Genomic DNA, 121,896 nt, shown 5'->3' on the forward strand with positions numbered 1-121,896 from the left:
GTTTAATTTAGCATTAAGAAAAAAAGAAGCAATAAAATCATGAGTCCACCAGAAAGATGAAAAATTTTCAGCTTCATTTTAAGTAAGGGGATTCTGTAGGATAAGGTCTATTGAGCCATTGCATGTCTCTCCCTTTGTATTTACAAAACACATATACTTAAGAGTTTCTGGATGCATCTGATCAGATTCTGTATGATTAAGGGATTACTGTAAATTCCCTTAAAATAATCTAGATTGGCAATAATACTGACACATACCATAGACATGATTAATTGCTACCATCACAGATAGTTCAGTGTATTTCCATTAATCTTTCATATCACTACCTTTTCCTAATCTTGGTTGTTCTTACCTGGGAGAGGTGTTGGGTCACCTCACTGATTTTAGCAATGCTCACCCCTATCAATACAAAATTATGCTCTTATTTTATAGACTTGCATCAAATTATTTTCAAGTATTCCAGCTTCCTTCCTTGAAGCTTCATACATTTATCTTGAATCTCCAGATTGTATGAATACAGTATGAACAATACTGATAGCCATAACTTTTATAAAACTAGTTTTCCTACAATCACTGTTTCATTTAAGTGGGTATGTTTTATGTACCTGGGGTTTCCTTTACATTCCTTCTTTACATTCTTGAGACCTGTTTAGTGAGTAAGATCTGGTTCTGGTGACTCATTGTGATTTTTGCTTCAGTAGCACTTTTGACAGCTGATTTCTCTGGAAGTATCTCATCCTAACTAATTGTCAAGTAGAAGGCCTAAATTAGGCCGTAGTTTCACAAACATATTTAACTGCCATGATGTAAGTGAAAGAAGCCATGCTCTTCCCTTTCCCCTAGGTTAGCACTACCATTTGTGTTGCTCTGCAACAAACTAGCTTGAAGAACTGAAAACTCTGTGAGAACAGAAGTTGATATTTAACCTAGATAATTTTCCTACGTAGTTCATCATATGGCCGTAGAAATGCTTTTGACAGGCAAAAGGGAGGTGAGCTGTAGCAGGCAGTGCTGTTTTCACAAATACCAAATTATTGCAAACTATAGTTCTGGATATCTCCTGGTGGTCCCTCAAGTTTAAGCCTTGGTGTTTTGCTTCCCTGGTAGAAAAGAAAGGAAAGGACAGAGTCAAGAGGGGAAAAAATATCTATGAATTCTCTATTAAGAAAATTAAAAATGACAAATTGGAGCTTATAGTACCCTATACTAAAATAGAAATGCCAATCTAAGGCAAACCCAAAGTACTGTGTATGTTCAGTTTACAATGCTACATAGTCTGTTCCTAAAGACTGGAAATCATTAATTAAAATTGGTATCTTTTCACTTTTGTAATATAGATGAAAAATCTGTTTGTCATTCCATTGAACATCATTTGCTGCATAAAATTCATTTTCCCCAAACAGAAATTTTTCCATATCAACAGCCTGATATTCATCAGAATTCTCAAAATACAATACGTTTTGAAATTAGGATATAATTAATTTATTTTCAGTTCATTTATTTAAGATAGTATTCAGTCACTAATCAAATGCACTAGTAGAAAGTAGGATGCAGAAGGTGCTGCAAAGCAATGTTCTCCAAATTCAGTCAAAATATTTAAAATATATTCAGAAGTAGCTTTAGCTTACATAGCTTTATTTTGCATGCCTCCTGTGGTAACTCATTTTATGGCATCAACTGCATGATGCAAAATATTTAAAGTATTTTCTTCAAAGTTTTGTCTAGACAGGAAACTTCTCTTGATCTTTCAGCATCTTAATCCCAATAATCCATACATTTGTCACTTCCAAAATGGACTACTGCATATGTAGCTGCAGATTTATCAGCAAGTAATTTGTCTGCCCATAAGAGAAATAAAAATTGCATAGTCTATCAACTTCATTGACTTCTGAGAGATGTATTTTTGAACCTGGATCCTTTATGGCCCTTCTTGGAAATGACCTCTCCTTACCCAATCTTGCCACAAACAATTAGACAGATGTATGACTGCAGTGAGGTCCATAACTAATTGAGTCTCATAAACATTCAAGTTCAGCGTCATCTTATCTGGAAGCATTTATAATAGACAGTCAATTTGATATGTTTGGTATGTGGTAGTTGTACAAAATTTAGGATGTTATAAGAGGTCATCCATTCAGTGAATTTAATTTACTTTCATGTCAACTTTCATCTTTTGGTTGCATCTTACTGTGTTATCTCCTGACATTCTGTGAATGTTTAGTTATTTAAAAACAAACAAACAAACAAACAAAGCCTTAGGTTTTCTTTCTGCATTTTAGGCATGCATGAGAAATGATTAGTGAAGACTGCATAAAATCAGGAAATTAATACGATTTCCTCTTTCCTCTTCAGGATTTACATAATTTGGAAGTGCATCATGCATAAGTATATATCACAGCCAGGTTTTCTAGGGATCAGAAGAGATTTTTTTTTTAAAGAGTTTTTATTCAATTAAAGATAAAGACTTTGGATTCTCGAAATCTTATATAGAGCTAAATGTCTCCATGTTTTTTGTTGTTGTTGTTGTTTTGTTTTTTCTTTTTTAAACAAAAGATGTTGTAAACACATTTGTTATGATGCAGTTTGTTTTTATATTTCTCCACTAATTGTTCTTAAGGTATATATAATCAAAAATGTGATTGATCACATCTTAATGCCTGCCAGGTTGTACAATATTATTAAGACAATGTCCAATGAGGGTTATTTTTTTATTATTATTAATTTTTTTACCATCTTGCCACCCCACCTCTAATGGTGGGAGTTTTTATTGCTTTTCACTGCCTCAATTTACCAAGCTGGGAAGTACCACTAGGAAGTAGATTGTACCTAAGCTAAATGCATAGATGCCCAGATAGTGAGTCAACTCAATAGAGATGTATTTTGTTTCACTTTGTTCTTTTGCTCTATGATGAGGAGTCATTTGGTTTCTTCCTTTAACTGAAGAATTAAAATGGCAGTCTGTAGGCAGATCTATATAGTGGCCACTACCATCTAAATCCAACTAGAAAAGTAACATATAACTATCTTACATTTATTAGCAAGGCAGAAATTGTTCCTCCTTCAAAATTCCCCTCAATCATTAAATTTAACAAATTCAGCTTTTTGTAGCAATAAACCTTTTGATAAAGAACATGCAGAAGTCTACTTTGAATAATCATAATTTCTGGTATTCATATCTTAGCCATGCATCTGAATGTATGCATGAGTCTAATATGAATCTAATGATATGAATCTAATAATTACATATGCCCCTTAAAGCAGTAAGAGAATAAAAATATAAAAATAATGTAAATAATATAAAATATAAAAATATATTTTAAATATTAAAATATAAATATAAAAACATTAAAATAAACGTAATATAAAATATAAAAATATATATTCTAAGCTTTAAAAAATTTAATCAAAGCAATACTCCCCTACAAATTAATAGAATCATCCTCCCTCATCTTTCAGCTCTCTGCCAAGATTTCTGAGTATGACAAAGAATTAGACTGAAGGCTTTAAAATTAGATCTCACCTGTCTCTCCACAAATGCTAATTAAATAAAAAAAAGAAAAAAAGAAAACCACCTCTTTTTCAATGGTATAATCAGTAAATGTATCAAGGCTTTGCAAGCTAAAATGGAGAGTGAGTGGATTAATTCTGCAGCATGTCTGCCAAGCAGGGGTTAAATTTCTGAAGCAGACAGCCAGCATACTCTGCAGTAGTTTGCAGGTGTAGTTAGGACAGCAGCCTTTTGCGGTTGGAGCTCTCAGAAACCCAGTGATTTTGCTGACGCCTTTTAAGGGAATATTGAGAAATTCAATAAAATCCTGGTTCCTTAGAGGCTTATGAGCATAAATGAACAGTATGAAATCGAGAGGCATGGACTGGCTAAAAAGATGTCTTTCTTCTGCACTATACAGATTCAGAAAAGTGTCTGTTATTGTAATAAATAATAAAAAACCTGCTAGTGTTACTGTGTATGTTTGTAGGAACAGAGAATGGTATTAACTTTTTAGCTTTTGTGAGTTTTGTTCCAAGTGCAAAATGTAAACTGATCTAATAATGAATTTCAACTTTAAAAAAAAATGCTAATTTTGTTCACTGTGACAATATTTTGGGGAACTGAGGGGAGCAAAACAGAAACTGTTTTTAGTGTCTGTGAATTTATTTCAAGTTGAATTTTTGATATGTGTTTATTGCATTTTGATTAATTTTTTTTAGGTTAAAATTGATGGACTGAAGTGTGATCAAATGAATTGCTAATGTATTGTGACCTGAGGAACAGCCAAGAATGGTAGGAAAAAACTGCAAGCTGATGGCCAGTGACACATGTGAAGTCAGTACTACAGCGGTGTTTGTGCATGACTTTTAAGCCAGCTGCTAACCTCTCAGCCTATAAACAAATCAGTCAGAAGGTACTTTGATCTTTTTTTTTTTTTTTTATCAACAATTAAAAAAGCAAATCAACTCTAGTTGATTTCTAGAACTCAACTCTAGTTGAGTTCATTTCTATATGCCATATGGTGAGAGAGGCAGGCAGGGTTCAGGAAGCCTAAAAGCCGAAGACTGTGGTAGAGAAAAGGACCCGTTCTTTGGACGGGGCAGCTACTGAAAGGTAGCAAGCAGTGCAAGATTTTTCCTAAAAGCCTTGGTGTCTAGACAAGCACCTTAAACATCTGGTGGTGTAGTTAGACCTAAAAGCGTTTGTGCTATACCATGCCTGAACCCAGAGCCTTCAGAATACACACATGTAGGTCTGCAGGAGTTTGTTGCAGTCAGATTGATGTTATTTACTGCCTCAATATCAGCCCTGTGCCATTTGTTCTCAAAGCAAAAGCAGATGGGTGCCTTCACAGGCTGGTATCCTCCTACCCCTGGTTTTTGTTTCATTCTGTTTGTTTGGTTTTTTTTTTGTTTGTTTTTTTTTTTGGTGTGTGTGGTGTTTTGTTTTGTTTTCTTCTCCATTATTTGGATACAGAGAAAGACTTTGATTTTGGCAGGTGTAATGGAGATGAGCCTGATTTGCTGCTGCTGAACTAATTGCAAAGTAACTGATGCAGAGGAAAACCTGTTGTTCATGAAATTTCTTTTTGTTTTCTTCTACACATCATGAAGAAACTCCTAACGTTCCCTAGGTCCAGCAAAGAATTACTGGTAAGTACAATACTGAATGAAATTGCCTTCTGCTTTGTTCAGGATGTCTTTATAAAGCATCAAGTACCAGTATTTTTAATGGGAAGCTCAAGAAGAATAATTAGATATTACCTAAGAATGTTGCCAATTCTCTACCACTTATAGTATAACACTGTGTCTCAGCATTTCAGAAAATGGCAAGACATCCTAACTAAAAATTGTGGGGCTAAAATGCAAATAACTTACTTTTAACTCATATATTAAGAAAACATTATCTGGCAAATAGTGCTTCCTCTAATGTTAAAATTTAATTTTGCAGTATTTTGGGTTTTATTATTAACCACCAAAATTATCCACTAAAAAAAAACAACCTGTGTTTATTGGAGTAGTGTCATTCCAATGGGGAAAAAACAAAACAAAACAAAACAAACAAAAAAAAACAACACTTAATTCTGGTGGTTGATAATAAGATACAAGCCCTGTTTCTGCTTTACGATATGAAGACAGCAGTCTAGATCTCTCTAGGATTTTAGTGACTGTGAGCAGTTACCATTTGATGGCTGTTCAGCACCCTACGTGAAATGCAACGTAAACAAGCCTGTGTAGCCACTCTGTGTGTTCTTTGTATAAATAGACAGGAAAATTCTCCAGAGATTTCAGTCTGGCACTTCTCACAAGCTTTGAATTTACTTACGATTTATTATTAATTGTTAAGTGCTTCGACCACACTTGATACTGTGAAAAGTAGAAATATACAGTCTTACCCTGAGCAGCTTACTTTAGAAGATGAGCAAAACCAACTCATTCTTCTTCTGTGCAACAAATACTGTTTTCTTTCTGTTTTGTTGAAATTCTCTAAAACTTTGATAATATGGGCTTCAAAGCAGGTTATATAACATTGCTTTACTGACTTTCAGATTACCAGCTCAGAGAAAAAACAAAACAAAACTATCAGACCATACTTGGCTATGTGCATTGTGACAGGTTTCACTGTTCTTTACAATTAATCCCAGCTACTCTCATTTCTTATTCAAGGTTTCAAACCATTTTTGAAAGCTATCAAATTACATGTTAAACTCAAATTACATGTTAAGAGAAAGAACAAATCTCTGGGTGGGAAGACAAGCGAGAGTCATCAGATACTGAATAGCAGAAGAGGCATGATACTATCTGTAAGTCTCTGACTTGTGTGTGTTCCCTTCTCCGTAAGGGAAAAGGTTTTGTGATTTTCCTGGGAATAAAAATAAATAAATAAATAAATAAGAATTAATAGGTTAAGCAAAGGTGGTATTTACTTGAAAAAACAGAAGTATGTACGCTGCCCTATATATGCTGTATTTTGAAACTAGAATGCATATGATTTTATTTTTATAAATTCTCCTCTGTATTAAGGGTACAAGACATATTTGGTATTTTGTGCCTACAGTTATGTTTGCTCAGTCCCATTTATTTCAGAGTCACAAAATTAGTGACCAGTTTTTGGAAGGCTTCACAACTAGTAACAAAGTGCTAAATGTTAATGTGTGGGCCGATGAGAGGGAATTTTGTAACTGAAATGAAAGGACTAAATGGGAACAAATTACAGGAGGTAGGAAAAGGGTGACCTGAAGCATGCATAAAAGAGATGAATAAAAATATTCAAGAAAAAAAGAGAGGTAGAAGAAAAAATGTGATTCAATCATGACAAACATAAAGCATCTCTGTAATATTTTCTGTATTCTATGCGCTCTACTTTTATTGCGCTGGTCTATGAATGAGTTGGTTGCTTTAATTGGACAAGCAGTTATAATGGGGGGAAAAAAAGTGGGAATTGAAAGCAGTTAGTCTGTGGGCTTCGGACTGGAGGACTGTTAAGGTACCAAGTCAGAACAGATGAGTGAGTGGACTCCTGGCTCAGCTGTTTAAAGCTGTCCCACCAAAGCTAGTGCCTGGAACTCGTTAGGACTACAGGAGCACTGCCTGCAGTGGTAGACTGTCTTTTAAGAGGGGTGGTAGGTGTTTGCAGCTATTCAATTTCCTGTTCAATATATAGAAACCTAGGGCATCTTCAGTTAGTAAGTGTTAGCTAAACAGATACTCTATATAGACTGTTCTGAATATTTTCCCTGTTGGTACCTGATTGTTTCTGTTAAATCAGAGTCATCTGATTTGATGACAGTCTGGTCATCGTCCACTCATGAAATTTCCAACTAGAGGATCTGTAGGTGCCAGTCTTAACTGGAAAAAAGTAATAAGAATTCAGAAAAATTGGTGGGATAGCTCGCTATCACTTTTTAGGTTAGGATACAACCAGACACTCCTTATTAACATTACAACCCATCCATAAAATCAAGAACCTTTTAAATAGAGGTATTCACGTCAGTATTCAATATCAGTAGTCTATTCTAAATAATCTAAAACCATCACAAATATCAACATATACTTTGCAATAAGTGTGGCCCAAAGGGATCTTGACAAACTCATATTTGTTTTAAACAACAGGCTGAGAAGAATACCAAGCTGATCTTGTATAGCTTCTCTCAAAATGTGGATAATGGGAGGTGATCAACAGATGAAAAAGGCCAACTGAACTCTGAAAGTGCATTAGAACAGGCCACAGAAGCAAATAACAGGTTGAGGATCAATATTTCAGACACTTATCAGTAAATTCAAGCAAAACTAACTTAGACACTAAAGACAGCTTCAATGTAATGACACAAACAGAGATAATTGAAAGTATTCTTTGTGTTTGAAGCTCTTGACTACGTGGTCAATTCTGAAATTAAGTATTCTGGATAGCATCTGAGCACAATAAATGGAGAGCAAGGGGAATTAATCTTTAGTTCTAAACATTTAGACAGAGCACTGAAAGGCAATCAACAGCTAAAGAATGCTGGCCAAAAAAAAAAGTTTTGAATTCTTTAGAAGGCGACAATATGTAAAATTAGGCCCAGGCTTAGTTCCAACAAACAAAAATGTTTTTTGTTTTGTTTTGTTTTTTAATTTCCACAGATATTTATGTTGCAAAATGGTTGGAGAAAATAACTTTGGGCATGATGCTCTACCAACAAATTACTTTGTATTAGCAGACTGAGATTTTAAGTAACAATAGTCTAAAATCTTCTGAAACTTCATTTGTTTGGATATTCATATTACAGGGATATACAATGCTTCAATCTTCCTGAAAATAGAAATATTAGATACTAGGCACATTTGAAAAAATAAGAGGTTATTATTACAAAACAGCATATCATGCATATATACTTTCCATTAGAGACTCTTCTGTATAGAAGAGTCTCTAATGGAAAGTATATATGCATGATATGCTTCTGTATAGAAGAGTCTCTATACATGCACAAAATTTCTGTCTCTGATCAGTTCTTATTTCTCGTGATCAAACAAGTTGCCATTCCCAGCATATCTGCTATGCTGGCTTATCCAGATATGGCTTAGACTGGTTTTATCTCCATATCATTTGGGTACAAGCAGCAAGAGATAAGCTGGTAGAAATGCTTTTACTGTTCTTGTGTTGCTACCCTACAGCATCTGCAGGGAAGCCAGGCCTTGCAAGGTTGAACTACAGCATGTAAGCATACAACAGAGAAATGCCTGTTTTTGTTTTGTTTGTTTGTTTGTTTTGTTTGTTTGTTTTGTTTTGTTTTGTTTTCCAGTATAATTTGTCCAGTTTGAAATTTCTGCTTGTGGTAGGTGTCCATCTCTACTGGTTAAAAAAAATTGTTAATGTAAGCAAAGAAGCATATTTCATTTTGCTTTCTCTGCCAAATTGAAAAAAAATAATTTTAAAAAATTGTGATTGCAATCACTTTATATTTTAGGATGTAAATGCAATCTAATTTCAGCAGTAAAAGCAGTGAAGTAGGCAGCTTCACATGGGTGCATACTATGAATACCTTAAGAAGCAGTTAACATTTCAGTAGCAAAAACTTTGAACCACAGATGAAAACTGAGCCACAGCAATAGAGGAAAAATTCGTACATAGTATTATGCATTTTTTTTTTCAATAGTAAGCTTGGGAATCTTAGTTTACCAAAACCAATAAAATTCTAAGGTTTGTATATCAATAAAAACAAAATCATGTTTTCGTACTGTATTATATATTGCATTTTATTAAACTATTCTATTTTATTTATTATTATTATTATTTAGGGAGGAAAACTAATTCCCCCCATCTGAAAGTGTTTCAATGAGCAAGATAATGTTCTAGATGAAAGGTTTTATTATCTTTTTTAAAAAAATCATTAGTTTTCTTTCACAAAATTAATCATTTGTTTAACAATATACTTGCAGGATTTTGGTCAAAATTATCTAAGTCAGCTTTAGTAATTATTTTTCTTGTTGTTATTACAAGCTTAAGATCCCTTGGGAGACTGTCACATTATATGTCTATATTTATTTCAATTCCCTCTTGTTTCTTTTCAATAAGAAGCTAAGATCAATAGCTCTTGGCCTGCAATAGCTCTGCAGGCAAGAAATCTCAACCTATATAAACAATGAATTCTTATCACCACAAAAAATGCAGAAAACGCTTTATTCTCCATTTATCCTGTGATTCTGTGATTAATCTTTCCCTAATACTGATATATTCATAGCAGGTAGACTGCAAAGATATATGGAAATAGGAAGGTTATATTCTGGGGAAAATGATGATGGAATCTTGGAAATGTTCCTTAAGTTTAATGTATTCTAGTGACTATTCCTAGTCAAAGAAAATCGTGATTCTAAGACTTCAGGATTCTGTTGGATATAAAGTATGAAAAGCAAGATAGACAAGCATTTGAATTAATGTAAGCATTACCAATGCATCCTAAATAGCTGGAACTGTACTTTTCAGTGTGATGCCATTTAGGAAAGACCATTTTTCATACCGCTCTTGAGTTGTTCCATGAGTTTCAGGCATCTTTGTGGCGCCCTCTGGTTGTGTTTTGGATGTGAAGAGATTCAAAAAATGCTGCTGTTCTGCATCTCCTGGGAGGCACCAAAACCAACCAACCCACCCCTCATTTCATTTATAATTTTATTGCATTGAAAAGCAAATCACAAAAATGAATTTTCTTTCAGACACTTCATCTGCTGCTTATGATGGCAATGTCCAGAACATTAGCTTTCAAGGGTTTATAATAGGACCAGAAAAATATATTTGCATAGTTTTTATGAAAGTAAAACCAGAAGAGAACTTTTCAATTCCAAAAAAAAATAAAAAAATCTTTGCAATTAAAATTTTAAAAGATTTGAAACATTAACAGAATCATTAATACAATTTGGAGAGTAGAGGATCCTTCAGCTCCAAAGTCAGGAGTCACATCTCAGTCGTGTCTGACTTGCGTAGGCCTGCTGCTTCTCCTTGTTTTCATTTTCAGATCTCAATTAAAAGATTGCTAAAAATACAGAAAATGCTTTCCTACTATTGACATTTTAAGAAACTGACATGTTTCACTAAAGGCAATTATGCTATTCCAAATGGGGTGGCATTCAGTGAGCACTCCTGTGACTCACAGAAGGTTTCCTCTATAGATATGTGCCCAAATGATACCAAAAATAAAGTCTGTGATTCCCAAAGACATTTGTGAGCATTTTCAGTGTGGTTCAAAAGTAAGTGTACACTAACAGTAATCCTTGTAAATGTTACGGGCAGATTACATTTTACCGGAATAGCAGAATGCAGTTAAGCAACACATCCTTAACACAAATGAGAAGAAAAGGAGAGCAATATTAAATAATTTTATCTTTGGTATTCTGGACACTGAATGTTGACATATCAGGTATGGACTCCATTTTATGACTGTATATCAAAAGCTGAAATAAAGAAGATTAAGCACTGAAGGCTTGAAGAACAATATTATTATTCATTAATTATAGCAAGCCCCAGTAACTGTGAAATTTGGAACTACCAATGCAGGATCACCAATCTTACTCCAAATTTATACATTTTAAAAATTACATTTGAAAGAACTATTGATTAGTTACATGCACGTCAATTCTAGGTAAAATACTGAAGAATTTTGGACTTGAGCAAGAAAAAATGTTTAGAGGCTAAAGCTGTAACTACAGTAATCAACATAAAGATAAATCTTGTCAAATTATTATTTTTTGACTAGATCATAGATGTGGTTAAACAGGAAAATGTAGAAGGATAGTTGTTGTTGTTGTTTTAAGGCTCTAAGTATTACCTTGTTAAGCACTTACTTTATTTGAAAATAATAGAGAATATATTATGTGTGCTAAGCCTGGACTGATAAATTTTAAATATTAGTAATGAGAAGATGTAATTAAGTGGTATTTCTAGGAAGGATCCCCCTATGAATAAGTTCTTGATTTGGTTTATTTAGTACTTTTGTCAGTTATATAAACAATGCTGTAATGTTTTTGGTGGTAAAGTTTATAGATGACATGAAAGAAGAACAAGGTCAACCAGGTTGCTATTTCAGAGCAAGCTGGGTAGTCTGCTTTAACAATTTAAGTTAACCACTACGTTTGTGTTTAGCCAAGTGTAAGATACAACAATTGGGACTTCAGAAAGCAGAATAGAAAATTTCATTTTCAAATGGAATGAATAAATAAATAAATAAAATATTCAAAAGACAAAAATGGACTTAAAATAAATGGTCTGGGAAAGAAGGTTGATGTGATCCTGCGATGAACAGAATGGGAAGCAGTGAGTGGAAGCGGGGACATGAGCATGGTATCAGGTATCAGGCATCCCATCAGGTCTCCTCAGAATATTCTGCATTTTGTTCAAGAAACATTTTGGAGTTCTAATATTTTATGGGGGAGCCACAAAAATGTTTTGAGGTAGTAGCAACGAGATTTATCCAGGATTAAGGAATTAAAATTTTGAATTTTCTGAAGAGAAAATTAAAAAGCTCATGTGACTGCTGGAGAATATATTATGCTGGGACTTCTCAGCATGTCTGTCAACGAAGTAATATATAACATAACAGCCAGCAGTTCATTGTAGATATATCCACCTTGTAAAATGCAATTTATTGTAAATAAGTTTTGGAACAGCTTAACACAAAAGGAAATACCACTGGTCTGGGACTTTAATTCACATTCAAAGAAAATAAGGCTTAAGCTGTTCAATTCCACTTTGAAATTTGTTAGCTTAACAATTTTTCAATTCATTTCAACTTAAAAGAATATTTTCTTACAACTAATATGGATAGTTCTGTTTTAAGATGACTGTAATCAAATTGTGTCCTTTAGAGGTCATAAAAGAACTTCTCCCTGATGCTCATATTAGTCAGCTGTATTCTATTTTTTCCTTTTTCTCTGAATTCCTTTGAGGCAATATAAATTTGCCACTGGGATTTAGTTTTTGGAATGCACCTGTAGTCTGAAGGAATAGCAGGAATTAGCCAGCTGTACCTTGTTCATGAAATCAGCTTTAAAGTGATTGTCAGGCTTGAAGCTGCAGCTCAGCAGATAAAAGTTTTCAAGGGCATTTCTCTTCCTATCCTGCAGCATAGGACATCTTGATGCCTTTGACCTAGCAATCACTTGCCCTTGGAGGCATTGGCAACATTTCTTTTGCTTCTACTCTGTACCCTGTGTCACACAATTATTTCGTCTCCTCCTGATTTCAGTCAAAAGAAATAAATCCATGGTTTCAGTAGAGAAGTAACTGGGCTAAATCTAGTGGAGTGAAGCTCAGACTAAGCATTCTAGCCTGTGAGGACTGCAGTTCTATGAAACAATGCTGCTTTTATATTTTCAACTTTTATTTTGCTTAAAATAATTTAACTATCTGAAAGTTACTGAAAGTGAGTGAAATCATGAGGAAATAGCATTAATTTCTAGGTTCCTATTAAAAATAATTAAGATTATCTCTTGGTAATGGCAGATTTAAACATATTGTTCCAGTTCCAGACTGGCCTTACTCTACTCTAGCAGACTCTGAGACACACAAGGAGAGGGAAGAAGGAAAACGTCTGTAGACCCTTACAACCAATATCAGAGTAACCCTGCTTAGGCAAGCAGCTACTGCATAGTTAGCATCCTCACAGAAGTCCTATGTTTAAGAAAAAAAAAGGGGGAGAGGGCAAGAAAAAATGAGTTGATCCTGGTCTCTGAGTGTTGGAGTAGGTTTGTGGAAAATTTAGTGGGAAACCCACTATTTCCAGAAAGACAGTAAATCAAAATAGAAATCCTGGAGGAAGGTTTGAGACCACAGAACTGTGGTTATAGGCAGAGAGTTCTATTAACTTTTCTATTTAAGTATACCACAGGAATCCTCACATCTCTTGTGGGATAGAGCTCAATCTCCTTCCCAAGTGACTCCATTTAGACTTGGAGCTTTTAGCTGGCTTCAGTCAGTTCTTCTGAGATAAGAGAGCAGACAGGTTTGCATTGCTTTACTTCCACCTTTAGACACAAGGATACCAAAATTTGCATTTTGGAAGAAAATGACCCAGAACTGATGTAAATTGAGATACTGGTTTTCAGGAGGAACGTGGTCTCTGACAGGGCTGTAATAGGCACCCTAGTACTGCAATGTGAAGGATGAAGAGGAGAAACTTGTTTTCTCAAGGTCACATTACCACAGGTGCCAATAAAAATAATAAAAAATAATAATAATAATAATAAAGTTGAAGAACTAACTATGCAATAAATAATTTTGTTTTATTAAAGTGTCATAAATAATAGAAATTGCTGAATTCAGCTGAGGTGATCTGGAAAAAGTAGGCAAAGCATTTTCCTTCGCTGACCTCTAGTTAGTGATTTGAGTATAGCTATAGCTGAATCTTGAAGAGCCACTCAGTAGAAGTGGCTGAGGAAAGGGGAATTTCTGCAACAGATTTTTGTGAGATCTCATTGTTTGAGGGAGTGTTGAATCAATCCAAAAGAGACAAACATAGAATTCTAATGTCGTTAAAACACACAGCTATTTACGTACTGCTTTGGTCAATTTGTTGTTAATTTTATTTTTAGTCTGCCTGACAGCAAACCAAACAGTGGCTCACAAGGACATTCAGTTTACTTTTAAACAAGAGGGAATGAAAAAGAGACAGCTGTGTCAAAAAGATGAGCAAGATAAGCAAAATAATTTAGCTGTCCAAAAATAACACAGAGTTACATGACTCTTTGTCCTGTAAGATTCAAAATACTATTGATGATTATACAATTATCATGTTGTTTTTAGTTTAGCATTTACATAAATGGAGGTATTATTCAGGTAACAAAGGTTTAAAAAAGAAGGCGTTCTAGGAGTAACTGAATTTTCTTTAGATTAAACAGAGTTGAAATCCTTCTTAAAGCTTATACGTAGTGCTCATAAGCACAAGACATGGGGCCATTTAAGCTGTAAGTGAAATGTGTATACAAGCCTGACTCTATAAAGAAATGTCATGCTATATAAATAAATAATACAATGCATATAGGTCAGCCAAGGACTGACCTCAGAACCTGGGCTTTGCAGGGTATAACAGCACCCTAAATCCTCCTGCTCTGGAAGGCTTTCTCACAACTTACAAAGATTTGGAATATCTGGCATTTTGGATCATTATCTCTTGGTATGGATACAGGTTTCATGTTTAGGCAAAAGGTTTTTACCTGAAAGACTTATCTTGTTCTTACTAGTCTTTTTCTCTGGGTTGATGGAGAAGAACTAAAGACAGAGTCATGCTCTGACCTAGAGACCTGTACATCATCTGCATTTATCCTTTTTATCCATTTAACCTTTTTATCACTGGATAAAAAGGCTGAATGGTAACTGCAGTGTGCATGTTGAAAGTTTGGATGTGGAATATACATCCTGAAAAGCTCTGATTAGTGCTCAGTAAGTCCTCTATTGAAAACAGCTGCAGATGCCAGAGACACAGGCTTTTTAAGGCAATTTTGAGCTATTATAAATTGAGCTATGCTCAATTAACTATCAATCTCCTGGGATTAAAAGAAAGAAATCAAAGAGAATTCATCTTCTGGCAGCATCCAAATGATGGATATAGGAGGAACAGAATCCAGGAGTAGGAACATCATCTTTGGTGGGAACATTTACATATTTTGAAAGCACATGACTAGTCACCCACACCCTTGCTACCTTATTAACTACAGTTAATAAGCAGATTTCTAAAATCTCAGGCAAAGTACAACACAAAAAGTATCACTTTTCTATAAAGAACCAGATATGAATTCTACTCTTTTTTTTCTAGAACTGTAAGTATTTCTAAGAACTAAAAGAGATTAAAACCTAACACAGGCCTAAATATAGTTTCCTTGACAGGCCTTCCCTGTCAACTGAAGAACTTTAAAAATTAGCTACTTGGATTCAGAATTACATTGATCTTTCTATGTCTTTTGCAGTTTGCATGTTGATAGAGGGTATGGCCTTTCTTGTGAACTTGTTCATGTATAGAAAAGTTTTTGTGGATGACTTACAATTTTTAGTTTCCAAAACTACATGTGTATTATTACTTACTATTCAGCTTACAGGAACTAGTTTAGGGAGTTTTATTTAAAAACAAAACAAAACAAACAAACAAAACATAAAAATGCAAAACAGCAGAGGGGTTTTTTTGTGTGTGTCTGTGTGTGTTTTGTTTTTGTTTTGTTTTGGTTTTTAATGAGTTAAGTACAAAAACAGTGGCCTTGGAAATCAGTGCATATATATACTTTCGGGGGTATAATAAACAGCCCTATAAATCTTACCAAAATCTGGGAAAGAAATTTAAAAGGCTATCATACCTAGTCTTATTGGCAGAGCAAAAGATGCTGAAGAGAAGTCAAAGAATAATGTGTGACCATTAAGATTACAGTGACCTTGACCTACTCAATGCTCATAGCACTGAATTTTTGAACTTTTTTATTTATTATTATTTGGTTTATATTTTATTCAGTTATATTTTAGGATTATGTATAATGTTAAATATCTGAAACTGCATGTATGTAGAAAATTATATTATTGGTGATACCTATTTGAAGAATTTGCACTGAATATGGGGATTCAGTTTTCACCTATTATTCACCAGAATACTCAAACATTTGGAGGAAAATCAGGGATCTTTTTGTAAATATGTAGAATACTAAACAAACAGAATAGTCCAGAAAGGAGACTTGAAAACATTAACACATTTCATATTTAAAACGTAGTAGTTAATATGTCTGGAAATATTAGTGCTTTTTAAAATACTTTGTAATATAGTCTCAAGAATGGTAAGGTATCTGAGGAAAAAAAAAATATATATATATTTAAAATTGTACTTCTGCCTATTCAGGTACTGGTTCTAGTCAGACCCTCCATGAAGTTTAGTCAAGTAATGGAGAAGAAACTTCCTTTTTCATTAGCCTGCCAATGATCGTTATTGTGATATGACTGGATCAAATCATAAAAAGTATATGCAAAGTAGATTTAGCATGCTGTTTGATGGTCTTGACCTGTTAGGTACTGTTCAAAGAAACAAATTAAAAGCTTTTGCTACCTAGTTCAAAAAAACAAGTGCATTTATTGTTTTTGTTTGTTTGTTTGTTTTTGTTTGTTTTGTTTTGTTTTGTTTTTTCTAACTGAAGTAGCACATACATTAAAATAAAATTTCCAATGATATCAGAGAGACTGGGATAATGGACTATTGTATACGGAAAAAAAAAATCAGTCTATTGATAAGAGTACATGAGATCAGGTCTAAATACAGTTTCATTGTGGTATTGGGTTTTATTTTTTGAAAACTATGATCCACTGTTTACACATTTCAGCTTGAATCACTTGTGAAAGTTGTTCAAAAACACAAGGGAGAAATTATTTTGAGAAAAGAAAGCAAGGTCAGTGAAGGATAGTGGTGGTGGTGGAGAACCAAAAAACTGCACCTCAAGATATTGTAGAAGTCTCTCCAGTCAGTGATACTGGAGCATTTTAATGTTTTACCAAATCCCAAAGGGAATCTATCTTAGTATGAGCAAACCTCAAGTAATGATTTATTTATGCACCAAGCATCTTAAAAGCAAGGTGTCTAAAAAAAATCGTCCTGTTTACTCAAGGTTGTTGGCAGGAATAATGTCTGTGAGATACTGCTTCCCTCATTTCAGCATGCAATAGAACCCTGTTGAAGTAAACTCAGCCAGTAAGGATAATGTTAGAGATGAGCATTGTTAACTTCTGACAAATTTTACATAAAAGGAAAAATCCTGAATTTATTCCGTAAGGTTACAGTTTTCTGTGATACTAGCAGTATCTTTATAAGACGTGCTATAGCTGAAGTTAAGATTGTTTTGTACCTACAACTCATATGTTACACTCTCAAACATTTATATTTTTATCTCTGCTCATGCATGACAGGCAATCTAATCCATTCTTTTCCAATCTAACCATTTTACAAATGACTGACCTACAGTCATTTGTATCCTTTTGCAGAATACAATTTAGAAAATATTTTTTTCCTTTTAAACTGTTCTTACTTACTTTGACAGAAATCTTTCTGGTACTGGGACACTAGAATAATGTAGTTTGGAGACTGATATAAAAGACTTATTTTCTTGCTGCTGTCAAGCATTACACTCTACCACTCACATTATCAGTGCAGCTGGCTCAGAAAGAGTTGTTCATTAACAGCCCTATATGAAAGCAGTTATTGTATTAATTTGTATTAAGATATTCTTGACTTGCCAGCACAAGATCAGGCCAAGTTAATCCAGAGCAAAAATGCTTGTAAGAACTATTATAAATCAAGAAGTTTTGTAGCCCAATAGCAGAACAACTTAGATAAATCCTGAGTGAGGTAAATGATTTTTATGCTTCAGACAGAAACTATGGTTTGCAGGTGAATTATAATAATTTAATTTTTACGAGTGATTGCTTTGTATTTTACTTGTCCTTGTTATGAAGAAGTATGATGAATCTAAGTAATCGTTCTGCAATTAGATATATAGGTTGTAGGCAATATCATGGAAAATAATTCTGGAAAAGCTTTATCTGATACATCATTTTGCCAGAGATGGAATCAGCTGTATCAACCTTGTCTAACAGATATTTGCCTAAACTGGAACATCAAACAAACTACTTATTGTTTTTGTAATGCTGACAGTCAAGTTTGCTAGTCTGTTCATTTAGATAGCATGATTGCAATTCCTGTGCGTTGGGTTTGTTTACCTATAATTTATTCCATAAAATTTATTTATTTTTCTATCTGATGCAGTCAACTTTTCATTTTCTGTAGGCAGATAACTGGGTTGATATCTTAACTATGCCATGGCTGTGGCGGCATCTGAGCTGTCTTTTGTAGAGTAGTTTGGCTGCTTTGTAGTTCTGAGTGCCATGATCAGCGAACTCACCAAGTTTTGCAGTTCAAGGAAGCCCTCATTGTATGTTCCCATAGCCTAATACAGGTCTTGATATTTTGATCTCTTGATTAACCTGGGTCCAATGTGTAAACAGTTTTCTTGTTTTTCTAGTACACTTTTCTAACAAATGCAACACTAAAAGTAATGGCTTTTGAATTTATAAAAAGTTTTAATAGGTAACCCTCAGAAGCCAATACTAATGCATGAAAGAATAAATGCACCAAAGTATTTTTGATATTATTTGCTGATGTGGTTAGATAAAAAGTTACTGATTTCAAATACAACAATGATTGTTTAAAAAATCAGTCTCAAGTGATATGTCCCTTGCTTTTCTTTTTGTTTGTTTCCAAATAATAATTTAGCTGCACAGTTAGTATATTGAGTGATTTATCTTTACTGATTTTCCTTTTTTTTTTTTTTTTTTTTTTTTGATATTCTCAAGAAAGCAAAGAAAATCATATTCCACAATGGACTAATGAAAGATATATTTCAAGAAAAAAAAAAATGTTTAACTTGATCACATTTGGTGGAAAAGCTATAGTATGCTTATTTAGAAAAGAGAAATTATAATTAAAATAGATCTTTTTAATTTATTTATTTTTATCCCTTTCACCTTCACCTTGCTTTTCCCATTTCAGATGAAATCGTGTTTACTCTGCTAATGGCATAACTACGTGTAATACTCCCTGTACCTAAACTAACTTCTGCAAATTCCAGTCAGTGTTCCCCATCTTATTATTTTAAGGCAGGAATAATTTTATACGGGTGCTTTGTGATATTACAACTTTTGCTGAGTTCAGCAATGTGTCTTTTGGTGTTGCCACAATGTTGTTGCTGAGCTCCTTTCTCTAGCATTTAATGAAACCTGTGGCAAGTTTCAGAGCTTTATGGAAAATTATGTCCATTATTTAATCAATTCACCCCAATCACATCTACTTTAAAAAAGGAGGCGCATCAAATTTGCTTTCATAAGTACTGTTTCATGGAAAGTACTTTCATAAAATGACATTAAGTATTATTAAGTCATACTTTCTTTTATTCTGCAGGTAACATATTCTTTGTCAACACCATACTGATCTGTGATTTTAGAAATTTACATCCAGTTTCAATTACTTTTGATCATGCCTAATACAACTGTTTCAAATATAACTAGAAAATATAAGATGTACTATCCTAGTGAAACCTTTCCCTCTTTTATGAGGACAAACTATACCACTCAAACTATTCATTCAACAATAATTTATATATGCATTATTAGAGTTTAAGGCTCTTTACTTACTATTAAAATATTCAAACAAAATATGAAATACAAGTTATAAGCAATGATTTTCATTAATATAAAGCTGCTTTTTCTAGACAACAAAGTTGTGTAGGTTTCTAACTGCTGGCTAAGCCTGGATACTTTTTTCTCCTCTTGTGCCCACCACAGAGGAAGTACTAATATGTTTCAAGCAATAATAAACTAGAAAATATCCCAGGATTTCTTCCTGGAAAATATATAAAAGAACTGTAAACATCTTCACAATCAGGAATGTATCTTACCCATCATTTTCTTGAACACATCAAAATCTCTCTAGAGTAAGCAGTTTAACCTCTGTAACACCAGGTGAAACAGATATCAAATGGCTGTTTCCCCAGAAACTAACTTACTTGCATGCAGATAGATTTATGTAAAGGAACAGAACTTCCTATTGGAAATTTATCCTAGTACTTTATCTTATACCAATACTTTTCTTTTACTCACCACAATGAGTAATATACAGACAAACGTCTGCAGCAGCAGTCTGTGTCTCTCCTCTCTCCTTTCTTATTTTGCCTTGCTGTTGCTCTCCTATTAGCTGTAGCTATGCAATCCTGTAGACAACGTGAGAGGAGCTCTGTTACCTTGATAGTAAGTACAGATGCAGCTTTTGCACTTGCTCTCTGCCTCACATTTGTAACACCCTCAGTCCTTCCGGTCATTCGTTCCAGGGGAGGAATGACACCAGCATTTCTGAGCTGTTCCTGTGCTTTCTTCCAGAGCAGTCAGGGAAAGCAGACTTCGTGATCTCCATGCTAACTACCAGCCTGCCTGCTGCCAGTTCTCCCTACTTCTGCCAGTGATGACATTCAGCTTGCTCCTCCACACAGGATACAGCACTGATTCCTCATTATGTAAGGCAGTCTAGGTCAAGTGTAGGAGAGACACTGCTGGCCCGAGCAAGCTAGTGGATTGTTCTCTCAGCTTCATGCTTCATGGGGTCTGGAAGCTGGATCCTGATCTTTGCTACATCTTCTTGGGTAAATGTTTTTGCATGATTTAAATGGTTACTGTGCTATTTTTCTATGCAGATAGCTGTCAGCCATACTGTGAATTGCAGAGAGAATTTGCTAGGTGAAACCAGCTCTGTCAGCATGATTGAATTATCAGAATAGTAGCTCTTCTAAGCATCTCAGCTTTAAGACAATTTACAAATAAATAAATCATAAATTAGGTTTCTTTAACAAACATCTTTTCTAGCCATATGGGGATTATTGTTGTTTTCACTGATTAAACAGTGAATGAAAGCCATTTGCTTAAAGGTGGTGTTTGGAACCATTATTGGATACAGCTATCAGCTCTGAGAGCTTTACTGCAGTTCTTGGCTATTGCATTGTTTTACACTTCAAAATAAAAATACGCTTTTATTTATTAAACGAAAAGGAAAAAATGCATTAAATTTTCTTGCACTCTTTGGTTATTTTTGAATGTAGTAGTTAAATCCAGGATTCTGTTTCCTATTTACTGCATTAATGCACGAACCTATATGCCTCTGAAATGCATAAGACAAATACTGCAGATAAAATTACATCAAGTGACTGCTCTGCAGAATGCCAGGATAGTATGTTAGCTAGATTTATGTTAGAGGGTAGCTTTTTCACATGTACCATACAGAATTCAAAGATCTATATATATTTACATGTAGTTGAATACTAGTCTGTAGTGAAAGATTTTTTTCAGACGGATTATACATACAGAGCATTGCTGGGTGCTGGAACGTGTGATTATACTGGAATGCAGCAGAAGAGGCCCTGGAAAGTAACAGCATAGCACTGATACTGCAGTATTATGTAGGGAATTTCAACAAGGATAGCTTGCTTGCTAAGGACACTTAGAATTAAATACATTCAAAAATATTTTTGATGTATTTGAAAGAGTAATTAGAAAATTCATGTTTTTGTACAGTACCTTGGACAGCAACTTTTTTCCTCCCCTAGTACTGCAGAAGCTTCTTCATGGCAGCTGGGAACTTGTAAAAATTAAACATTACAAATGTAAGACTCATTAAGGAACTCCGAAATATAGGGAAATAATACAGTTACCTGAGATGAAGTTTAGTCAATATGTATATCAGTTATATTAACAGTTTGCTAACAAGATTTCATTTATTATGTTAATGGCTGTCAAAACAGAAAAATAAAAAATAATAATAAAAAAAAAATATTTTCTATCGACTACATGGTATTTACAGAATTTTCATGTCTAATAGGTACTTGTTCATTCTAGGAATAAATATGAAGGTCTTTTCTTAAATTGAAATGAGGTTGAATATTAATATAAGATTATATGAATATAAGATTTCAATGGGAACAGTGGAATTAATTTAAATACGCCATGTTGTCCCGCTCACTCTAACCTCCACCCCTCCCCCCCCCAAAAAAAGTGGTTCTTCATATTGTTCTAGAAATAACTGATAGAATTCAATTTTAGCACTTGTTTATAAATAATTTTTATTTAATTATTACAAAATAATATTTTATTTTTTAATCATTTGCTAATCATATTTAAGAGCTTTCTTTTTCTGGAAGAGAACTGCCATTTCTGATAAAGAGAACTTTCTCTTCATCAGTTACTTAATCACTTTTTACTTTTTTGTTTTTTTAGTAACAGGTAGATCTATTTTGTGATTTAGTAGAAACACCAGGCCAGTTTATAAACTACTCTCAGAGAGAAGTTAGCTTCAAGAAAATATGATATCCTTTTGGTATTTTGAAATTTATATTATATATATTTATTATAATATACATATATATATAATATATGTATTTATATATATATATATATGTATTATAATATATTGCAATGCAATATATTACACCAGATAATATTTTATAGACAACATTTTATAGTTCAGAATACAGAAGTATGTCTTGCAAACAAACTCAAAATAAAAGTATATTATAGGAGCTTAGAACAAAACTGGTAGGCACTATGCGTTATTGTAATGATGTACTTCACGTTCTTTGTTTCTTGCTGCCTGAAGTGTTTTAAAATAGTTTTCTATTGTATTTTAGTATGTTGTCCTGTTTCAAGAGTGGGAGCTTTTTCTTATTTGTTTAAAGAATCTATTTAAAACAAACAAACAAACAAAACCACAAAACATTGTCTTTAAATGTATGGTGTTTTTCTGGAAATGTTATTTTTATTTTTTGCACAGTTCATATCAGGACAGGCAAAGTGTCTCTCAGCACAAAAAGCTTCAGGTGCTGGAACTGGGATACTAAGAAAATGGTGTTTCCTGCGTGTACTTAAGTATACTATATTCTGGTATATCACTTTATGGCTGAAAAATTGATTCTGATCTGTATGGTATGTTATGAACCCACTATTATACAGGATATGGACCATTAGTGGTCACTGCCTCCTCCTGGTATTTTCCTGTGGTTTTATGGTATTGCCCAATTCATGGCTACATCAGTAGCTTGCTTTTGATATCTTGCATATTCCTGCACATGACAATATGCAGCTGGAGTTTCTAACAAACGTTTATCTCCACTTTTCCTCACAGTACCAGTGTTTTCTGATCTACAAGGGACTGTACTTCCTTCATAGTCATGGAAATGCCACTTAAACTGAGGAGCATGGAAACAATATGGAGGAGTGTGAATTAAAGTATTTTAGAAATGTGTTTAGCATAAACAATGGGAATACCACTTTTTTATGATCCACCACATAGGCAAATTAGACTATTAGTTTCTATAAATAAATTTATATCTCAGACGATTTCTGCCTACTTTGAGTAGTTGATATATATATATATATATGTTGTGATGACAAATGTATGTCGTTAGTGCTAATTTGAAAAAGAAAGACTGCAAACTGCATTTATCTGATGTAACATCTAAATTTAAGTCTGTAACACTATGATTCACAAGCTTTCCATGTAAGTTTGAACTCTCAGAAATTCAGATACTTCACGGTCCAAAAGTGCCCACTTTTATTTGAATTTAGTAGAGAAAAACATTAGAATTGTGACAAAAACCAGTTGCTATAGAAATGGACTGTATTTATCTCTTTTGAAGATCCTTTTTCAGCATCTGACAGATGTGCTCTCTTACTTTGGCAAACAGCTATTAGTCTTTAATTAAAATAATTTCTCTAGTTTTCATTGAAATAAGTTGGAAGCAATCTTCTATTCAGTACTGCTATAATCTGTATAATTTTTGCAGATACTGGCTCTCTATGACTGGCTCTCTATGACAATATTCTTGATTGTATCACAGCTTTTCTGTGATTGCAGTACATTGCGTTCACATAGTTTTGAAACAACAAAAGCCTCCTGGATCATCCTGTTCACCTGCTTCTCTATGGAGGATCTTGGATGGCTCTTTCCTTATATATTAGATGGATTACTCCATTACCCAATTTCTACATACACTGCAATTTCCAGAAATCATTCCCAGAAATAGAAACAGTTACTGTGAATACTGTGAAGAATCGAGGGAAATTTCTTAATGCATAGGCAAATAAAATGTTCCTCAGACATTGTTATTTCAGAAAGAAAATATTGCTCCTAGCCCTTTATTAACTATGTATATAGAACACACTTTTGCTTTGTTGATTTCATGGTTTGCCACCATGGTTGCACACCTAAGCTTTTAAAAGTTAATTTTAAAGATTTCTTTATGTTAAAAAAGAACTGTAATTGTTGCAACATAGAAGCTGAAATAGGATAGTCTCAAAAAAAAATATATTCTTTTATTTTAATCTGGACTTCGTATGTCCGTGTCAGAGAGGAAGAAGAAAACAAACAAACAAACAAACAAAAAACTGTGCTGCAAAGGATAACCAGAGAAGGACTTCCAGATGAATCCTTTCATCTGCTGAAGTAAACCAGAATGCCCCATTGCCTGGTGATCACTAAGGTTGGGCACTTTGTGGCACTTGAGCCAAAACCTTACTGTGCTGTTCTTCACCAGTTCTGTTAAATATTTGCACATTTGAGGGAGAACCAAGAGTAGAACTGGTCAAAACTTGTAGGAGGGTATGTGAACCACAAACCTGCATTAAAGCAAAGTTATCAGTTCTGCAGAACCTGAAATCTCCAAGATTGCAAACTCAAGGCTGAAGTAATGGAAATTTGCCTGACAACCATGTCCATGCTCTGCAGGTTGTGTAGGTGCTCTCCTTTGGTTCTGTTGGGTGGCCGCTTCAGCCCATGTCCATTAAGGTGATTGCTTCTACTGTACTCAGAACAGAAGAAATTGTAACAGTACCTGCAGGGAGAAGTGATCAAAAGTTTATGAAGTAAATGCAATTATCGTAGACTTTCTTAGTTTAGAAAATTGTTTTATTTTACTAGCTATCTAATGTCTTATTTGTTCAGACAGTAAAAACGGCAGAATCACAGAATTTCTAGGTTGGAAGAGACCTCAAGATCATTGAGTCCAACCTCTGACCTAACGCTAGCAGTCCCCACTAAACCATATCCCTAAGCTCTACATCTAAACAGGTTGCATTTCGAGGGGAAGAGGGCAGGGAGATCATGTTTATTAATTTTCACTTTATCGTAGAGTCAAAGCAGCTAATGTGATAGAGAAATCTATACTTTTCATTTGATTATTTTCTGCAATTGTGGTATAACATGTAAGTTTAAAACATTAAAATTATAAGCGATCAAGGGATTTAGCACTTTAGCTGTTAGAAGGAAGATGCTGTTGTGTTGATAAACTCTTCTGACTCTCTCAAACCCTGTATCAGATGACTTGCTGTGGTTCAAGGAGCCATGAAAGGATCTTTTTAAGATAACCACAAATATTAATTTTCCTGACACCAAATACTGGTGGAGCTGAACCTGAGCACTTGGTAATACCAGTGTGTCCAGTGAAATCTGAGCTGAAGGAAATGTTACCTGAAAAAGCCTTCAGTATTTTTGCTAAAGATATTTGAAGATTTCTTGAAGTCAGTGGCTATATTAAGCATCTTATTCTGCACCTCTAGTGATACTTAAAGAAGGTCCTTTTAGGACTTCTGTAAACTGCATGCTTTCATGATACACGGAAATTATTATTAAGCTGGAGAGAAACTTAATATGTTCAGTGTTATGTTCAGGACTAAACCTGTAGACACCTAAGTGTACCTAAAAGACTTTTACTACACTATATTTATTGTTTAAGCTATCCAGATTCTAGTTTTTTGTTTTTTTTTTTTTTTCATTTTGGTGTTCAGCTGATTTCAAAAGGGAACATCTTGCAGGAGCTATGCCTGTAAAATATCAAATATGCCCAAACTGTAGCCAATACTGGAGGAATTCATATTAAAATTCCAAGCTGAGGTGTAACTATTCTGCCTTTTAACCTAGTGATAAGTCTGTATTTATAAGCATCTAACAATTCACCATTTCCAGAAATATCCTCCATGAATGGAAAGATTTCTGGGAATGATCAGTTGGAATCAGCAATGATTTCTTAACATCTCTTTAGTATTTCAAATTTTAAGGATGATTTTGAGTCAGAAGTGCTACTGTCACTACCAAGTAATTTGTCACCTGCAAGTAATTTGTCACCTGTCTTTGTGAACCTGAAGAACTTTGCAAGGATATGAAAAAATATATATATTGCACAGCTTTTATAATTATATCCAACTAAGAATTCAAGAGCCTGTTGGCTGATAATAATAATAAGATAAAGGTTTATGACTCTTCATACCTTAGGGTCATAGAATGGAATCACACATAGGTAGTGGGGACGTGCCTGTACTATTTAGTAGCCTACCAGTACTGCCAGCATGAAAGCTAAATTCAAAACTGGTGATAGCATGACAGCAGTGCTGGAAAGCATGTAAAGTCTTTCTAGATCAGTGGTAAGACACATTTAAAGGATAAAAGCTGCATGGTTGTTTACAGCTTGGTCTTTTTCTGTGCAGAGGACATATGAAAGGTGATAAGTTTTCATAGCATGCTTTATAAAAATGCAAAAATATCGCCCACCACACCACCACATTTTTTTTCTATTGATATTAACCTTTTCAGAAACGATAGTATTTTTATTAAACTTGCCGTTAGAGATGTAGGCTATACAACTTTTTTCTCAGTATCTGACTGTTACTGGATGTATGATGGTGTATTTTAACTAAATATTTAGTGTCTTGAGGTTGCTTGCTGTGTTCTTTTAATCACTGTAATATTTGCACAGAAAATATTTAAAAATTTTTGAGATTAGACTTCATTGTTCTTGTTAGAACGACATTTCTATTGATAAACCTAAATTGCAAGTTAGGTTTATCAAACCTACTTGCAAATTAGTTATTATACTAAGAGACTCCAAGTGTTTGTGGTAAAGGGCCAAGAGTGTCAAGCCACAACCTGGAGTTAGAGAAATTTACATAATTTAGATTCAGACAAAATTTAAGCAATCAAAACTTCAAGATATACAAATACTTAAAATGAACGAATCAGAACAATACTGAATCTGAATCTATGGGATCAAATTCACAATATCTGCCTGGATCACTGAACTGCAGGTTATGTTATAATATCTGTAAGTATCTGTTATATCACAGATGACAGCCTTGTTGCATGAAGGTATTAATTTGTTTTATTTTGTTCTATCTTTACATTCCAAAAATGAAATAATGAAAAATTTTATTTTTGGCCCCTCTACTGTGCACCTTCCACCTTCTCAGTGACTGCCCAGCATCTTTTTCCAGCATGAGTGAATCTATGGTTTTCAAGTGCTTTCTGAAAGCCATCCCAGTTCCACTTTTTGTCAAGGAAGAAAAGCTGGAAATGTATAATGCTGTCTGATTTAGCTCAAAACTGAGGCTGATCCAGCACAGCTGCAGTTTGCTGTATTAGTATTTACTGTTATTTAGGAGTCTGAATTTTAAAAAGAAGCCTTTTTTGTTTAGATTCCAGATCTGGCTGCCCAGCTGCCATCTGAAAACACTGTAATGTATAGATCTGATACTGACAAGGTAGTCATGTACCAGGCTGGGAAACTGGCAATGCAGTCTGTAATAGATGGAAATATCATATGACTCTACCAAAAGAACCTTTTTCCTTTTTATTTATTTATTTATGTATTGGGTTGAAACCATGACTAAACATGTTGAATCTACCTCTGCTACTCTGTGGAGAAGTGTAGAATAAGACAAGGATAAGTAGCACTTAGCGGTGGCAGAGGCTGGTCTGAAAAGTTTTTTGGTGCTTTTGTAATGGAATACCTGTACCCAATTTCCATCTCACATTTCAGAGGCAAATAATTAACGGAAAAGAATGAAAACTAGTAAGAATTTTTACTTGTTTAACAGTAGATGAGGAAATCTACTTCTCAGCACAATCCTTGCCCCCTTGCTGAAGGAACACGGAGCTGTAGATTTTGTTAGCCACTTAAAAAGCTGCTGGTAACAGCCGATTCACGGCTTTTGCCGGTAGATGGGGCTGTCCTTCAAGGTGATGTCTCTATCCCCTGACGGTCTCTCTCCATCCTCCCCCTATCCACCCCCCCCCCCCCCTTTTTTTTTTTTTTTTTTTTTTTTTTTTTTTTTTTTATTCTGGCCTGCTATTTGCTGATTTGTATTAGGTATAACAGAGTGAGTGAGCCAAGAACAGGAAGCTGAGGATGAAGCAGAGAGGATACTGCAGAGTGTTTTTTTTTGTTTTTTTTTTTTTTTTTCTCTTCCCAGTGCGAGTGCAATGCAGCAATTTGTGAATACTTGGTAATCTTTTGGAACTGGGAATCTGAACACGTTTATTAGAGAGAATTTCATCACTGCTATATCTTGGGGTTTTATTTTTCTTTTTCCTCATAATACATTTGAAATTCATGTTTTATCAGGTAAGCCAGCAGGACATGAAATCCTAGACCTCAGTTTACTTACATTGTCTGTTCATATGGGGTCCACCCAACTTTTTTTTTTTTTATTTTAATATCATATTCAAATGTTTGCTTTGTAGTTAATGCTAAGCATATAAGTAAGGAGCAATACAGTTTGGTGGTTTTAAAAATGATTTTAAAGCTGCAGTCAGGTGTGTTTAGCAGTACAATATTCTGTTACAAGATGGATTTCACTGGACTTATGTATTTGAATTCTTGCCGTTTTGTTTGTTTGTGGTTTTTTTTTGTTTGTTTTTTTGCCTGTTTGTTTTTTGAATTTTATTATTCAAGATTTTTCCCCTAAACTGTTTAGAAGTTACAGAGGTTATGTTGTTCCTTCACATGGAAAACATACGAAGGGCTGACCTTAGCTTTGCAGGAGTGTACAGCTTTCCTTCCCATGGAGAAGCTCTTCTTTAAGGCTAAATCCAAATGGTTGGGGTTTATTGAAGGTGGAAGGGGCTCCCTCCTCTTCCCCCCCCCACCCCCCCTTCTTTCCACATCTACCTCTTCCTCCAGCCTTTCTGATTCTGTACTTTGCTAGAAAACCTTGTTTTTATTTACATACAGATCAAGACTGATTGTACTGCTATAAATATAATTCGGTTCATAATCTGAACCGTCTTGCTTTTTCAAACAGCACAAGAAATTTGCCAGGTGGACATCAAGCTCTTTCAGCATCTTTTCTAAAATGGATTTCTTCTCTGCTGCTTGTCTGAGGTATGTGCTTAACACACTCCCACTGAATTAATTTCTTTTGGATTGGGCTGGCTGCTGCATCCCCTCTTTGAAAAAGTTGTGGCTGCTCATTCTGCAGCATTTGAAAATGGATTTGTGTTTTGCTGTCACTGTTAAAAATCTATCCAAACTTACTTATCACAGAAATGCTTATTTTGTAGTTATGATGTTGAACTCGTGAGTTGTATTGCCTGATGTTAGTACTGCATTCTTGAAACACACCTGCTTTTTCTATGTTTTTCAAGCTTGACCCTTCTGTTAATATAAAGTACAAAGGAAAAAAGACTAAAATTGTGCTAAAAATGACTCAGAGAATTAATGTGAAGCAATAACAGGATGATTGTTGTCAAGACTGACACCCTGTTAGTTTATTCTTTTGAGCCTAATTTGTGTGATCTTGAATATTTGCTGAAATATTTAGACAGAAGAAAACAAGTTAGAGGAAGTCAGCCTTAATCTGATTGTCCTCAGTTAGTCAAGTAGAGTCACAAATAGTTTTCATTATGTTAAAGGAAGTAAACATGATGGGAGGGAAGGGGAAAAGTCAAGTTTTTATTTTATAAGGAACCAGAATCATATAATCTAAACAATTCTAGGGAAATTTTAGGTAAACGAGCAATTTGCATGGTATCGTTTTAGAAAAAAATACATATATGAAGCATGACTATAATGACTTTCAGGAAAATGGTGTAGATGTGTATAATAGAATCCTATATCCTAAAAGCTGTTAGCAACACTACTTTATATCAATGGTAAGAGTACTTTACTATGGATCATTGAAATCTATATTTAAATTGTTATATTAGAACCTTAACTTGCTTTGAAGTTTCTGGAGTTAAGAATCTTCAAGATCTGTCAAGAGTTGGGAAGCTAAAACAAATGATCGATTATTGCATTTTAAAAACTAAGGTGGCCTTGAAGTAGAAAGCCTTTTGAATGTCAGTGAATATGACTCTTCTCAATGCATTATCCCAATGCCAAGGACTTTAAAGGACAGGTGATTGTTGACTTTTAAAGGTGATATCACTGCTACTATCTGTATCACACCACAGCCTGCCCTCTTTTCAACATTTGGGCTCCTATTCTAGAAGTTTTATATGTTACTAAGAGAAGCAAATGCGTTCAGGTAGAAAAGCCTAGTACTGAATGGAAAAGCTTAGTACTGGATTTTTTCCCTTAAATGGTATTTTTTGATCCGTTTGGCTAACTTAAATTGAAGAACTAAGATTAAATTGTGAAGATTGCTCTGCTCTTGGTTATGAGAAATTGTCTGGCAGTACTAGGAAGAAGTGGATACTTCTTTGCAAATATTTTTTGAAAAGTGGCACATGCTTGGTCTAATTTTGTGTATGTAGTTAGAACTGTGTTCGATACTCCTCTAGATATATATGTTTTTTTCATTTTATTCATTTTCTCGAATCCAGTACCAATTTACCTGCGGGAAAACATGCTGGGTCTTTTGGGCAAAATATTATGAATAGATTTGTTGATTCTCTTGCAATTGCAGAAGCAAATCCTTCTGTTTCTCCAATGAAGACAGATGATACATATCGGAGGCAGTAGGATTCCACAAGAGTAAGAGAGAGCTGTATTTGGCCTGTAGACTTTGTGTTGATGCCAGAAGAAACACAGCAAAACACAAACCAAACTTCCTTTGCTGGCAGATGTATTAAAAATTGAACAATATATATCCACACTTGTAAACTGAGAAAAAATATGATGGCATCAGTAAGACATATTAGATAAGGAATACCATTAGACTTTTTCTAGCAGAATAATTCAGAACACTTAAGAGACCAAGTTGCTCAAAGGGAAAAATTGTAAAGCTGGACTATGTTAAAATGGAAAAAAGAACCTTTGGGTAACTTTTACCCATTAAAAGCTACAGATGATGTTTCCGAGTGAGCTGATTATTGTAGGGAGATTGGCCGTATCATGCAAAATCTCCAAATGTTTTTCCCAAAGGTGAATAGTTCTGGTATATGTCACTTCCATTTTTTCTAGTTGTAGGTTTATTCTCAATGGATTTCATTCAATGAAAACTTCCAAAAGTTTTATGGAAACATTTGAAAATTTGGTATAGGTGATGTAATCAGTTAAATTTCAAATACAGACTGAGAAAATGTAGTGTGTTCTGTAGCCAGGTTAGTCCAATTTCTGTAAAATATACTGATCATTTTTATTCAATTAGTAATATTTATTTAAAGAATTACAGTAATGTCTTAATGAATACATGGGTGTTCAATCTTTTCATGTCCCCTGTCTCTTACAGATTTTTGTGTCACCTTTTCTCTCTCTTCCATTTCCACCATTGTGTGTCATTCCAGGGCCCCTTTCAGTCTTCTAATGTGCTATTTAGCACTGGAAAAAATATAATTGATTTTATTTTAAGCCTATTACCAAAATTCTGGGTAGCACCCAGCCATATTAAATATCACTTGAAATACCACATTTCTGACTCAGATCCCATTTTACTTATTGTCTGCATTTATCAGCCCCAGAAGCTTTCTGTCTCCTTCCTCTGTGCTTGGAAATTCTGATTATATTGCTTTTTCTATACATAAGTTTTTATCACTTTCTGTCTCAGCAGTGCATTTCTGTCTTTCCAGTGTTCTATTTTAAAGTGTCTCTATCCTCCTTTTTTACTTGTTTCCCCATTTTTTTACAAGTCTCTGAGAAAAAGAGGACATGACCCCTCCATTTTTGGTCTCAAAAACATCCAGATCAGTTTGTGCTTTTCCCCATCTCATTCCATCTATCTTGCTAACAAGGTATTGAAATAAATTATCATGTGGATCAATCTCCTTCATCTTACTTCTACTCCTTAAACAGATTCTCTAACTTGCTTATAGAATTTTCTTTTTAAAAATTACTTCATAATGCAATTCATAACACTAAAGATCATCATGCTAAACAACAACAACAAACAAATCCTGTCAAGGTCAGCAAGAAAAAAATAGGAATAAATCTTGTGGGACTCTAATAGGCTTTTTTAATAGTGGTTTTGGTCAAAGATGACAAAGCTAAGCAGCAACTATGCTACTTTTTAACTGAAGTAATGGATTTGAAGGAAGCTTTCAAATGTTTGGTTATTTACATGTAAGTGCATTTTAAGCAAGTGACTTGATGGTGTTCCAGATGTACTGGCCTGCAACGCTTCCATCCTCTCATCCCTCCCTGGACTCCATTTTCTACTTAGTCTTTAATAGCGTTTCCTTCAGAAGTTTTTCATTTTATTTAATGTTTTAAAGTATCTGACTGTTTTGTTTCAAAGTATTATCACATTTACTTGCCAATAGGAAATCATGACTGAGATCTTTCTGAGGAAGATGAGAGGTGCTGCTTGAAAGAATGCCTCAATAGGGCTCTTATGGAAGCTTGGAAAGGATTTCTTGAGTAAGTCTAGAAATGAAAATGGAATGAAAGAGGCAAGTGGGTGGTTAAAAGCTGAATATTGGAGGTGATTTTTGTTCTCTGCATCCATAGCAGGTAGGACAAGAAAGAAAGACTGCAGAAATAGACTCATCCAGATGAGATACTGTGAGGAATTTTGTAAGAGTGAGGATGGCAAACAGTTCTAAGAGAGTGTCAGGGGAAGCTCTGAAATCAGTCATGAAGGTCTGTAGGAAGAGGCTAGATGAAACATATGTTGGGAAATAGGTTTAGTGATTTGACTTGGGCAGGGAGGTGTAGTAGAGGGGCCTCTGATAATTGTTTCTGACCTTATTTTTCTGTAAATCTACAAAGAGGTAGATACCCAAGGAACAACACCCTTCCAGAAAGATACAAAAAATACTTCAGAAACAGACATCCTAAAGATATCTTAATTAAGATTTAATTTAGGATCTTAAAGTACGTAAGCCACTGATACTAAATGGAAAAAATAAGTTATCCTCAATTAAAATAAACAAATAAATGCATTCTTAAAGCTTAACTATGTGATCCAGATGTTATATGGAAATCTTACCTCAAAATAATAATGCTTTCAGATCAACTTATTTTCTCTTTAGACACACCAGGGGAGATGGATCAGAAAGGATGACCCTTTACCATATTTTCAGGACTTCATACTGTCTCAAAACAGGAATACTTACAGACCTACTATTCTGAATTATCAATGATACCTGCACTTCAAGGAAAATGGTCTGATTTTATTAGATATTTTGGCTCCCTCTATGCCAAGACAAAGTGACACGAGATACTCTGTTTCTTCAAAGTGTCTTGTCCTTAAAAATCTAGTGACCATATGCACCCTGTCTACAGGGAATGACTTCTCATGTGAGCATAACTCATGTAAGTTATGTCCTGAAATTCTTTGGGAAACTACCAACTAAAATGAGTGAAATCTGTGCCAGGGTCAGCTGTATTTAATGAGAGGTGCTTGTGTCTCAGGATCCAGGAGTATTTCTTTCCATTGATTAATGGCTCTTAAGCTACAGAGGAAACAAAAGAAATATTTTTATATAAATATGTATATTAATATATATATATATATTTAGGAAGAGGTAATAAGATTTTATTGTGCAGAATAATTATTTAGAGTATAACTTTAAAATAGCCTAAATAAATTCACAAACTGGAATAACATGGTAATAAGGTAGAGATACAATATTTTAACTTTTGAATTAACTATTGAAAAGGAAACAAAACAATATTGTCTGGAATGTCCTTTAGAAACTTTATACTTACAAACAAATAAATTTGAACTGTATAGCTTCCCTTTTTTTTTTTTTTTTTTTTTTTTTTAATCTATGACAGTTATAGAGGGACACATCTTCACATAGATTGCTTAATACTAATTTTAAAAAATAAATTGAAGTCTGGAAGATTGTTAATCAATGCTTATAAGAAATGCAAGACCAATTTAGAAAGTATCTAGTGAAATCAGATGCCTAACTGGACTAAATCAACCCCAGACCTGTTTTATTTCTTTTTATTAATTCTGAAAACTTACATGAAAAAGTGTACACAAATACATTTCCGTTTAGTGGCAAAATAAATTGATTTTGTTTAACTTTATTGATTAATCTTGTTTTTTAACTGTTTTGATATTGATTTTGTTTTACGTTATAAGTAAGACTTATGCAGGGTGTGAGAAAAGAAATCTACACTCAATATACATAAAACATGATGGAAAATACTTCAGCTCCTGTTACTATTTCCTGGTACTGGGGAGCTTTACAAAACTTTTGCTGACACACATAGATAGGGAAGGCTTGCAAGATATCACTTCAGGATGTTGTGTTGTCTGCTTTTTGATGGGCAAGTGCAAAACTAGTTGTAGAATTGTACAGAAACAGAATTTATGTTTGGGCTATAAAAGTGTAAGAAAATTTTCTGAAATAACTTTATTATACTACAAAAGCATATTTTGAAAGAAAAAAAAATAAAATTTGTAAGTCTGGTAAAGATAATGAAAACAAACAAGTGATTTGCAATAGTAGTGTCAGGTTTCCATACTATTCCTGGTAGAGTAGGAAACTTAATGATCTTATATACTTCAAAGGACCACTAATTTTTCAAAATTACACTGTAACTAATTCTATCTGGCAATTCAAAGGGTATTTCATATCAAAGAGTTTCTGAACAGTTACAGATAAATCTTGTATACTGTGCGACAGTTAACCTTTAAAAAATGAGGAAAACAGAGACATGTTTGTTCCAGTCACTGGGCAAAGTTCTCCAGGTAGAGAGTCTCCATTGATGGACATACTCAAAGCTTGATTGCATGTAGCCCTGAGCAACATGCCCAGGGTGGGTTGGGGTGGCCAATCTCCAGAGGTGACTTCCTACCTCAGCCAGTCTCTGAGTCTAATACAAAAGCAACATTTTAGGAGTGTACAGTGGAAGATGTCCATAGCCTAGCCATCTGTAATAAGTGGCAACTATACAATAAAATATAAGAAAGTAGGCTACAAACACAGTCTTGTGTTATCAGGTATGAGGACTGTCCCTGCTTTGAAGTTTCATAAATGGGACATAAAGTAGACAGTAGTTTGCAGTTTCATTGATATATTTATGAGCAATGATGCTACCAAAATAAAATAAAATAAGACTTAATTACTTTAAGTACCTTTTAAGTAGAATTTCAATCAAAAAATATTTTATTCAAATGATGTTTTTAGTCTTTTCATTCTTAATTATTTGAAAGTGGTATTTTGCAACACTGACCATACAAACTAGAAGGAACCATAGCATCCTTTGGTTTGCTAACAGCAACATCTGCTTTAGTTATCACTAAAGTTGAAAAGGAGTAACAGTTTAGAAAGGCCTACACATTTTGGACTTCTTTAAAAAACCTCTACTTATTATATCTAATGCCAGTCCAGGAATTCTTACAGTTTATGGGAGTCCTACATCTGCAGTCTGGTAGAAGATTCTCATATCTCTTAGATAGTATGTCTGGTAATTTTGACTCTAGGTTATATCCTGTCTAGCCTGTCTGTGAGTCTGTCAGTCACTTATGGGCATTGACTTCAGACATGCCCTCTTCTTTCCCCTTAAGAGGTTTCTGTACATCTGTGAAGCCTAAGTTCAGGTTAACCCTGAACCAATACTAAGTAATATTTAATGGCTCTGCTGGGAGAGACTAAAATGCATACTTCTCAATAGCAGGAAATAATAAATTACCAGACATGCTACCACAGTAAAAGTAAATTAGGTGATAGAGTACCCCCGTCTTATGTCCATCTGCCTAATTCCTAGCCAATAGCTAGCACTGTCTTGACCAAAAAAAAAAAAAAAAAAAAAAAAAAGACAAAAAAAATGTTGTCCATCAATTAATAAAAAAAAAAATGCAGTGGAGTAATAAATATTCATTTTTATTTTTAAAAGCTACTTCTCTGTTCCAAAACAGATAAACACATCTCTCTTCAGTACATGTCTTCTAGTAGTAAATGTCTTTTAATAAAGATTTTATCTCCCATTTTCCCATTCTCTTTGGCCTCTTTGACCATAGGATTTCTATGGGCATCTCATCAGTGACATTTTTTCAGGGTCATATGCTTAGCAGGATTCTGAAATGCTGGTTATGGTCTATTTTGGCTTTTTTTTTTTCTTCTCCAGTGACTAAAGATTGACTATGAGCTAGAGCTAAAATTTCATAAGATAGGTCAAAGCTTACATGTCTACGTCTATATTTATGTGCTTAGACAGGAAAATACAATGTCCAAAACAGTGTGACAAGAATTTCTTATTGACTTCTGTGTGAATTCTTGATTGCTTAGCATTTTGGAAAAGAATGGCTTATGCCTTTTGCTGTCTGTTCAGAAAAATTCCTGATATGAAATATGAGCCATTTGTTCTCTTTCGTGTGAAAGATTGTGAATGGCTAAATAATGACTGTGGGTAGTAAAATTGTGATTAGCACTTTTCTGAAATCTACAAAATAAGCAAGTTACCCTTCTCTTTAGTGGTCTGCAGGTCTGATTTCTCTGCATAATGATTCTGATTCAGGTGGCTCTCCCAAAGCAGTAATTATCTTTAACTTTCAGGGATCATAAATATATAAATATATATATATTTTTATATATATTATTTTTGTTTCTTGAGATGTTGATGAGTTATCTCAATTCAAATTCTGCATTGAAGATATGTAGGGCATATTTTTACCTCTGGAATTTTCAGAGACTTTGTTCTTAAAAACTTTGTGCTTTCTGGCTGTCAGGCTCTGCTACTGAATGCAGTCCATCATATCGATTCTCCAAACTACACAATTTTAATACTTCTTATATTCCAGATTCTTACCTGGAAATTCTTCTACTTCAGTTTGCGCCCATGTTACCTGTTGTCTTGCATACATATGGATATTTTTGTGTAGCTATTAAAAGTAAGGGTTCTTCCATGGAATCTAAGAAACAAATCTGTATGTACTACTCGAATATGGGAAGAAAGTGAATTACTGCCCAACACAGCATGTTATATAAGTGTACTGAAAAATGTTATATGGCACAGACAGAAATAAGACATTTAAGGTGAAGTTGTTTTGGTAGGTGATCAGCCAAATCACAAGAGAGTTTTGGAAGATATCTTGAAATATAATAGATTAAGAAGACAATAATGAGAAAGCTTTGCAGATATTTTTTTCTGCTAAATGTGACTGGGAGCCTTCTTCAAAAGCACAGTGTTAATGTAAATTGAAAATTGACCAATGGAGTTGACATCTAAAAAAGGTATTTGTCATAATGAAGAAACAGGCTGCAAAGACCCTCTGAGAAGGGGTCCTATATTTTCTGAGAATGGATACAGCAGGATGACATGACCTAAAGTCACCCTGCATCTCGTTTGATAAGGCCAAGGAAACTTTCATTCTCCTAAGCTTAATAGAAAACAAAGAGAGACTTAGACATTTATTACCTTGTGGATGTATAAGAAAGATTCTGTCTCAGATATGTATGGAAAAAAATACATTAAGATTTAGGTATAGTCTGGCTCCAAAACTTAGACAAGGACTCATGAAACATATAAGAGTTGGTTTTATTGTGAGTGCTAGTAGTATAGACACCACTAACCTTGGCAGCCTTTAGGTTTGGTTGCTCACCTTTCATGTGCCAAGCTACTGCGTTAAGTATTGGTAGACTGGGACGTATTACTACACATAGAATTTGCAAACACTTTGTACCTGCAGAGGTGGTGTAAAGAAGTCTCAGGTAATTAAAACATGGGTCAGCAGGGCTTCATATATGCTGCTGAATAGGATGTTTCTGAACGGAGCTTGGAGACTAAAATAGCTACATCTGTATATTCTGCCTGCATTCTTCAGTATTGACTACATCTTGGCTGTCTGCTGTTCAGGTACAAAAGCACAATTGTACCCTGAACAGGGTACATCTGCCTAAAGGTACTTGCTGCTGCAAACTTGAAGATCTGCAAGCAACCAGCTTCCCAAATCCAGATGGAGTTCCTATAAAAGGCAATATAGACAGATACGTATTTTGTCAGGAGAAGCTTGTGACAGAATGCAGATTCGGCTGCACTCTGTAAAATATAGTACAGAAGTAGCCTGAGAAAAATAAGTTGAAAAATTAAATATATTTTAAAAATAAGCATATTAAGATTTGATGCTGTAATATAGCCCACATTTTCACCGAGGTCCCTTCTTAGAGGTCATAGTTTCTTCAGTTTCTGGGACAGGCTGTGTAAGGTACCTATTCACATTCTTGTGCTTTGGCCATCTGTTATGTATCAGACCATCGTGTTCTCACTGAAAAAATACCTCCTGTTCTACACTCTCATAACCACCACTATTACCTTTAATAGTTACTAAAACATGTAAGGATTATGCAGGTGTTTATTCAGCAGCTTTTTTTCCCCACTCCCTCTTCTAGTTTCACTAAATTCAGTATCAGGTTTATATTATTACAAAGGTACCTGAACTTGGAGATGTATTCTATCTTTTTAGTCTTGGAATGTGCTGATGAGCAGGAGGATGGTAGCAGAGACCATGCTGAGAGAGCACAGTTCAGCCAGTGCACTATTTATTCAGCATTTTGGACACCACAGTTCCATAAAAGAATTTGTGATGTACTGAGTGTTCTATCACGCAGTACAGGCTCAGCATTGGTTTTAGACATGTTGGTAGACAGCTTTGCCAAATATCACAGTCCTGTGGCCTATTTTGTGTGAACAGCTCTATCACAACAAAAGTGAAAAAGACTGAGAATTACTACCTCCTCTCCTTTCACATAATTATTAAGCAATCATGGTAAACCATGAAGTCTTTTACAATGGTGGTAGTTTTGATCTTGGCCTTTATTGGTTTGGGAATATTTTGGCTACATTCAACTCTGTCCCCACTTTCTGGCTTTCTCCAAGCTTCTGCTGTCAACCTGTAGTTCACTCAAGAACTCCCTTGCCACCCAGCCCAGTGGAAAACCTATCTTCAGAACCTGAAAACCCTGAACTGCTCCTCACAAGCCCCAAATTACCCCCACCTAGCATTCGGCTTCCAGAAAGCCTGGCTACCTGGGAAGATGAAAATAGACAGGGAGTGAGGGAGCACAGCTACACCTCACTCCCTAGAACCTGTTTACTTAAAGAAAATATTTGTTTCAAGATCCTCATGGACTTGACAGAAAGGTGAAAAAAAAAAAAATCAGGAGGTGAGAGGGAGAGTTTGATTTAAAAAAAAAAAAAAAAAAAAAAAAAAGAAGAAGAGGAAAAAGGGAGAGAGAAAATTTAGATACAGTTTTCATATATTTTCTTATGACTTTCCCCAGACTAAATCCATGCCACCATCCTCAAGCTTTCCCACTCTGACAATCACTTTTACAAAATCTATTTCCATTGACATTGTATGTCATATGGCTTGTAACGTCATATGTGAAAAGCATTTTACCAACCCACAACTTAAAGCCTGAGAACTAATTCGCACTAGAAAGAGGACCTCCACGATAATGATTTTATAAACACTAAATTTTACTAAAAAGTTACTAAATGATGGGTATGTATATTTACGTAATTTGCAATAGTGCTTTTATCAATACAAGTATCTTGCAATTATTTTTAATCCCTTAGTCCTACAGCACTGAAATATCAAAATACGTTCAGAAAAAGAAACTGCATTGTATCAAATATAAATGTCTGGTGGTAAAATTTCGTTATGTAAAAGAAAGCTAAAGGGAGGTATTGCTACAGGTTAATGTGCATCTACTTTAAGGTAAGTCAAAGAGTTTGAATTGAAATAACATTTTTATATAGCATAAATCAGAATTTTTCTTCAAGATAAAATTTAAATATATCAATCAGGTGATAAAACTTAGTTGCATGAATGAAGTCAATAGAATGTTTTGAGAACAGCTTCAATAGGATCAAGAGTTCATCTGTTATCTCATAAAAATGAGAATGTTAAGAGCAATAAATATGGAAAAGTGGATAAAAAGGAGTAACAAACCAACTCTTATTCAAAATTTCTGAACCCAGAGAAATCTGTTTTATCTATAACTTTTAATGACTTTTTCCTCAAAAATAGATTGTTTGATGTAATTTCCACTTATTAATATATGCATATAATAGTATATGAAGTCCCCCATTAATCCCAGCCTCAGTCAAGGTAACAAGATCATTTCTTATCTTCTTAATTGTACCTGTTTCCCTCAGCCTTAAATGCCCTTCCATTCTTTAGGGCCATGACCTACACGTTGCATTCATTTCTTCTCTGACAGTGTTCATTGTTCACATACCAAAGACTTTATCTTCATAACTGGATATTATCATTTATGTAATGAATTTATTTCCATTATTTTTCCTGATCTTAAACACATGTAGAAATTCTTTAAAACAAACAAACAAACAAACAACAACAAAACCCACCTTTGGCTTCTCACTGGTTTATACACATGCAACAAGGTGGTATCTGTGACATCTGCAGAAACATTATTCAACTCTGTGTCTGGCACAAAATTGCGCTCTGCCTTCAAATGCATTGATCAGGCAGCAAGAATGACATGCTGAGGAATGCCTCCAGGCATTGTTTCTCAGCTGGCTGTATTGTAAATCGATACCTTACCCTGGGAATGGCTGAAGCTTTCTCTCATCTAGGCAGACTAGAATTAGCTTTCATGCTGTTAGCAGAGTAAAGAGTTCTGGGAGAACAATGACAAATCCTCTCATTTACATGTATCTTAAAACCATTTAAGATATTGAATGACCATAAGATATTATAACTCGCTATGCTAACTTAAAAATCACTATTTAGAAAAAAAAAATATATATATATATTCCAAAACACTGTAACCTCAATTACAACATTAAAAATAGTTTAGAAACAGCAAGAAGCTGTTTAAATCACAAATGCAGGAGTTAATTAAAATCATTAAAAAGACAAATGTTTATTTGGAATTATAAGAAAAGCTGAAAAGCATTTTAATCATCAATCTCAAATCCTTTAAAACGGGTAGTGTGTCATTTCCCCCAACAGAAAAGCTGAATTTGTGAGATGTAGTTGCCTTTAGTTAGAGCTGCCATTGTGTGCAATGTTCTCCACTGTACCATGTCACTGCTCTTATCTGAGCTCTTATTCACATGAGCAGAAAAACATGAAACAGGTCTTATATCAATTTCAGTTCAACGGCAACAATTTTTATTACTTCATTAGTTTCTTTTAAATAATTTGACTGCACAATTTATGTGCATTGAATTGTATTTATAGGAACTGCAGATCTTTCCTATTTCTGTACCTATATTTGAGAAGGGTTTCTTTGCAAAATAATCACTAAATATGCACTACAACCATATTTTTAACCACACAGTTAAGAACTTATTTGATAAAGTAAGTGTAGCCTGCTTTTTAGTAGATGATCTGGTCTTTCTGGAAGTAGCAGAAATGGTTCAGAATTTCAATGACTGAGTGTGTTGCTCCAAAATTTAGTGTAATTTATGCTATTTTTAAGTATCTAGCTGTATTCCAGAACTTTCTAATTAATGGTCTTCTGCTTTGAGTATTGTATCACATTTTGGTATAACGTGGTATTTACTCATTTCTGCTTTTTTTTTTTTTTTTTTTTAACTCTTTTGTCACCCTCAATATACATTTTGCCTGTTTTCTCAGTACACTTATTGCAAAATTAATGAATTTAATACTACTTTTCTGTGCTGCTAAACATTTAATGCCTCTGTACTGCACATATACATTATGATTTATTTTAAAGAAGAACATTTCTCTAATTTTAGGATTAACTTTAGGATTAAAAAATAGCAAAAAAAAAAAAAAAAAAAAAAAAGATACAAATACCAGTAGATTTCATAGTCTATAATTGTATCACTTGCAGCTTCTGACTGTATTATTATTTATCTTTAAATTTTAAATTTTCAAAATAAAATTAGCATCCTGAATATTTATTGAAGGGTTAGAATATAAAATATTAAATCACTGGAAACTCACCAGCACCTTAAAAGAAAAAAAGGTGAAATCTTTGCTTTTAAATAAAAGTCAGTGTGGCTAACAGTCTTCATACAATGGGTTTCAAACCACTGCTTCTGCAGAAATACTAGTTCCCAGGCTCTGCCTTTCTTTGCAAGTCTAATGCTTTTCATAATAAGGCTTTGTTCAAAGGGTGTGGCGGAGGCAGCAGATGCTGTTGCTGCTGCCTGTAGTTAACCATTTAATAGCAAAAGAGATTTCATTGCTGCTAGTAATTTTTGAGATTTTTTTTCCTTTATGAAACTGAAATTATCATGAGTACAGAATAGGGTCTTTTCAGATCTCACAGAAGCTTAACACTGGAGGAAATAAATGAGAATTAAAAAACAACAACAACAAAACTGGGAAATAAATCTTGAGAAATGATTGGAGAATGTTAATACACAAAGCCCAGTGCAGCTGGGTTTCTTAACCCCAACTGTGATTATTTGGAGTCATGTGTTACAGCCAGTAATTCCTATATAGTTCCTTCTCTGTGTGCCTCAAACCTTATAATTATTACAAGCATATTCTAATGCATGCTTCTTGGGCTAAGATACTTCACGTCTATGCAAAACACCCTCACAAATTATGATGAGTCAGCTTCTATGGGAGATGGCAGTTTGTAGGTGAATGATAGTACTGACCAAGACTATTGATCTGAATTCAGGCTTCTTGCAAATCCCTAGGCATCTTCTGGGAATTAATGTAGGCCTTTCTCTCTCTCTTCAACACCAGCTTCATGGAATATCACAAGAGCAGATATGGATGGATGGGGTGAGTTAAATATGCTCAGGACCCATCCACACAGGAAGTCAACTTACCATTTCATGTCACCTAGACTTAACTCATTTTCAGTAATTCTTTCTGTGGGTACACCAGATGGCTCACCCCACCATCAGCTTCCTGGTTGCTGCACAGGGAAGCTGCACAAGCAGAAAGCAAATCTGACCTTTAGCCTTGGATTTAGTATTGCTTCAGTAAAAAAATCAAGATGTAATCACAGGATGACAATTGGCACGTTAGTGAAAGGGAGATGACCAAGAAAATTCATTCTGGTAAGTGGGATGATAACTAAACAGCAGATTAGTGGATGGATTTTAATGAGCTGATGGCAATGACCAGGTGGTCTCCTGATGCAGGAGCTGGGAGTAATAAAACCAAAGGTTTATTTATTACCTGGCCATTTTGAGAAAAGCTGTGTGCAAGAGAGAGAGCTTGAATGAGTCAGGCCAAAGCGCAAAATTTAAGCTAAGAGTCAGTAAGAAATTCAGAGAGATAGCAGTGGAGGTCTGTTTTACTTTTTCTATTTTTGTTTTTCTCTTGTTTACTCTCTTCAGAGTAAAGCATAATGGTATTAATGACTTCTGCAAAGTCTCCGTGTCTCTTGCTTTGAATGCTGTTTTTTTCTGAATCACATGGTTCAGCTGCTGTTTTCCCGAGTGAGCTGCACACCAGTGTCAGAAGTATGGTGTTTTGGGATGAATCTGTTAAGACACAAGTGAGTGTGGGAATAAGCACTGGTGCTGGGATTTTATGAGGCCTGTTGAAACATAGGTGCCATTTGTAGTAAAGGAAGCAGACAGGCTTTGTCTAGAAGGTGTGCCAGAGGGACTTATCAAGGAAATGCGTAGCCTGGAGGGAGTACATCATATCAATTGCAACACAAAGTTGAGCTACAGAAACCAGCTCTAAACGTGTACAATTGCTTGTGTACTAGCTGCAATAATTCATAGTTGTTAGTGTAAATAATTTATTTAATATTCACTAGGGTAGATTAACTGCACAGTTATACTGCTTCTAGGGCACAGGATGGTAGGGCTTGAGTGATGTCAGGTCTTAAGACTACTGACCTGTGTAGGGGTGCCTGGACATAAGACTGAGACATAGTGGTCTGATGAATGTCCGTTTGATGGGAGCTTGTGCAAAATGGCATTAGACTAGCATTGTTAACTCAAATTCTATTGGAAAACTATTCAAAACTAATCAGAAAACAGGTGAGATTTTCTTACTTTTTTATCTTTGACCTAGCCTATGTACTGAAAAAAGTTTGTTTCTTTTTTTTAAAGTCACAATGATGAGATAATTTTTTATTAATTGTAAGAAATTTTCAGAGATGCAAATCATCTGAAAAAAAAAGGAAACTGTGACATTTATATAACTTGTACTGCATAGCCTACATTGCTTTGTTTATTTATTTTTTTAACCAAAGAAAGGCACTATTATGTTTGCTACGATAAATGGAGGAAAACATTTCATACATTGCTTGAGAAAATTATTATTAAAATGGTGATGTTGATTCTCAATAGGAGGGGGTCCCTTTACTGATCAAATGAAAAAAAAGCAGAAAGGCCGCTTCTCTGCACTCTGTACTGCAGCTATTTGTTGCACAAGGTACACTGCAGGAACAAAATACACATGGAATTCATTCAGCTTGGTAGCACTCCAGTAGTTCTAAACTATTAAATGTATTTGCTCTGATGGAGTAGTAATCCAGATGCCCTGTGATTTGTCCCTTTAATTATTTTTTTCTTTCTATGGAACTGCATAACCAATTTTTTTCAGCTTTCTAAAATAGAAATGACTCTGTTGCAGTTAATGGAATTAAGCTATCAAAGCAGAAAGCAGAAGCAAGCTCTTTATTTTTAATCTAAAGCAAAGCACAGTAGCTATAGAGATACATTGCTTAAATTTAAAAATGTAATGAGAAGTCCAATGGCAATCAAACCAATGCATACACGTATATAAAATTAACAGTGATGAACAAAATGCTGTGTCCACATCATGTGGTCATTTGATTTACTCTAAATGACAAACATGGATAAGGACTAACAATATACATGTTTGAGGGGAGGTAGGAGTGGAGGAGTGAAAACTGCAACTAAACCCTCTTTTCTATTAGATATTCTTAATTTTTTTCTCAACTATTATTCTCACCTCCAGCAATATTAAACCAATTTCTCAAGTGAATTTATTGGATACAATAGGGAAATAGCTTTGGGAGCAGGGATCAGAAGCCATGACTGCCTTCCCAAATGAAGGCTTACCATTAAGTTGCCAAGTTCATGTTTTCTTGAGGGCTTCCTTTCTGTACCAGTAAATCTTGATTTCATCCTGCATAGTGATGGCACTATGAGTACTGCAAAGACAGATCAGATGGTCTGCTGCCTGTGGTAGTGTAAGTGTTTTGCTGATTGGTGGAAAATCGTGGCTCTGAATTCTGAGAGCTGATGGGGGAGTTAAATATAAATACTCATGTAATGAGATGTAAACTAAGCAATTATACAAAAGTGTGGATATCACAGACATTAACTGCATTTCCTCTCTTTGTCTTCTGCTTTCTGGCTGTTGGGCAGTCTAGACTGAGGCACTAAACTGCCTTCCTAAATCACATAGCTACCCTTAATTATTTGCAACTCTGTGGCAAATAGTGATCCACTCTGCTCATTGCTCCCCTTCTATGTTTCTTTTCCTGTGCCAGTATCTTTGCTGGGTATCAGCTTATATAATGGAAATACCTAGCTGCAAAGCACAGATGTTTGCTTGAGCAAATATATGTTATTTTATTGCTTTCAGTATTTCAGATAATTCGCTTATTTGTCAATGCATAAGTATGTGCCTTATTCTGATACCATTCTACTTCTGATACTATACTAGAATACTATTATCAGACTGATAATATGCATGTTTCCTTTATAAATCTGTTCATTAGAATTGAATTTAATTTTATATATGAGCTACAGGGAGTCATAAAAAATTGTGCAGTCTTAAGAACCTAATCTGATTTCTGTTCTTCTGCTAAGTGTGTTGCTTTGGATAAGCTACCTAATTTCAGAGCTACCTGTAGTAGCCCTAAAATGGAGATAAACAGGCCAGATATAGGCTCGTCTTCTGTGAAGACAGGAAGAAGGTCTACTCCTCAGCTCTACTCCTCGCATATAAAGCCATAATAGTTGGCAACACGTCCCCACTTCTCCTCCCAAAAATCTACACTTTGCGGAAGGTTATTCAATTTTATTCTGTGTTCTGAAGGCATGAATCATAATGACTAGTTGATAATTCAGAAATACAGAGAAACTCTGCCAATAAACAATAAGAAGCAAAGTTCCATAGAGATTTGTGCTGTGTGAATTCACATGTAGATTCACTTATCTACCTTGATTTGTAGTAGCTGTGATTTGTTATGTTGTGCCTTGAATCAGCCAGGTGACAATACCTGTGCATATCACTGATAACCTTACTAATATACTGATAGTTGAAATGAAAGTGAAGTTACCAATGTCATCTTATTGCAATTCAAAGTATTAATGCTAGTCTTTATGATTATGCTTTTTTTTTAATAGTAAAATGTATGATTTTTTTAAAAAATTGATTTGTTAGTTTATGCCAAAAGCAAAAACATAATGTATGTCACAAGGCAAGGGCAAAGTGAACGGCAAAGATTAAATTCTGCTTAGTCTAGCAGAATGCTCTTGTCTGTTTTCCCTTAGCAATCAGTTTCACAGTACTGGATAGTATGAGGAAACAGCAGTGTGTACAGACATTTAAGGGTAGCTTTCTGAAATTCAAAGGAAGGTTAACCAGACAATGAAACAGTCCAGTTTCATTGCTAATCACTTAATATTTCATTTGATGCTATTTTTATTTTCTATTAGTGGTGATAGATTACTTGTTTCTTACATCACTAAGTGTAAAAAATCTTATTTTGGGGTGTATATAATGAAGAGTCCTGTGAGTCATTAATTCTGCAAGTAACAGTGCAAAAGAGTATGTGATGCATTTGTTGAAAGACTCAAGTACCTTTCCTTTTGCACTCATCTTTCCGCTTCATCTTGGAAATACATTCACCCATGATGAACTAGAGCTGCACCATCTCATATTGCACTGTGGAAGGGTACAAATCTAGTCTCACCATCAGTTCACCCAAACTGAGGAAACTGGAGAATACAGCTGAATATAGTAGGGTGGGGGAGGCAGAGGTATTAATCCACTGGTACTTCAGATGCATGCAATGTTTTACCCCCAAAAGGTACATAAGTTATTCTCTAATTCATGCTTGCTTGCTGCATGTTCCGTTGTGCCTGACATGGCTATGTCAACTGAAAAACAAAAATACCTTTCTTGTCTGTTCACCGTGTCTACACACCTGCAGCATTAACCATGGGAGAAAGTTAATATCTATGTAGTTCTAGATATGTATGTAGATAAGCATGGCACACAGCACATTGCTATACAGTAAATCTGAGAAGCTACAGCTTTTTTAAAGTTAATCATACTTCTATGCTTATTGAGTAAAATTAATGCTAACTAATATTAAAAGTTATATTGCTGAGAATTTTGGCACCTCAAAGGGTGGGAGAAGCAGGAAGAGTTTTTGTTTGGTTTTGTTAGAGGTTAGGTTTCATCTCAGCATTCTGACAGAAAAGTGATCGTGGAAGACTTTATGTAGGTGTTTCTGTAGGTGAAAGTATGAATGAAACCTGTTGTATCATAAGTGTTGTTTAAACTTGTCTGTTACGATCAAAATCCTACATTTCTATCACATAGGGTCCACTGGAACTTCAACGTCTCAACATTCATTAAATTATATGGCAAATGGATGATGAATTTAAATGTAGGGGTGTCGTCACAGAAGATCAAATATAGAAGCACACTATTATGGCTCATAAATCAATTACAGAAATAAATTAGCTTACTAAAGTTCAGGTATTTGCAGTATTGCAGTATGCCAAGATCATCCTGAGCAAATTCTCTGGAAACTTTTGTTACTGTTAGTTATTATGGCAATGAAGATCATGAAAGCAGCTAATGGCAAACAGCTAATGTTTTTCAGATTAGAAAAAAAACCTTGTCAAAACCTGCCCTCTTTTTCAGAGAGTTAAGTATAGTCTAATTGACTTCCACATAGGCCAGCATGCAACTGTTTTGGCATCACTTTTAGATGAGACACCATTTTCTCCATCTATCTGCTGACAAGTCCCTTCATTTTGCCTAGTAAATTTACCTAGGTGAAACTTAAAGACTAGATTTTTTTAAAGCTCTGTGGATATTTGATCTGGAGTTATTCCATAAGCATGCATAGATTTATGACTATGTAAGGTGTACAGTAAATCAGATCCATCATGGAAGTGCTGAATTAATTGCATGTATATTGCCCAGATGGTCGTTGTGTGAGTAGCTAATCCAGTGCAGCTCTAGATGCTTCAGACTTAATATGCATGGGCAGATCAACATTGTGCAATAGCACAGATGCAACTGAACAACTTCAGACTTCTGAATGTGGTTTACAGATGGTCTGTGCACAGAGTATATTGAGTGTGCTCTGGAATTAACTGTCTTAAAACAATCCATACACTGCAAAGTATATACAAATATATGTCACCGGGGAAAATTCAGAAGAAACACAATGATTCTATTCTATAAAAATTCCAAGTACCTTGTTTTACAGAATTTGAAATGTTTTGCCTACCAATACATTGCACATCAGAAAGTCAATGAAACACAAATGAAGATGTAGAAGAGAAAAAAAAAAATCTCTGATACATCATTCACTCCAGAGGGAGAGAAGTTGGTAAGAAATCCGTCCCTTTGTCCCTTCCTTTTTAAAATAAACTGAGAAGAGAAAAGCCTGATTGTAGGTTTTTATGTTTCTTTCTCAATAGCAACAGTGTGTTTCTGAATATTAGAAACTAATCACAGAGCATGCAAACTGTATGTCTGTAATTGTTCAGTAATTAGGGGCTTGAATTTTTGATTCCCAGAAGTAAACCTAACCATAAAACGGGGAGCTGAGGAATATCTGGAGAATGGCTGGAGAATGCTATTTATGTAGAGGAAGAGAAGGTTTTAAATCCTTATTGCTTCAGGTACACTTGTATCCATTTTACCCTTAATGGAGAAAGAAGAAGGAAGATGATGATTCCTTCTAGGATTAGAAATGAGGTTCAGAGGTTTAAAGAGGTTAGGTCTTTTAGGTTTAGAGAACTGATTCTGGATACAGTCTGCATGGGTTAATACCTTGGGTTCGAGTAGATCAGCACCTTTTTAATTTTTTTACAAAGACAAATCTTATTTCTTTAGAATCTCTTCCTCTGATTGTGGCTAATGATTGTATACACCTCGGTAAAATATGGGTTGCAGATTCCATAACTATTTTGACCCCTCTTTCATAATTTATCTACTGCGTTCCACTTGCTGAATACATCTGTTCTGTGTGTTTAAGATGGTTGTGCTCACCCTGGCATTAATGATCTACAGGATTTGGGGGCTTATTACTTACTACTTGACAATTTTTCTTTGTTTTCATCTCTGCATTTTTTTTATACTTATTATCTTCCATTCTCCCTAATTTTTCCATTGCACATTCTTCACTCTCCTAATTCTTTCTACACTGATATGCTGTCTCCTCTTTTTTCCATTTATGTCCTATTTTCTTTTTTTTTTTTTTTCAGCTTCTTTCTCTAACTTCTGTTTTTATTTATCTTGTTTTTATCTGTGTCAATATGAACCCCTCCCAGCCACATCTTTTATTCTTACTTCTCTGTCATTCTACATCCCTTGCTTATTTTGAAGTGTACTGACCTGCATTGATCCTTCACTCTCCTGAAAGGTTGACTAATCATTTTTCAAACACCCCAGCAATGGGTAGAGAGTGAAGTCACCTCATGAAATTCAGGCATGAGAAATATACTCCATTGTGTGCCCAAATACGCATTTCATCTCTATGTCTGATGTCATCAGAAAATTTTCAGCAGCATGAAAGATGCTGGATCTGTAATTTTTAACAGGATTTTTTTTTTCTCTCATCAGGTTTATTCTTTTCAGCTGCAATGTATTTCAGCTGCAATGTACACATCACCCTCTGAGTAAAGAATTTCTCCTTAATATCTAATCTAAGCCTCCCTTTTTTTAGTTTAAACCATTCTCCCTTACAGGCCCAGCTTTCCTGTAGGGCCCCTTTAGGTGTGCTGGAAGGCCACTGTAAAGTCTTCCCAGAGTCTTCCCTTTTCCAGGCTGAACAGCCCCAACTCACTCAGCCTGTTTCCACAGGATAGATGCTCCAGCCTCCGATCATCTTTGTGGCTTCATTGGCCACGTTCAAACACATTCTGGACTCATTCAAACTGGTTCATGTCATTCTTTTACTGGGGGGTTCATGAGAGTGAAGTAGAGAGGGAGAAACACCTCTCTCACCCTGCTGGCCGTGCTTCTTTTGATGCAGCCCCAAATACAGTCAGCTTTCTGGGCTACAAGCACACATTGCATAAACAAAAGCATTTCAAAATAAATGTAATATCTTTCTTACTCAGTGATTGTAACATGTTTGTTTAAATTTTATTTTCTGCCTTCTTTTAGAATTTTCCTATGCAGAAGAGTGAATGCTAATTAAAATGTGCAGGATGAAAAGATGGAGCAGCCAGTGCTTGTACCACCAGGACCAGACAGCTTCCAATACTTCACTAGAGAGTCTCTTGCAGCTATTGAACAACGTATTGCTGCAGAAAAAGCTAAGAATTCCAAACAAGATCGTAAAGACAATGATGATGAAAATGGGCCAAAGCCAAACAGTGACTTGGAAGCAGGAAAAACACTTCCATTTATATATGGTGACATACCTCCAGGAATGGTGTCAGAGCCCTTGGAAGACATGGACCCATATTATATCAATAAAAAAGTGAGTCTAATATCAATCCTGTTCATATGACAGTGTTTGGAATGCTTCATCATGTTTATTTCATTTACTTACAGTGGATAATACAGTTTGTTTCTTCATCTGTTAACTGACAACCATGTAGGAAAATGCCATTCTAATAATGCAGAAACAGCTGAGCATTGTTAAAAGGGCTAGATATACAATAGCAGAAAGTGTTAGATGCCAGTGGCAGATACATGTTCCACCTTCCAGAAAGGTGGTAATAAATATTTAATATCTTGTTATACAAAGTTGTTTTAGCTAATGCATGCTTTAGAACAAATTTAGCCTCATGTGCCCTTCATGCATGAGTCCTCTACAGAAGGATGCATTTTAAAAAGTATGATTTTTAACATCGAATTTATCAAATGGCACTAAATGTAACATGATGACTGACTGCATAATTTGGTTAAACAATAGGGTATAAATAAATAGAATTTAAATCTATTCTCCTGTACACTGATCTCTAAATCAGTAGCAAAGTGCCCACTGTCCCCTATGGCACAGGACACAACCCATCTCCTTAGTGGTTATTAACCATTCATTGTTTTCTTTTAGTTTACATCAAAATTTATACAGATTTATATCCTTTGATATAATTGAATTAATATGAACATCAAAACTGAAACATACTAAATAGTCTTTGGTTTTGAATAAATGTAAGGATTCTAAGTGTAATAATATAGTATGTACAAAAAAGTGCATATATTATAAATGAAATACTTTGCAAACTTAAAAAAAAGTAAGGAGTTATTTAAACTAAGTACAGGGTTACACACTTTCTCTGAGGTTCTTTATATTTAAAAATGACAGCATGAACCAATCTATAATACAATTTGGTCCCAGGATTCTGCTTTGGTAGCAAATTCTAGGGAAATATATGGAATCAGAGAAGTGCAAGGATAAGTGGGAAATATCATAAGGAGAATGTAAAGCTGCTTTTAAAGTTTCTGTTGTAACTGGCCTTGAACAACTCTGCAGTCCTTCCAGGATGATTCTGTTACAGTCTGTGTACAACAGAAAAGCTTTACAGCTCATAGTGATAGCTAGCTTGGGTGATAGTTTAATTATTAGATACTGTGGTTATGAAAACTCTATAAATATCAAGACAGGAGTTATTTTGATTTGCACAGTGTGCTGTATTCTAAGTGTCTTTTAGCGTGCTAAATTTTATGTGATTTATGAGTCCTGTTTTGACAAGAGAGAAAATACTATGTGAAAGAACAATATTTTTTATCTTTATTATTTGATGCCTCTGAAAGTGCCTTTATCTGCCATTCACAGTGTACGAAGTTTTATCTTTAAATCACAGCTCTACTTTTACAAAGATAAAAGATCTGTTTCTGTAAAAGCAGGCCTTGTGGAGTTCCATACTAATTGTGTCTGACTGTTTATGATACAAAAATCATGCATCATTATATCCCTACCTGCCCACAGTGCATCCTGGACCTTTACAGTCAAATCAACCAGTCCTCTGTGTCTTACACAGGGGAAGACATGCTTGGTATGACCAACAGGTATGTCTCTTGAGCCCTTAGAAACTGAAGACCTGTTCAGTCCTTTCATGGATGGAGGTGAAAAGCTACTGTATTAGGCAGGTCTGACAGGGTGCAAGAAATGAAGCAAAACTATCTGAACATATTCAATCAAGTTTCTAGATCTTGCCTATGTGGAATGAAGAATCTTTTAATTTGCACACTAAATAAATTTTGTCAGCAAATAACACATACAGTAATTCCTGCTGGGATTCTCTCATTCTGGTCTGCACATCCACTTCCACTAGGCACATTCCACTATGTGCTTCAGTCTTCTATCGTATAGGAAAAGAAACAGATCTTTCATTCAAAGACATGAAAAACTTTCTCACCCACTAGAAATTCCTCCCTTCCTCCTTCCTTCAATAGGAGGAAAATAGATTTTCCTAACAAAAATTCCAACAGCTATTTCAATTTTACATCAATAATTTGATTTTAAAATATCTACTTCCTGTATTTTCTTACATAGTTATATGTGAATTCTGGAAAGACTTTTGTCTTGCTTCACTTGTCTTTTGAGAGTCTTGGTAGCAGCTGATGCTCCTCCAAGCCTCAGAAGGAGAAATAGTTTGAGAAAAGCCTGAAGCAGTAGGGAACATCTCCATGAAGAATCAAAAGACTCTTAATGCACAGTGCATTCACCTTCATACCATTTTACAGATTTCTTTTTACCCCTCTCTGAATTCCATCTTCTAAAGCCAAGGAGTCAGTCAGCACAAAGTATGCCAATGTAACAGTCTGACAGCTGCTGCCTGATGATTAGAGATTAGAAACTGCTGCCTGGGGAAGCTATCTGAAATTATAATGGTCTAAGAGAAAACTAGAGAATGAAGGAAATAAGTATTTGCAAGAAATATTTAAGACCAAGTGTATGGATTAGCAGATGCCACTGTTGCTTCACAAACTCTGTTAACATATATCATATACAATATCTGATTTATCTGCAGAACCTATATAAGTTTGGCTTCCAAACTTGCAATAGGGTATAAAAATGGTTAACTACAGCGGGGGAGGGGGGTTGGTTTCTTGTTTGCTTTTGTTTATTGTTTCTTGGGTTTTGGGTTGTTGTTGTTTTTTTGCTTGTTTGTTTGTTGTTTTTTTCCTGTTTCAGGATATCATGGGCCAGCAGAGCTGAGCTGTTGCCAAAAGCTCTAAGTTCTGTGGAATCACCACTTTTTTTCCAATGTCAGTGGAATGTTTTTTTTTTTTCAAAATGAGTGTCCCTCCTTACTTAATGTTGAAAGCTGCCATTTGAAAATGCATTCTTCCAGATCATCTCCTTACACTGTAAGAGTAAGTGAGGTTCAAATGGTGTCAACAGCAATTTTCAATTTTGTAGCAAGATTGAACAAATTCACTATTATTTTTTTCATGCATTGGAATTTGAAGCATCTAGAATGTTTCACATTTCATCTTTGGGACTCTTTTCTTAAGCAAATAGGTTTGTACATGTCATGATTTTATATAAGCTAATCCACAATTAGACAGGAATAAATAACTGTGTTGAGCTGGTATGAGAGCCTTAATTGTTTGGATAAGGTAGTCTTTGATTAGAAATGGGAAAACCTGTTAATAGAAATAAACAGATAGGTGTGCTAGCATTCTGTTTGGGTATGTAAAACCTACAACCAAAGAGGATGTATTCATGCCCAATATAATTTGAAGTTGAAAGGCAAAAACAAAAAATCTGTCAAAACAGACACCTCTGTTTGACAACAGAACAGCCTATTATAGCAATGTCACACACCTGATAGTAGTATAGATTTACACTGTATTCCAGATAGCCTGAATGTCAGCAACTGTACCCTGGGAACATAATTCTTCTATTATAATATAATATCTGTTCTTATATTCTTATGATTTTACTATAATTAAGCGCTATTGACCATGGTGCTCAGTAATGCCTATTGTTAGAACTGTTAAGTTTAGCATTCTAAGTCATTGCAATACTCTTTATTTTTGTCTAAAATAGAGCAAAAATGAACCTGAGTTTTACCTGCTTTTTACATTCCTCTTCTGTTTAAGAGCAAATCTGTGTGTTCCTGGTACAATGGTGACTGCCTGTCCATGCTCAAGCTGCCATCACAAAGGATCAAGGAGGTTCACACTGCTATCTATAGAGAAAAGATCAGCTGGAATCCCTGAAGATCTGACCAACAGGCATGCATCAAAATCTGGTCCACTTAGTTCCCTACTTTAAGGGCAGGCTATTTTGTCTTTAAGCTAGGCTGACACATTAAAGAGGAGGGAAATGATAGTTGGAATTAAATGGGAATTACTTCACTTTCTTCCTTCTGTAATGTAGATTTAGCATTGCTGCTGATTGCCACTGCATGCCCTGGCCTCTTGCCGGAAGGATGTTGATTGATATCTGTCGAAGAGGTGTCGCCTTTTGTCCTGGCACTTGGTGATATCAGTCACCTAATCTGATCAAACCACTAGCTCCTGGGAGTCCCAGACTTGTCTTGACTTGCAGAATCAAAGAACCTGTAAAACCACTTAACTTCATTACGTCAGAAAATGTGAAAGCACTAATGATTTTAGATATTGTAGATGGCTTTAATTGAAATAATTTTGAATTGAAAAGTTCTAGCAAAGCAAAAATAAAAATAAAAATAAGGTCTATATAGAATAAAATTGTTTTGAAAAGATAAAAACAAAACAAGAAAATGCCAATTTCAAATATGCCATGAGTCTTTTGTTCTAGCTGTCCCTAGGGCTTTCCCCAGGAAACCATTTGCTGTGAATCTAAGTTACCAGCACAACAATATGTCACCACTTGCCTTTCAGAAGGTGCTATGAGTTTTTAGATGGTGTTTATCTAACCGTGGGAAGTGGAAATGCAATGCATTAGCACTCAGCCTTTCAGAAACTACTTTTGAAGTCAACCAAGGGGGAAGGAAAGGAGAAATAAGGTTTAAAGAACTCTCTGTCCTGAAAGGTTCTCAGAGTCTATGTTTTTGTTTCAGTGTGGATTCTTTCCTCTTAGCTGTATCTTGTCAAAATACTCTTCCTCTTTCTTTGCCCTGCAAAGAATGCAGTGTCTGGGTTCAGATCAAATATGACAGAAGTTACAGAGCTGGGGCCCAGGTTACAGACACAAAAGCTGCATATTGGACACTTCTCTTTAGGGATTTCACTGAATTAATATCCACACTGGCATACTTTGAGTGTGAGCAGGCTCTCTGCCTTTATAAAATCATTAAAGCACTTTATAAACCTAAGCCCTAGAAAGTATACATAATCCTTATGTACGGATCTTAATCTTATAATTTATTTAGAATTTATTTAGCTTTTCTCGGTATATGCCTGCTTTGTATTGGCAGCTTTGGGTGCAATGCTTCATGTTCATCCACAATGCCTACACACTGGCTTGCATCTGGGCTGGGACTGGGGTGCCATATCACAGACTCACTAGGGAAGCTTACACAGGGATTGGATGTTAGCTGTTACCTGCATGTTTTAGGAAAATTCTCTGTCAGAGATGAGATACAATTTTAGTTCGTGTTTAAGGCTACAAATCAGAGGACCAACAGAATCATTCTCAAGGGTCCCATCACAGAGATGTTTTGGGTGAAGAATCAGAACTGAGATAAGAAATTTAAGGCTTGTTGGTTCTGCTTATGCAGGGCAGCAGAAAGTAGAACAGCTAAATAGCAGCAGCTTCCGACTGAAACTGGAGCAGTGCCAGCATGCTGTTATTTTCCATAAGGCATGTTAGAAAAGAGATGTATGTTTAATATGCTTGTGTTCAAAGATTTTTAAAAAGATGTAGGGTTGACTAATGTAGGTGGTGTAGTTTTTAGATGCAAAGTTGGTAGGGTGTGTGATTTTTAGTGCTTTTTGTCAACTACCTCATAGCTATGGAAGCTGGGAGCATGAGCTTGTGAGGTCTGGGGGCCGGAGACAGACCTGAGAGGGGAAATTTGCCTCCCCTCAGAATATTGTACCAAAGAATTCATCTGCTTGGTTACTTCAATATTTAAAATGAAATCTTCAGTTAAGGTCAAACCCTGTTACCCTTGAAAGGTCGTTGTTATCTGTAACTGGAAATATAATTTAGGAACATCAGCTCGAGCTTATCCCATTGCTGTCAGTTTCATATGCAAATTCTCCATTTCTGTGCAGAAGCAGAGAAAACAAATACACCTCTTAATCTTTCCTACAGATTTTTAGCTTGTACTTGTGAAGATTAAGGACCCTTACTATTAAGGGATTTGGTCTTTATTGGAAGGTGTGCTGTGCAGACCAGGACAGAGAATCAGCTCAGGGAAGAATCCAGCAAGTTGGGCTAACTTTTCCTCAGGGATTATCCCTGATTTCTCTGCTTTCAGTACTTGGTACCCACCACAGACTGTTAGAAACCCCTATCTCCCTCCATCTTCTGGATGCTCCTAGAGATTGGTATCCATACTTCACGGTCCATAAATACTAAATTTCCCAAATATAAGCAGACTAAAGAATCATCCTTCTTGAACCTCCTTGGTATATTTCTCGGTGTAATGGCCTTCTCCAGAAATAGTTTTGTAATCCACTTGCCTATGGTCTTAAGTGGAACTTGACCTCACAGATACCAAAAAGATCAAAATATCCTTTCCCACATTTCCACTGGCATCCTAGTTTACAGCTCACTTCTTCAGCAACGTAATGATAAAAAGGAGGCTTTATCATAGCTGATCCAAGAAACGTACAACTCTGACAAAACATAAAAAGCAATTTTAGACTTTTTTTCTTTGTCAGATTCTTCAATACCTGAATTTTAGGCCATAATCCTTGCATCATCCCTTCCACAGCATGCAGATCTCTTCCAACTTACTGATCCTTCCCTCTGCAGTGTTTTTCATTCTCTTTTGATTGATCATGCAACTGAAGAGCACTTGAGCATCAAAAAGAAACCTGACAGTCCACATTTCAGTGCTGTATTGTTAATGTTGTTGCGGCCATGATGGACTGCAGTGTAAGCAAAGCAATGTCTGTAGGGTTTTGCCTTCAAGTATTCATATTTGGATCATGGATTTATTTGAGAAAAACATACAGCTTTTAGGCCCACAAAGTCGTCATCAGTTCTTTGAAGCAAGGCTTGCATGCTTTCATGTTTCTCTAAATTTGATAGGCTCTTTAGCTGTTAAAATTAAATTTAACAAGTTCTGTGTGTTCTGGGGAAGATTCACACCTTCAAACCACAATTTTGCAGAGAGGTCATCTGGGATGTGTCTCTTATTCTCCTCTGGTAAGGTGCATTCAGATGTCCACAGTCCTCAGAGCTCTGCCTAGTCATGGCTAGATGTCTTATTGCTATTTCCCTCTTTAGCACAAAGACCAAGAAACAGAATAGAATTAAAAAAAAAAAAAAAAAAGAGAGAGAGAGAGAGAGAAGGAATGGGCAGTCTACTAAACCAGTTTGTATAAAGAATTCTCTTATTAACACCTCATTGATATCCACAGGTAAAGTTTCCCTGTTTATGGTATTTTGAACAGGAAGAGAGAGGTTTTGATGGGAAACCAAAACCCAAAATTACAATTATAATTTTAGTTAATTGTTTCTGCATCTTTTTTACAAGAAACAGATCATGTAAATATATCATATACTGAGGATGTTAAACAAAGCAGTATTACAGAAATGTTAATGAATTAAATATTTTGTATTTAAAATTATATTTTTGTACATCAGGTAAGTACAGGAAATAAGCCTTATTTTGAAAATGACTCATTTTTGGTGTACTGGCTATTCAAAAAATTATAATTTTGGTGATTGTCATTAGGAAAGGTTTTTAAATGAGCATTTACATTGAATATAAAATGTCTTATAAAATGTCTTTTCTTCCTCTTTTTCAGACCTTTATAGTATTGAATAAAGGGAAGGCAATCTTCCGATTCAGTGCCACCTCTGCCCTGTACATTTTAACTCCCTTCAATCCTCTTAGAAAAATAGCTATTAAAATTTTGGTACATTCATATCCTTTTCAATAGTGGTTCAAAATGTTACACAAAAAGAAAAAACACATCTCTTTCTATTTCATTGTAAATAAAAGTTTTCCATAAGCTTTTAATTTTAATTTTATTTTACAGTGTAAGTCTTATGTTAAGTTTCTATAAATACTAGGAAATTTCCATATATCATATAGATATACTTTAGCTATCCTGTAGAATTTCAATACTTCTGCTGTTGAAATTTACAGGTGGATTTGAGATACCAATGATCTTTTAATTTTCAAATCTTTTTCATTTTTTTTAAACATTCTTGTCATAGACGATTTGAATTTACAAGAATTTTTCAGAAAAGTTTCTTCAGATTAACTTTAATATTAAATGCTTCTGACTCTTTTTTGTGCTATGAAGCTTATCCATATATATGTATATATATGTGTATTAAAAACCTATTTGTGCTCACAAATTCCAGAAAAGCTTTTGCTGGAAAATAGGTAAATAAATAGCTGCTCAGGAATAGCTATCTCAGGTCTAAGTTTTTCCTACCTTTTAAGGGTCTTTCTAAGGCCATCTGGATAAACAGCTTTAATCTCTGTTGCAGTAGCATGCCTGGAAGCCTGGTTCTCACCAGGCTTCTCACACTTACAAACTTGCCCAGTTGCACTATATGCTTCTGCCAAATTTCATACACTGCCAGAAAGCATAGGTAGCTATCCAGCAAGCAGTTTGCAGTGCATTTGTATGTGCAGCTGGTGGACAGATTGGGGGACCATAACTGATGGGACAGTGCACAAGATTAGGTTTTAGTCTGGCATGTGAGATTGGTGCCTGATGTTTATAACAGTTGATACATGTTTCTAGAGAGTGATGTTTTGCTGAAACTTTCTTGCAAAACTCTAGGACTGGGAAAAGTAGCCACCAAATGAAAACTTCAATATGATAGTAAAACTTTTAACAGCGAGCGCTTAGTCAAAGGCAGAAGTCTTGTTCTAGAGACTGCTGGTGGAGTCTTGTAGGTATTTGGGAAACAGTAAGAAACAAGGCTGACTGCTCATGAGACCTTTACCTCTGAGCTCTCTGGAAGTTAAAGCAGTGAGAGGAGGAGAGGAGTGAGGGAGCAGCTGGGGACAGTAAGGGACCTGACAGACCTGAGGACACAGTGGCGGTGATGGTGAGAAAATGCAGCCAAACACTATCAAATTGAAGGTATTTTTATTTTAATTAGAGAAATAGATTTTTTTTTCTCTTACATAGAAGGATGGATGCATAGTTTTTTTTTTTTTTTTTTATTATTTATTTATTTATTTTAGTTCAGTGTAGTGCAAACACTGCAACTATTAATGTGTTTAACCACTCAATATGTTCTATGATAACGTTTGAATTTCAAATGTTCATATTTTGTCAAGGTTAGTTTATAAGAAAAAGATTAGAGGGTAGTGTGGGTTACTATTTTTAATAATCTTGTGAGGTTTATCAATAATAATCCCCTGCCCTGATGTTTTGAGGAAGAGGCATTGTGGCCTCTGTAAAAGATCTGTGCCTTTTGCTTTCAACAAGAAAGATGTTTTGAGCATAGTGAAATGGGCACATCTTGGAGAACCTCCATCTGCATGTCCTCCAAATTCTCTGAACCTCTGTGTATGGTGCTCTGATGACATGTGCCCACACACATGGCCAGATGTTGCTGTCCCAGCGCAGAAGCACAGTGTGTCTCTCCCCAGTGTTCAGAGACTTCTGCAATTGTTCTTCTTCACTGTTGGTATTCATTGTAACACAGGAAGTGGTAACAGCATGAATTTCTCTGCTGACTCACCTCCTGGTATGTCACCTTTTTTTTCTTCTCTTCTTGCCTGCCTGACTCAAGTCAAGGTAGAGTGTGCAACTGAGAGGGCAATGCAAGAGTGATGGAGGATGGCCAGACTTTTGCAATGAATAGGAAAGGATGAAAAGGTTAGAATGGGGGGGGGGGGGGGGGGGGGGGGGGGGGGGGGGGGGGGGGGGGGGGGGGGGGGGGGGGGGGGGGGGGGGGAGGTGGTGGTTGTTGCAGACAAAGAAGCAGGCAGCAGTGGCTGGAACTGCAGAGTGCAAGGAGTGTTAGAAAGGAACAAGGAGATGCTCAAGTGAAAAAGTGGTACCTTGCTAAGTACTCCTATGATAGCCTCTGCAACATGAAATTACTGTGTTACTCAGCATTTCATGACTGCCAGCAGCTGTCTGTGAAACCAATGGGTAATATCTTTTTTTTCCAATTTCCATCTCCCAAAAAGTCCACACAGCTGATAGGAGACTTCAGCTGCTGCAGTAACTGATTAGCGCAAGGCTGTGCAGTGGTTTTAACACTAATCCTTGCTTGTATAAGACGAGTGTGAAAAATACATTTCCATGAAGAAGCCACCATAATCAGAATTGTTTATATGTGTATTGGTAAATTCTTACATAATTTTTACATATACAACATAAAAATATTAAATTAATGGAAGGTTGAGGTAATAAGTCAAATATTCCAAATGTAGGAGAAAAGGGAAGAGTGGCACAGACATTGAATGTACCAGTTACTTTGGAGATTCAAATGTGGGAAAGCCTGGTAAGAGTTAGGATTTCAAAGTATGTTTGTTTTGAGAGAGAATAGCACTTTGACCATGCAGCAGACACACAAGGTGAGTTATGTACAGAGAGTGAGCGACATGCAAAAACCTGCCTGTGGCCTTCGTTATGAATGATAGATAGCTGTAAACATACAATACACTACACAGGGCTAGAATTGCGGCTCTCCTAAGAGGACATTCAAATGCTTTAACTGCTAAGATTATCTCCCAACCTTGTTCTTGGAATTCATAAGGATTCGGTGAATAATTTTTGAAGGTACTTCATTTGCTACATACCTGGAGGATATAGGATGAAGAAGGAAGAGATCCTACAGACAAATCTAATTTATTGCGTGTTTCTGGTTTGTTCAGAGAGCATTGTCCACCCTGTCCACTAAATGAGTTGTATAGGCCCTCTTTAGTCTAGACTTCTGAATGCCGGCCATTTGTGACTTAACATTATTTTAAATTAGTTTTTGTGTGTATGTGATATATATGGTGGTAGAGTTTTTTTGTCTAGCCCTGTAAATCATGATATCCTTCTTTTTAGTTCAGCATCAAACATATATGTTTATCACCAAAAATATAACCTGAATGGATAGTATTTATTCCACCAATTCGTTTTGAGGTTTCTGTTATTTTTTTCACATAGTAATTACTGATACATTATTCTTAAGAACATTCCAAAAGTGAGAATACTGTTTTTTATTTACCAGAGTGTAATATCAAATTGCATTTTATGTATTTTGTTTTATGAGACAACAGAAGCGACAGACAGGCATCTTCAAGTTTTCCACTACCAAAATGAACTCTCTTTATAATGGAATTTCCCAACTATCTTAATTCAGAATCTTGAATGCTGTCTGTGGACTGTGTGGACAGGCACTTCAGGGCATTGTAATTAATTATTCTAAGCCACAGAACAGTGATTTTTACTATTCAGAGCTTGTATGGCAACATGATCTTCAACATGAGTTAAGTCACTTAAATAAAGATATCACAGTGTTCACTGCTTGTTCAGCTATTTAGACAAAGGTCACCAGCATATCTATGTGAATCAGGAAGGTGAATCCTTCCCTGTGATTTCAATGTTGAGTCAAAATATATGTTCTATTTGGAATCGTTCAGCAGCTTTAAGCAATGATCTTAATGGTAGCACCACTTTTCTGTAAAATTTAGGCTGAGCTCTTACTTCTCCTATTCCTCTTTCACCTATAGTGAAGCTTGTGTGGTTTGTTTTTAGTTTTTGTTGTTGCTGTTTTTTGGGTTTTGTCCAAAGTATGAAAAAGTATGAAATATACCTCAAACCACAAAATACTATCTACTTAATTTTGTAAAAGATATTTTAAAATTCTGGGCTTTTATATACAACTTATGTATCTGTAAACTGCTTTCTTTAGTTTAAACTATCTTCTGTTGCTACTGTTTTTAAAGAACACATCATTTAGAGAGATGCCTAGAGGAAAAATTAATCGTTTGGCAAAAATGGGTTGTATTACTTAGTTTTTTGCTGCCCTCATGTGGCTATTTTGAGTCAGTTTTTGACCTACGCAGGCTAGCATAAATGGCAATATTTTGCTGTACTTAAATGGATGATGGCTGATATGATATTGCACATATTACTATTGTGTTTTCCTTAACTATTACCTACATTATTCAGCATGCTTATCATGTGCACTATTTTGACCAACTGCGTATTTATGACCATGAGTAACCCTCCGGACTGGACAAAGAATGTAGAGTTGCATATATTATTTAAAGATAGCCATATCTCTGTTCCTCAGGGACACGATATACCAATAACTGCAGCCATGTGTGCTGGCTGGAAATATCATGAGGTACTGTTTCATTTCTCAGCTACGTAGTAATGTTGAATAATTATTCAAAACTCCATCTGGAGAACATTTGGGTAGAAAAAAAAAAAAAAAAAAGAAGAAGAAGAAAAATGATAGTTATTTACAGATACTGTTGTACTTGGATTCCACTAGTTCTCTCATGTTTTAGCATCTTCTCTCATCTCTTCATCATGTTCTCTTCATGCTTTAGCATCTACCCCACATTTTTACACCACTGCATTAATAACAGAACCATGTCTGTCTATTTGTAGATGTCAGTTAAGGACAGCATTTAAGCAAAAGTATTCCTAAAGTAAGACTTCAGTGCATGATTGTATTCTTCTTTTCTAGACTTACTACTAGATGGTTTAGTTAGTGATTCTGACAGTATCCAGTATCTTATGTTCAAACATTCTTGGGTTACAGTAACATATCTAGCATTGTATAATTTTAAACCATGTCACAGATAAATTTTTAATATATGTCATTTTTTGGTAGTTTTATTTCTTTTGATTTTGCACAAGATCAGGACCACTGTCCTGAACATGTCAACATGTCACAAATATCCATATAAATACAGAAATTACAATGAATATAATGTATTTTTGAAGAAACTGCTTATTTACTGCTTTCTTTTCCAGTTTTGAAACTAAAAAAAAAAAAATTCATTTGATTTTAATATTTCTAGCAGAATGCGAATATAAAATGCTGTTACTTAAATTAAATTTTCTAATATTTTCCAGGTACACGTTCACTGGAATATATACATTTGAGTCACTCATAAAAATCATTGCAAGGGGCTTTTGCTTAGAAGATTTTACTTTTCTTCGAGATCCATGGAACTGGCTTGATTTCACTGTCATTACCTTTGCGTAAGTGTTTGTTTTTTGCTTTTTTTCTGAAAGTGAAGGCCAAAAAGGGCATGAAATTAGTATCAATACATATCAATTTTGTCAAATGGAAATTCTTGTACAGATTTACTTTATCTAAAACAATTTTAACATTCTGATATGCATATTTGATGTAAACATAAATACTGCAGAAGCCATTAGTACAGTTAGTATTAGAGAGGCTAATTTCATGTCCTGCATTTTTTCCTGAGCAGAAAAGGATCATCCTTTGTCTTCATTCTACAATTTACCAATCCTAGTTTAGATAAAATTTAGGCTTTCAAAGTTAAATCACTGTGATTCACTTCAGAGACATTTAACTTAACTGAAGGCTCTGAAAGCATATTAATGAAAGGCAAACTGCAGTGAAAGGTAAACCTCTGACTGTTGCTATTTAATTTTTTGCTAAAAACGCCAAAACGGTCTTGATGAAAGACCCAAGTAAGTAGCATAAACTTTGCCTAAATTCTGAATAACTGTGATTTAATCCTACAGGTATGTAACAGAATTTGTAAACCTAGGCAATGTTTCAGCTCTTCGAACTTTCAGAGTATTGAGAGCTTTGAAAACTATTTCTGTAATCCCAGGTAAGAAGTAACTGGTGTAAGGTGTTAGGCCCCTTGTACCTCCCAACTGTTCCTTTTTATCCTGTCATGTGTGTTTGTGTGTGAACTCCCCTATTACAGATATGTGACAGAGTTTGTGGACCTGGGCAATGTCTCAGCGTTGAGAACATTCAGAGTTCTCCGAGCTTTGAAAACAATATCAGTCATTCCAGGTGAGAGCTAGGTTAAACACTGAGGCTGAATTTAATTCACTGAATTCATATTTTCTAAACATAAGCCTTATTTCCACAAAAAAAAAAAAAAAAAAAAAAAAAAAGCAGGAATCAGAAGATATTGGAATTCACTGAGATCTCTGATTCATTGCTTTTTAACATGAGCTCTTTCCTTTTGAAATCAGCCTTTGAGTTTAACAGATTCTTGCATGAGACATTGCAGTACACAGCGTGTGTGGTTTGCATCTTACGATGTCAAGCTTTCTTCTCCACATTCAACGAATATCAGTTACCCTGAAGTTTTCTTACCCATGTGTATTTTACCTACATGATGTTATGTGGTACTTGTTGTGAATCTTTGTGTGTATAAAATAGAACTGTTTTAAATGTTGATTTAGTAATGAAGAGAAAGGAATAAGATAATAAAGAATAGCATGGGCATTGCATGGGGGATTTATTATCTTAAAATTCTGCAATTTTCCAAACCATCTCCAGTTTTATAGCATTAAATTTTTGATAGTATTTCTTGATAAACAGGATCTTTAGTACTGTATTCTAAATCTAGTATGTTATAAAACTGTTAATAGCAAAGGTTTGGGGCAAGAGGTATTGACAAAAAAAAAAAAAAAAAAAAAAAAAAAGAAGACTTCTATGTGAGATTCACATACAGCATGAATAACAAAGTCACTTGTTTTAGTATTAAAACAAGTATTTTGAAATATATGCAACTCATTCCATTCACAGTTTCAAATGAACATGAACTTCAGCTATTTATTCATCTTCACAAGTGAAAAAGCTCTTCACAAAGTGTTATTTCACAGACATTACAGTCATTTACTTGGGCTTCTGCATGAAATCTATAACTTTACTAGGAGATGTCATTTTTATGCTTTAAAAATGTTGTGAATATCAGAATAAAAATTCCTTTACATTTACAGGTTTGAAGACTATCGTGGGAGCCCTAATTCAGTCTGTGAAGAAGCTCTCGGATGTTATGATCCTGACTGTGTTTTGTCTGAGTGTATTTGCACTAATAGGGCTGCAGCTGTTCATGGGCAACTTGAGGAATAAATGCCTGCAGTGGCCTCCAGAAAATTTTACTCTGGAAACAAATATTACTTCCCAGCTCAACAACACCATTGGTGAAAATGGGACATTGGTTAATTCAACAGTGGCTCCATTTGACTGGAAGGGATACATTGAGGATGAAAGTAAGTATTGTCAGCATAATTCTTATTCAAATGTTCTGTGGCTGACTCAGTTCTTAGAAGGAGAAGGAAGGATGATACCTTTAGTTAGAAAGGATTTAGTTAGAAGTATTTTCGCTTTCTCATCAACCTGCTCCAGTGGCTGGCAGGGAAGTGGAAAGGAAGAGCACAGTCTCTCTCGTTGATACAGCTTTTTCTCAGATCTCTCTGCTAAATCTACACTTTCCCTGGGAGAGACAGAGGTCCCAATGAGTTCCTGAAAGAAGAGTCTTAAGCATTTTATATACCCCAAAACAAGTTCAGCATGTGTCATTTCTGACAGATGTCAGAGAGTACTGACATCCAGTGAGGAATCCAGAAGAGGAGTCTTCAGTATTACCACCATATATCCATTCTTGTGCTTCTCTATCCTCATTATTAAAAAAATCGTTTAAGGTCTAACATAAATCTTTCTGCTACAATCTAAGCTAATTGTTCTTATGAACTTCACCACAGGCCTGAAAAACAAATTATTCTCCATCATTAATCGATGTCTCAAAGGTATTTAGAGACTATTTGCATGTTCCCATTCCCTGTTCTCTCCTCTTTCAGTCTTTTTTCTATCACCCTTTTCTCCTAGGATTTATTTCCTAGACCTAGATCTCTCTTCTGGATCCTTCTTGTTTGTAAACATTCTTTATAAAAGTGCAGTACCCACATCCAGGCTTTTCACCTCCACATGAGGCCTGCTAAGTGGATTAGATTGCTAAAAGGAGAAGGATTGCACATAGGAATACAACTTTTGCTTTGTATATCCTAGGCTAGTGCTTGTCTTTGTTTACAATTGCAACATCATTAAATCATGTTTAGTCTGTGGCCTACCTGTCTCCTGAATCTTTTACAGGCATTAACCTCATTAGGTTCCCACTTTGTATTTGCACAGATCATTGTTCCAGCCTGACTAGCACCCTAATTTTACTCACTATCTCTCCAACTGTCCTGAATCTTTTAAATGTTGCCATCTTCCTCAAACTCACCTGCCACCCTTATGATATCAGTATCATGCACAAGCAGACTTCCATCCTCTAGATTAGTTAAAATCTTCAGTAGTGGAAGACTCAGAGAAACCTCCTCAGTAGTCATTCTGATGTATTTTTCCATTTTGATAAATTCCCATCACACAATTTTCTAAACAGTTCTGCTGATACAGAGCCGCTTGGCAAACTGAGAATAGACAAACAAATGTACTTCAACACAGTTAAATGTGAGGTGGCAAACCTAAGTTCCCTGTCCTAAGTCAGTGCTGGACAATTCATGTCGAGACAGGTTCACATGCACCAGACTGTAGCTGGTGGCATACATCGTCTCTTAACAGTGAAAGAACTGAATGGGAGAGAGAAAAAGAAAAGGGAGAGGGAAAAGGAAAACTGAAAACAGTGAAGAGAAGTGTTGGGGTTCCCAGGTGAGTCTCTTCCCCTGGGTGTCCTTTCTAGTGCAGCAGGTGATTGCCACATAATGCTTTTACCATAGTAACCGTATATATATATTTATTTTTTTTTATCAGGATTTGCTCTAACTCCCTAGATATTTTTCCTGCTTATGGAGCTATTAGCACTAATTGGAACATGCTTTTGATAAGGGCAGGTGCTGCATGGCTGGTTCATTTTTATGCTCATACATGCATGTTATTAGGTCACCTAATATAAACCAAAAGCTACAAGCAAGAATAGGCTGGGGAGAAGAGGGGTGGTTCTCACACAGGGGCAATTGCTTCCCATGAGTACATGCTGTAGCAACAGTGTTAACAGGTACTAACCATAAGAATAAAAACACGTTAAAAAAAAAAAAAAATAAATAAATAAATAATAATTAAAAAAAAAAAAAACAGGAGAACAAAGAAAACTGTAAAACACTGTCAAAGCAGCTTGCATGAAGTGTTGCAGAGCTGCAATGAAGGCAAGATAGAAATGCAGTTGGAAGGCCTTCAGCAAAGCACCTAAGATGCTTTGGAGCAGCCAGGACTCTGAAAAATTAAAACTAAAACTCTACAGCCAAAAAGCTAAATAGTATCCTGTTTGCATAAATAAATTATTGACTAGGAGGCAGTGTTACTCCTGTATTTAGCACCACTGGAATACTATAAAAAGTTCAATTTAGATGGCATGTTAAAAAAATTGAGAATGTGCAGAAAAGAGTAGAATGATTAAAGGGTTGGAAAACATGCTTTATGCCAAGATAGACCAGGAGCTCAACCTACTTAACATATCAAAGAGAAGGTTTAAGGGGTGATTTGATTACAGTTGAAAAAAACCTCATGGGGATCAGAAATTTCATCATAGACATACCTTTGATCTAGTAGGCAAAGATATAATGGGTTCAATACCTGTAAGTCAAAGACAGAAAAATTTCAAATGGAAGTAATTCTAACCATGATCACACACCTGATCAATGACTGTGATTGATTTCTATCTTAATTTCTGAAGTCAAGATGTAATCTTTTTGTGGAATCCACTTTACTTAAACGCTTGAATTTGGAGAGATCTCATAACACGGTGTACAACAAAGGTTAAGCAAGGTCTTCAGGGTCAAACTTCATTTTCTGTGTTTTGGTTTTGTTTGTTTGTTTGTCTGTTTTTTAACAACTCAATCTCTGATTTCAGTTGACTTCAAGGAGACCTGTAGAACCTGAAAAATCATGCTGCATTAGTTACAGAATATACTCTAATGAATGGATGCTTCAACCTTTTGTATATTTATACACAAGTTATATACATCTATTATGAAGTTACGAGTCTTACTATGACATTAATAAGCCTGTCCTTGCTTACAGGCATTTTCACAAAGAAAAATGATCTTCTCAGAGCTTCCTGTTCTCTTTTTCTGGGTGGGCTCCTACTTTCGTTTGTGCTGGGTTCACAGAGGTTTCATCTTTGTCCTACGTACTGGGTTCTTGCTCATAACTATTCACTTAGGAAGCACTCAGTGTGAAACATCTCAGTGTCTGTTTCATGTAATAACAATTATGCTCAAGTCATTACCCTAAAGCTTATGCAGCCAACTGTAAATTCCCTAAAGTGAAGTACTTGCCCATCAGGGATTTTTTCATATTTCTGAGTCGAAGAAAATGAAGCCAACCATATGTCTTGAATTTAGTAATAAACTCCTCACATTACATTGGCAAAATACCTTTCTGAATTTTGCATCTATTAGGGGCTTATGCCATTCAGATTGAGTTGTTTTAAAAAATTTCCTGTTGTGCTATTTTGAACTTTTGTATCTGCCATCCTGCTAAACATGGTTGTACTAGAGTATTCAGAGAAAGCCTGTGTGGCTATTGCCTGTGGAGCTGGCAAGACCACCATGCTCCATGCCGTATCTTGGATAAACCTCAGAACTTTAACACAAGCCCTATTTCAGCAGTTCAGCTCAGCTGCAGCAGTGCTGATTGTGACTGACTGCCCACGTATAATGCAGTCAGGTTTGCATTATTCCCAACCAGCTGTTACGTTCCAGCATGTTGTTAATCATGATTAGCTGACATCATGCAGAATAAGGTTTCTTTCATATGGGTCAGCTGTGGACAGCATCAAGTCAGCTAACTTTGCTGTTTATAGCTGGGTTTCAGCACAGTGCAGTTCTGCATACCAGCCCAGCATGACAGCAGCAGCCCACAGGGTTTTGCACTTTGCGCAGCACAGAAGATTGTACCCTGTATGCATGATTGGATACTGAAACTGAGTCCTTCACAGACTGTCAAACAAAATCTATGTACAGCTGAAAAACCTAACTTGTCCAAATGGCGAATTTTGCTAACAGGATGAGAAAGATAAGAGATGCAGCTGGCCTGGGTATGGTGTACCTCTTGCAGCAAACCACCATGCTGAGCCAGTGACTTCTGACACCTCTTCACACCCAGAACTCATTAGTTTCTGTAGTGACCATGCTTCAGCAGCACAGCATGTGCAGCCACATGCAAATCAAAGCTCAGCTACACCAACAGCATTTCAGATGAGATCAGTTTAAGGGATACTAGCAGGCCAGTTCAATGGAGCAGAAATCCAATAGGCGTTTAAAATTTCCTCACAAAGCAAAAAAGGAAACACCCGAACTCTGAAGCAGCCGTGTTTCAGAAGCACTGGAAGGAAGCTGGGAGGGTGCTCAGGGGAGTAGCACTATGTCTCTGGCCTGTGATTGCAGACTTCCTCAGGCAGCACTTCTGGTCTGTGCTGGAAATGGGACACTGGGCTGTGTGGTCTGACTGTACAAATTGTGTCCTGCCTGTGGCTAAATGGAAAGCTTTGCTACAGGAGGAAGTTCCTTCTGTGATGAGTATTTGAAATAAAGAGCTTAGCTACTGTGGAAGTCTGCTTTGAGAGGAAAAGGACAAATTCAAGGATACAGTGAAAGTACATATTAATATATACAACTTGTTTTCCCTACCATCTCTTTATTCTTCTAAAAATGGACAGGTTGATGTTGTTGCCTAAACCATCCAAAAAGTCTCTTAAAAAATACAGGATTACTATACAGTTTATGGGCTGGTTAGCTACTGGGTGATTTGGTAGAATATATCCAGTTTCTCTTTCCTAAAGTGATCAATAATCATCATATCATATACTCCTAAAACCCTTCTTGCACAAGTCAGTGACTGTTGCTATTACTCAGTTTAGATGTGTACCAGAGCCCTCATACCAGTCAGCAAGCTAATTGCAGTGTGTAAGCACCTGTAACAGTTGGAGCCATTGGCAGCCATGTGGTTTTTTACAGAACTCACATAACTGTCACAAGCATTTGTAAGTGGCAAACTGGAACCCTTGGCAATGTTGATCAGAAAGTTTCCCTCCTTAAAATAATTATCAGTAACTTTTTTTTTTTCAAGTACAATTTAATTATTGTAATAAATAAGTGTAAAGTATGATTTCACAAAGTGTGACTTAGTTCAGTGATCAGTCTGAAAGGAAAACAGTGCGTATCACCTTCACAAAGCAGCACTTGTCAGGATTTTTAGTACATTTGGCATTTTAACAGAAGGCTTTGAGAGATGGCACTTACTACAATTCATAGTGGCATTTACTCTGAAGTTACAATCCTGCTGAAAAAAATAATACGAGATGTTTAAAATTGCATCTGAAATCACCTTAATGCTTTTAGATCTGGATTATTTATTTCAGGGAGCTGTAGTTACAAATAATAATAATAATTTTTTTGAAATTCTTTTCTAAACAGGTCATTTTTATTTTCTGGAAGGCAAAATGATGCTCTGCTTTGTGGAAATAGCTCTGATGCTGGGTAAGACCATATTTCACAGTATTATTTCACAGTGTTCAAGTTAAATCTGTCTTCAGATGTGCATGGTGGGATGCGGGAGCGTTATATTTTGAGTTATTACATTCTTTCACATAAGAAGTAATATATGATTTTTACACCAGACTGTGGATTTGGATCTCCAATTGCAATGGAATCAGTGGATTTCATTGACCTCGCTGGATTAGTTAATGATGTTAGTATTTGCATGGCTGAATTAGAAATCTGATATTAGTGTATCTCCTGCCAGTATGTAAAGTAACAGATACCACAGCTAGAAAACGTGCTATTTCCAGCTCCAGTTGCACATAGGAGTACTAACAGGTTCAAGAACAGTAGAAAGTAGTGACATTAGTTACAACATTAAGAATTAATTATTTGGACTATGTTTTAGAAGCTTGAACTTTTCGCAGTAGGGTTTTGCTTTGATTTGGTTTTATGTGCTTCTCCCACTTAATTTTTCTAGTATTCTTTAAAATAATTTTCTATTAAAAGTTACAAATTCTATGATATATATAGTCTGATCCACTATACAAGAACAATTCACTTTTTAATCCTAATCTTCTTCTGGACATTCCAAATATACGAAATTAGTATATTTAGGACATTCCAAATATACGAAAATACCTATGTAAGGTAACACCCAGTTTGTCTTTGCAGGCAGTGCCCAGAAGGGTATACATGTGTGAAAGCTGGTAGAAACCCCAATTATGGCTACACAAGTTTTGACACCTTCAGCTGGGCTTTCTTGTCACTGTTTCGCCTGATGACCCAAGACTTCTGGGAAAATCTTTATCAACTGGTGAGAATTTTTTTATGGATAATAGACTAAATATGTTTGCAGCAGTAATGCAAGAAAATCAAGTATCTTATATTAGCTTAATTTTCACAGTATGAAGAACAGAACTGTTGTTATCTTGTTCTTGCTTATAAATGTATTCTTACTTCCAGACTCTACGTGCTGCTGGGAAAACATACATGATATTTTTTGTTCTGGTGATTTTTCTGGGCTCATTCTACCTGATTAATTTGATTCTGGCTGTGGTTGCCATGGCTATGAAGAGCAGAATCAAGCAACATGGAAGAAGCAGAACAGAAAGAGGCAGAATTTCAACAGATGCTGGAACAGCTGAAGAAGCAACAAGAAGCGGCTCAGGTATACCTTATGGTGCAATACAAAAGAATATCAAAGAAAATTTTCTAGAGATATTGAACCCCTGTTTTCTGAATTTGGAGACAGAAACTGCCCTGCTGGGTATTCAACATCAGAGTTAGCTCCGAGATTTTCTCTTCCGAAATATAGGCTTTTTACTGAAAACAGTTGAGGCATAATCAAGAAGAAATATTCAAAACTAGGAATACATTGTTCATTATGTTTTTATTTAGTCTGACATCATCAATTACAGTGTATTAGACTTCTGCATTTTAAAGCTATTCACAAAAGGTGGAGGAAGGCTAGCACCAAAGGCTATGACCATATTTTTAGAATATATATGAAAAGACTTAAGGGAGTTGGACTAAAAATTCCATATAAGTAAAATTTTAAAGACTGTCTTGATTTGCTTAATGACACAAATTAATTCTGCAATGTGGCAGGCAGCAGCAGTGGCAGCAGCAGCAGTACAGCATCTGCCGAGTCCAGGGAGCCCAGTGCTGCAGAAGGAGCTGGTGGGCTCTCAGAAAGTTCCTCAGAGGCATCCAATTGAGCTCAAAGAGTGCAAAAGAGAGAAGAAATAGAAGGAAAAAAAGAAAACAGAAAGAACAATCTGGAGGAGAAGAAAAAGAAGAAGATGAATTTCACAAGTCTGAATCAGAAGACAGCATAAGAAGGAAAGGTTTCCGATTATCTATTGAAGGCAATAGACTGACATATGAAAAGAAATACTCTTCTCCACATCAGGTACTGCATATAGATATTTTTAGTAGCAGCATATCTTTAAAGTGTCACAGGCTGTTACACAACTACTTTAGTTTTCCTGGTATAGTAATATGACCACACTGCTTAAAGAAGGGAAACATTGAGATTTTCATTAAATTTTAGTATCGTTTTCAGTGTCTGACTGAAAGTGCAGTAGCTGCTAGGCCAACCTAAAAAAAAAAAAAAAAAAAAAAAAAAAAAAAAAAAAAAAAGAATGAAATGTAACTTCATCACTTCATCTTCATATCCCTACTCTTGTAAAAGCATTATTCAAAAATCATATTAAAAGTATTCTCTAGTTGATTCTGTGGGTTTTTTTTTTTGAGTGATTATACCTCATCTATACTTATTAAACGTTAACAGTGTTTTTTTATTATGATAGCTTCACCTTTTCCTCGTGCTTTAATGATGTTCGAGTTTGGTTTAATATGTGAAGGTTACTGCATGTAAAGAAGCATGTTCATATTTTTACTTTTTGCTTGATGGGTATTGTGCAACTACTCAGTAACTTTAATGATATTAATAACATTAAGAGGAAGGAGTGATCAAACTGTTTTTGTCTTAACAATCCATGAGCAGAGAGGTATATAAAATATAATGAAAATTATATAATGAAATACATACAGATGTTTCACAGCAGCATTATCTTATGGAAAACATTTTAAATAAAACAAAAAACCTATGTGATACTAATAACAATGCTAAGTTTGAAGGATTTCAGCTGATAATTACAAATTTTGTTTGCCTGCAGTCTTTGCTGAGCATCCGCGGCCTCCCTGTTTTCTCCAAGGCGCAACAGCAGAACAAGTCTTTTCAGTTTCAGAGGTAGAGCAAAGGATATAGGATCAGAAATGACTTTGCTGATGATGAGCACAGCACTTTTGAAGACAACGATAGCAGAAGAGATTCTCTCTTTGTGCCGCGCAGACACGGTGAACGGCGCAACAGTAACATTAGTCAGGCCAGTAGGTCATCCAGGATGCTGGCAGTGTTTCCAGTGAATGGGAAGATGCACAGCACTGTGGATTGCAATGGGGTGGTTTCCCTGGTTGGTGGACCATCTGTTCCTACATCGCCTGTTGGACAGCTTCTGCCAGAGGTGATAATAGATAAACCAGCTACTGATGACAATGTAAGAAAGTTTTAAATAGCTTAGGCATCATGGCTTTTTCTTACTGCACCAGCCAGTGTTATCTACAGAATGGAATCCTTGGCAATGCTTCCTGGTTGGTCAAGCTGTGAATGCTCCTGCATCTTGTAAAATCTTTAATAAGTAAAACAGATAAGATAGGTTTGCAACTCAAGCTTTTTTCTTTTTTTTTTTTTTTTTCTTACTAAAATTCTCATAACTAACAAATGCTATTTGCAGTTTCCACACACTGAAATATTAACTTCTACATTCACAAAAGCACTATACTACATTACTGTGCTATACTTTATTTTTGCTGCTATAAAGGTCTATGGCTATAGTCCACAAAATCAAAGTTACTATACAATTGAAAATTGTACACAAAAATGCTATCATATGTCTACAAAAAATATGACACTGCTACTACCACTTTATCAAAATTAGCATTATCAGTTAATTTTGATAACACGCTTCTGTATCAGCCCACTAAAATATAAGAAAGTAGTCAATTCTTTACTATCATTCATTCTTTTATATTTCCATCCTTTGCTGGTGGAGTGCAGTAGTTTAGACAACAAGTAGCTCATTGGAAAATCACATTTCTACACACACCACAAAAAAAAAAAAAAGTGTCTGTGTGAACATATGAGCAGCACATTTTGCTGTCACTGTGTATATACATGCAGGTAAGAGAAGAGGTCTCTAAAATAAGTGTCTTGCTTAGTTCAAAATTGTCTACTAACATAGAAATATAATAGCATGAGGAAGCATGAGGAAGTCATACTTTTCTTGCTACAGTTTGTCTAATGTGAAAGACTAGTATGTTATAGGAAGCTGAATTCTGTCAGCAAGAGTAAGGAAAAAATACAGTTTGCAAAAATTTTATACAATCTTTTGAATTCAGTCCTTTTCCATTTGTTTAAACAATTTTTCAAAGATCAAAGGAAAGAAATGCAAAAATTAAGTGAATAAACTCTTGCTAACTCTTGAGCAGTAGGTAACTATTGCCTAATATATATTTTTAATTATTTTTAACATACTAAAAAGTAAGAAAAGTCTGACATTATAAAAATTGAAGTGCACGAAGCACGCATACATGCATATTAATGATAGGGTTTTATACAATATGTACTTATTTTATTACTGAAATATGGTCTGACTTATTTTTTTTTATTTGTAGGGCACCACTACAGAAACTGAAATAAGGAAAAGAATATCAAGCTCTTTCCATGTTTCTATGGACTTTCTGGAAGATCCAGCTTTAAGAGAAAGAGCAATGAGCATTGCTAGCATTCTTACAAACACAGTGGAAGGTGTGTGCTACTCATAGCTTAATACCTGTTTTTTTCAATAAACATCTGAAAATATGAGTTGAAACATTAAAAATTATTTAAAATATCTCAATGAATAGATACTGTTCCACAAACCAACAAATATTTATCAAAGCTCTACATACATTGAGTTTATTACACAAATAAGCATTTATAGTTCACTGTTTTGCAATCAAATACCTTGTGGTCATTAGGACTACAGCGTTGTGTCTGATGGTCATAACTAAGAGGATGCTTACTCATATTAATTAAAGAATTGTTGGACACAAAAAGACCACTGAACATTATTCATATATATGTTACCATTGCTAAACTATATGCATATTTTAGCATTTATATTTATTCAATTACTCTTTAAAGAAGTGCTACTACAGGTGATAAAGTTTTCGGTTTTGTTTTTTTTCTTGAACTAGGAATGAAAATTATGTTGAAAAATTTTACTTTACTACCACAGTTTTGAAAGTAAAATATTTACATAATAGAACGGCAAGTTTGATGAACAGTCTGAATCAAGGAACAATAAAATACATAATATATAAATTGCTACTGATGTGAATAGTGATTGAAATATAAAGAATTTGTGCTTATAGGGGGTTAATTGATAACATTACAGATGGTAATTAACTTGACGGATACAAGTAATATAGGCTTGAGATGTAGATTAGAGCAGTCACATACTTACTGCTGTGAACTTTGAATTTTTTTGTGAACTTTGATTTCCCACAGAACTTGAAGAATCAAGGCAGAAATGCCCACCATGTTGGTATAAATTTGCAAATATTTTCTTGATCTGGGACTGCAGTCCGCATTGGTTAAAAGTAAAGCATATCGTCAACTTAGTGGTAATGGATCCATTTGTTGACTTGGCGATTACTATTTGCATTGTTTTAAATACACTTTTTATGGCCATGGAACATTATCCGATGACTGATGAATTCAATAACGTACTTTCAGTTGGAAATCTGGTAAGTCTTTTTATGTTTATAATTTTAAAGAAAGTATGTCTGAAATAACTGAAAGGAGTTTAAGTTTGTTGTGTTATTGCTGTTGTTGTTTTTTACCTCTTTAGAAAGTGAATTTAATGTCCATCTATTGCTCTCCAGATAAAATACAACATTTTTGTAAATTTCACTGTCAACCCTGGGTCATGTAACTTAGGATTCTGTAAAATCAATATTTTCCAGTGTTCCACAAAACCAGATTAAATATTTAAAAAGGGGCCCCAATGCTACATTAAGTAAAGTCTATATTAAATAGAAGTTGATTTATCTAACTACTAAACCAGGAAATGCATTACTTCCATGAAAAGGACACCATGGAAATAAATGTAGTGTTTCATTTTCAATCAATACAATACAAAAGTGTAAATTATGAATGTGTTTTTAATTGCTTTCCTCCTTTTACTCTGTTTCCTGAGTACAGGTCTACAATCATTAGAAGAGCCATTTAAAGGCATTTCTAGAATTTTCCAGGCTAAATGACTTTTTATGTGGATATGCGGATTGGTTTCTTTATATGTTTTATGCAAAACTATGAAAAATATCCCACAGCACTTTTTCCTCTCATAGTCTTTACATTTTTTAGAATCAGATAATTAGTAAGGTATCTTTTTGTCATGTTGTCAACTATATTTTCTCCCTTCTACTTCAAAAAGATAAATTATTAAAGAATTCAGGAGTTAATTTTCTGTAGCTCTGATGCTTTTGAACTGACAGGTTTGATCACAGCAAAGCATCTGCAGCTGTAGTCCTACTTATTCTCTTATTTTAAGAATGGATTTCTTACAATGTGATTTTTAATAATCCTTGTTTTGTAATGAAGAAAAAATAACTCAGATCATGTAAATAACTACAGGATTCAGATAGGAGAATTAACAGACAAATATAGCTGGTTTTCTTGTATTTAAAATAAGGGATATGAGTTCCCTAGTAAAATGAAAAATCTTGTGTTGAAGCAAGTTATAGTCTTTTTCCAAACAAACAAATATATATATATATAAATTTTGGTGAATATCAGACTACAAAGAGAGTTTCCTATCAATACATGCCCTGAAAAATAGTCCCTCCCCAGCTTTCCTGTAGTGCCCTTTTAGGTGTACTTGAAGGCCACTATAAAAACCTTGCCAGTACCTTCTCTTCTTGAGGCTGAACAACCACAGCCCCCTCAGCCTGTCTCCTCAGGAGAGGTGCTACAAACCTCCGGTCATTCTTGTGCTCCTCCTATGGACTTGCTCCAACAGGTTCATGTTCTTCATAGACTGGCGGCCCCAGAGCTGAATGCAGTACTCCAGGTGGGGAGTATTCCTCAAGAACCTCACCATCCTGATGGTTAAGAACCTTATTCATATTTTCATGCAGTATTTATTCATTCCCACCTTTTACATGTTTGTTTTAATCCTCTTTCTTAAAAACTAGTAACTTTTCCCTCTTTAGTGTTTGTATCTGTGATGTGTATCTGTATTTAAAAGCAGTAGTAAAATCTATCTTGAGCATTGATGTTCCTAGGCAGAGCAAGTCAGAATCTGGTCCATCTCATGATTATCCCAGTTAGATTATATTCTATTTAACTGCTCCACTTTCTATTCAGCCTTCCTGAAAATGGATTATCAAAAACAAGAGGAGAGGAGAAAGAAGCATTTCAGACCAGGGTTCAGCCAGCCTTTAAAAGTGGCTTCAGTACTTTCCTTTTCTATAGGATTTTTTTTTTCTAATACTCAGAATCACAACAGCTCTCTCTCAAAGCTGCTCAGAGTTGCTACTTTAGCAACACCTAAATATGATTTCTGCTTCATTCAGAATATTTCATTTCACAATAAGATACAATTACCAGGAATATCATGTTTAAAATGTACTCTTAAATGTTATTTTATTTCTGACATTAAAGTGATTGAACCAACGAGCTTCACTAAACTTACTGGCAACACCTATGTAGAAGTTTCTCAGCTTTTTCAAGTTGTATCTCAGCTGATTCCCAGCTGTTATTAATAACCTTATCTGTATTGAACTGAATGGGATTCTTGCAGGCTGGAGGAGCAGTGGAGCTCTATCAGGAGTCAGATTTGGCCTCATTCATGCTGCTGTATAATGTAATTAGTATACTAAAAATGATGTTATGCCATGTAATTTCTTGGAAAGCATTCTGGTTTATGTCGTGAAAATCAAATTAGGGATATTGTTTGTGCAGTACAAACGATATCCTTGAGAAAGTCCATATCCTGACAGAGTTGAAATTGGATTCTAAATGTTATAAAACAGAAGTTTATGTAATTTCTTCAGTGTCTAATTCAATTAATTGAAAAAAAAAATTACTTGGTTTGTATGGCCTTGTTTAAGGTAAGGTGGTCATAATAAATCACTATAGGGAACCATTTTTAAGTATCAGTTTTGGATGAGGCTAATTGCAGTTAGGTAGCTCAAACATCAGCTAAACCTGTAATATTTTATTTCACAAAAAAAATAACCAACTGCATTCTGAATTCAGGTCTTCACTGGAATCTTCACAGCAGAAATGTTTCTCAAGATAATTGCAATGGATCCTTACTATTATTTCCAGGAAGGCTGGAATATTTTTGATGGTTTTATTGTAACCCTTAGCTTGGTTGAACTTGGTCTTGCAGATGTGGAAGGACTCTCAGTTCTTCGATCATTCAGATTGGTAAATATACATCAATTGCACTGATGTTTCAATGGGGTTTCATTATTTTTTTTCCTTAAAAATGTGCACAGCTTGCCATGGCACTAAGCCTTAAGTCTCTTTCATTATTACAAATCCGTATTAGTCGTAGTATCTTACTGTCCTCAGTGGGAATTTATAGACATCAAGACAAACAGATAGCAATGGGTGTCTAAGCCTAATTCCAATTTATTTATTATATATACATATTTTAAATATCCTGCTATGCAGAAACAAATAGATTCACTAGATAGATGTGTTGTGCTCTGATTAACATCATGGGAAAAGATCTACTCTGCAAATACTTGTAGAAAAATAGCCTAGTCGATTTTAGGAGATAAGCAACAGATTTTAAATTCACTTTGGTTGGTAATTTCTTGAGCCTTGGATAAAAACTATGCTTTGAGGATATCCAGCTCTAACTTTGCAAAATTTGTGACTGACCCTTCTATCATCACACATTTAGAAAAGAGGATAACCTATCAACAGTCATACTCAAGGCATATTTTGCAGTAATATCTTTCCGTAAATTATCTCTTAATATCTTTGTGTCTTTCTTACTCATCCTAACATTGTTTTTTTTTCTTTTTCTTTTTTTTTTTTTTTTCCTTCCAGTTACGAGTTTTCAAATTAGCAAAATCTTGGCCAACACTAAATATGCTAATAAAAATTATTGGTAACTCTGTGGGAGCTCTGGGAAATTTGACGCTGGTGCTGGCTATCATTGTGTTCATTTTTTGCTGTGGTTGGGATGCAGCTGTTTGGGAAAAACTACAAGGAATGTGTCTGTAAAATCGCAAGTGACTGTGTACTTCCACGCTGGCACATGCAAGATTTTTTTCACTCTTTTTTGATTGTATTTCGAGTACTGTGTGGAGAATGGATAGAAACAATGTGGGACTGCATGGAGGTCGCTGGCCAAGCCATGTGCCTTACTGTCTTCATGATGGTCATGGTTATTGGAAACCTAGTGGTACGTAATCAAAACATTAACAAAAAATTATTCAGCAACAGTATGTTCAATTCTGAAGTGAACTAAGTGCTCTGGCTCTGCTTCAACAAAACACTTAAGGAGGTGGTTTCAAGTGATGCTTAAAGTTAATTTTAAGAGCTTTTCTGGATTGAGAACAAAGTATTCTGCACCTTACAACATCAAAAGTCTAAGATGTAATATTAGAGTGAGCACTTAGTCACCTCTTAATCTGTCTTTTGGCTTTTTTGTAAATATTTTCTGCTTCAAATAAATTTAGATTATGGTCTCTTTATAAACCATTTTCTGTATTTTATTATTATTATTATTATTATTATTATTATTATTTATCACATATGATTAGTCACCTAAATCTAATTACTGCTGTGTGATGGAAGTGATGGAATAAGTTAATTAAAAAAAATACATATATATATATATATATATATATATGTATACATATATATATATATATATATATATACATGCTGAATAGCAAATTTGTTATCTCCACTTTTGGGTTGTAAGGGTTTTCCACCAAAATGTTTTTTTTACTATCTGGATTTAAAAACACATTTATAGATATTAGTCAGTTGTAGTAATATTTTTGAATAGTGAACAGAACCCAAACAAAAAAACAAACAAACAAAACACTTAGTTTTCCACAGAGAATATAAATAGTTTTGAAGGTGCTTTTATTTGGTTATGGGGAATTATTGTGACATCAGTCTTCAATGTCACTAATATGAGCCTTTTTATTTCTTTTTAATAAAGTACATGTTCTTTGTTGGGATAAACTCTAGAATGTCCTTTCTTATTTTTCTGCAGGTACTGAACCTATTTTTGGCCTTGCTATTGAGCTCTTTTAGTGCAGACAACCTTGCTGTGACAGATGATGATAATGAAATGAATAATCTCCAAATTGCTGTTGCAAGAATGCAGAAGGGCATGGATTATGTGAAAAGAAAAGCACGTGAATTCATCCAAAAAGCTTTTGTTAAAAAGCAAAAAGCTTTAGATGAAATCAAACCACTTGAAGATTTGAACAACAAAATAGTTGTATTTCCAACCATACAACTGTCGAACTAAGCAAGGACCATGACTATATTAAAGATGCAAATGGAACAACTAGTGGCATAGGCACAGGCAGCAGTGTGGAAAAATACATAATTGACGAAAGTGATTACATGTCGTTCATAAACAACCCAAGCCTGACTGTGACAGTGCCCATTGCTGTGGGTGAATCTGACTTTGAAAATTTAAATACAGAGGAATTTAGTAGTGAATCAGACCTGGAAGAAAGCAAAGAGGTATGTAGATACTTTGTGCATTTCTCTGTGATATTTTGCATGTTTTTATTCTTTTCAGAGAAAAAAAAAAAGTGTATTCATCATTTGTTATTTTGTCGCTTCTTTGTACAAAAGCAGAAGTGTATAAAGAAGTGTTTAATTCTTGATGAATGAGAGGGTTAAAAAATTACAGTAGTTCCAAAAGAAGATAGGATGTCAGGGAATGAGGGACCAAAATAATCCATAAAGACTCCTTATGGCCCGTATTTTGTAATTGCAACAACTGGTGGATCAGGGTATTGCCTTAGCTACATGCTTATTCCACCAGAAACTTTTGTTTGCACCCTGTAACAAGGATCCCATTAGAAGTAACACGCACATTCTCTCTGCCACTCAAAGAAAATGCTCCTCTACGTGTTTGTGTTTTTTTGTTTGTTTGTTTGTTTGTTTTGTGAGCAGGAATAAACCAGAAAACATAAAAATAGCTAGACTACTGTTTCCTTTAGACAATGGAATTTAGATTTTAAAATTGTCAACTCTTTAGACCAATAAAAAGATTGCAATAAAAGATTCAACCATAGACGTTTCAATATACTTCAAATGATCTTGAGGTCTCTTCCAACCTAGAGATTCTGTGATTCTGTGAAATCCCCTTAGTTGTTAAGACTGAAAAATGGTATCAGCAGACTAAAACATCTTATGTTCCTAATGGAATGTCAAAGCATGCTAGAGATATAAAATTTTGTTGAGATCTGTATTTAAAAAACAAACAAACAAACAAACAAACAAAAACATATTACAGATGTAACCATTCTTTTACATAACTTCTTTGTGGCTATTTTAACAAAATAATTTCCATTGATATACTAACATGCAAAACAACTACACCCTCAGCAAATTCAAGTGCTGATATTTTAGTCAAAACAGAAAATTATCTTTCCAGACATTTAAGAAGAATAACTTTCTTACTTAAGGAACTTTAAACTAACTTCCTTAAGGAACCTTAAGCTAACTTTCATTCAGTTAACAATCCTGTTTTTTTGGGGGGATACCAGACACTGTTGTATTGCTTCAACATTGTAGTACTTCAGACACTCAGTTTTAGGCTAGCTGAGTTTTATGCTGCTGTCACTTTGGTGTACCTAACCCCTCTAGTGTTCTCTACAAAAATCTATTGCTAAACTAAGAGCTATCCTTAGATCCTCTCTAAGAAAGCAGACTAGCACAAAACCACCTCTTCCCTTGGGAACCTATTTCAGAGCATTGTTCCAATTTCCCATTGAATATCTGAAGCATTAATATTTCTTTTCCTATTAAATATTTCCTAAAATGTCCTATAGGACATAATAGACTTTGATTCAAGCTTCTGAATTGCTGCCACAATAGATGTTATAAAAATTCCTTTGAGCACACTATCCAGAACTTGCCCCAGCTGAAAGAATTTCTAAATAGAACAAAATTTAAGCAAAGACTCATTGGAGAAAAACGACTACTGGTCATCTACTCTCCCCATAACTGCCTTAATGCTGGCTCGTCCAGTCTTCCAAACCATCAGAGGGCAGATGGTCAAATGAAGGAACACAAGCTGTTTTATGACTGATCAATGGTAAATACACTCAGGTCAGGAAAGCTTTAGGTAAGTGTACTACCTAATCATCCCCTTGCAAGATAGAAAGAGAAGTAGAGGGAATGCTGCCTGTAGGACCAGCCTTATCTTTCATTCCTTTGAGAAAGCACCATGACATTTCTGATTTTTCCCACAGAAAATTATGAAAGAACAACTCTGTTACGTAGTCTTCTATGGGAAGAACATTCAGCATTGCTGTTTTGGATTTGAGCCCAACTCCTTATTTTATATTGACTGTTAGTAAAAAAGAACTGTAAAAGAGATGAACACTAGAACAGCTTTCTTTGGCAGCCTTTGAATTAGCTGAGTTTTAGATGAGAACCCACTTAGAAAAGACTATATGCACTTCCAGGGCCAGTGGGAACAATCAGAGGAGTTCCAACTGGCTTCAGAACATATTGAGCTCTTCAGCACCATTCCTGGAGTTTTAGAGTGCTGGCCAGGATCCCTTTTTCCTGACTGAATTAGCTCTAAAAGCTTGTCTCTTCCTTCCCTCCTTCCTTCCCTCCTTCCTTTTCCCTCCAGCTGTGTAACCTCTTTTTCTTTAGCAAACTAACAACTTAATTATCTTAAAAGTATAAATCACACCATTAATTTCAAAGAGCTTAGTTTTTAAACTGGAGTGAGTTTGTAAGGTAAGGACAGTAAATCTACTGTTACCCTGCTTTGCAGGATTAAGTCAATGTCTTAATTTTTACATCTTGTACTGTTTTTTATCCCCATTTTAGACCTCCTCTTTCCTTGTCCCAGTTTCAATTCAGTCAACTGATCAGGCCTCCTAAATTTTCATCAGCATATTTCATTTCCTCCAAAGATGCCACAAGTCAGCGGGGAAAAAAATTAACGTTAACCCCAATTCATCTGTGAGGAACTTTGTCATTAACTTTCCCCCATCTTAATAGTTCCCTTTTTCCAATTTTGTATTAATTTTATACGTTTTATACAAATGTGCATCACCTCAGCTTGAACTAAGAATTTCAAATGTAGCAGTTTTGCCACATTTTATTGAAATTCACATTGATTTCTTTGCCTAGGAAAAAAAAGACTTTTAATCTGGACTTGCACTAAAATACAACTTTTTCTGTGCTTTTTTCCCTCATTCCTTTGAGCTCCAACCTTATTTAGATAGTTATATTTAAGCTCTTACCTGCTTTTCAGTAGAGACTGCAGATTGCTGTAGATATATTTAAGCTTTACTAAATCTATCCAACAGATCATTGCCACTTATGGTTAGCTGTGGTCATACATGTAAGTCCTTGAAGGCTTAGAGCCATCATTCATACTTTTTAGTTTGAAACTTAATTTTCTTTGAATATTATTTATCAGTGATACAGCTTCTATTTAACATATCCATACAAGGCAAGAGGAAAATTTTTTCAAGTACAAATTTAACATGAGTTGATCAGCAATATACTTACATTGAATACCATAACAAAAGCAGAACTATTTATTTTTTCCGAGGACTACTCATATTTGTGTTAAAAACACTTACTGTGCATTTGTGATCCTTTTTCTTTTTTCTTTACAGAAGCTAAATATGTCCAGTTCATCTGAAGGTAGCACAGTTGACATTGGACTCCCTGCAGAAGAGCAACCAGAAGCTGAACCTGAGGAAGCTATGGAGCCAGAGGCTTGCTTCACTGAAGGTGTTTGGGATGAAAAAATATAATAATAATAAAAATAATAATAATAACAAAAAAACACTAATTCATGAATAATTAATTGTTTTAACTAATTATTAATATTTGTTTTTAATTATTTACTCTTTTGTCATTGTTTAAACAATGATTAGAAGCAGTAATACTTTTAGACCAAAATTTAACATATGGATAGTGAATTTAATATCCCAAGCAATAGAAAGTACAATGTAATAACACTTGCCCATATGCTACTACATAAACTTACCTTAAACTTGAATGAATTAATATATTTTCATCTCTTACATTGCATTCTGTAATGTGGCTTCATGTTGAATGGACTTTTATCTTTATGTGCATAGTGTATTGAGCACTTAGTTCTTGATAAATGATAAATACTTTTTTCTTATCTGTTCATTGATTTGTAAATTTCAGTCATCTCAGTAATAAATCTACTTGTTTTGGAGAGGAAAGAGATCATCTAGGTGAAACTCTATTGAGTTTTTACTAAATAACACATCTTCTAGAAATATAGTGCTGTGCCACTGTGCAGTCAAAATTAATGAAATTCAACAAAATTTCTCATTTTCTCAATACATACATTGTTTTAAAGGTTGTGTACGGCGTTTCAAGTGCTGTCAAGTAAGTGTAGAAGAAGGGAGAGGAAAGCAGTGGTGGAACCTTAGAAAGACCTGCTTCAGGATTGTTGAGCACAACTGGTTTGAGACTTTCATTGTCTTTATGATTCTCCTCAGTAGTGGAGCTTTGGTGAGTAAAACATGAAGAGAGTGTCATAACTGTGTCAGAAAACATTGTTTTATTTAGTTGTCTCTTCCAGAAAAATTCCATGACTTCAAAGGATCACCAAATTTTAGTCAGGACTTGAAAAAAAAATGCTGAAAATGGCTCTTCTCAATAATGTCCAAAAAAGAACAGACAAAATCGATTAGAGAGGGCTTAACTCCATTGCTGAAAGTGATATGTCTGAACGTGGGAGAGGGAGAACATGTGAAGAAAACACATTTAACTTCATTATTTGGGTTTGTCTCTAGTTTTACTGGTGTTTACTGATATATCTCAGGAAAAGAACTGCCCTCTCTTTGAATAAGAATGTATTGTTTATGCTTCTAGTTCAGCCTCTTACAGATTTATGTCTGGGATATCTTTAAAAAGATAAATTTTCCAATCACCATGCTGTAAGTTTAACAAGCATATGGGGACAAAATAAAGAGAAGCCAACCATCATGTAAGTCTATAACAAAAAAGAAAAAAGAAACAAAACCATTACAAAAAACAACATCAACAAAACAAAATAATATATCATTTTACAAATATAAATAATGATGAATAATATAGAAAATTGAAATTAGCTGTTAAATAAAGCTGAACCTGGATTAGTTGAGCCTGAACTGAAGTTTCTTAGGCAAACTGTTTGCCCCGAGATTTCCTAGAGCATATCTGGCATCTGTGCAGGTAAATGTAATTACCATTCAGTAAATTACCTAAGTTTCTGCATCATTAAACAAAATTACTTTGCAAAAGTCTATTAGAAACTCTTTAGGCCACTCCCAAATCTTTAAAATACACTTAATGGCTAGCAGTTTACCATTATGCCTATCATGAGTCTTGGTTAAATCTGTAAGTATTCTGGTTGTCTTTGGTCTAATATCAAAATAACAATCAAATAAGCAACTTTTACACAACACAATGTGACAAGTTTCCTGTGTCACAGGAAAAAAAAACTCATAGACTCATATCTACAGTATTGATGATACTGATTGGGGAAAACCCTTAGCAACATGAATTTAAATGAAAGAAAAGTAGTGGCAGGAGACTGCTTAAAAGTCAAATTTCCATCATTGTGTTTAGAGGAAGTTTGGGATGAAATGCAACTTAGCACCTCATGCTCCTGAAACTCAGGTGTATGTCATCCACAGAACATTTACCTTGGGAGAATGCCACACAGATCAGGGCATTAGCTTAATACCCTAGAGATGTGAGACAGCTCTTCGTGACAGCGAAAAGTTCCCCTCAGACCTGCCAACACTGTATTCTAATGTTTATCCCAAGGTCACACTTGAGACAAGTCTCACTGTCATTACAGATGGAAAATCAGGCAGGCATAAGCTCCAGGATGCTTGCAAAGCCCAGCTGCAGGCACATGCAGGCAGGGAGAAGCTTAGCCTTTAGCATAGTCTGATTCATGAAATGGAATTGGTACATGCCAACTCTTCCCAATATTGTGAGCTAAAGCTGCTAGTGTATCAAAGTACATGAGCATCCAAAACTACTGATACACAGATACCAATTGGATGATTGGTAGAGAAACACTAATCATTTGAACTGACAGAAGTGTTTCAAAATCAGACTGGGTCAAAATGAATGTTAGTATTGATAAATACCCAAATCTTTGCAAGCTTACAGATCATTCCAGCTCTTTCACTCCAATAAAACCAATAACTCGTATATGAAATAGTAGTATAATTACAATTTAAAAGTGACTAAAGGGAAAATTTCTTAGAGGACAGAAATAATTACTGAAAAGCAGACATTATATGTTTGAACATCATTTGTCAAACTTCTAAAAAAAAAAATTAAGATACACGGAACATGTAAATAAATTTAAAAGGATCATAAGAAATTTTATGTATCTAATAAAATGTGAATAATACAGTAGAGAGGGTATTTGATTTAGTTTTTTTTTTAAGAAAAGAATAACTTGTTTTATGATTTATGGCTTAAATTTTTCAAAAACTAACAGGACTTAAAAGCATAAGATCAACTGCATTGTCATTTTACTGAAAATTTTACAGCTATGGCCTTGGATTTTGAAAATGGATCTACCTACATACAAACTAAATTATAAATTACTCAGCATAATTCGGTTCACTTCCACCACTTTGCAGAATCAAAAAAAATTTGTAAGTACTGAAAATGATCTGAGTATAATAATTGACCAGCAGCAATGAATAAATAAAGATCTCTGTCCAGTGAAGAAGTTGTTGCTGTGTAATATCTGCTTCTCTATCCTGTAAGGAAGAAAATATAGTTCCATAGGCTAAGAACAGATATATGCAGTTAGCAGAAAAGGAACCTTGAGACAAAACTGAAAATCACATGCCTGTTCTTGAAGAAAGGTTTGCCTTTTTTTTTTTTTTTCCCTACCTTTGTTGTTTCTGTTATAACTTAAATTGTATGGCAACAAAAGGGAACAACCAGTATGTTTTTCTCATAGGCTTTTGAAGATATATATATTGAACAGCGTAAAACTATCAAGACCATGCTGGAATATGCTGATAAGGTCTTCACTTACATCTTCATTCTGGAAATGCTGCTGAAGTGGGTGGCCTATGGCTATCAAACATACTTTACTAATGCTTGGTGCTGGCTGGACTTCCTGATTGTTGATGTATGTAGTGCTTTTCCTTTTGTGCTACTTTTATATTAATTTTATCTGGTGTTTGATTTTGGGTTTTGTTTGTTTGTTTTGTTTTGTTTTTCATTTGTTTATTTTTCATTACTTGCTCTACGAACATAATATCTATGTATGCCAACTAGTTTATTTTTCATTTTAAAATGAAGGTATAGAATAGTATAGAAGATCAGAAGAATAGGTCAGAAGAACAGATCAGAAGATGAGAAGAATAGTATATGAGATCATTATACCATTATTTGTGCAATAAATAGTTAAGAAATTAGAGTAATGGAGGAGCATTCGGGGGAAATGGAAAGAAAACTGAAGGTCTTATATTGGTCAGGAGCCATAGCATGTGGAGGAAGAATATGGCATTTCTCATCGACAAAATGCAGGGATGTAGAATATATGGATATGAGACTTTATTAGTTCTGCAGAAACTGTGGAAATATTTTTGTAATGTATTTTCAGAAACAGCAAAATCCAGGATTGTCCAGGTTAATGTCAATGTAGAAAGTACATAAATTCAGTATTTAGCCAAAAGTTTTTTTCAGTGTAACCAAATATAAAAAAATTAATCCTTTCTACCAATTTCCAGACAAACAATGTTGCTCTGTGACCCATCTGTTAATTCAAAACAGGCTTCAATCATTTCCTTTCCAGTTGTGGGCAAACGAATGGGCATTATCAACAGTAATTATTGATCCCAACAGCACTGTAAAACAGATAAAAATGGAAAACAATGCTTAAATTGGTAAAAAGGAGAGATTAATTTTTTTTTTGAGTGTGTGTTTGTGGTTTTAAATGTCCTCAAATCATTAGTGCAATATGAAATTCCTAATTATTAATGCTTCCAGATATTAATTAACTGTTACCATATGGTACTTCTGTTTATTTATTCACCTGTCATACTCTTCTTTCTTATTACTTTTTTTTTTTTTTTTAATTTAAAAGACTTCGTATTCCCGAAGAAAGTGGTCCAAAATTAGATTCTTCTAAAGGAGTTTATAGCTCACATCTATGGTATGTAAAGTAGTATTTACAATATAATAATTTCTACTTTCCTGTTTTCATATAGGTCTCTTTGGTTAGCTTAACAGCAAATGCATTGGGTTACTCTGAACTTGGTGCCATTAAGTCCCTTAGGACACTAAGAGCTTTGAGACCTCTAAGAGCTTTGTCACGATTTGAAGGCATGAGGGTAAGAAAAAATGAAAGAATCTGAAACTATGCATGCATACAAAGGATTCATGCATGCAGAATAAGGAATGATAAGTCCATGCAGAAAGGCTGCATTACCTTTTTATCTATTGCATATCTTTTACTAACAGATAAGCAAAAAGCTTCATCAATTCACCTAAATCCATATGCAGTATCACATAGAAGTTATGTTCATTAAAGTTACTTTACTTTCTAGCCAATCTCAGGAGTTTTCTGTTTAATGCTTTGAAACTGCTGACTATGAGCTCTCTCAACAGACTCTTAACAAGGAATAAAATGAAGCAGGTTTTTATTAATTTTTACTGATAAGCATATTATTATATTTATACAAGGATCAAATTTAGCTTTAGTTAATAAAACTATTTTCTGTTATCAGTTGAAATTCTTCATTTTTCTTCATATCTGATAAACCAACTTTGGTCTAACCCCACAGAATTTTACTAGATCATAACAGAGTTATATTCATATCAGCTAGTCGAGTTGTTTAAATATATTTCTGAGTTTGGCTGGCTTTTGAAATAAAAACAAATAAAACTATTTGATTTCTCTATGAAATTAGTCTTTTTGTAAGGCAAATTCAACACAATATACATAAGGTTATTTCACACTTAATCCAAGTAATTTAGAGGTCCTGCTTACTATACATCTCACTCAAGGAAGCATTTTAAATTTTTTTTTCATCCGTTTATGCTTTCTTTTCCTTAAAGCCACTGAATACAAACTAACTCTATATGCATGTCATTGAAGTATGTTTTAAGAGAATGCTTTTCACTACTTCATGGAAACATGAGAGAAATATTGTGCTAATGAATTTCACGTCAATTGTAAAATACTGAAATAGCCTAGAATATACTGTCTGAACAGCCTTTAGATACAAATCTAAGCTTAAGGAAGTCAAATCTCTGAATTCTGTTCCTTAAATTGTATTCCTCAGGCTACATATGTCTACTTCATAAAGAATCAGAAAAAAATACTGCTAACCAATGATTGCTAGATTAATAAATTTCAATTTCATGTTACAGTTTTACTATTAGCAGTTTTCTCATCATTTGAAATTTGTGAATTGATAACTCAGCAGGGTAAGAGCTGGTCAAATACTACAGAGTATGAGTTTTCACCTAGGTTTAGAAAGACTATTTCATTTAGCAATTTTCACTTTGACTTTCTTTGTACTTATTGCTCATGACCATTCAGATAAATGTGTTTTTGTGCAGACAAATGCTAGAAAATTGCTCTGAGCTTTATTTTCTTAATATTATTATTTTCAGCTGCAGGAGGACTGGGAGATTAGTTTAGAAGTTATACGGGGAAAAGAAACGTAGCTCCTTAGATGATGCTGGGGGGGGGGAAAGATCATTACTGGAAAGATAATGTTGAAATTAATAGCTATATGTTTTATTTCATTTTTATGTATCCTTATGATTGCCTTAGGAAATTTCCCATTTAAAACATTTAGGATGTTCATGGTCTAAGAAAAGTACCTGTTATTTGGAATCTGTTTACTGCTTTCCCCTATTTTTCACTGTAAAACTATGAAATTATGCCAGAAGCATGATCATATGGTGGAATTTCAGATACATAAGATGAATAATTCATGAGTAACTTACTGTGTAGGAATCACAGAGAAGCCTGGAAAAGCAAAAAAGGTTATAGCTTCAATATTAATGACAGTCAATAAAGTACCTTATTCCAGTCACTTAGCAAATTTGACTGGTCAAATGCATAGTCCTTATCTTCACTATTAGTTACATGCACTTCTGAAAGTGTGTTTTTTTTCCAAAGAGTTTGGCAAGTGTTCACAGTAACAGCTCATTGATAGATATAAGCATTACTTTATGAATGACTCACAAACAGTAAAAAGATTCAAATAACAAATAATTGACCAGCTCGTTATAGACTATAGCCATGTCAAATTACAGTTGTCTCATAAATTGAGTTCATTTTGTAAAAATCCATTAAAGCTTTTTTTTTTTTTTAAATCTGCCATCAGGAAGTAAAAATAATTTAACCCTCCTTGCTTTTTTATATTGCTTATACACTGACCTACAAGCTGAGGTTTTTTTTTTTTTTTAAGTATGTATTTATAATTTTAATGTTTTCCCCCATTTTCAAAATTAGGTAAAATTTGCCTTGAAAATAAGATCAAATGTATTTCATAGGACCCTTATGTTTAAGAAGCTTTGTATAATTTTGGAAAACAAGCTGCCAAAACAAGCTAAGCTACTTTAAATTGATCTTTTTTTCTTAAATAAGCTTAACATCCTGGTGAATTGGCATAATGCAGCATTTTGCAGTCATTAAATACTAATAGCTATTTTGTTATCTCGAAATATCAAACATACTTCACTCTTTAAGTCATGTTATATTCTGTGGTTACAACTTAAATTTGTAATTATGCTGTTTCATAAGTGGGATAGATAAATTCTCTTGGCAAAGTGAACATAAGATTATGAATCTCTTGTGACAAAATAGCTTACAAGTGGCTCACAGCCTGTGCTTGCCTCAAGCACAGAAGTGAATGGTGCCATATTAAGGCATTTAAAATATCTACTAGTACACTGCAGTCTGAGAAATTTTAATACTTCCTTCAGTGAATCTCAAAACCAACTCCACCCAGATGCTGGAAGGCAAAGTAAATAATTGTTTTAATTTAATTTAAATTTCTGTCATAGGGTTCATATTCTCATCTCAATTATTATATGTACCGAGCAGAAGTATCTGCAAAATGAGATTTGAATATACCCATTGCTTTTTGTTTAGCTTTTTAGTACTTGCGATATAATGCTTTTGCGCTAGTTCTGAATTGGTATGCTACTTGTAAACGTAGAATACTGAGTACACATTGCTTTGCTAAGATAGATGATTAAGTGACAATAAAGCATGCATTTGTGTCTAATTTCACAAATAAAGCATGTCATGCCGTGCTTGATTTATATATTAGAGAAATAGTAGAAGGCAGCAAACAATCTGAAAACTACTTGCACTTTCAGTTTTGCATGCCTTATGCATATTTCTGGCTGATGGCTTTAAACATTTACTGTATTTCAAATTTCCAGTCCAATTTCATAACATGTAAAAATAAATCAGAGTATTTTATGTCTTTGATATCCTCTAAAATTCAATGGCTATTCCTTAGATTCCCTTACCAAGAAAGAGATAATGAGACATTTCCAAGAGTACTCCAAACTTCATTAGTAGAAAGAAAGAGTTTCTCATATGACTGAGTTATAAAACACAGCATCAAGTGTCTGTCATTACAGATTCACAACTAATAACAGGCTATATATTTCTATTTCATATAGGATAACCTATCTTCAGCTTGGATGGGGTGGAGCACTGGTTCCTCCCCTTATCTGTATTATGGGTACAGTATTTCCCACTTTTCTACCCTTAACAATTACAGTGTGACTGATCACTGCATTGTATATTTAAGGTTGGAAGGAAGGAGAATATCATTTGAGAATCTTAGTAGCAGCACTACCATATTATACATATTCACTCTACATCCCCTTCTTAATTGCTTTAAATATTTGGAAATAATTGTTTGAAATTTCTGATGTTATGGATATAACATGAAAACTTTTGAGAAAATCAGTATCATTATTTAGAATTATCTGAGTTCTTTTTGCAAGAGAAAGGCTCTTCAGTTATTTTTTAGATTTTGAGATTTTTTTTTCACTGAGATTAAAAAATGGCTTTCTTTAAAAATTCCTTTACATTGTTTTGGAAAGATCTCTGCTTTACTTTGTTACTCAGTTTACAGCTACATACGTTCCAAAAAAAAAAATCCCATAGAATGAGTTTTGAGCATTACTTATGATAAAATAAACATTACAGTCTGAATACTCACAAATATAAATATTTCCATAATAGCAGTTTACATTTTTGAAGAATTTTTAAACTCATATGTTACATCAGTAGATTATTCCAAGTGTATATAGATAACATGAGACATCATATAACATATATATTCATTTCCTGGAAAACCTGAATTCAGTATTCATTGCAGTAGAAACTGGTCTCTGTTGGAAACTACTTTTTATAATTTTCATAAAATGCTAATAATTGTGTTCATAATTATTTTGTACTATCCCCTGGAGTTTAGAAATGTTCTACAGGAAACATGTCAATGATGCAAAAAATTTGCATTTACTGTCAGGTCCTTAGTAAATGCTTGATCTTTGACTATTACAACCACTAATTGTTGGAGGTTATAATTTCTGCAGGTTTTTTTATAGCTTCAGTGGAAAGGGTAAATCAACACAAACTGCATTTGCTGTAGTTTTAGCATCTTATCTTACAGATAAGAATTGTATACTCAGTTACAAGAAAGTATATTCACTACCTTTTTCAAATTTCCCTTAAATATAGAGGAATTTTCAGTGAGGGATTTTTTTAAGAACTACAATCTTATTTACTGAGTTTTAAGGAGAGTCTATTCAAAGTGCAATGTCTCCCGAAACACAGTTGAAACTTTACAAAATTCAGTGTAAGAAGAGTCTGTGTTTAGAGTCATAAAACATACAGGAAATATCTTTAGTATTTTGTTTCTTAGACTATAATTCTACAGTTGGAAAAGAGCTTTTAAAGGAGTTGTTTATATCACTGAAAATGGTATGATTGTTGTTTGGATTTGTGTTTGCTCTGTCTTGAAGAAAATACTGTTAGGATCTTGATTCAATTAAATATAAAGGGCAATAACAATACATTTATGTCACAACAAAAGCAAATTCTTCTTTTTATTTTTATTTTTTCTTTCACTAGATCTGGTGAATTTCAAAGATACCATTTCCACTTCAACTAATTATTCTGCTTTCATGCTTGTATATATTTACAATATTTACCTGCTCTTAAACAAGTGCAGCCATGTGATTTATTGCTTGACAGATAATTATTGTGTTTCATCACACAGTATGTTAAATCATATTTTCTCCATGTTATGTCTTCAAAAGTATTCTGCCCTATGCTTGATCTGTAGTGAGAAACAGAATCAAAGCTGCTATGGGAACCCCAGTATTTTATTAAATCCAACAGTACAGCTTGTTTCTAATAGACTGTAACAAGTATAAGAAATGCTTCTGTTGTTACTTTAACTAAGTTACATTTTGTTATGAAAGCTGTCCTAGAATTGCAGACCTGTTGAAGTTAGAAGTGACATCAGACATCTTGGTTGAACCTCCCTGCTACCAGTTCAAATATTCCAAGATGCAAACTCACCACCCAATAGCATGAAATTTCCACAGCACAGTGTTTTCCTTTCTTTGAAGATAAAAATCAATACCAGAACCATTTTTCAGTCAGCTGAAAAGGAAAGTAAGAAAAGGAAAAGCAGAAATGACAGCATTAGCTTGCTAAGAGAGTAAATTTATTTTCGTCTGATACCTTTTGTCTTTTGCTTCAACTTTGTTTGTTCATTACTGTTAAGATTAAGACTTAATTATGTCTCCTTGTCAGGTCTCTCTCTGATCCTTTCCATCTGCCTGTCTTCTCTTTGCATGCTTCAGTTGAATCCAAACTTTTCTTTACAACTGCTGCTCTAAATGGTAGATTTGTAAGTCTTCACCCTGTATCCTCAATGCAGTCTTCATTTTACCTAGAAAACTGCAGCCCTTCTCACAAATATTGTAATTTTGTACTTAATTTTTCCCATTGTTTCACAGGAGACAATTCACATGCTATTTATAACACTGACAAAACACATTCATTTCTTTCATGATCTTTTGCACATAGCAACCATTTGTTCTTCTCTGCTTGATTAAATAAATTTCTAGTCTCTCTATTGGAATTCACTTTTATGTATTTTCTATTTTCTACTTTGTAGTGATCCTGAATCAAGGATAAGAATTAATCTGCTACAAGAAGAAAATTATTTTATTTTTTTCCCTTGCTTCTAATTTTTTAAGCCCTTTTCAAAATGTTACTTTTTTCTGAACTTTCATAATTATAGCTTATGTAGTTAAAAATAAGTTATATGTACATGCATGCATTAAGGCAAACTGTGTAGCTAAGGTGAATTCCTGACGATATCCTAGGCCTTTTACTACCAAATATGTTCTAAATTGTTTAGGATTAGAAGGGTTTACATAAAGCTTAATGTTAAGATGATAGATATTAGGAAAAAAAAAAAAAAAAAAAAAAGTTTTCTTGTGCATGCATGTGTATATTTATGTAAAATCATTTTATTTGGAGTATAGCATCAGCAGAAATATTGCTTTTTACAGCTACAGTTCACTCTTTCTTAACTTCAAGCTCACGTCCTACTCAATGAAAAACCTCTGCCTATAAGGAAGAATGAGGCCTATTTTGTTAGAGACTGTGTTTACATTAATTAGGGATAACAGAAGATTCTCATAAAAAAATGAACATCTAGTATCAAATGGATCATATTCCAATGGAATTATTTTAAGGATTTCACAATTTTTATCTGGTTTATTTAAGTGTTTAAGTTCATCTTCACCATCGTTAGTCTTTGCAAAACTTGGATATTAGAAAATCACTGTAACATCACTGTAGTCCTGGATGATCTCATAATTGATGAAAATTGCATTTGCTGAGATGTTTGTTTGTTTGTTGATTTTGTGTGCTGATTAAGACTTTATCATCACTGATTACCCTGCAGGTCCATGTACTTCCTATTTTTACCTGATAAACCAAACAAGAACTTTGAAGAAATTGTACATGTCTCTTAAGGTACTTCTCTTCTAGAAATAAAATGCCTTGTTTTATATCACATTACATATCTACAAGGTTGCAGATTATGTATACAAACCAAGTATTGAAAAGCCAGTAACTGCCATCTTATAAATACCAAGCAACCTATGAACACTGAAGTGTAAAAAGATAGCTAAGATATACTCTACAATAAATTCTCTATTCTTCATAGACTTGTGCATCTATGGACGTGCACCAGTCTTCGGAAAATACATATTTTAATGTAAAATGTGAAAATTCATATATAGAAAAGTACATATTTTATATTTCTGACTTGTCTCATAGGAACATCAGATAGTATTCCATGATAGTTAAACTAGGAAATGCATAGTATACATATCATAGATCTAGTGACAGTGAAAAAGCAATTGGTTAAAGGTACACGAAGGGCAACTATACAATGATTTCAAACTGCTGGACAGCATATTGTAGTCCAGTAGTATACTTATGCTGCCATAATATAAATAAATCAGCTGATGCACAGGTCTACTTAAGCTGTTGGTTCACAAATGCCAGGATCAAGGAATGATACTTTTTAGGACAAAGCCTTTTTCCAATGATACCTTGCCCTGGACATTGCCTATAGGCAATGCTAATATTTTTGACTCAGGTATGAGCTTTCTTTGTGGTCTCTCTCAGACCTCTGACTTTGATCCTCTGACTGGGAAAGTTACTGTATTCCTTATGTCTTTTCCTCCCTTTCCTCCACGGTTTAAGAGAGAATACACCTGATACCTCCTGCTCAAGTCAGTGTGGTTTCAGCATCTTCTAGCCTTTGTTGTGGAAATTCCTCAAAGTCCTGTGTTATAAGAACATTCTTAACTCAGATCATATATGTCACCTGAGCCTCCATTCCTGTCCACCCATGGCACACCTACCTGTTCATTCCATTAATCTTCCATTAATCCTCTCTGGTGGACCAAGCATCTAAACCAACAGCTGCTTGTTCACTTCATCATCTTTCATTGCTCTCTGTCAAATTTGTGTACATCTGGACTTTGGCCAGGAGAGCAGGGGAGATTCATGATCTTATGACAGGTGTTCTTACATCATATCTGTTCAAGACAAAGCAATACTCATAGTTTACTCTCAAATCCTGCCCTAAGTCATTTCAGTATTTCATTTGAGCCATGAATTAATTTTCCTTTTTTTTTTTTTTTCTGATGTGGCTTATGCTATGTATACTGCTGCTCATCTCTCTCTGCATGCTGCTGCCTTTGAACTACTGTCTCTTCAATCTTTGTACTGCTAAGAGAGAGATGAATGGCTTTTTGTATAAAGCCCTTTCTGAAGTCTACTACTGCATGACTATACAGTCACAGAAATTATTCATCTTTAGATACGTGTACTCAAGCCTATTCCTTGTTCTTCTTCCTTGGAGTTCCTGAAGGTTTCCTCAGGCTTTCCCAGCTTTCAAGGGACTGAGTATGGGAGGAACATGTCTTATACTTGTTACAGCCATTTGTCAAGCATGCATAGAAAATAAGGTTTGATTTCATCCATAAGGGTATTGGTGAAGTAAGAGTTATTTAGCTTTCTGCATTTGTATGTGTGAATCTTATGTGAGAATGTACATGCAGGAAAAAAAAAAAAAAAAAAAAAAAAAAGAGAGAGAGAACAATTAAATAACCACTATAGCTTTCAAACGACTCAGATATGAGATGAGGAATATCAAATCTTTGAGGAAATTTTCCTGTTTAAGTCTAAAAACACTAAGTTGATGACTCCCCAAAAAAATTCTTTGTCATTTTCAGTAGGAAGAATGTTCCAGACATAATCATATAATATTCCTCTTCATCAGGGAGTTTGGAACTTCTTAAAAAAAGCTACAACTTTTATGGATAAAGTTGTTAAGTACTATTTAAGATTTTTCCTTGTTTGTTTACAGTTACAGGAGGCCCTGGTCTCATGTAGGAATTCCTAGAAATTCTGCGGCTGCTGAGATGCAATGATCTATTGAAGCTATTTTGCTGTGAGAACTGTAATACATTTATATCTATGAGAATCTCTATGTGTTTGAGATCCTATGCCACAACAAGGCTGTATCTAATAAAGCTTATATTCTATTCCAATAGGGATAAGCTGTTACTTTATAATCTTCATTCTGTATGTATATATGGCTCTGGTAGCAAAACTGATCTTTTCCTGCCCAGTTCCATTTTGCTGTCTTTGGTCTGTAGTCAAAAAATAAAACATAACAAAACAAAACAACCACAAACAAACAACAACAACCAGCGATAACAACAACAACAACAAAATTTACTGCTAATTTGTACTGACATACCTTCATATCAGCCAGAAGATAAGATAGATAATTAGCATTGTAGTAATTCTTTTATTTTAAGTGCATAACTGATGCTGGAGGTTAAACATTTGATGAAAATATAAACATGACAAGAATTCTGTGTATATGAAATACTGCTTTCTTCAGAGGAGTCATTATTATTTCCCATGATGATTTTTTTTTTTCTTAACTGGATGAATATCAACTAAGATGTAAGATGGTCTAGAGTCCATTTGTCCTTGTAGGTGTCAGGTGCTGCTTCCTGCTTTTACTTATTGCCATTCCACCCACCTGAGGCCTACCTATGACCAAGCAGAATCAGCCTGGGCTTTTGCAGCTTGCTTACTGGAATCAGCCTGACCCACAACATCCCTCTTGATGAAATACATAGGTAACTTAAAAAAATAACTACACTGTCGGCATCTTTTCCCAACTTGTTGACATTACATTCTGGACTATAAAGGAATAATAGAAAATAGACCCAAGAGAACAGCCTCTTTCAAAATAAAAACTACATTTAAAATCACACAGATCTGCTCTAGTTTTGAAGAAAGAACAAAAGAGCTTTAGTAGCCAACATTCTGTTAACCCACTACAGATTATATCCAACAAGAAGTAACTGACAATTTTTTATTTGTTAGATTTTTAACTGATTAAGAAATGCTTCTTGATCCCTCTTCTGCATTCAGTTCATTTTAATTGCTTCTCTTTTTTGTGTCTATTTGACGTAACTCATGTCCAGGTGTTATGTGTGTATTTTGGGTGCCAACCTGGATATATATTATGTAAAATAAGGTCCTGGTTATCCTAATATACCTCAGTTACTCCCAAAGCAAACACAAGAGAAGTAAATGGGAGGGGAAAAACAAAAACATATATATGTATATACACAGTTGCCTCCAACTGTATGTGTCAAAGAATTTAAAGACTTCCTTTACAGTCAGACTGGTATCTGACCAGCATGAAAAATCCCGTTATATGTTATACATAGTATAGGACAAAGACTCAACACTGTTGAAAAAAAAAATAATCAAACAACAGCAACAACAAAAAAATACAATCAGAAAACAACTTCTAAAAGTTTTAATTTTGTTTTCTTCTTTTCTTAAAAAACCTTCCAGGGGGACTGGATAGCTCAAAGGGTTGGTAATAGGATACAGAGCCTTTCATCTCTAGGTCACCAGTTCGCATCCAGGCCAGGTCAGTAGTGACCAAAAATTGTTACCATTTGATGGGTTTTCAGTGACGTATATGAAATACGTTGTTGGAACTGTTGTTGGAACAGTTGCTGGATGCTGTTGAGTTCTTATTCAAGAACGTGGCTGGTCTGTTGACAGTCACAGCAGCAAGACTGCCTTACCTGTTCATCTAAAGATGTGAGATACTTGATGGCCTTTTGGAGAAATCTTTTTACAACTATTATGAATTCATAATTGTTGCAACGATTACACAATTACTGTAGCAGTTAGTATTCTGCTGCCTGTTCTGGATCTGTGCTGTGGTCCAATGGATCTCTAGGTTGTTAAAAAGGTAACTGCTACAGGCACTTAGTTCATACAAAATCCTTCTTTCCTGTGAACCTTAATATATTTGAGTTGCTGAAATAAATTCCCTCTTCCTTTATTGACATCTCTATTTTCAGGTTTTTCACAGATTAATTCAATCAGTATAGCACATCCAGAACATTTTTATGGGGAGGAAAAAAAAAAGGAAAAAAAAAATATATATATATATGGACAGTAGCTGGCCTAGAAATTCAATCAAAAATACCTTAATACAGTGTTCTAGAACAGGTCTGAATTGGAATAAATTCCAAAATAATTTCATTCCTGATTGAAATGTTGTTCTCAATTCCATCAACTTAAGTAGTAACAGCGTTGTTCTCCCTGCAGGATAGTAAAACAACATTTCTCTTACTCCTTTGAAAATGGCTTATTGTGTTCAGATTATTACTGGGACCCTGTTAGACTTTTTAAACATATTTTTTTTAAACAGTAGTTTATGCTTACATCACCTAGATACTTCACATTTTCTGTAATAGGAATCTCAAGACTTAAGTGTACTTCTTTTAAAGTTAGCACCAAAAACAGAAGCTGCCAAGAAAAGCTAAATTTTCAAAAAATCTTGGTTTTATACATGACAGTGATAATTTTGCTAAAGAAAGTTCCAATTTTTACCATCCAGTGGAGGAAGGCCTTAAAATGAGAAGAAAATATGCCCTGAAAATAACATTTCTACCTAAGATCTCTAAACAGGTCCTAATTCCTGGCCATAACTTTTGGGAGGAGGAGGGTGCTGAGTGACGAGTAGCACAGCCACAACACTCTGCTTCCAAAGGCCTTCAAGAGGCTGTGCAATACAGGTAGTAAGATGGAGCAGCTCTGAGTTTGCTCAAAATTATGTCGGTAGTGGGGAAGATTCCTTTATGTTGTAGAAATTAAGGAACAAAGATAGATTTAATACATCCCAAGTTTCCACACCAATCCTTTCCTGTCTTACTGCAGGAATTGGATTACTAAGAATCAGATTCCTACTATATATTTTGTTTTACCTTTCCAGAAGGTCCTAAAAGTTTTTCAGAGAAAATAATAAAATTTAAAATAATATGCACTTTGTAAATGAGGTCTGGTATTCGATACTCAAGTAGAAGTGATTGCTCAGTTATTCAGCCAAACAAATATTGCAGAAGTTTTAGGAGCTTTGACAGACACATTTCTTAAACTTATATTATATATCAGAAAACTATAATTTTTTCTACATAAATAACTATTGATGTCTTGCCTACAAGGAGCTAAACAGGCAACTGGCCAAAAGCAAATTAAAATGCCAAATCAAAACCCCTAAATATGTCCTTGATATATGTCCTTCTTTAGATAAATGAAGGGTATGAATGACAAACTCAATACATGAAACCATAAGACTGGAGCTTGAAATAAATTTTGTTGATTCAAGTAGACACATATTGCAAAACTGTCTTGCTTTTCTATACAAAGAAATTAATCTTTGTTATATTCTTGCATGGAACAATAAGGCAATAAAGATATGTATATAATTCCTGCATAATCCTTTTAATGTAGAGCTTAGTTTCTAGATTCATGGCATTTTTTGTGTTTTCACATTAAATTTCAAAGTTATGTTAATTGAATTTACAGGTTGCCTTTTTTCTTTAGACATTTTAAGCTATAATTTGATGCATTTTTAGAATTTTCTTATGTCTGTATTTACATTCAACATGTATATCTTTTTTTTTTTATATAGAACATACCAGTGTCAGGCTTCATCTTACTACCACTAGGTCTTATATTTTGTTTTTCTTTTAACTATTTTAATTTTCTCACTTATTTTCATTTCATTACATGTACTCATTTTAAGTATTTAAAAAGAAATAGTGCAATGTTACAGCTATTAATGTACTACAATAACATATATAGTGTTAGTTTCTGAACAAGCATTTATTAAGAATTGGTAAAACAGTATACAAAACTGCTGTTGTAAATACTCTTACACTCTTTTCTTTTTCCCCCTGTATTTGTGTACTAGGTGGTTGTGAATGCCCTTTTAGGAGCAATTCCATCCATCATGAACGTGCTTCTCGTTTGTCTTATATTCTGGCTAATTTTCAGCATCATGGGAGTAAATCTGTTTGCTGGGAAGTTCTACTACTGTGTTAACACCACAACTGATGAAAGGTTTGAAGTCGACCAAATCAACAATTTTAGTCAGTGCGAGGAACTCATAAAAAACAATCAAAGTGCCCGATGGAAAAACGTGAAAGTAAACTTTGATAATGTAGGATTCGGGTATCTTTCTTTACTTCAAGTAGTAAGTTATCACTCTTTATATACCTCTTATTATTTATATGTAATAGTGAAAAGCAATTCTAGAAACAAAAGCAGAAAACATATTTACCTGATGATTTTTATCTGTGGCTTAGTGACATTACTGCACTTATAATTGACTACTCCTTTCATAATAAGCAGCAAATAGAGCCTACTCAGAAGAATTAAGAATTTTTATATCTGACAGAACAGTTGTTATTCTTCCTATTCATAGCTCCCTCAATTCTCCAGTCTTTCTAACTGTAAATGTTTCTAGAAGTACCTAGGGCTGGCATTCTGAATATTTTAAGGTTTACCATTGCTGAAAAACAAAAATCCACATTGGTGTAATTAAGTCATTGAAAATAATTCCAGGTGGGAAACCCCCTCTCAGTGATATGGCTGCCACCACTGCAGTCTGAGGTGATCAATTACTATGGGAGCAGTTTCCATCCAGAAGAGAAACAAAAGAAAACTACTATTAGACAGTACAATCTATGGAATATTTTCCCTGCTATTTCTGTGCATAAGCACCTAGTGGCTGTTTAGCAAAAACTGAAGGAAGAAAGGAAAGATGACTATATTTGCAAAAATATACTACATGCTTATGCTTTCACTGTCAAAAATTGTGTCCACAGAACATGAACTGTGTATTTTGTCACAGCTAACAATCTGACCCAACTTTAGTTAGAAAAATGCAGGAGTTTTTCTCCTGCATTGGCAACAGGCAACCTCTATGGCTTTTTGAGATCACTGCCTAATTCTGCAGAAAGAATTTTCATTTTTATAGTTTAAAGTAAGCATCTATCTCTTCTGTTGGCATAAGAAGTCTTGTTAATGCAAACACTTAAAATGATGCAATAGTATCGACATGGGCCTGCACAGGGTCTAAAACATTAATTTTGAGCACAGGTAAATGTGCCTCCTCGTGAACAGAGCATGTCACTGAGAGACTCTGATAACTCTGAAGATTTAAAATTCATTATGATTAATTATTTACTGTCATGCTAGGGAAGAGCAGAGAGGGACCAACAAAATTAAAGAAACTGCTGAATATAATTTGATTTTGGTAACAAAATTGGATTGCAGTAGAAAGACCTTGAATACTTATTTTCTCTGACTGTTGTCAGATGTAGATGCTTAGGGATATGGTTTAGTGGGGACTGCTAGCGTTAGGTCAGAGGTTGGACTTGATGATCTTGAGGTCTCTTCCAACCTAGAAATTCTGTGATTCTGTGTGATTCTGTGATTTTTGAAACCCATTGACCTAGAATCACCGTTATGGAGGGGAGGCTCAGTGTACCCATGTGCAGGTGAAAAAAATGTTAACAGGTACATTTTTTCCTGACATTGTGGCTACAAACACCACCCCGCCAATATTTGCTGGGTCGTATGTATTCCAGTGTCTCAGCTATGCATAGGTTATTTCATCTCCACTGAAAAGCAGAGAATTTTTTTTTCTCCAAAAAATATTTCTTAAATGAAATTTTAGATTCTTAGAGTACTGCATTGCTCTGGAAAGCAAATTGGGAGAAATATGCCAGCCACTAACACCCATGCTTCCAAAGGAAAAAATAGTCTAGGCCTACCAAGGAGGGCCGTAGCTCTCACAGAAGAAGATGCCAGTTGTTTTTAAAATATCTACAACAACTAGATTTCACACAGGTATGAAATGCTTGCCTAGTCGATGGAGTTTGTTTTGTCAGTAGATTTTTTATATTTTTATTTTTTTCTGTACTCTTAAAATTCATGAAAAAGTGTGAGAGATTTTCTGTTTCACATACCAGAAAAAAACAAGACACTTCTGTCATTCCATGAAACGAACACTTGACCCTACATCTTTTAGGGTTTGGTAAGTAAGCCACCAGCAGTGATTTTGCAGTTGTAGAATGATACTTTGTATACTAAGTAGCTTAGTTTTCAACTAATGCTTTAAAATTTGCAGAGTCTATTTTTTTTTTCACCTTTATGAACTCAATGAAGGCCACAATTCATAAATGTTTGAGATCCTTACATCACTTCCTCAAGAAGATATTTATAAGGTGATTTTCTATTTGATTTTTAAAGTACTTTGGATGAGATGTAGTAAAAGATTCTAAGGCCATTATGTTCTGAAGAAACACAAGTAGATAAATATGTCTTAACTCCATATTTACTTAACCTTCCTAATCAGTTTGCAGTAATAGGAAGACTAAATACTAAGAATCACTTTGAGAGATCCATAAGTATGTCAAACAAAAAAAAGATAAAGCTTGAAACTTGGGTGTTTGATCCTAAATAAGGTATCAAGCTTGAAAATCTGACTAAAAAATCATTATTGCTAGTAGAAAAGATTTCTCTGCACCCAATGTGCCAATTAAGGCACTTAATCTTTTACACCTTAGTGGTTAGTTGAAAAGTCTACTGAAGTCATTTGATTCTTCACCTTAGCAGCCACAAGCACAGACTTGTTTAGATTGTGATGGTCCTGAGAAAACAACCTCAGAGAGGTGTGTATAATTTTTTCTAATGATAAGCTCAGTGATAAGTGCCAATGGATGAATTACAGATATAAGGTCCTTTTGCAGGAGACTAGAAAGTATGGAAAACTTTTACAGTCTAGTATTTTTTCTGTTATCCATCCTACTCTCTGACTCATGCCTTCTGACCCAGTCCAAGAAGATTGTTTTTCTGGGTTATAGGTAATACAACATAATATATTGTTATAGGTAATAGTAATATAGTTTATAGGTAATACAACATGGGTTATAGGTAATACAACATAAACCTTTATTTTTTTTTTTCATCACTGATGTTTTCTGTCTCAAGTGAATATTACTAGAAGAAACATTTTAGTATATTTTAAAAAGAAATAGTGTGGTAGTCCCCCCCACAAAAAAAAAAAAAAAAAAAAAAAAAAAAAATCCACTGAAAATCTTTAGTATTGATAACAAAGTTTTAATACTTTCTTGCCCAAAAATACAGGCTAACAATATGTGCCATTGATACTACCAAATTTTGTAGAATTTTTTGATCAGACTGAGAAAATTTTCCAAAAATTTTACATAATTTGAAGTTGGAGTGTAAATATCCTTGCCATTGATCATTATAAGCACAGATTCTCTCTGTAAGAAATACTTACTTCTGTGATCCAGCACAGCTCACGTTGTCTGTGGAGATCTGCAAACTTTTTTTATTGTTTGTTTTGTGTTTTGGTCTGATCTTGTTAGAGTATTTCTCTGTCCCTGAAGAAAAACATCAAAGCAGAGACAGTCTTGCTGGAGAAACTCCCTTCACAACTTTCACACTTCAGTGAGTAAAGAGAAACAGGCTGGTGTACGCAAAGAGATATGTCATCTGCCTTGATAACTTTATGGCATTATGCCTTTTCAACTTAAACCTCGTGTTTGGGTTCTTTGGTCAGTAGATCTGGAGGCCTGTTTATATCCAACATAATATGTGGCAAAATTCTAGGTCTCTAGTATTACATTATTCTGCTCTTACCAATATAAGGAAGAAAACAGATCTTGATAAATGTAAGGTATAAAATCAAGAAGATGAAGTCAAGGGCTATAAGAGAGATTAGGATGGCTTCAAAGGTACGACAGGCTAGTATTTTAAAAAATCAGGGCCAAAGTTTATCTCCAAAAGGGCATAAGAACGTTCCTGATGATTATTTCTGGTAAGGAAATAGAGGGGTGCAACTTCAGCTGTACTTCTAACTTCAATGGAAATTAATCATCAGGAGAAAATATTTATGTACCTCGAACAACAGAAAAGCAGTTTGGGAGATTTTTGTTTTTCTAACTATGTTTGAATCTGCATTTGAATCTGTCTTTCAAATTTCTTTGGGGAAAAACATTTGGAATAGATATAATCTTTGAAATCATGACTTACTCCTGATTTAGTGTCACTAAGAATATACAACATATTTGTATATTTGAGTACAGAAAGATGAAACTAAGATTTTGGGCTCTTTGTCATATATGGATTGTTTTATATTCAGTATGCACAAATGCCCAAATACCTTATTTCTGCTGAAGAAAATCTGTTGCTGACAAATGTAAGCCTAACAAAAAGAGGCCTAAGTTTCTACTGAATGCGGCAGAAACAGTGCTATTTGATGCTTTGATACTGAACCATTGGTTCAATTATTTGCTCAGGCAACATTTAAAAATTAGAAATTCTCCTACTGAGCTGAGTCTTCTGCTATAGAAATTACAGAATCAATTTTTTTTCACAACTAAATTCTTGACTAATGTTTTTGCATAATGATGCAAAGTGACTACAGTCACTGTTTCCTAATGATTTGTAGAAGGAATTAAGAAGGAAAATAATATGATGAGGGAACGTATTACTGAAAATTAATTAATGTGGGGGATTTTTTTTCTCACTTCTTCAAGAATGGTAAAATCTTATGGTTTTGTGAATGTGAGTTGTTGAAAGCACAGATTTTATTTTAGAAAGGTTGAACTGCAAGAAAGTAATGCCATCCTCATAGTTTTCCCTCTCTACAGTCGTTTCAAGTTGCCTTCTTAATAATAAAAAGGAGTATACAACAGCTCTGATAATTCTTCAGATCTTTTTCCTAGCTCTGACTGACACATATTGTTTGAGTTCTTTACTAATGATGACGCAACTTGATATTTTAAAATTAGTCTTTTTTTTTTTTTTTTCCTTTGCACTCTAGTTATTCTAGGCCACACTGATTAATTTAAAAAAAAAAAAAAAAAAAAATCAGTTTGCCTGGAGAGCCACTCTATCACTTGTGTCATCTTTCCTGTATAAAAATATGCCTATTATTTCCATTTAGTGTTTCAGGTCAAAGTGCTGATTTCAACCAAACTCATTACATTCCAAGAAATGCAAATGATATACCAAGACAGAAACAAAAGTAGTGTCTATAAAACATATGAATTAATCATCCTGACTTCTTTAGATCTAATAAGACCTCATCTAAAATTCTGAGTCCATGTTTGGCTACCATTTCAAGAGATGAACTTAAAGACAGCCCAGAGGAAAATGAATGATCTGAGTTTTGGAAACTAAGATCTACATGAAAAGATGGAAGGAAGACTGAAGATTATTCAACCTAAAGAAGAAAGGCAGCAATAATCAGTTTGCAAAGAAGTAAAAGGTGGTGCACAAAGGATGATTAATTCTTCACATCCGTAAGGGTTATTAGAAGTTACAGCCCTAACTGGCAACAGGAGGATTTAGATATTTGGAAACAATAAAGACAAGTGGTGGAATATTTTTGATAAGGTTGTGGATCATTGAAAGTCTTTGAGAACAAGTTAAACATCTGTTAGGAATTACATAAACAAAACTGATCCTACCACTCGCAATCCCTTGCAATTTGAATATTCCACATGGACTTTACATTCTTCAGTTATATAACGCTTTTTTCAGATGTACTGGTCCACCAACACTACATTTTGATTTCACCATTGCACCGTAAATTGCCTGAATTACTTTTTTTTTTTTTTTTTTTTTGGGGGGGGGGAGGTGTTTGTTGACCTCCAATGTGGAAGTCATTGTATAGTGAATTTGCAATTTGCACCTCAGGAAAATCATGCTCTTTTTATTATTCTACTATTTTGAAAGAGGCACCTCCTTTCCTTTAAGAAAATAATTCCTTCTCATTTTAAGTTCACTTCAGGGTAATGCTTTGTATGCTGCATAAGCAAAGCGTTTTGAAACCTCTGTTAGAAATGAAACCTGAAGATGATGGAGGTATAGCAATAAACATGAAGAGCATTCCCTTCCAGGCTTGTTTCTGCAACTAACCTCTATGGAAAGGAATATGAAGGAACCAATGATCTGCAGCCTCAGGCTGCAAACACAACTGAGAAAATAAGTTTCTATTTCAAACACTCAGATGAAGCAATCTACAACTAGTTGTCAAATATAAAAATGTACAGATTTGGGGCAAAGGAAATAGCTGTAAAAGTTCACTCAGTGCTGCCACCTATAAGGCATATGAAGCCTGTGATGCACAGAAAACACATCCTGTTTTTAATGGATCATTTTGAAACATCTAAGGGATACAGCCTCTATAAAAAAAAATAAAATGTATGAAAAGTGAAAATAGGATTACTATATAAGATAATTTTTAAAGTAGATAAAAATCAAAATTCTCATTGATAGTAACATAAAATTCTTATTTTTTCTGAGCTGATCAAATCTTTGTTTCCTACCTTTCTAACTGGTTTGAGGGGGAGGAACTACACATCAGTATTCATTGGTGTCAAATGTGTTATAAAAGGCTATTTCTCAGCTGTATATAGCCTATCCCATTGATCTGACTGATAAGCATTTAATCCACTAAAATGGTACTGCAGAATGATACTTCATTCTATCATTTGTAATAAATAATTAAAAGTAACCTAATTACATTTACTGCTTAAAATGGGAGTGGGAGAGGGGAATAAACAGCAGTGTATTTTATAAGCACCTCTGAAGAAAACCAGGAGACAATATTATTGAGAAATTGTATGTTATACTAGTTATATCCTGGTATTGTACTCAGTTGCCGGTAATAGTTATATGATTTTTCTTAAAGTTATATGCCTAAATAGGTGTGTACTGTTCACAGGCTACATTTAAAGGCTGGATGGATATTATGTATGCAGCTATTGACTCAAGAGATGTAAGTACTCCAAATATTTTAAAGTATCTTTTTGTTTGTTTGTTTGTTTGTTTTGTTTTGTTTTTTTCTTTTCTAAAGGTCTGCCTATTAGCAAGCGTATATGTATCTTCCAAAAGCAATTAATATCTATACAATAGAATGAAACAAATTTAAATAAACTAATATGAGATTCTGCTGTAGCAAATTGTGGTAGCAAAATGAATGCAAACTGCCAGATATTGTCAGTAATAGATGGAATGGACAAAAATACATTGGTGTTAAGTGACAAGGATATAAAGGATATTTTGTCCAAGACTGATGCTTGTTCAGTTGGAATTTTCTACAGAAACTGTAAGAATTATATATATATATATATATATATATTGTTTTTCCTCAGGTATTACAGCAACCCAAGTATGAAGACAACCTGTATATGTATTTATATTTTGTCATCTTTATCATCTTTGGGTCATTTTTCACGCTGAACCTGTTCATTGGTGTCATTATTGATAACTTCAATCAGCAAAAAAAGAAGATAAGTATTGTTTCATTTCTCTTCTAAATATAGTACAGAATATTGCCTTTCAGCAGGTGCATGATACATAGAATGTACACATAAGGTTTGTTCAAAATTTTAAAAGCTGAGGAATACTGGGGTATAAAAGATGTTGTATACATTCACTTTGTAAGATTTTACACTGTAGTGAATCAGACATACCCTTCTGTTTTCAATGCCCAGTTTAGTCTTCCTCAAGTCATCTTCTTTTTCTTGCCTAAACAAATAAAATATCGTTATGGGATCAATCCCCTGATTTAGGCCTCTACATTAAAGCATTCATAATTTCTTCCTTTATTTATTTATTTTTTTTTCCATGATTTGTAGAGATTTCATCAGCACACAAAAAGTGGCTTCTTAGTTGTGAAAAATAAAGCATAATTTCATCACACTACTGCAGGTGCTATTTTAATGATCCCGACTATTCAATGGCTCACACAAGTTCTGTTTTGTGGCACTGAACAATCTGAAACTACACATTAGAGGAGTGATTTATAACCGCCTCAGGGCATTTTTTAACTTTTTCATAATTCAGATTTGAATAATCTCACTGCTTATCTTTAAAATCAACTTCTTGGATAAATGTCTACATCACAGACACCTACATTTGATAACTATGACATTTTTCCCAATTCTATCTTCTTGATTTTTAGAAAATGTCTGCCTATGCCAAAATTCTCCATCTTCCAGGTTACATTTGAAATTGTTCTGTAGCTCAAAACCGTGATATTTGTTATCTTTGTCTCTATTAATGTATTAACTCTGTGAAGGTTAGCTTTATCTCAGGACTGATCATAAGGCAATGGGACCTAGATGACATTTTCTGTCAGTTCCATAAATTACAGACACTTTAGATATTGAGTGAACTTTTAACATTACTCATCTGCAGTACTTCCATGTGATGTGGAAAGACTAAGCAAATACAAGAGCTACAAAATCAGGCAGGATTCAAGTTGAGTATACACCTAATATTTATCAAATAATCGATTGGCGATCGGCTCCAGGGCAGAGGCATAATGCATCGGAGCAGGTGATCGGACAGGCAGGGCTAATTTTTCCAGCACCGAGCCCACTTGAGGGAGCTGCCAGCCCTCGAGATGGCGGTGAATGAGGCAAGAAGGAGGTGTAGGCGGAGCCACCAGCGCCCCCTCTCTGGCCATTCAAAAGCCGCCCCTAGGGAGCGCGAGCGACCAGGAGCACGGCGAACAGGACTGGCAAACAGGGCGTGGCGTGTCAGTTAGGGCGTGGCATGTCAGTTAGGGCGTGGCGCGGCAGTTCACACAGGCAGGGTGAGCAGGAAGGGCAGAGCACTCCCCCCGCCCATACAAACACCTCCTCTAATGGTGATCTACCGCTAGTTCAGCTGCAATGGTGTACACCAGGCACAGTGCGCTCTCCAGGAAGTCTGTACACACCCAGACCGACTGCCTGCTGAAAACTGCAGCAGTTCAGGTCTCCGGGTGCAGGGAGTGCCTGAGCCTGTTGCTACCACCTGTGGGGGACAAAGAGACTGTGTGTGTGAGACGCAAGCAGGTGGATGACCTGGTCCACCTCGTGGCAGAACTCAAGGAGAAGGTCGAGAGGTTGAGGGATATCAGGGAGTGTGAGCGCGAGATAGACTTGTGGAGCGACTCCCTGTGCGGCCTGAAGAACAGGCACCAGGGTGAGACACCCCAAATGGGGGTGGACCCCCTGCACTGTTGCTGTTGGGCAGAGATAGGGGACCCAGGAGTTGAGGAGGAATGGAAACAGGTCCATGATCAACATCGCAGGCAATGCCACCCCCCACCGGCCCCACCGGCCCAGGTGCCCTTACGCAACAGGTTTGAGGCCCTGGAGCTTGAGAGACCGGTAGCTGAGGAAGAGGTAGAAAGTCTACCCAGGAGGATGCCTAGGGCGAGGAAGTCAACTCCACACCTCAGGACTGCCTCCACCAGGACAGAAAGAAGGGTGATTGTTGTGGGCGACTCCCTTCTCAGGGGAACAGAGGGACCTATTTGACGGCCTGACCCTACCCGTAGGGAAGTCTGCTGCCTCCCTGGGGCCAGGGTCAGGGAAATTGCCAGAAAGCTTCCCAACCTGGTTTGCCCCTCTGACTATTATCCTCTTTTAATAGTCCAGGCTGGCAGTGATGACATTGAAGAGAGAAGCCTGAAGACCATAAAACGGGACTTTAGGGGACTGGGACGGAGCGGGAGTGCAGGTGGTGTATCCCTACGGTATGCAGGTGGTCCATCCCTACGGTGGCAGGGAGGGGTACAGAGAGGACATGGAAAGCCCACCTGATAAACACGTGGCTCAGAGGCTGGTGCCAACACAGAAACTTTGTTTTTTTGACCATGGGGCGCTTTACTCAGCACCCGGCCTGATGGCCGCAGACGGGTCTCTATCTCTAAGGGGAAAATGGATCTAGGGCCAGGAGCTGGCAGGACTCATTGAGAGGGCTTTAAACTAGGTGAGAAGGGGGACCGGGCTGAAACAAGGCTTGTTAGAGCTGTGCCAGGGGGAACAATGGCAAGGCTGGGAGAGAAGGCAATGACCCAACTGAAGTACATCTACACTAATGGACGCAGCATGGGTAACAAACAGGAAGAGCTGGAAGCCATCATGCAGCAGGCAGGCTATGACTTGGTTGCCATCACGGAAACGTAGTGGGACCACTCTCATGACTGGAGTGCTGCAATGTCTGGCTATAGGCTCTTCAGAAGGGACAGGCAGCAAGGAAGGGGTGGCTCTCTATATCAGAGGGAGTTTTGATGTCGCAGAACTTGAGGCTGGGAATGATAAGGTTGAGTCACTATGGGTTAGGATCAGTGGGAAGGCCAACAAGGGAAGCATCCTGGTGGGGGTCTGTTATAGACCGCTGAACCAGGATGAGGAGACTGATGAGGAGTTCTACAGGCAACTGACAAAAGTTGCGAAATCGTCAGTGCTTGTTCTTGTGGGGGACTTCAACTTCCCAGATATATCCTGGAAGCACAACACAGCTCAGAGAAAGCAGTCTAAGAGGTTTCTGGAGAGCGTGGAAGATAGCTTCCTGACGCAGCTGGTTAGTGAGCCTACCAGGGGAGATGCCCTGCTAGACCTTCTCTTCACAAACAGAGAAGGACTGGTGGGAGATGTGGTGGTTTGAAACTGTCTTGGGCAGAATGACCATGAAATGGTGGAGTTCTCCATTCTTGGAGAAGCCAGGATGGGGACCAGTAAAACCACTGTATTGGACTTCCGGAGGGCTGACTTTGAACTGTTCAGGACACTGGTTGGTAGAGTCCCTTGGGACGTGGTTCTGAAGGGCAGAGAAGTCCAGGAAGGCTGGGCGCTCTTCAAGAAGGAAATCTTAATGGCTCAGGAGCGGTCTGTCCTCACGTGCCCAAAGATGAGCCAGCGGGGAAGAAGACCGGCCTGGCTGAACAGAGAATTGTGGCTTGAGCTTAGCAGGAAAAAGAGAGTTTACAATCTTTAGAAAAAAGGGCAGGCCACTCGGGAGGACTATAAGGATGTTGCGAGGCAGTGCAGGGACAAAATTAGAAAGGCCAAAGCTCATCTGGAGCTCAGTCTGGCTACTGCTGTCAAAGACAACAAAAAATGTCTTTACAAATACATTAATGCAAAACAGAGGACTAAGGAGAATCTCCAGCCTTTACTGGATGCGGGGGGAACTTAGTTACGACAGATGAGGAAAAGGCGGAGGTGCTTAATGCCTTCTTTGCCTCAGTCTTTAGTGGCAAAACCAGTTGCTCTCTGGATACCCAGTACCCTGAACTGGTGGAAGGGGATGGGGAGCAGAATGTGGCCCTCACTATCCATGAGGAAATGGTTGGTGACCTCCTATGGCACTTGGATGTACAGAAGTCGATGGGGACAGATGGGATCCACCCGAGGATACCAAGATAACTGGCGGAGGAGCTGGCCAAGCCGCTTACCATCATTTATCAGCAGTCCTGGCTATCGGGGGAGGTCCCAGTCAACTGGCGGCTAGCAAATGTGACGCCCATCTACAAGAAGGGCCAGAGGGCAGACCAGGGAAACTATAGGCCTGTCAGTTTGACCTCAGTGCCAGGGAAACTCATGGAGCAGATTATTTTGAGTGTCATCACGCAGCACTTACAGAGCAACCAGGTGATCAGGCCCAGTCAGCATGGGTTTATGAAAGGCAGGTCCTGCTTGACGAACCTGATCTCCTTCCATGACAAAGTGATGCACTTGGTGGATGAGGGAAAGGCTGTGGTTGTGGTCTACCTTGACTTCAACAAGGCTTTTGACACCGTTTCCCACAGTGTTCTCCTCAAGAAACTGTCTGCTCATGGCTTGGACTGGCGTATGCTTCATTGGGTTAAAAACTGGCTGGATAACCAGACCCAAAGAGCCGTGGTGAATGGAGTCAAATCCAGCTGGAGGCCGGTCACTAGTGGCGTTCCCCAGGGCTCGGTACTGGGGCTGGTCCTCCTTAATATCTTTACCAATGATCTGGATGAGGGGATCGAGTGCACCCTCAGTGAGTTCACAGATGACACCAAGTTAGGTGTGTGTGTCGACCTGCTCGAGGGTAGGAAGGCTCTGCAGGAGGATCTGGATAGGCTGGACGGATGGGCTGAGGTCAACTGTATGAAGTTCAACAAGGCCAAGTGCCGGGTCCTGCACCTGGGGCGCAATAACAACAATCAGAGCTACAGGCTGGGAGATGAGTGGTTGGAAAGCTGCCTGGCGGAGAAGGACCTGGGAGCATTGGTGGATAGTCGGCTGAATACGAGCCAGCAGTGTGTTCAGGTGCCCAAGAAGGCCAACGGCATCCTGGCTTGCATAAGAAGCAGTGTGGCCAGCAGGTCTAGGGAAGTGATTGTCCCCCTGTACTCGGCTCTGGTGAGGCTGCACCTCGAGTACTGTGTTCAGTTTTTGGCCCCTTGCTACAAGAAGGACATGGAGGTGCTTGAAAGCGTCCAGAGAAGGGCGATGAAGCTGGTGAGGGGTCTGGAGAACAAGTCCTACGAGGAGTGGCTGAGGGAGCTGGGATTCTTCAGCCTGGAGAAGAGGAGGCTCGGGGTGACCTTATCACTCTTTATAAGTACATTAAAGGAGGCTGTAGAGAGGTGAGTGTTGATCCTCCCATGTGCCTGGTAACAGGATGAGGGGGAACTGGCTAAAGTTGCACCAGGGGTGTTTTAGGTTGGATATTAGGAAGAACTTCTTTACTGAGAGGGTTGTGAGGCATTGGAATGAGCTGCCCACGGAAGTGGTGGAGTCACCATCCCTGGAGGTCTTTAAGACATTTAGATGTTGAACTTAGCAATATGGTTTAGTGGAGGACTTGTTAGTGTTACGTAAGAGGTTGGACTCGATGATCTTGAGGTCTCTTCCAACCTAGACAATTCTGTGATTCTGTGATTCTGTGAAATGAATCAAGCCTATCCTGTTTTACTTAGAAGAATGATCCTTTGGATCATTGGATGTCAACTCTACCGCAAAGCACATAACCAAAATCATTGTAAAGATGTGTACTTTATCTTTACTCTTATTTTACAAGACAGGTTATCCCTGAGCACCAATGAACATCATCTGTCTTTTGAAATATTTGTGCCACTTGAATTTTCATAAAAGAGAAGCATGCCCAGTCTGATTCTTTAAGGGATATAAACATTACTTAACAACCTCTGAATTCTCTGAAGACATTATGATCTAGTCAGATTATCTTTAAACACTGCCTGTCTTAGTTCTGAATGTTTCAGTTTCAGAATCCATCAGAAATCTTTTCCACACTTAAAAAATCACAATATTGGAATTTTATCCAATCATGTGGAAAAGGATTGGCAGGGATTAGTGTAAGGTACCATTTTTCTCATTGAATCTTCTTGCAGGTTACCTGGAGTATTTGGGGCATTTTAACCATCAAGACAATCATGATAACTTCCATGAAAATCCACTTTTTTGTAATATAAGCACATCTATCCAAACAACTATGTCTTTAGTCACTAATACCGATTTTCTAAATGACTGACCAACATTTGCCTATTTAATAGTGAATTAGTAACCTATAAGTTACTAATACATAGTACTTTTTATAAACTCTTGAGAGAAGGATGTTCCTTCAGGTTTAACATTTAACAAGACCAACTGCCGGGTCCTACACCTGGGGTGGGGCAACCCTGGCTATATGTACAGACTGGGCAACGAGACACTGAAGAGCAGCCCCGCAGAGAAGGATCTGGGGGTTTTGGTTGATAGCAAGCTGAATATGAGCCAGCAGTGTGTGCCAGCAGCCAGGAGGGCCAACCATATCCTGGGGTGCCTCAAGCACAGCACTGCTAGTTGGTTGAGGGAAGTGAGTGTCCCACTCTGGTCTGCACTGGTGCGGCCTCACCTCAAGCACTGTGTGCAGTTCTGGGCACCACAGTACAAAAAGGACGTGAAACTGTTGGAGAGTATCCAGAGGAGGGCTACAAAGATGGTGAAGGGCCTAGAGGGGAAGATGTATGAGGAGCGGCTGAGGGCACTGGGCCTGTTCAGCCTGGAGAAGAGGAGGCTGAGGGGAGACCTCATCACAGCCTACAGCTTCCTCACAAGGGGGAGTGGAGGGGCAGGCGCTGATCTCTTCTCTTTAGTGACCAGTGATAGGACCCAAGGGAATGGTGTCAAGCTGCGACAGGGGAGGTTCAGGCTGGATATCGTGAAGAGGTTCTTCACTGAGACGGTTGTCCCACACTGGAACAGGCTCCCTAGGGCTGTGGTCATGGCACCAAGCCTGTCGGAGTTTAAGAAGCATTTGGACTGTGCTCTCAGTCATATGGTCTGAATTTTTGGGTAGACCTGTGTGGCCAGGAGTTGGGCTCAATGATCCTTATGGGTCCCTTCCAACTCAGGATATTCTATAAGGTGTGATTTTTAGAAAGTCATTATTAGTTGAATTAGAGTCTGTTTTGGTACAAAAATGACTAGCCCTGGTAAAAAATGTTTGGATTTAGAGGCATTGTGCCAAGAAGCCATTTCAAAACAGTTACAAAAGGGGGTCACCTTCATCAGACATGACACTTCTTAGTCTGTGTCTGGTACTAAAAGTCTGACAAAAAAAAATACTGGGGCCTATGTATGTAATTGAGTTAGATGTCCTATTTATCATTTCTGATGGTGTATGTAGGCCTATCTCCAGATATAATGAAGCTTTAAACTAAAAATTCACTAAATTGTTAACTAAGCTTCATACTACTTCATTAGTATTAACTGAAGATAGCTACTGGTAAGAGCAATTCAAGCTTGTGCATATCATTCTCCTAGTGTCAGTTTATACTTATGCCCTTACAGTAACCCATATATAATAATTATATGTTATTAATCACCTTTCACTTTAAAAAAATTTCAGCACTGAATATAAATGTGATTATAACCAGATTTGATATCATGTTTTTACTTTGGAGGTCAAGACATATTTATGACAGAAGAGCAGAAGAAATACTACAATGCAATGAAAAAGTTGGGATCCAAAAAACCGCAAAAACCTATACCAAGACCAGGGGTAAAATTATTTCTATATATCAGGCCAATTGCTACTTATGAACAGCAAATTTTTACTGATATACAGACAGCCAATTTCTATGCATGTACAAATTACCATTAGCTGGTTTATCAGTCAGGAAAAATGAGTATTTCACTCAGCAAACTATAAGTAACATATCTTCTTTCAAAAATTGTCATTTTAAATTACCTAACACTCTCTTGATTTATGATCCATCAGTCATAATACATTATAAAAGCTCTGTATTTTGAAACCATTTGATGATTTTTTTAATGTATTTGCTGGATTTGCTGTAATGTTTCCTGAAATTTTCAAGCAAAAATGTTCACAGTAAAAAGCAACAGTAAATGTTCACAGTAAATGTTCACAGTAAAAAACAAAAAGTAGCCTGGACTAAGCTAAATGTTTTCCCATTCAATTATTTGAAGTAATTTTAAAAGGAATGGTAAGATAGTAAAGACAAGCAGAAGTTACAACACAAAATTAAAAGTGATCATATGATTTCCATGGATACATTTTCATGGCTATGCTTTAAGGAAGGACCATGTTTAATCACATGATCTCCTTCTCTATTTTTCTGTTAGGGCTCAGTCTTACTTGTTTCACAGAACGGAAAGTGTATGAGGCAAAACCTTGCAAAAAAAAAAAAAAAAAAAAAAAAAAAAAAAAGGTAACAGTGAAATCAGAACCCAGCAGAGAGAAACTTCATGATTCTGCCAGGTAGCATACAAAAAAAGTAGACTGAACTAAACTGTTGTATTCACTTTGATTTGACTACTCTAGTTAAGTTACCTAGATATATTTTCATAGAAGCTTCACTTTACTACATATATTTTTCTATTTTCTTCTAAAAGGAAAAGAAAAACAATTACAGTTTGTATTGGATTATTTATTTTTTTCTTTTTCTCCTCAGAACAAATTCCAAGGCATGGTCTTTGATTTTGTGACACAACAAGCATTTGACATCAGCATCATGATTCTTATCTGTCTTAACATGGTTACCATGATGGTAGAAACTGATGACCAGAGTAAAGAAATGGAAAATATTTTATACTGGATAAACCTGGTATTTATTGTCCTTTTCACTGGAGAATGTGTCCTGAAATTAATTTCACTCCGACATTATTATTTCACTATAGGCTGGAACATTTTTGATTTTGTAGTTGTCATTCTCTCAATAGTAGGTAAGTTGTATTTATTAACCTAAAAATACAGTCAAATAAATATAATGTGAACTTTTACTCAATAGAGCTATACAGTTGGCTTTTGCCATTGCAAGGTTTATAACTGTTGTCGTGGTTTAACCCGACCGGCAGCTAAACACCACGCAGCCGTTCGCTCACCCTCCCCCCTCCCTCTCTGGGACGGGGGAGAGAAATGGAAAGTGAAGCCCGTGAGTTGAGATAAAGACAGTTTAATAAGACAGGAAAAAAAAAAAATAACAAAAATAATAATAACAATAATAATAATGATGATACAATGGTGATAATACGAAAGTAATAATAGTATGTACAACCAAGTGATGCACAATGCAATTGCTCACCACCCGCTGACCGATGCCCAGCCTAACCCCGAGCAGTCCGGCCCCCTCCCCCCGGCTAGCCACCCCTATATATTGTTTAGCATGACGTCAGATGGTATGGAATACCCCTTTGGCTAGTTTGGGTCACCTGTCCTGGGTCTGTCCCCTCCCAGCTCTTACTGCACCCCCCAGCCTGCCCGTTGGCAGGACAGAGCAAAGGCTGAGATGTCCTTGGCTTAGTATAAGCACTGCTCTGCAACAATTAAAGCATCGGGGTGTTATCAGCACTCTTCTCATTCTAAGCCAAAACACAGCATTCCACCAGCTACTAGGAAGAAAATTAATTCTGTGCTAACTGAAACCAGGACAACTGTCATGCAAGTTTTCATTTTATCTGTTAACGTACCTAATCCAGCTATCATAACTGTAATCATTCAACATATATTGCACAAGCAAATATTAAGTATAACTGGTAACAGAAATTATGCAAGAATACATGGAATATCTTTAACTGGTACACAAAACATCAATTTTAAAACTATTTTTCTAAATTACCACTATAATATGGAGATTAAGTGGTAATATTGGTAATATATGTATGTATTTATTTATTTATTTATTTCCCCCCTATTTTAGGTATGTTCTTAGCTGAGATGATTGAGAAATATTTTGTGTCCCCCACTTTGTTCCGAGTCATCCGACTTGCCAGAATAGGTCGAATCCTGCGTCTCATTAAAGGCGCTAAGGGAATCCGCACTCTGCTCTTTGCTTTGATGATGTCTCTTCCTGCTTTGTTCAACATTGGCCTGCTGCTGTTCCTGGTCATGTTTATCTATGCGATATTTGGCATGTCCAACTTTGCCTATGTTAAGAGGGAAGCTGGGATTGATGACATGTTCAACTTTGAAACATTTGGCAACAGCATGATCTGCCTATTTCAAATCACCACATCTGCTGGCTGGGACGGTTTGTTAGCCCCAATTCTGAACAGTGGGAAGCCAGACTGTGACCCTGAGAAACCTCATCCAGGGAGCTCTGTTAAAGGAGACTGCGGCAACCCTTCCGTTGGGATTTTCTTCTTTGTCAGCTACATCATCATATCCTTTCTGGTAGTGGTGAACATGTACATTGCTGTGATTCTGGAGAACTTTGGTGTTGCCACTGAAGAAAGTGCTGAGCCCCTGAGTGAGGATGACTTTGAGATGTTCTATGAAGTCTGGGAGAAGTTTGATCCAGATGCAACACAATTTATGGAATTTGAGAAACTGTCTGATTTTGCAGCAGCACTTGATCCACCTCTTCACCTACCCAAACCAAACAAAGTCCAGCTTATTGCAATGGATCTGCCAATGGTAAGCGGTGACAGAATTCACTGCCTTGACATCTTGTTTGCTTTCACAAAGCGTGTCCTGGGGGAAAGTGGGGAGATGGATGCCCTCAGAATACAAATGGAAGACCGATTTATGGCATCAAACCCTTCAAAAGCTTCCTATGAACCAATTACAACAACATTAAAAAGAAAACAAGAAGAAGTATCTGCTGTCATTATTCAGCGTGCTTACAGACGTCACCTTTTAAAACGAACAGTAAAACAAGCTTCCTTTATCTATAACAAAAACAAAATGGAAGGAGGAGCTGGTCAGGGTATGAAAGATGAAACCCTTATTGACAAGTTAAATGAAAACTCATTTACAGAGAAAACTGATATAACCGCATCAACAGCAGTTTGTCCACCTTCTTATGATCGTGTAACAAGGCTAGTCAAAGAAAAGCATGAAAAGGAAGACAAAGATGTTCAGAAATAAAAATAAATAGCAAGCAAAATCATCTATGTACAAAACAGTTCATAGCCTGTAAGGGTACTGTGTTTGTGTCAACAGGACTCCTGCTGGAGGTCTATGCCAAACTGACAATTTTTACAAATATACTGTACATTAAAGGTCAGTGCCTATTAAAAGACAGTGACCCCTCGTCAGTAACTGTGACCATGACATGGGGAAACAACCTTGACAGGAGGTTACTGTTTTCACTACCAGCTGACACTGCTGAAGAGGAGAGAAAAAATGGCTACTCAGACTGTAGGGACCAGCTAAAGGGGTGCAAACCAAGTAGTTGTGTATTTAGCATAAAACAATACAATAACTATATCCACTGTTTGCATTTCAACTGCCACATATGTCATATTTTTACAAATCTGTGTTGGTGGATTCATCTTTTTTTTATTCATATGTTGTGACTATTTTTGTAAATGGGGCTTCTGTTGGGGAAGGAGGTCAAGCACTACTTTACAGGTATAAGAGCCAGGTGTTCTACTATGCGACTAATATACACACAGAAATGATTTGCATGAAGGCATGCTGCACTTATAGATCATGCATGAAAATAACATTAAGTCACAAAGAACAACTGATTTTAGTTCAGTGTTTCTGGAAAGGAATAATAAATTCTGAGGTGCTTAATTAATGTATTCATGTTGTATCACATCCAAACCAGTCTTGGTATGCTTGTAAAGTCCCCTGTAACTCACAAGAACAGTAAAGCCAGATTTTTTTTTTATTTTTTTTTTCACAGACCATTAAGTTTCAGACAATGCAAACTTCTTTCTAGGTCTGGAGTCACAGATTCTGTATTTGTCAAATGTCCTTCTGCATACAAAATGAACCTGCCCTCAAATCGCAGAAATAATAAGAAAGAGCCCTTTGTAATGTTGTTCTGCTTTATCCTGCAGTATTGTTTAGCCATCTTCAGCTCTCAGTAAGGTTGATGTTGTGTATGTTAAAGAAAAGCCCTCTGCTATGTAAATAGTAATTTTTAACCTGTGGTGCATGTTTGAGCAAACAGATAATGATGACCTGAGCACATTTATTGCATCAAATATGTACCACAATAAGTGTAGCCTGCAAGCTTTCAACAGGTTAAACTACGTATTATCTACCATTATAGATAGTTTGGATGCTATCAGTGCATGTTTATATTGCCTATGCTGCTGTTCCTTTGACCGTCCAGGATTCTTAAATATGGGAAGCCATACATCAGAACTAAATGAAATAAACTATTCAATGAGACCTCATTCCTCCATACCATTAAGCAATATTTTGCAGCTGTTTAGGAGCTTATTTGGTTTACATTTTTGAATTTTCAGTGAAAAGCATATAGTGTATATCCAAACTGTACAGATGTTTAAAAATACTAAACCTGTTGAAAATAATATTAGAATTTTATAAGCAAATATAAATACTGTAAAAATCATTTTATTTTATTTTTCAGCATTATGTACATAAAACAAGAACTGAATTTTATCTTCAGGTTGATGACACACCATTTTTTTTTTTTACTTTCTGTCGATACCACTTTTCCACAGAAGAACTCCAGAGAACAAGATGTGACTAAGAAAACAGATAGCTGTCTTATTTTTTTTTACTGTATTTGAAAACTTGTCAATACTTTCTGCAAAATAAGTTCACAGTTTGCTTTTAAAACTCTAAGTTTTTGGTGTTTTTTTGTTGTTGTTGTTGTTGTTGTTTTTCAGTTGAAAAAAGATGTGAAGTTTTAATTGAATGTCTAAGCAGTGCCTGCATCACAAGTTTTCAGATACACTCTTCCTTTCACAGAATCTTTTTTTTTCCTCGTATTTACTCACCTATGTTTTTATTATTATTATTCACACTGCACTAGAACAGTTCTAAATGTTATCTTGGGTCCACAGTATTTTTTCACAAAGAGAAAGTAGCAAAATTGTATAATCAAACACATCAGGACATTTTATGTTTCTTACACAGGAAAATTAAATATAGATTACTTTTACTAAG

The 121,896-nt window shown here is 35.5% G+C and overlaps 1 protein-coding gene and 1 long non-coding RNA gene across 2 annotated transcripts; one reads left to right on the forward strand and one right to left on the reverse strand.

The window, feature by feature from the left end:
* The first annotated feature begins 20,405 nt into the window (after positions 1 to 20,405).
* Positions 20,406 to 120,546, forward strand: LOC116490528 (sodium channel protein type 1 subunit alpha-like). The gene is given in 34 exon segments (XM_032189781.1): positions 20,406 to 20,667; positions 29,144 to 29,223; positions 50,495 to 50,813; positions 58,202 to 58,320; positions 62,531 to 62,620; positions 63,458 to 63,586; positions 64,100 to 64,191; positions 65,321 to 65,593; positions 70,796 to 70,819; positions 70,822 to 70,858; positions 71,534 to 71,675; positions 71,825 to 72,029; positions 72,470 to 72,571; positions 72,574 to 72,773; positions 73,543 to 73,563; positions 73,565 to 73,640; positions 73,643 to 73,923; positions 75,101 to 75,233; positions 75,978 to 76,216; positions 78,732 to 78,905; positions 79,539 to 79,658; positions 79,660 to 79,896; positions 80,722 to 80,944; positions 80,947 to 81,203; positions 84,338 to 84,455; positions 85,060 to 85,214; positions 87,682 to 87,855; positions 88,940 to 89,062; positions 101,618 to 101,899; positions 108,473 to 108,526; positions 108,903 to 109,040; positions 116,461 to 116,565; positions 117,479 to 117,749; positions 118,724 to 120,546. Coding segments are annotated over 32 exon segments (6,030 nt in total). The 5' UTR covers positions 20,406 to 20,667; positions 29,144 to 29,223; positions 50,495 to 50,546; the 3' UTR covers positions 119,893 to 120,546.
* On the reverse strand, positions 24,415 to 42,245 carry LOC116490531. Its single transcript, XR_004253391.1, has 3 exons — positions 42,122 to 42,245; positions 33,209 to 33,674; positions 24,415 to 24,903 (listed from the first exon to the last, which is right to left on the reverse strand). It is a non-coding gene; the product is annotated as an uncharacterized LOC116490531 (long non-coding RNA).
* Positions 120,547 to 121,896: the final 1,350 nt, after the last annotated feature.

This window comes from Aythya fuligula, chromosome 6, assembly GCF_009819795.1.
Source record: "Aythya fuligula isolate bAytFul2 chromosome 6, bAytFul2.pri, whole genome shotgun sequence".
NCBI lineage: Eukaryota > Metazoa > Chordata > Aves > Anseriformes > Anatidae > Aythya > Aythya fuligula.